Source organism: Strigops habroptila, chromosome 9 (genome assembly GCF_004027225.2).
Source record: "Strigops habroptila isolate Jane chromosome 9, bStrHab1.2.pri, whole genome shotgun sequence".
Taxonomy (NCBI): Eukaryota; Metazoa; Chordata; class Aves; order Psittaciformes; family Psittacidae; genus Strigops; species Strigops habroptila.
The window spans coordinates 30397349-30541527 of record NC_044285.2 but is presented as its reverse complement, the minus strand read 5'-3'; positions in this window follow the sequence as shown (position 1 = coordinate 30541527).

The window sequence follows — 144179 nt, the reverse complement described above, 5'->3', positions numbered from 1 at the left end:
TACACCAATCCTCTCTAAAATGACTCTGAGTTTCATTCCAAAGTACAATAAAGTTTGGTTACCATACTATGGGACCTTATTCTATAGAGTATTTTATATTATAAAATTGTTTATGTAAACGGTTTTGTATTTTGAATTTCAAAGTAATTAACTGAAATATCCCTCTGTTAAATTTAATCAGCTCTCTGTGGATGAAAGGAAACTTAAGATTTTGTCCCGTAGTCGTTCCAAGTGGTTGTCAACTCAGAGAAATTTGGTCCAGTTCTTTTCTGACAACATACTGGTTTAACTCAGGAGGAACGAAATATGATAAGAATAGATCCAGTATAAATTTAATGCAAGTTAAAGAAAATCAGTGTTGACCTGTTCAACAGAAAATATTAGAAAAACATACTTTTATCTGTCTTATTTATATATCTACCTTCTTTTTACATGTACTTGATAGAGGGGATTTCATTTCAGGTCCAACATTTTGAGTGAAAACTCAAGCTGGTATTCAGTTAGTTTAAATGGTCACTTCATAAGCTTTCATAGTGGAAATGATTTTTAAAGAGACTGAAATTCCTTTACTTGGTTTACTTTAGAGATGTGTCATTGAACTGAAGATAATCCAATTATCATTAAATCTCATGTGGGTAACAAAATAAATACTATCTTCTTTCTCTGCAGTAGTTAGCTTTATACAAATTAGGCAATAAACATTGTAATCAGATATTGTAACCCACAAAAGACACTGTTCGCAGAAAAAGTCTACTATTCTGTTGTTTCCCTAAATAAAATGAAATTAAAACACCGTGTTCTATTTTTCCATAAGTAGTATTGTCACAAATCCCGATGTAGGATCTTGCCAACTATACCAATTTGTTGCAGATGAGTGACTTATATCACTTAAAGAATCATAATCAAAGGTAGTAACAAAAGTTCTTTTAATATGAATTTACAAAAGTTAGACTTAAAAGTTCGATAGCAAGGTTAACTATTACTTACTACATGGATGAAATATACAAAAGAAAAATAAATGTAAAATTGAGCTAAAACAATTTATACAGGGACTGAAGATGTAAAAGGGTAAGGGAGACCTTCACATTGAGTCAAGATGTTCACAGTGGGACCCCCTTGCTCTGAACTCTTGATGGAGTGGCTGGATCCAATCTCAGTCTCAGACTTGGACAACAATATATATATAAAGGAATTAGCTACATGGATTTCATTAGCATTAATATAGCACACTATCAGGAACTTTACAAGAATCTGTTGCAAATAAGGGGTCTCTCTGCCTTGGGTAAGGGAGGAGCTCTTAGCCTCAGGTAAGGAATCTCAAATCTTGAGAGTTGTCCCAGTTCGAAGGGAGAGTCACTGGCATGCAGTCCAGTTGCAAGTTTGAGAGAACTCAAATTGGACTCATCCAAAGATCTGTCATTAGTAGTAAGGTCTCTCTTCCTTAAGGAGGAAAATTGAGAGTTGTCTCAGCTCAAGGGGAGATCACCACCATACAGCAACATACCCAGGAGGAGAGCTCAAAAAAGGCTTACTTATGCTGTCATATTTATGGGATAAAGTGGTTGGCTTGTAGTCAAATTGCATACAATCAGAAAGGTATGCATGACAGTCCCTGAACCCACAACTTACTTTCTTCCAATAAACGAGTCTTGGAAAAACCACTCACTATCATGTGTTAATCACATGATCAGTGTTCCAAGCTCATATGCACTGATGCTTACTAGGTCACTCTGCTCCTTTGCGGGTTTCCAAGTTCTTAGCCCAGCTATAGCTCAGGCCTTTACCTCCTTTGTAAATTAAAAAGGTCAAAGTTTCATCCTTGAAATTCGTAAGATGCAACAGATTTGAGATTTGGAGATTTGTGAATTTATAATGAAAGAAGACAAAAGTAGGAAGTTAACACTGGATGTCAAAATGTCTCTAGGAAGTAGATCTTCTTAAAACTGGTTCTGTCGCATTTCCTATATTGACTTGTGAATCTCATTTGCATTTCACTGGGGAGATTTCTGAGATGTTTCCTAATAAATGCAGTGACTATGGGCAAGTTCCTTTATGTTCTTCTCCCCGATGTAATTCTAATAGTTGAAATTATTTCAAGCACTTCTGATTTGCATGTGTATTGCATTTGAGAATCTACCAGATCATATTATCACTGTATGAAATACAGGTTTTCCTTCCCTATTCTAGCAAAACTGCTTGCAATACAAAGAAACAAAAATAAGAAACAAAGAAACAGGACTGACTTACTTCCATACTTCCTAGGCTACCTCATGAGTAGATTTGAAAGAAAAAGTAACAAACTATTTCAAATCTGATTTTGAGGGTAGTGCTTGTTTTTAGGAATTTAATGATTCACGTATAATCAGATGAAAAGAAACAATTGAATAGTCATGTTGTTAATGAGTTTATTGTGATTGTGTGCTTTACTTGCCTTTTTTATTACCTTTTAACAATACCCAAAATAACATTCAATGAATTAATATTACTAGACTAAATATGCTGTCTTTAAAATCTGATGTTTCACAGTAGACATTTGACCCAGGCACTAAAAGAAAAAATTAATTCTTATACCTCTATCAAACAGATAAATTTTATCTTACCATATGATACTATGTTATCCATCTCTTTACCTTTGCTCAGCTATGTGTTTCTTACCCTACCTTCTTAGTGTCTGTTTGGGACACATAAAGCAGAAAAGACTGCAGCAGAGGTGCTGCAATCAGTAAACAGGATAGTGGTGGGGTATGTGCATCTGGCACAAAAGAAGAAAACTTTCCAGAAGGTCCCTATCGTGATCTTACAGCATCAGCTCCAGAAAAAACAAAAAAACATTCTGTAACTCAACTTTTTACTATATTCAAACCTGACAGAACTCTTCTGGAGATTTTCTGCACATATCCATCAGGGAAGAACTGGGTTAGATTTGTGGTCTCACTGACATACTAATAAATCTAATATTAAGCAACATTAGCCCTGTTTAAACAAACACCTTAAATCACAGCCATCTTCTACCATACTGCAATAAATGTTTTGCCTATAATTAATTTCACACTAGTAGAAATGGAAGTGATGTAACAACGAATATGGCTCAGAAGCTTCCAAGTATCCTTATTTCAAAGGCAGTATTGTTTGATATACTGGCATTGCAGCATTTTGATGCAGCACAGTTTTAGTAAGCAGTCTAAACCAACCAATACCAGACAATTATTTTATTGCAATAGCATTAGTTTGAAATACTTCTTACTTTAGCCACTTCTAATGCTTTCATAGCTCACCCTGAGGCTTGCCTGCATATTAGATCTCTTTAAAGAGAAAAATGTATCAAAGGGTTGGGTTTTATCAGCTCCCACATGGCCACTGTTTAATAACTGTGTGAACCTGTCCAGTGCTATAACACAGTACAGGCAAATGATCCATGGAAAAATACAGGCGGTGCATATACACAAGAGATATCAAAAAGCACATTCAGTTGCCCCACATGCTTATTTAACTATCAAAACTTAATTTGCAGTAGAGATTACAAAAGGTTTGCAGAGAAAAGCACAACCGTTAGATACTGATGAGGTCTTTCCAGACCTGCTAGGTTCATATTCAGTGCCCAAGGCTGACAGACTGTGCTGAAAGTTTCCAGCTTTCTCTTTTCTTCCTTCACAGTCTCATCTCCACAGCACTTTGCCTAAGGCTATCATCGTTCTCTTTGCTGATTCTTCATCTTAGATCTGGGGAAAAGGGGCAGTGGGGGGGAAATAAGGAAGAAAGCTTCAACTTTTATTCATCTATTTATATGTAATTTTTTTATATATACACTGCTCATGAGTAATTTCATGTAAGACAGTGTGAAGCCTGTGTGGGTTCAGATTTGCCTGGGCCTTACAGAGGGAGAGAGACCCTAATGCTTCCCCTCTTATTTCACAACTTCTACATGGGCATGCTCATGTTCCTAATAAGACACACTTGGCCTGATGAGAAGAAGGAAATTCAAAGGTAAAGAGTGGGCACTGTGATAAGAGGGGGTTAGCTGTGGCAGGAGCAGCAAGGGATCAGGAGACCAGTGAGCATTAGGGCCTATAATGTCTGAAGTCAGCCAGGAGCAGCCCATTTTCCCTTTTCCTTCCACCTGCACAGCAGACACAGATGCTCAGCAGGGTACAATTCTGTTTTCCTTAGCTCCTGCAGGTTTGCTGATTCCTGCAATAAAACAATTCTCAATTTGGTCACTTTAAAATAAAATACATCTTTGTAGCAGAACTTCTTATATTCTTTGGCTAGCTGTTTTAAAAACAAGCAGCAAAATATGAATGCAGTTCCTCCCCCATCTTGCCAAATGATCATACAGGCAAAACTAACCAATTCCTATGACAAGAACAGAATTTCTAGTGAGACTTTATGACAAAGAGGAAGGCATATATGGCACAGGCCAGATTTTTGATTCTTCCTCTTTTAGCTATAATCCCAAAGCTACATGTTCATTTACCCTAACCAGCGTCAGAGAAATAAGAGCATTTGTCCCTCCTGCCAGTCCAAGGGACTGCCAGAGAAAACAGGCATCTTTGGGACACCAGCCAGTCTGTTTGTATCCATCACACCTGGCAGAGGAGCTGTTTTCCTACTTTTTTCACCCTGAGAATTATTTTGCTGGAGACTACATCCCCAATGAGGTTCCGTACTGAGAGAAGACCCAAAGGGTTAGAAGGCATATTTCTGATCTGCAACTTGTTTCACAACATTGGCAAAAAATTGCATTTTGATATTGTAGAGGTTCTCTTTCTCTGTAATAAACAATCCAGGATGTCAGTCAGCTCCAGGAGTACACTCTATCCCACACACAGAAGACTGTAGCAACTCAAGAAAACAGAGATTGTAAGCACACTTTGCAAATGTGTTGCATTTGTGTCTAAGAATATCCAAGGTCAGCTTGCTAAATGTACAGACCAATCAGGATATGCTCAAATATGGCTGAAAAAGAAAGCAAAACAGAAAAACTGCTTGTAATTTAGTATTAAATGATTCTGCTATTCAGTACTGGGTCTCCCTGCTGTATAAACAAGGAGATCCTCCTTTTTAAGCAAGTCAGTCAAGTAAAAGGGTTAGCAGAATAATTTTATTTTTTTTTAATCTACAATTTAGACTTCGAATTTATAGTTGGCCTAAATTCCCCTTTATCTCTGCACCTTCTTTGTGAGAGGTGAAACAAGTCACTCAGGGGAACAGCATTTCAGGAAAAACTCTTTTTTTTTTTTTCATTTGTTTTTCATTTTGCCAAGTCCTGTGAATCACAATCAAATCCTGAATTAAACTACTGTGGAGATTTAGCTAGCTCAGCTTCTTAGCTCTTTCACTCCAAAAGAAGAGTTTAATCCACAGAGAAAGCACAGAGAAAAAAGAAGGAAGCCAAGCCTAGAGAAGTAAAATTTGGTTAATTGAGTTATGCTGTGTTGAGTGCCAAGCTAATGTTACCAGTTAATATGAGTGTAATCCTGACCTAAGCAGCCTTCTGATCAAATAGATTAGATAAATATACAGCCGCATTTTCAAAGGGTGCTCCGGTCCTTAGCTATTTCCCTGTTCTACAAGGAACTCTGAGTGCTCAGTAGCTTTGAAGACCGGCTCACAGCACTATCTATGAAGTTAGCTGGGGAAAAAAATACTAATCAAAAATCCTTTAAGAATGCTCATAAAGTTAATTGGCACCATCCACTCAAGAGGGAAAAAGCCCTGGAACCCAGGCAGAATTGGGAAGGGATTGGGAGAGCAGATCACTAAGTGGAGTTCTTGCTGAATTTTTGTATTACAGAAGCACAATACTTTTCCTCACAATAAGGACATACCAGCTGTAGACTACATTGCTATTTAGGAACTTGGACTGCATTAGCCCTCGTTAAAATGCTGATACTCTCTTGAAACCCACGGATGCAGCTGGGAGCTCAAGAGGAATGAGGTCAGAACCTCTTGTTCTTGGTGTGCAACACACTGGTCTCTGCCCTCCTAAACCTTTTAAACTTCTCCTTCCAAGCTTTACACAGGTATTGTGGCTCAGTTTTGGGAATGTAGAAATGGGACTTAAACTTTCACAATTCAGACTGTTGTGGAAGAAATCAGAGATCTCAAAGGACTGTCACAATTCAGAACAATTTTTCAGACACCTTGAAACATTTAAAAAAATAAATCAGCAGAACTGAGCTAATAAAACATTTGTTCTACCAAGCAGAGAGAAGAAAAAAGCCAAGCATGTAACATGAAATGCATAAACACATCAGCAAGGCTGAAATGTGTATTCCAGTCTCTTCACAACTTTAATTTCAGTGAAAAAGAACAAGACGATATATGGAAATTAAGAAGTTTCAAGAAGAAAACAAATTGCCAAGTGGCTTACTGAAATGCTAATGTGTTATTCTGTCCTTTAACTACCTAAGAAAACTTATTTGAAAGTGCCTAGGCTTAGCATACCTGGGTTGTTTTTGTAAAAGAAAAGCCACTAGAGCATAAAGCTATCAAATTTTAGCTGCATCCTTGCTGTACACATTTGGGAGAACACATCAACAATACCAGCTGCTACCTGATGCAAGTGACAAGTTAGTAAAAACTTTTGAACCTTACAGGGGGAAGAAGTGAAATGCATGGACCACTACAAAACCAAGGAAAAAAACCCTACATTTACATTAAAAAGGAAAAGAAAAAGCATAAGAGATCATCACTCTCTCCTTTGTAAAATGGGTACAGTAGCACTGAAAGAAATTAGCATAATCTACACATGACACTGACTCGAACTAAACCAACTATTGCACAGAAGAAAATGCATTAGCAGTAGATGTGTGGGTGGTCAATTTCTCAATAAAATGAACTCTGGAGAAAAAAAAAAAAAAAAAAAACAAACACACACTCAAACCTTAAAAGCATGCTTTTAGAAAAATCAAAACAACATAAAGACAGGTTTTTCCCCACAATCACAAATATTACAGTCTCTTTCCTGTCACATCTCCCATTTACGTAACTGTGAGCTGTAACATGAATCATGCTTTGATTCCATACAATATTATACTATTAGGATGTTTCCCCTAGCATTACAGGCCAAACTTAAATAGGTATTTGTCCTAGGATACAGTTCACATTAAAAAATAAAAAAAAAAAAAAAAAAAAAAAAAAGGGGGGGTGTGTGTGTGTGAATACTAATGTATTAATTCTGTCTCTACTTCTGCAAATATGAAAAGTCACGACCAAAATCTGTTCATTCTTCTTTGTAGCTCTAACCTAATAATTTATTTCTGCCTGTCTACAGAGCTAGCAGTACTAAAAGTGACTGAGACTGAACATTAGCATCCCACTGACAGAGACTGCCCACACTGATGAGGAACTTAATGCCAAATTGTCAGCTCAACCTGTCTAGATAGATTTTAAGGTGCAATCCATGTAGATGCACTGTCAGAAAACTTAGTTTCTATAAGATCAAACCTAGGCTGGATTGGCTGTTACCTACCGTCTCACTAGGAAGTAGCAAATCACCAAAATAAAGGCTTGCAGCTAACATGGGGACTTCATGCTTAGTATGTGAACGACATATAATCCTCATGAAGATGTTCTCTCTGCTCCTGATTTCACTGAATCACTCCAGCTTCTGTAACAAGTTACCACTAAACCGGCACATTTAAGTGAGGCAAATCAGAAATAGTTTAACAGCAAAATAACGTGAACATCAGACTGGAAAATAAAGTTACTTTAAAAAGGTAATTCCATCATTATATTACTATCATTAGAAATATTTCTATCATTAGTAATATTCAGAGGCACTAACAAAAAGCATACACAGAAACAGTTCAGAGTAGCTAGATTCAGTTCAGCTACAAGAAAAAAGAATGGAGTACTTGCCCCCAGGCAGTTTTTCTAATCTCAGGTAAGTCTCTGAAAATGTATTTAAAACTACAACTGCCTGGATACTCCCAAGAAATAGGACTCCATTGTGCTAGGGATAAAGACAAGATATGGAGGTACAACTGAAAACCTATTTTTATCTTAATCCACAGATCAGAAAGTGCAAGCAGGGGGATAAAACTAGTAAGAAATGCTTTTCAAATTCTATTATTCTGTAGTTCTGAACTTTTGAGTGAACAATCTGCCACATTTTCCATTTTCAAATAAATGAACAGCAACTGGTTTAAAAAAATTCTACTGGTAGGAACTTTTTCCTTCCAAGAATTATTGGGCAACTAAAAATACATCCATATGGATCAAGATATGTACAGTAATAACTTAATGTATGAACATGTATACATAATGCTAGTATTTTTAATGTTTATATTAAGGTAAAATTAATTGCTCTGCAGCAACTGAAGTATATTAATCTGAGCTTTACAGGCCCAGATTGCGTTTTTTTCCTGAGATAGTATCCAGCATTTTGACTCCTCCCAAGACCACCATTTTCACATATATATCCAATATGATCAAAAATAATTCCCCATAAATTCTTCCTAAACAAAAGATGCAGAAATAGTTCACTAAAGATTCATGTAGAATCCTCCAAAAAAGCAAGCCCCAGAAGCAGATAATTAAAGCTACTACTAACTCTCCAGTTTTCTTAGTATCTCAGGCTTCTATTTTATGTTTCTACCTACTCTCTTGAGCACTGGCTTGCTTTTTTCTGTATATTTTTATGTGGAACAATTTAAACCAGCAATTATAAATTCAGGAATGAGTTTCTCAGACTTGAAGATAACTTTGTCAGAAACATAAAGTTTGATTCTGTTCTCCAAAGACACATTTATATGTAATTTGTTGGGCCAGGCGGGTATAGGAGTATATTTTTGTGTGTGTGGCATCATGAGTAACTACCTTATTTCAGAATATCAGTATTGAAACACTTTTCCTAGTGGAACCCTCTGTCTACAATAGAACATTACTACAGAAGTGAGGTCTCAGAAAATTGTAATAGGAGAAAAAGTTCCCATTTTCTTGCTTCTTACGAGCTCTAATTCACAAGCCAAGGAAACTTACAGTGAACAAGAAAAAATTCAAGAATAATAATTAGTTTTAAGGGACCAGATTAATAAAAATCACTGAAATGTTTTCAGTAAGCTTGTTTTTAAAGTGTTTTCAGTATCAATAAGGAAGTTTCTGCTATTGTTTTGTCTACCCCGCCTCTGCCTGGAGAATTGGGTCAAAAAAGTCAAAACTATTGTTAAATTGGTAAGTCAATTATTATACTTACCTGTTACCACTCCAAGTTGATTTAAATATTATCTTCCAAACTTACAGATAAACATCCATTGAAATAATGCAAAGGGAAAAGACAGAGTAAGCCTAACTTTTGAAAAGATTATGTGTGAACATTAACCTACCACAGGCATAATTCCCTTGTGTTTATAATCCAATTTCTCAGCATGAAAAGCCAATTACATTAAACATTAAGCAAACCACTATATTTTCAGTGAAGCAGATCACATATCTCTTTCTAGTATACTTATGAGTGCATTGCCAAGCAACTGTGACTTGTGAACTTCAGTTTTAGTCTACACAAAGCCACTGTACCCAGTTCAGTCAAAAGCTCTCTGATCACAAAAACAATCCCATTTGGTTAAAACTTCAATTAATATATGTATCTGCACTCTGAACAGTACAAGTGCTTAAATGGTTGTGCAGCATCATGATATGTTCTGAGATAAAGATTGATCTATTTATTTAAATTCAGTTGCCATCTTTTCACCCCTCCTAGCTTAAAAACAGTTAACACTCTATATAATATGTCAGGAGTGGCCCATGTAGAACACAGGCAGACTTTAAAGGCTCAAGGATTCATTTATGCGGTTAAGTATATAGTCCAGGTAACCATATGCAAAACAACTGTGACTACAGTTCACCCATCTCATGTTAAGTCTCAAAAAGCATCAACAGAACTTTGAAAGAAATATAAAAAGAAAAAAAAGCAGCAGCAAGTTGGAATGGAGAACAAGTGAAGCGTGGATGCTGTATTTATTCTTTCACTGTAAAATCCTTGCAAAGACAGATTAAATCTTCCCTTCGAGAGTGTTGCATTTCTTCCTTCCCAGCCACATTTATTTATTATCAGGTATTCTTTTAAAACTTCAGGTATTTTTTGAAAACTTCCAAGGCTCAAATTATCACCAAATGCAAAATGATGCATTTTTCTTTGGTTTGTCCCCAGCCTCTTCCTGTTTTATTTAGGTCAAAACATCCTTAGAACAATGTCCACTCATGTTTGCAGCCTACAGAAGGCTCCCTCCTGTGGGAGATCATAAATCCTGCTACAGTCCTAACAATGCTGATTAAAATACACATGAAGGGCATCTCTTTTACAGAAAGTTGAATTCAGCAGAACATTTGTACAGATATCTCTATAAATACTGCAAATGCAAAGATCCAGGCATTCTCTTGAGTACAGACTTTATAAAAACAGAAGATGTTGCCAATGACTGGTTTTAAATCTTAATAACTACAGTTATTGAGCACAAGATATAAAAGAACAATTGCTTGTTACAGTGATTTTCCTCTTATATAAGTCTATTTCTACCTTATTCTCTAGACAATGAGAAGAAACCTTCAAGTTCTAATTAGGAACAGAAATTTTGTTTGCACTTTGTCTAAGAAACTAGACTATCCCTTTTTTCCTCACTGTAACAAAATTTTATTTGATAGTGTGGATAAAATTTCCAGAAGCAGAGATTAGCAAAGGGAAGGAAAGAAAGTAAGGCAGATTAACCTAATACAGCATTACCAAAAATGTCAATAAAGACAGAATAATCACTGCTTTTGTAATGCACACAAAAAGAGATTTGTGCATCCTCAGAGACTTCTGTAACAGGAATAGTCTGTAGCAGAAAAGGAATTCAGAACCATACCTTGCACTTAATTATGCACAAGCCGAGGTTTTTGTCAAAAGACAAAGTTGAGCTTGTAACAAATAATAGACCTATCAATTATAGCTTTTGATAAAATAGGAAAAGTATGAAAAATAGTGAAAGGATTTATGGAACAGGAAATAGACAAGATAAGACAATAGCTGATTATTACAAATAACGAAGAAAGATAGGAATACTATTTAACAATAGAACATATTGCAACTACTGGCTTTCACCACTCCTACCACTGGCCTTCAAAACAATGCAAGTGTCCAGATTCTGTGCCGCACCCCCCCACTCCGCCCCGGCTCATAACTCATCTGGTAGATTTTCCAAAGCTAAAAAGTGCTTACCTCTCAGTTCAGACTAATCCAAGAAGTAAAAACTTCAGACTTAAATTTCCATTTTAAAAATTCATTTGATTTTTTCTTGGTTGTACAAAATTACAACAGTTAATCTAGAATTGCTGACGTTCTGCCCCATCTAGACGAGCAAGAAAACAGATACAATTCTGTCTTTTCTTACTTATTGAGCCATTACTGAATGTTCCCTCTAGATATTCAGTGTACCTAAAAAAAAAAAAAAAAAAAAAAAAATCAGGAAGAGTATACCTCATTCAAACGGGAAAAGGAGAAAACTTCTGAGAAACCCTCAGAATTCTCAATAGAAGCATCATCATGTGAAACATTAGTAGTTTACAAAGCAAAAGGCAATAAACATAAGCTGCGACATGGGAATTTTCAGTTCGATACAAGGAAAAATTCTTCACAAGCCAAGCTCAAGCTCAGTTAGAGCTTTGAATAATCTCATGTAAATCTGAAGTAAACCCAGATTTGAGTAAGAGGTTGGACTCCAGAATTCCATACATAATAAATTATTCCACAATTCTGTGACCAGAAAGCAATGACAGCAAACCATCAGATCGAATGCAAGCACCTAGCTATTCAAAGTAGGAAAAAGCTTGAGAATGACTTAAAAATTCAACATATTTCAGCTACTTCCTGTCCTTTTTGAGCATGCTTTAATTCTATAATATTTATTTTCTTCTTGATCTAATCCTTGAGCAGCCACAGATGGATCAAATTTACTGATCAAATTTGGGGTAACAAAAAAACAAAACAAAACAAAAAATCCCTAAAATTAAGTATGATTAAAACCCCACCTCATCATTGCCTGTTATAGTAGTGGCAAGGATGGAACTATTTGTGCTGTTTATCATTATTACATTGTCCTGACTAGCCTAAGGTGTTCTTCAAGGTGAATGATCTATTTTAGTGCTCCTTCTCACTAATGCCAGGGAAAGACTTGTATTTATGGGACGTTCCCTGAATGGGACTTATGGTGTACACTAATCCACAATCACTTAGGAATTTATAAAATGAAGTCTAAAACAATTACATTATCTAGAACCTGTTACTTTTTTGTTAAGTGTTAACTATCAAATGGAGAAGTAAGTCATGATGTGTATGACTCATTTCCACGCTGCCTATCTTCCCCTTCAGAATGGTTTTCTAATTCGACATATTTCCTCTTGATGTGATAAATTACACCAGATCAAAGAAATGAGCATCTTGCTGCTAATTTAACAAGAACCTCATTCATGGCAGCTTTCATTTGGTAATTTTTTGGAGACAGTTGAATTTAAGAAACAACCATTCATTTCTTAACCTGTTCATTTCACAGTAAGTCAGAATAATTTACGGCAACTGAACAAGCTGCTTGATTTGCAAGTCTCTAATGTTATTATGAACTCACAACATTGTCTATTTAAGGATAAGAAGCAAACCTGACTAATCTGCTAGGCATGCATACTTGAATTTAATATAATACCTTCCTAGCCTGCTTTTTGAAATTACAAAGGCAGCAAGTGAAATGGCACCCATTTAAATCGTACATGGCAAGTCATGCTACAGAGGCAAGTTTGAAAGTGTGAAGATTTTGAGAAGACAAATTAAAACAGCTAGCCTTCCTGCAGAAAACCCATAGAGACATGAATATTTCAAGCCCCCTGATGAATCCTGAAGTGCTTCAGAAAACTTGGAGCTGGAGAAATTAGAACACTATGTTGAGTATTTTCACTGTTCTATAAATATTGATACTATGTATCCTCTAGATTAACAGTTAAGTAGCTACCTGAATTAAGTAAAAAGGATTTATGTGAATTTTCAAATGAGGAAGATCTGTTCCAGTCTGTACTGATGGGATTGCATTCTTAACCTATACTTTAGAAAATGAGTTTCCTGACAAGAGCAATCCACTTTCATCAGGAAATATAAAGCCAGTTTCTCCAAACACATCTTTATTCCAAGGCCTCAGTGGATTCCTTTCAGATTGTATGTCCAAGCAGGATTCCTCATCATCTGCCAGGCCACAAACAAGTATAAATTCAAATTATTACATCTGAGACTGGTTAGATCTGAGCCTCTTCAGTTTTAGGTGCCATACAAAGTTACCATGAAAGGCAGGCAGCACTGCTCTCATCTTCGTAACAACTTTTAATTGATTGATTTGTCCTTGCATTTCAAAAGCTGCTCTTCTAAATTCTTTCTGCTTTAGAGCACTTCTATAGAACATCTGAAAGTTAAAAGATGAGAATCACAGAATGCCTGAAAAATGAGCCCTCTCTGGAGTTTTCTTTCAGGTTCACAAATAGCTGATTTGGTTGGGAAGGAAAACCACCATGTCACGTTGGCAATATCTCAGTCTGTTAACCCAGCATGGGTAACCTCAAGTTCACCCACACAGCACTTTTTTGTTCTGGCTGTACTGGATTTGGCACATGAAAAGGCAAGGGCTTCTCAGGGAGTTGACCAATTACAGTTCAGTGGAGTCTTCCTTGATTTCTTCTATTTTAATATAAAATGCTTTGTATTTTAAAATTTAGTAGATTGCTTCAGGGAATAAACAGTTTCCTGAGCACTGAAACTGATGTAGCCCCAATTCCAGTAAGATTTGAGTCTCTTGATTGATTGTCTTTTTAAACTGAATTACCCCAATTTTTTTTCTGACACTCTCATAAATCTATAGAATTTTCATGGAAATGTATGAGCTGCCAACCTAAGCTATAGAAATAAGGTGACAGCATCAAAAGTTATGAGGGGAAAAAACTTGAAAACATTTATACCATGCCTCTCTGTCAAGTACTTTTGAAATAGATCATGGAGTCAAGCAGTCCAGATATCTGCTTCTATTTGTACCACACTCCTGAATTTTTAAAACATGCCTTTCATGACAGGAGTATAAGGAATACCACTTCCCCCCTCTCCCCCACCCCCCAAAATACAGTGCTCAGTTCCATAACCAATCACCTCAGAACAGCTTCTAGTCCTTGAAAAGGCTAAGGAAAACAACACATACCCTCAGGGGACTGCTATCTTTTTTCACTTAGAAGGCTGTCCCTACAGGCCTGAGACCCTGGGGACATTACCAGGCAGCCTGCAATCCCAGAGGCACTCCTAAAAGTTTTGCAGACTTATTTAAGTTTTCCTGCTGTAATGATGAAGTCAGCTGAGTTCCACTGTGAGCCTTGATCAGTCACCCCACACTGCCTTAGACTTCAAGTTTTCTGACTTGTGCAGGTTTCACAAGTGCTTCTCATACTCTGCTCCATCCACAGACTCAGCAGTACGCAGGCTGGTTTTGAGGTTAGATGTCCCCAAGATATCAGAAAACATCCTCAAGAAGTAGACCACTCTGTCTATTTTATAAGTTTTCTATGTACTCTTTGCCCTTTCACACCTTGTACATAGCTTTATTTTTATTGTACTTCCTCAGATTCAGTTAGTCTTGTTACACTGTCTTAAGATACACCTAAATTAAGTCACAGAACTAAAGCCTTTTCTTCCATCATGCGTCACTAGGTATATTATACTCCATATTATCACCTTTCCACAATGTCATGTCTTCTCCTAGTGTTGACTGTTTCTCTTATCAATCATTTGTCAATTTTACTGCACATTCTTAATTCCTCTAAATTGCCTTAGACTTATTTAGCCTGCTTTCCAGTTTCAGGTCACCCATCCTCTCACTGCTGCTTGTAATTTCCATCAACAGTCTTTTACTACTATATTTCTCTCCACTTCAGAGCACTTACCACAAGGAATTTGTCAAAGTCAAATGATAGGTGTCATCTCAAAACATCTCATATTGCTGTTTGCAAACATATAGGGACAGGAGTACTAAAATCTTGGGAGACAGTTTCCTTTTCAAATAGATTTATAAATGTTCAGTGCAAAGCCTCTGACCTCATCTACATTCAAAAAATTCCTTAATCCTGGAATGACTTTAAAATACTCTTTAAATTGACACAGGTAATTCAGTATTTGCTTCTGGTTCCTCCTGGTGGGCACGGGAAACGTGTGAGGTCTTTTAGGCACAGATTCTTTTGTCTCACCTCAACTTCCTAGTATCCAAATAGCATCCAGTCCTACAGAAAACAACTTTAATAATATCCATATGGATATTATTCTGGCTTCTATTACATGGCTTCTGTCTCAGCCCGTGCACTGCTAGTTGTTTGAGAATGTAACGTATTGCTTTGTTTTGTCATGGTTTTCTTTCTATGTACACATTATTCCGGACTTACCTGTCTACCTGGACATTTCCAAGCTATCTTCCAGGTGGTGCAGAAGGTTTGAGAAGCATTTTTAAGAACTCTTAACATTCTTTAAGAATGTTCCTTCCCTGAGTCACAATGTTTTTTCAGGGATTTTAATTGAAAAGCCATATGGAATTTTATTTTCTCAGATTCTGCACTGAGAGAAATTTATGCCAACAGAGATTCATTTCAAGGCTGATATATGAGCAAAGGGCTGACTCGGTCTCCCACATAAGCTTACGTGCAAAAATTCTCAATTCATCTTTCTCTTACCTCCAGCAGCTGCATAATAACCTGCTCTGTATCTTGTGTCTTCAAGACACTCAGTTTCCCAAATAAGTAAAATATACCTGGTTTAAAATACTTTTTGGCACTCTGGTTTCTCTAATCAATTGTCAATGTCTCTGTTTCTCTAGACCTATTTTAGTAATGTTTTGATAAACTTTTATTTCTTCCATACTGCGTCAAGCTACTCAGCTGCTTGAATCAACCCAATAACAGTCAGTGTGCCAATCCCACCCCCAAGACTTCTATTTCCCAGTACATAATACTCTGTCCCTTCTCTTTCATTGCTTTCTGAAGACTCTGGTTTCTTTAACTTTTTTTTTTTTTTTTTTTTTTTTTGAGACCAAATACAGCGTCTGACATGCTCGTAACCCTCACTGATTTATATTTATGACCCACCATAGTGATTGTTTGCTTCATATTTGCTGTGCAGTTACTGTTTTTCACAGGGAAAAATACTATTCTATTAATTGCTGATGTCTGATTGTATTTAGACTCAAATTCTTAGTGATAAGTTTATCTTCTTAAGTACACATTCCCCTTAGGAAAGGGAAAGAAGTACACATTCCCCTCTAGAAAAAAAAAAAATTTGAGTCAAGCATGTCTTACTTGGTAAGCCAAAAGCTATCATGCTTCTCCAAGGAGGAAACAGGAAAGATCAACGCCAGTTTTCCAGTATCATAAGCAAATAAACTACTGAAAGCAACTCAATACATTTAATACTAATTGTTCATGGAGCAGATTAAATTGGGTTTATGCAGTGGCAGAAATTGGTGTAGGAAGAAGAACAGCTCTTCTGCAGATATTCTGATAAGAAACTCATTACCAGAAAGAAAACTACCTGAGCAGATAAGGTTAAATGTTATTTTGGAAATCACTGTAGGTGTTTAGGGAAGAACAACTTCAGAGCACAATAAATAACCACCTGCTAGGTGCTTAGGTTCTGAAGCTAACAGAGAAAATAGGTAAAAGTTAAGTCTGCTTTAAGGTTAAGTTTTAATTAATCAACTTTGCTGCACGCTTCAATAGAATAGCAGCACAACCATAACTACATATTTGATATGCACTGCAAAGAGGCAAAATATACATGTTATTTTGCTGAATGTGTGACCCATTATATAGAAGGCAGTTCAAAGATAAGAAGGATACTCTCCCCCTTGGCTTGCACATGAAAGAGCTCATTAAAAAAGCATGATGGTTTACCTTGTTTTAACCATTCCCACTAACGCATTGTAGAAAATATATAGAACATAAAAGATGTTCTGCTGCTTTGACAGACTCTGCTGATGATCAACAGAAGCAGGAGAGCAGATCCCTTTGAGCTAGTGCTCTGAACAAAACAGAATAACCTGTGATCCACATTCAGAAAAAAGAGAAATAAGGCATTAATCTCGTGCCCCAATCCCTGCACTAAACAGAGCCACGCTCCAACAATATATAGAAAGAATGTAAAAATATCTTAATATATGGCCCTGATTTTATAATTTACAATAGAAGTGCAAGATTTTGTTTGCAGAACAATATAATTATAGTTGCTTAGTTTTTCACTTCACTCATCTGGAGTGAAATTCTTTGGTTTAAAAATACATAGGGCAGGTGGAGGTATGGATTTTAATCCTATCTCCAACTTTGTGGTTAGGAAAAACTACATACCAGAGATCTTAACGGTTTTCTCTACTTATCAGTAGGTTCCTCATCAAATGTTTCCAGAAATTGAAATTAATACAACAGCAGTTTCCCAATAGGTGTGCTTTAGATCCCCAAGAAGACCACCTCTTCACACCTCATGACTGCAAGATGTTCAAGTTTGAAGCACACAGTTTTACTCAGCATTTTAGAACAATTTCTTCCAAAACTTCTCATCACCTTGCAAAGAATTAAGCTTCAGATTGTCTTTATAAGAAAGTGCTGTTATCCTACCTTATGGACAAAGCGAATCCCCAAATTTAAGTACCTTTTTCTCAAGGTCTAGCAATAAAGAAAAATTAAGGTATTCTTCTTTTCAGTTATACATCTCATCTACTGGAAACACGGTGCTTTGTTTTTGGCTGCACATGTTGGTACTGAAGAAACACACAAAAAAACCATCCATCTCAGTAGTTCAGAAACTACTTCTTGTGTCACACACACCACACTTCAACATAAATCACTGCCCTCCCTCCTCTGAGTCAGTTTTAAGTCAGTGTCCCAACGCAGTGCAAGAGATCAGCGCTCTAACTGACCTGCCATCATTCAGGTGTGACATCTGCCAGGATCCTTACTACTTCTGGTCATTCAAGATCCTGTAATATTCCTTTAATTAACTCCAATATCCTAGCCAAATCCCACTTTAGCTAATTACATTATGTAATTAAAACTGAAACTACAAATGCCCCCTGTAGTTTCAGTCTGGATAGGTTATTCTTCACTTTTCTGCCTGAAGATTTATGTAGCCGCCTTGTGCAAAAGAGTGTTTAAGGTTTTTAAAAGTGGAAGTCATTGTGGGTCAGACACAGAGCTACTGCATTAGTCTCTCCTCTCTCTAGATTTAGAAATTAAGACAGTGGCAACATCATTACTTTTTTAGTTTGTGTCTAAAGCTTTTAACGCTGCTCACCTTTAAAAAAGCCAACATGGGAAGTGATGCAATTTCCTGATAAAGTAATAAAGATTAAGTACCTGTACAAGAACTGAAAGTGACAGAATTATCTGCAGGAGCCTTCAGCTGCAACACCTCAGCAAAACCTCTAATCAAGAACAGCAGCAAAGAAAGTTTAACTGAATTTTGTTTGTGCGCTTTTAATAGATTAGCATTGACCAGGATATGTTTCTCTACTTAAAAAAAGCGTTCTGATGATGAACTGCTGGATATTTTGCTAGAGCAGACCTAAGCCAGAGCTATTTCTAATTGAAACTCAAACTCATTACATTATTAAGCTGTTCTCAAAGGTTCCAAGTCCACTAGTCAGTTGTTAAGATGGCTCCATCCCCTGCTGTCATACAGGCATAACAGCTAAGATACGGCATATGTGTGACCAGTTTCACATGTACAACTTGGTCACTTATTATCTTAGAATAAAATTGTTCAGTCATCATCACAAACTCTAAAATTTCAGGAAGCTCCACACCTTGCTTTGCTCTCCCACAAGCTCAATCTCTCTGTTTGTACTGATCTCAGGGAAAAAAAAAAAAAAAGGCATTAAACATCCTTCAGATTCCAGCTCTGCATTGAAGAGTCTTTTGCTGCTACATGATCCTCCCATCTCCTTTGGGTGGCCTTCCACACACTCCCTAAGGCTTGAACAACTTACTTTAGCACTGCTCTCTTCTACTGGTCTCTGCATCCTCTCATCCACCAATTTTACCTGCAATGCAGGCATAACCACAGCCTTCTTTGAATTAGCAGGTTGTTTACAGATGAGGGAGGTGATCACGTCTTTCACTAACATCATACTTGTTTAGTAAAGCATATGAGCTTAACTTCATCAGATAGAGGGGAAAAGGTCACATCTCATTTGAAACTGTTTTTGAACTGAAGGAAAATACATGGAAAAAAGCAGCATGTATCTAACTGTCTACCAGGAAATTCTTTACACCTTTGGTGTAAAGATGATGTCTGCCATCATACTATATTTATTTCCTTCGTGGTAGCCACTGTTTAACATGGCCGTTTGTCTCTCTTGGTTACCAAATAAGCAATCTCTCCTGCTGAAGTACTGTGCCTTTGTAGTGTAAATGTGCACTGTGTGATTTACTCCTACATTCTGTTTCAGAAGAATCCAGGAATTTGTGAACTGTTATGCTGACAGCAGGGAAACTGTTGTATCCTACTAGGATCAACAGATTTCACTGCTGCAAAGGCATGGCACCTCAGCCTTGCCTTCACTGCAGACTTCAATCTAAGTTTTCATGTTATTTTTCAGCCTAACATCCTCAGGGTTTACACACATTTTCCCCAACCCTTGGTACAAAGTAAGGCATAGCAAAGTACAGAGTGTTCCCTGAGTAAATTTATTACTTACTGGTAGCCTAAGATTTACACAATTAAATAAATTTACATAAGCAGAGAATGAATCATAGAATGGTTCGGGCAGAAAGGAATCTTAAAGATCACCTAGTTCCAACCCCCCTGCCACAGGCACAGACGTATCTTCTGGTGGTCCTGTAATCTACTTGTGAACTACACTGACATATGTACTTTGACCTTGACCAAAAATTATCTGTCTCCATGTACTTCTGTTCAGCATCCTCACCACCACATTGCTTGCAGTTTCTGAAGCTTTGCTCTTCTTCAGGTGAAACACACTTAACTACAAGAAACTCCTATTAAAGTTCAATGCTATGTTCAAAAGACTGTGTAGCTCAGCACAACAAAACCAAATAGTCACAAGCCCCACACTAGCCAATGCAGAAAACAAGTAAAGAGCATCAAGGTCCTATTTTGTAACACCAAGGAAGGATATTTAAATCCATGGTAAACTGACAGTCAGGTTTATGATGAATTAAGTTACATTCTAACCAGTGATGAGAATGCAGACTCCCACACTAATAAAGGCTGCCATGTGCAACTGCATTCGCATCTTGGATTTCCAGTACAATAATGTTTTCTGCCGTTATCCCCAGAGAGGGCAGACAGCTTCATTTGTAGATTACTGTGAACAAAAGCTGCAGGATGAAACACAAAGCTATGAATCATGGGGATATGCTTCCAATGAGCTGTTCTGTTTCTCACAGAGACAGTGCTGGCTGGCACAGAAATAAATAAGGCACGATAGTAATATACTCTTAAAAACAGTGTGGATGCAGTTTTCTTCCTTTAGGCTTAACTAACCCATGACTGTTCAACCTATGGCTTTGCTGCACTGAAGCCATACCTCTGTCACATTAAGTATTCTCTCATTTAAGAGCCAACAACTTCATTTCTGTAATAAGCACAACTCACAAGGTTAACATCTCAACACATTGCTAAAAACATACAGCTTGCTTCATTTTGTTTGACCACTTTTAAACTCCACTGCTGGCTAGTCAATAAAAGCATTATTTGTTCCCTGACAAGTTGTGAGGTTCCTCCAAAGCTGTATTTCATAAAAATCATTCCCAGCACAAATTGCTCTTCAGTCAATTACTCAACATTCATTCCTCTTCATGAGTATCCAAAGAAATGGATTGGTTTTGGACAAAAGATGCTGCATGTCAAGATCAATTTGCCTTCTATAACACTTTCATATCTATTTCTTCTGTTAACTTCTTTTAGGCACTGAATTTCTCTTGACTGCCTTAACCAATCCCCTACGGTACTCATTTGCACAGGGGACTGCAAAGTTTCCAGTCTTATCTTTTAAACTCTTTGAACTACTATATAAGACAGATGCAACCCACTTCAGTTGTAAGTCATTAAAAATACTCATCTAGGCATAATGTTTCTTTTTATTTTCCCCATGAAAACATACCGTAAGTAGTTCTGCAGCTGCCCAGTAATCTGTGTGGTACTTTCAAACGCACATTTTGCAGTTTGGCTTATATTTGGTTGACTGATGCTTTTAATAACAAAAGGTCATACACTGATATCAAGCAATACACAAAAACCTGGCTGCTCTGATCAGTTTTATCCTAATCCACTACAACTTTTAATATAAACTCAGAGAAATGACTTCTACCCATGTCAGCAACCTTCTCACATGTGGTTATGATCCTTTCCACAAGCACAGGTCTTATTTCTTTGCTATCCAGAGCATTTGTCTAAGCAAGTGTTTGTTTACATTCTTCATCCCAAGAGAGATTTGTCTATAAGCCAGGTTTGCAATCTAAGCATTTGAAGCAGCAAAGGGAGAGAGTTCCCCCTCCTTTAAAGGATTTCTGTGAAACTCCTATTAACAGCTATGTCCTCTTTCCCCTTGTTACCTGAGCAGAGGAAAACACCTGGGTAAGAAACAGGACAGTATAAATTAACCTCTTAACTATATCAGACAAAGTAGTTCCAGGAACCAGTGGTATGACAAAGGGCATATTGAAAGGCATCTCAAAGAGTGGAGAAAGGGGAGAGGAGACAGAGACAGCATCTGCACACTACCACCTGCAATTCTTATCTGAACTGTAGAACATGAGAACTTTCCTAGAGATTAGAACAGACATGCAGAAATGTACCTTCATGACAAAGGGGAGAGGGGGAAAAAATGGTTTTGGGGTGTTTCAAGATTTGTTTTTTGAACATGGAATAATCTGTAGCAATAAAAAGGTTATATACAGCAAGTAGTTGTTAATTCTGTATGTAATATCACATAGTTACAGCTTTCTGAAAAATTCCAACTGATCACACATGCACTAATTCTTATATATAAAATGCAGCATTTTCTTAGAGACTGCTTTTTTCCCCACTGTGTGAACTGACATCCTTTCACCTTAGTTCAAACTTCAAAATATGTGAGAACTATAGTGCTTGCCTATGAATACTGGTAAAGTAGTAGTTACATATTTCCTCCACCTAAGACAAAAAAGAAAACAAAAAAACCAAGAAACAGAAAACAACCAAAAACCTCAAACCAAACCAAACAAACCCACAAAACACACAAAAAACCAAAAAAAAAAAAAAAAACCCTAAACTCTCCCCCCCCTCCAAAAACCCCCACCAAACATGAACCACCAAAAAAAAACAACCAAACCAAACCCCCAGAAAAACCCCAAAAAACCAAAAAAACCAAACCACCAAACCAAACCAACCAAGACCACTGCTATCCTGGATGCTATGCAAAATTGTGCCTGAAATCATTATGAGACTTGTGACTAAAAGGAAACTTGAGTGGCATTTTGTAGGACTCTGCCTTTAGGGTTTTGGAGTATTGGAGTTTTTTAACCATACAGCTCTAAGCAAGAAAACATAACTGCCAGCATTAAGTGACTCTTTTGCAATACTATCAACATTTTACACCTCCTAGAGCAGGTTTTCTATAACAAATATCAACTGTTCAGAAGAAAAAAAAAAAAATAAAAAAAATCCATAAACAGGAGAAAATTGTTTCAAACAAGCACCCAAAGGACAAAAATCATCTCACATCTCAGTTCTTCCCGAAGTTATGAGCATTGTTCAATAATGAGATAAAACAGTATCTATTTTTTTTTTTTTTTTTTTTTTTTCAATTTTCAAAAGCAGATAATACAGTTTTCAGGGCAGTCTTCAAATGTGCAGCTTCATACAATGATACTAGGCTAAAGAATTGTTTTTCTTCTATGGAAGTACTAGCAATGTGCTAGATTCAGGAGGGACCCTAAGGGAAGCAAATGGGAGTGTTGTTAGGATGTAAACCTGTTATCAGTCACAGGGAATCCCTGATGACTGTGGTTTTGTCTTTTGCCATGGTAGACAAATATGAGGTATAACTGAAAATGACAATACTTCACCTTCAAGTACCTAGGGAACCTAAGATACCTACAAGACAGAAAAACTAGAACAGAAGACAAGCATAGGTTGAAGGGGCAGCTTCTTGGGTCTATCCTACAAAATACAGAAGTGAAAACATAAACATATCAGGAATGAAAAATAAGTTGTTACAGGACAACTTTTCTTTCCAGCTTTTTCCACAACAAACCATCAGTGAGCAGGGAGGTCCAGCTGCTCCCTAAGGCATGAGGAAGTAGGTATAATCCAGCCAGCAGAGCAGGACCTCACTGGAAAAAGGTCCATCCCACAATGTCTAAACAAGGCAAGCCAGAGGCAGCAGCCAGGTTCAACCACAAGTCCAGGTTATCAGGCAGTTTCACAGTGATGAAGCAGATGTGAGCTCAAACCCTAAAGTCAACCCAGAGGCTAGGATTATACATAGCCCGGTTAGCACCAAGCAGGTCCAGAGAGATGAGACAGGTCTGATATCAAGCTGGGATGCCAGCCCAACGCCAGGCAGGGACATAGTAGCTTCTGAGCTGGAAATCAGCAGTTGTAAGTCTGCTCAGGCAGGGAGTAAAGGCTGAGCTTAAATGAGGATCCTGGCCCCATAACTGAGGGTGGGGTGAGGAGAGTGGGAAGCTTATCAGGCCCATCAGAGCCACAACAGCCTATTAGCACCATCAGGTCTCTGAAAACTACATAAAACATCAGCAAAGTATCAAGGTTAGCTCATTAATGAAACTACAAGCTTATCTGAAATATAAAGGGAATCTGCTTTGCTCTTGCACGAGAGAAAAATTAGCCAATTTTAAAGAGATTATACATAGGTAATAATTTCATCTTGTGCTAACTCTAGCCATTCATATTTTACTGCTGTATATATAATAAGAATTGTATTCAGAGAAAACTGCACTGTTCGGTGTTTCAATTTACTGATACAGCATTTCAATGGTGCTTCAAAGCATTTACAGAATTCAAGCAGAGTTTCTCCAGCATTGCCTGAGGGAACTTTCAATGGTGCTTTCAATGGAACTTTCATTGACAGGCATCATGAGACAAACTCTTGGTTTTCTGACATTTTGGTAACTTTCAAGGAAACCTGGTATCTACTGTTCATACACAACACTTGTAAAGTAGTCTAGAGAGAAACAATAGCTAGAAAACATGCAGTGGTCACCACTGAATGTGTTAGCCAAAACCTGCTATTCCATCAGTCAGACTATCCTCTTCCATGGAACAACCTTTGGTCTCCTGCAGTGAGTTTTCAAGTTGGTTTTGGAAGACTTTTTCTCAACACTGAGTATACCCCAGGCTAGTTTTAAGGTACCGGAAGAAAGAGAAGTTTCATCTGTTCAGAAGCTTCACACTTGCACTGTTTCTCAAGAAAGAAAAGGCAAATATCTAAGTTCTTTAATGTGATTACTACTTAGATCCTTTCCTTTATTTTCCAGTGTCAACATGATTCCCAAATAGTACTAGGGACAGTGTTTATTAAAAACTCCATTATGCTTTATTTTAAATTCTTTCCAAAACATACCAAAAGTTTTAATATCAGCTTTTCTGTATATTACAGTAGCTCATCAGGAAGTGAGAAAAAGTGTTATAGAAAACTGAACTGTATTTTCAAGTTTTGAAATAATTGTGGGTATTTTTCAGCTAACTCTAGAGCTAACAACATCTGGCATTCAGTCTGTTCTGGCTGAGCAACAAGACAGTCAAACTAACTAAGTAAAACTGGAATCTTCAGTACAACTCAAGACGACCTGGCAAAATTTAATAAGCTGCTAAAGGACTGTTACCTGATACATTTCATACTGGAAAAAAATCTGATATTATCTATCACAGTACACGAAAACAGGTGTGCACATCATCCCTCTGAGCAGTGTATCCAAATCTTTGTAATTCACATTTTTCTGCTACCAATGGACTGTGCAGTAATTTGAAGAGTTATTTGAAGCACTCCATATACACACAGATTTTGTTAAAGATTTTCATGCTACAGAATTTAGACAGACTTTTTTCAGGGCCTTTTACTCTTCATAGTTAATAGCATTTTAGACAACTTCAGTACAAAATTCAATTATGTACCTATCTACCTTTGGTTTAACACATTGAATACTTAATAAGCTCATTGCCACCAAGCTTTTATTACTCATGATGTATTCTAGATGTTTGAACATACAAAATTCACATAAAATTAGTAGAGAAAATTTAGACCTTGATAAAATTATATCCTTTGTAGTTATAGTATTTTTAATAGCTAAAGACAACTGGTGATACAGCTGAATGCATCATAAACCAAATAGCTCCCTTTTATAGTTAACCAACAGCTTCTTCCTCCCCCTCCAGTAACTGAAGAACAAATTATCAATAATAGGCAGATGGCCATTAGCATAATCCATAAAGCCAGAAGACATTACAGTACTTTGTATGTATCAACACTGATTAGCACCATAACGTTTAATTAGCCTCTATGAAGAGAACAGTGAGTAACAGGGTAGGGATATGACAAAGGAAATGGTTTTAATAATACACTGGATGTTTTTCAAAGTGAAATAATTTCCAGCTCACAGACTCTTCAGCAAAGGGTGCTTTAGCAAGGATTGCTAAAGCGTCAAAATGCACACATTGATCAAAACAAGGAAAATTACAAGTTTTTATAGGCATAAATTTAGCTAAAGTATTAGAATCTGAGCAGAAATAATCTTGTATGAGCTGAACCAATTCTAGCTTGCTAATAAAAAAAGCAATGGATTAAGGTATGGAGGCATTCTGTTACTGCAGGAAGAAAGGGTTAGCATTGAAAAATTTTCCTTGGATTATGTCCAGCAGGCTTTTGACAAATCCTCTTTTGCTGGCCTTCATTAAAACCAATACATACCTATATCTAACTGTATAAAAATATGAACTCCAAGCCCAAAGACAACAAAGCACAACAGCTTAAGTCTCAAATATTTTTTAGTAGTACAGAAAAAAACCCCAGTGATTTAGCCTTAGCAATTTTCCCATTTCACGGTCTTTTTTAGGGGCCACAAATAATGTAACAGGTAACCTGCTTTTCAGGTGAAAAACCTGAATAATTACATAAACATTGAAGGACGCATGTTAGACTGCACAATATTTTCAAAATACCTTGTATGTTTGATGGAGAGATCTTTATCACAAACCTTAATATGGCTCCAAGTAAACAAAGTACATAAAGTGCACAGAGAAGGCAATGACTATCATTAGTATGTATTGAAAAACACGCACTATAAGGTAGAACCTAGATCTCCCAATTCAGCAGAAAGCGTCTCTGAATAAGAGAAGACAGAAGAGTATCCTTATGTATTGATATTTTAGTGTTTCACCATTCTTTCCACTACAATCTTTTCCACTCTCAGGTTATCTGAATGAGAAAACATGCATCAACATGGCTGCTGATGGCAGAGGTGAAATTGTGACACAGATACTGAGACAGTCTGGACATGTGTGGAGGGAGCAGACATGTCACACTGAAGTAAAGAAATTCAAGCTCTTGCAGTACAACTCTGTCATATTAGTCTGGTGCTATTAGCTATACTGAAGATACAGCTACAGAAAAACACGCAGTAATACCACTGGCTGTGGAGCTAAGGTATTTTCTTTCTTCCTCTGTCTGAACAAGATGGTTATTAGCTCAGTGGAGAATGAGAACAGCTGTGAGAGCTGGGGCAGAACTGTCACTCAGAAACATGGACAGAATAAGAGACAGCAGGAAGTTCCTGGAATTGCCAGTAACACTGACAAGTGCCTGAAAAGCAGGAAGTGGCACATTTTGCTCATTTGATTTGAAACACTCATCTCCTGGTATAGACAGTATATCATGGGAATACAAGAAAGTTTCCATGTGGGAACATCCACTTCAATAATTCATTTTCTCATTAGCCATATAATTGAATGAGATAACCATGTATGCAGAAAAGCAAAGGCACGGTCACAAATGACAGGTATGGCAGGAGGCTAACCTAAGTCGGATGCAAAGCAGAAGTGAGATACATTGTTTGCCAGGGACGGGCACTGTATCTACCAATGCTTCTCTGAATAGCATAACCTTCACGTGCTAAAACACATCACCACCTCTTTCTGGAGGGAACCACACACAAGTACAAGGTGCATCAGATGGTACAACCTACTCCCTTTCTTTGGACAACTAAGTTATTCCAATGTTCCAGGGAGGAAGTGCAGAAGAAATTCCTTTTCTTCCTACTTTAAAAGACTTTATGAAAACTGAAAGTCATAGTGCTGTTCAGGTTCAAACAGCTGTTTCATTCACTGTGCCCGTCTCAACTGAGGTTCATCTTTGCCTAAATTAGCAGCTTCACAAGATTACAAATGTGGTTCTCAAATCCATTTTCTACCTTTCTACAGGCCTCACAGTGGAAAAGGAAAGGAAACTGCTTAGACACAGAGAAGTCTCTTCTGACTCCCAGGTTGTTTCTATTAAAATGTCCTGATTGCAGAGTCTCCCGCTGCCTACATAAACTATACAGAATATCTATGAATGGACACAATACCAACCCACCTTTTGGTGCAAAGATAATGGCTTTGACTAGGCTATCTGGATACATATAGGGGTACTTCTTCCCAATTAATTTATTTAGTACTGGACTGCTTGAACTTATAATTAGATAAGTTTTATGAACTTATCTATGTTTGGCCATGTCTTTCCCTTTCTCGGTTCATCTTTTCACTTTCTATGCTGATAAGTGTGCATCTTTCATTCCCAATTCAACAGCTACCCTCTTTTCCACAGAACAAAGTATCCACAATATTACAAAGGTAGAACATACTATTTTAAACATCAATCTTTCACATGGCTCCATTGCTTGACATAACCACAGCTTGCACTTTCATTTTGCATATTAATATGCTGTATGTTTTCCAATTAGTCATGGTAAATTAACTGTCCTTGCCTTATCATAGGCAAGGACAGCTCAGCTGGCCTCACTGTAGTGTTTCATCTTGTGAATTCTCAGCTAAGAACAAAAGTATTAAAATTAACTTTTGAGTTAAGGTCTTATTAAGAGGATCTCTCCTTGCCAAAGTCCATTGGGATTGAAAGATGCTCACCTGTGTGGTGCTTAGAGAACTCTACCTACTTCAAAGGATGAAGAAATTCAGTCAATTTTATTTCAGAGAAATCACAAGTAAATATGAACATAAACTTTGTCTACAAAGCCTACTTTAATCCAGATAGCCCCAAACATTGTTGGCTTTTTTGCTGTTGCTGCACACTAAGCAGTGATTTCACAGAACAGTCAATCATGACTCCAAGATCAATACACTGCACAATAACTGCCCATTCTATTCTAAGCTCCGCACTGTATAGGCATGGTTTAAGTTCTTTTTCCCTAGATGAATCACCTTGCTTTTGTCCACAGTGAATTCAACTGATATCTTTTCTTGACCACTAAGTGTTCTAAGTTCCTTCTGGAATTCCATATCAGTAGGATGGTATCATGAAAAGGGCTTAATGTCATCTTCAAACCTCATTGTTTATTGTCTTCTCCAGTTCATCAGTGAATATTGTTACTGCTCCCAGACTGGTCCTGCACTGATCCCTGGTCCACACTTTTCTGTAATGAAAAGTGATCCCTTGTTTCTTATCTTTAAATCATTTTTCAGTGCACCAAAGTATTCTTCTACCAGTCCTGAGGCCTGGTCTTCTTATTTTGGCATTTGACCTGCCATGTTTCATGACTTTTCAGCTGTCCTCTTTTGGACAAGTTTTCCATTCTTGAATATTGCTTTTTCCAGTAGAACCTCCTTAATTTTTCTGTACAGAACACAGAAAGAGTTTTGGCATCCATTTTGTTTTCTGTTGAATTGTGGTACACAGTTTATCTGGACTTCTAATATTTTAAACAGCCTGTAGGCTGGTGGCAGGTCCTATTACAAGGCTACTTGGCTACTAGTAACTCTTTAAATTAGTCTCTATCCACTACTTAAGAACAAAGTCAGAACAGCATTCTTCTAGGCTCTAAGACTAGTTGCTCTAGGAATCATCCATTTACTGCATACAAAAATTGCATCTCTATATCTTGAGCCACTGATTCAGTCTACGTATTGAGTCTACAGTTGAAATATTCCATTATTACTCCTTGCCCTATATTTGCAGCCTCATGAGTGCACTTAACATTTCCGCATCACTATAATTCTCCTAACTGATGGATTTGTAACACAATACTCATGATACCTTTATTTTGCAAGAATTCTTCCGCAAAGACTCTATGGCAATCCTCTTTCTCTGTAATGTTTTTATCTTGTTACTCTTTCACATATTCTTCGCACACAGCATCACTGCTCCCCAGTACCATTCCCATCTAATAGGTAAGCTGCCTAATGATTATCCCACTTTTAACAGGTCTCCAAGATGCTTATGTTACCAGAGTTGTCATCCAAGGTCATGCTTTCTAATCCCCCCATTTTAATATTTAGGTTGTTAGCACTGGTATAGAAGCACGTGCCCTGACCTTGCTGCAAGTGCCAGTCGGTGGCTATTCCAACCAGTCTGCCTTTCCTGTTTGTTGTGATTGTGCTACCAATTTCCAACTTAGCCCTTTCAAAAGGGCATGGAGCACTAGCCATGTCCCCCTCATTGGTTCTGTTGGTCCAAACCAGAGGCACACTTCCACCACTGTTAGCTTTCTCCGTGCTACTTAAATATGCCTTCTGAACTTCTAATTTTCAGTGCCACCAGCACAGCTCCATTTTAATTCAGGAACTACTAAAATTTCTAAAACATGTACGTAAAGCCGCACTGGCTCATAGCTTTCTTGTGTAATTGCTATCCATACTTCTGCAAAAGATGGTAATTTAAAAAATGAAAAGTCTTTCAGCATGGTACAAAGCTGTTCTTTTATAATGGGCACAATCCTTTGATACCTGACATTTGCATGTGAAGAAAAAAAATTTTAGAGAAAATACAAATCTCTTCAGGCATTGTCTCAGTATGAACTGTTATGGCATATATATTGATACCTGCTGTCTAATATAGAAAGGACTTAAAATGAAGTAACATCAAAAGAGGGGACAATTACATGGATAAAGGCAAATTCAAAGTGGCCTACACTTGGTTCCTTTCTAATTTTTCTAAAGTTACATTTTGATTTTTTTCTTACTATGACATCAGAAACACGTCTGCCATGCTGGCTACAGAAAAACAACATCCTTCAAACATTTATTAAAGGCATTTATGAAAAGAGTGACCTGCTTCTCAAAGAATTAGGCAACTATCTTATTATATTGCCTATTCAGTCTACAGCTTTTTGTGATCTAACTACAGAGAAATCTGGCTTCACGACAACCTGCAGTTAAAGGCCTCCTTGCATTACCTTCTGGAGAAGTCTTCTCCAGAAAACCTCTCTAGTTCTAGGTTCAAACCCAACTCGGATCTAATTATACCCAGACCTGCAACTGCAAAGATGAAACTGAAGCTTCCATTTCATCATCAATTCAGGACCTGATTCAAATCTATTCAAAAGCAACAAAAAGCATTCCTTGACAGTAATGGGCTTTAAATCTGCCCTGGATTCTTTGCTTATCTGAAATTAGTCTACTGAGTAAAACATAGTGGTGTAACTAGAATGTCTCCATGTTTTCACTGAGTGACCAAAATGTAAAATTTTACAATTAGTTTTAATCAGGAAGACCACTTACTTGTTAGCAAAAAATCAATGGACCTCTTGAAATGTACCACAGCGGCAGCATTCAGGCCTGGCAGAGTATCATCAATCCCTTTTAGTTACCAAAGAACAAGGAATGGGAATGACTTTCAGCCCCTTATAAGGTCACCAAGGCCTACAGACAATCAAGAAGTGACAGGAACTGTGAACTACTTGTTTTTTTAATTACCTATTCTCTGGCCTCTGAATTTAACTGTAGAATCATGTCTTAATCAAATCAAACTATGTTGTCATATGAATCAAGTCACATTTTTTCCTTAAATATGAGTGAAAAAAATTCAAATATTTCTTTTGCTTTAAATGTGCAATTAGCAGAGACATTTTTCAGTTACTCAAGTGACAATTTCAATCTTCACATTTGACATAAAAGTTGACATATTTTTAGACAACAGATTGACTAGAACATTTTAAGGATTTTACAGCGTGTTAACTGCAGATCTGCTGGTGCTAGACCAAATACAGGTATAGCAAACATCGTACCTAAATAATTTGAGGCAAACAATATCTCGTGTCTTCTGCCTATGTCAACTTCAAATTAGCACTTGTCAGTTAAACACCTGCCTTGTTAAATCCTATACTTGCTATTATAGCTATGTTCAGCTTTACGTTTTCCACAGAAATTTATGCATGTGATAAGGAGAGAGTGTCGATGCCCTAGAATATTCTTTGCTGTTGACATCTCAAGAAGTTGTTTTTCTCTAGTAGATTACTTTAGATTTACCTTAGCAATGACAAAATACATAAAACAACACTAAAGAGATGAAAAGCAACCTAAATATATTAGCATTCTGTCACACAGAGTCTATTCAGGTTTTTAAACAATGTGTAACTTACAGTAGATGAGTCAGCCTGAAGATGGCAAGACTTTGAAATCACAGCAAGAGCTACTTGATCTAGCTTCTTCACTCTAATTATTTTTGATGTTGCAGCTGCACTTTCAAGGGAGGCAGAATACATTGACAGTGACCATAATACAAATGTCAAAATCTTGCTACCACACACTTAAAATTGTTACTGAACTGCAGAAGAGACAGGAAAGGGGAAGATCATTTGCAAGAAGCAGTGCTTAGCAGCATCCTTGCGAACTTATTAATGTGTTCTCAATTTACTGCTATTTGCTGTCTCTTGAACATCCCAAGAATCACAGCGCTGTAACAGGTAAAATCTTGTTTTGAAGGACGTGCTGATGTCTCTATGTTAACAATATCTAAACCAAGGTATATCTTTTATATGAGCTATATGTCAATATTCTTGGCCTGCAAGTGCTTAGATTATAGTTGTAGTCAATTCTAGGAACTGCTGAGAGTTCTTAGCTTTGCTAGAATACATGAACAAATGCACTTCCAGCTCTTTTAACCCAGCAACACATTTCTTTTTCAGGGTGTGAAAAAATGAAAGGAGGAAATTAAACCCTTCTCTTTGAGTAAAGATAAAAGATTATATTGTTAACAAGAAGAGATGAATAAGAGCTGGTTCGCTCTTGATCCAGAGATAACTCAGATACTGAAACAATTAATTGGCAAAGGGTTCAATTAAGCTGAAAGGCCTCTCAATGTAGCTTCATATACTTTGCTTGTCAAGTAACAACTTTCAAATGCACATGTTCAGTTCTTTGACAACGTTTTCTCATTTTTCACGTTTGAATCTTAACTGGGCAACAAAAAAAAAAAAAGGAATAGGAACTTTTGGAAGAAGAAGCTATAAAATTATTTACTGAAAAATTATGCTGGACTGCAATTAAGTAGGAAAAAAATCAGATTAAAATCTGGAGACAATGAAATGGGGAGTTTAATATGGATTAGAAACATTTAAAACTGAATGTAAGAAGTCAAAATGCAGTCTTGTAATAAAAAAGGGAGGTGAGGTGCTGGCACATGTTACCCAAAGAAGCTGTGGCTGACCCATCCCTGGCAGTGTTCAAGGCCAGGCTGGACAGGGCTTGAAGCAATCTGGTCTAGTACAAGGTGTCCCTGCCCATGGCAGGGGCTTGGAACTAAAAGATCTTTGAGCTATTTTCCAACTCAAACCCTTCTATGATTCTATGATTTCTCTGCACATATAAATAATCTGAACAGCAGTAGATACACATGCCAAATATATGCTTTCTGTTGCAAAAATCCAGACAACTGATGTCTTTCTCATAAAGCTCAGCAAGTGACAAGAAAAATTTCCAATTGCATTTCAGCAGCTTTGCCCTTTTTTAACTTGAGTGCTACTTTCACTGGCCCTTAGCCAAAGCTTATTGGAGTCAGTGGGAAACTTTCCATTAGCTTCACTAGCCTTTGGATTAGGTCCATAGTAGCTTTCAAGATTCTTCACATGTTTCAGATATATCTGGCATTTATTTTCAAGGGCACAGTGTGTAGAATAATAGCCTGTTTACTCAATACAACTTGACATAATGTACTTTACCATGATAATAGTTACAAAATTATTTTCCTTCTTGATATACTGCTTAAAGTTGTGCTAATCAAACAGTAAACTTATTGTATTACACAGGTAATAAATGAATTGCCTAAGGAAGTAATAGCTGAATTCTTCATGCATTCTTTTACTGGAACACTTAAATTAGAACATTTATTCTTTCTTTCTAAGACACAAAGATGTGAGCTGAAAAGACAGTGCTTTTCTAGAACTATAACATCAATTTACACCTTCAGAGTATATAGTTAATGGCTGTAAAGGCCGCTTATATTATTTCCTTTGTAATACTTGAGGAATGATTTGTCTTCACAATATAGACTGCAAACTGAATTATTTTCTAGAACTGCCCTAATGTTCTGAAAATATGCTGTTATCATTGTATCATTTTACCCATAAAATTCACCCATGATCTCATTTAGTATGTGAACCATTCTTCAAATATCTGACCACAACACTGACTTAGTAACAACTGTCAATATTGGATGGAAGAACATAAGCAGCTCATTATGTCACCTGTCATATATTCTAATGATCAAGAAATTAATATACTAAAATAGCTGATTAATTAGTAAAACAAAAGTCTCATTTAGTGAAAAGATATATCTGTGCAGGAGGAGACTAAAGACAAGTAGAACTAATTGTCAGCACTCAGCTCTAGGCCCTGTGTAGGCAGGACAGTTGGGCACCAAGGTGGGAGGCCGATCCCTCGTGCCTTACGTACACTGTGACAAGAAATACTTGAGTTGCAGCTTCTCACTAGGGAAGGTGCAGACGGCCACATTAGCTCACTTGAACTACACCACAGCCCTCCAGCTGAGCAGGCTCATTCTGGTTCATTTGAAAAAGGATGGACTTCTAGAAACAAGCTGTGAGGAGCTGGAAACCTTTAGATGGGGAAGGGTGATGAGGCACAGAGGGCAAGGAATACAGCTACTGTGAATCAAAAAAGCAAAGCAAGAAGCCCCCTACACCCCACACAAATAAACCAAACCCAGAATGGTCAAGTCTGTACTGAAAAGCATTTTCCACTTCAAACATGTATTCCAGCCCTCACACTTATCATGGGTGTAACAAGGTGGGGATATTTTTTGCCAAATCAGTTCATTAGCCCTTTTTTAGATAGAATACGCCCTATCATATTACGTAGCCAAAATGGATTTCAAAATTTAAGAGCATAATAAGGTACAACTGTTATGCCAAGAGAGACAAAGGCTGGAGGAAAAATGTAGAGGTAATTACTTGTCCATTGTAACTTCAGTGGCAGAGTTGACATAGGAAGCCCTGCCTTTCTAACTCCAACTCTAATGCCCCTTTCACTAGACTTCGAGTTAAAGACTGTTTTAATCACCAGCTTTTAAGGTTTTGAAGAGTATCATCTCTGACGATACTGAAGTATTTACCTGGGTATTTTCCTGAAGTTCACACTTTTGATGACTTTATACATGACATTACTACGGTAAAACAGAGACTGGCAAAACCCTACAACTTCCTCAGTTAATAATGATTTCCAACCTTTATTTAAAAAAAAAAAACGGTCTTGTATCATCAAGCCGTGTTATACACCCATCAAACTCCTGTTCTTGCTAAGTCGTATGACATTCTATAACAGCAAAGTAAAGTACTGTGACTGATCTTCATCAAGTAGTGCTTGAAACTGGCAGCAGTTCAACACTCAGACCAGAGTTCAATTTACAGTTTTGGCAACTATTTCCAGGACATTCTACAAATTCTTGCTACTGTCTTTGAGACAAAGTGCCTCTTAGCAAAGAGGCAGTGAACCTGGACACTGGATGCTTCACTCCCTCAGCAAAAACAGATCACAAACCACTTTCACTGCACCAGTAATGGTCACTGAAAAACAGCTTCTTCAAGGTAATGTTTTCCCCAACTCCATTGACTGCACTAAAGATGTCACTCCCTTGCATAATCCCTTTTGATGAACAGCATAGTGAACCATTGCTGTCAGTTAGGAGCCACTTTAATGCTCAATATGGAATATAGCAACCTTTTGGAAACTTGCAGTCAGTTACTTGCTGACACCTTCAGAAATATGTAGGATACTGTCCTTGACACTAAATCGTCTAAGGCTTTTTTTTGCTATGGTGTACAATTTTCTTGCTGTCAGGGATGTTTTCAAACAAGTTGTTAAAAGTATTCAGCAATAACCTTGTTGTTAAACTCACCATCCAAAAGAGTTACTGAGTTCTATAGCACAGTGTAGAAACTGGAACTGTCTTCAATTTCTTGGCTTCAGACTATGGACAAACCAGCACGAACTGCACAAGTGCCTTTAGGGGGTTTTCTTTTGATTACCACGCATAAACAGAAGAATTTAAATGACAATTTGTGGTCACATATGCTCCTCTGGAGTATAAAAATGAAAGCCCAGCCCATTCTTCAACCACCTATGAACATCTCCCATTTTCTTCCATGAAAGAGTTAATACTTCCCCAGTCTGCTGGTATAGCGAAGAATGACCCCTAAACCAGTTCTCCCAAGTATACCTGAGTTAAAAACAAAGCAACCAAACAACAATTTAAAGTGTTTAAAATAACCTAGAACATTTTCATAGAATCTGATTAAGTCTCCAATTATAAAGATACTTTTTCCTTCTGAGCTGATAGATGACATGATGATGAGTGTTCCACTCATCAGCACTATTGACCCTGATGTACTTAAGACAGCATGTCTGACATCGCTCTCAAGCAACAGGAAAGTAAGTTTAGATGCAAGTGCAAATGTTTGCTGGATTAGAGCCTCAGATAGGCACCCTATTTTAAGTAATATTCAGAGTGAACAGCATAAGGCAAACAACAGACCTTTATATACAGTGTTAAGTGAAATTTTCGTAGGGGGTATTTACAAGTAAAAGGATTGGATTTCTGGATGTCTTTCTCTGAAATTTAAATAGATGGAACAAACAACTGCAACATAATGAACCGCACTGCAAGCCCTACCCTTTTCACTGTTATTGAGAACACTTCCTTTTTTAACCTTTGTGTAATCATTTGTATCCTCACCAAACTCATACATTTCTCCTTTGCTGAATCAAGAGAATGGCATCCAATCCTGCTAAGATAATGCAGTTTCTGCTTAAAGCAGTCTAATAAGCCAGTCTCTGCTCAAAGGAATAAAGTCACCGGACTAGCAGCTCAGATCTGCTACTTCTGGTTCAAAGCCAGGTATCTAGTTCTCTTCTAGTCTGCCAATGGAATTGCACAATCATGGCATCTCGACAGTCCCTGATTTTTCCTTCTCTTTCACCATACTGCTAGCTGTAATTCACTGGAAATCATACCAGACACATCTGATATTTGGACCTCTTGTCCCTGTGTAAACCAGGGTGGAATCCAATCTGTAAGACTGGAAAGGGCCATAGAATTATTGGTACAATAATCACATAGGTTGAAGCCCTAATGAGCCCTGGACACTTGCTTTTTGTCCCTTTGAGAATTTGTGATGAGGAACATAATGGAAAACTGCCTGTATGCAGTGAAGTTGTGGATTTGGTGAGGTTTTGGCGATTAGCTGGCAAAAGTGATTTTAAAATAATGAATGGTCCATTTATACCTTAAGTTTTCGTGTATCTTACACTTCACTGTGAGCTACCATATACAGACTCCATTATCACACAAGCATAGCCCACCTCCATTACTTTACAAGACCATAGAGCTGTTGGCCTGGCATCAACTTAGAGGCTGACTCCTCACTCTGCATGCCTATCCCTGGAGGAAACTATGAAAAAACTATCTACAAAGTCTTGAGCTTCCTTTAGTAACTCTGGACTTTGTTATCTCACTGCACAGTGGTGTCAAACAGTTGAACAGATTGTCATCTTCTGCTTTCACATTATTTTTATCCAGGAAGTCAGCTCTAGCAGTCATTCCACTAGCTTGTAATTACTGGTCTTAATATCTACTTACACCTATGGCACTGGAGACTGTTCCTATTTGGATCCCTTAATAAGAACTTCAAATATCATCTTTATGAATAAAAACTTGCATAAGATTTACATCCAAGATGACGTGAACTAAAAAACATATTGTCAACATTTGAACTACCTTCTTTTAAATTTGATTTATTTTAAAACACTTGTTCTAGACATGTCTCTTGAGAAACCAGAAGAGAATGGATGAAAGTATGCAGGCCAGAGATATACGCAAGACAAGAAAATCTGTGAGTGAGAAAGTAAGGCATAGTAAAGGACATCAAGACATAAAATTCTGATTATTATGGGGCTCATTACACTAAGAAGAGAAAGAAATTGTAACTGATAAATTTGAAATGAAAGTACGATTATCATAGCAAACTGAAAATGCAAATAAAACAGTAATTTCCTAACTGCAAGATACGGAAGTATAACCTTTATAGGAGTAAGACATGGCATTTGCAATGATTTGCAGACATAAAAGAGAATAGATGTAGTTACCCTCTTTAACTTAAATGCTTGTCAGAAGAGTAAGGGACATGCATTTTAATGGTGATTATAGATCAAGTTGCATAGTGCTGCTGTGCATTTTCTTCATTTATACTATCAAACAAATAGGAAAATCTTACCAGTTTTCCAAGTCTCCTGTGTATTCTGATGGTTTATCACGTTCCTTAAAGTTGCATTTCGAATTATGGTGTCCATTTGGCTTAATGCATTTCTTGAAGATTCTAGGTTTGATATGTGAGTTTCTATGTTCAAATAAGTTACAAAGCCAATTTGATGGATAAGACTGTAGCGTAAGAACAGAAGATGAACTTAGGTTTCTGTACCTACCTACCAAAAGCGTGTCTCACTGAAAAAAAACTTGTGATATTGGAATATGAATGTGTTTTTTGCAGGATTCACTGCCAGCATTGAGAATCTCTCTTCTCATTTGCAGGTGTCAGAAGACTATGAGGAGAGATTTGAAAACTGGATGTTAGAGGGTTAGAATGTGTATCTATAAACTACAAAGTAAAAATTGAGGGGAAAAAATATCTGACACTTAAACACCATGGTACATGAAGTTTTTTCAAAGTAATAAAGACCCTGTGAAAAAATTAAGTCTTCTACATACCAGAAACAAGCTCTAGCAAATTATCTGTAAAATCACAATAAAACAAAACAAGAGTGTGGGAAATCTGCCAGGGGCTATATAGAGTGATCTGATGATCACAATATCAGATAAATGTCCATGAAAGACACAGCTATGTTCACCATGGAGATCTGAAAAGGTACTCATACTGAGAATGTTATATCAAGGTAACACACTGAAAGATTTACCACAAAATATTAATGTGAAGAGCTTACAGATGAACAGTAACAAATTGCCACTACTAGATGGTTACCAACCCAGCAATCCAATGTAACTTAACAGAAAATAAATAAACTGTAACTACAGTGTATAACCTCCCACCTCAGTCTGCCTCTGTACCAGAGGACTAGAGGATAGCTGATGTGACACAGTATTTAAGAAGTGCCATAGAGGGCCAGGGAACTGTTAACAGGAAAACAAATGAACAAACAAACACACACCAAAAAAATCCTTCCAATCAAAACACATTTAAGCCTTGAAATATTCTGCTGAAGAATGTTATAGCAGCTAAATGTTCACTGGACTTCAAGAACCAATTAAGAAAACTCATAATAAAAAAATCTGTAGTTTCTAATCACACCATTTTTAGGTCAGTATATCTGCAGAACACATAGGGGCTGAAAAAGCAGTGTGGGAAAGAGTCAGTATATGCTTACACTTCTGTTTTTGCCTAAGTATCACAGTTCTGATGGTATTCAAGATAATCCTAGGTTATATGAACATACTGTATGATCTAAATTCATATTTATTTATAAGGATTTTCTTTAAATAGAGACCAATTTGGTATTGGAAAATCTACAGCAGTTAAGGTTTTCTAAACAAAGCGTTTTTTTTCCAAAACTCCCTAATGAGGCCACTAAGGCACTTCAACACACACAGAAAAGATCTAGGTGTATCCAGAGGACTCTAAATTAATGTAAATTCATGCTGTGTCACAGCCAAAGAACTTAACACTCTGGTTCCTGTTACACAAGCTGCAGTGAATTGGTGACAGATTAAAATCATTCTGTCTTCACCTGACTTCCAGCCATCTTCCTGGAGCTGGACAAAGGGTGCTTATCCATCAGATACTCCAATGCAGTGTCTCAGCTCATGCTTGTCTTCACTGGTGATCTAACCTATAACCTGTGCCCAAGGGCTAACGTAGTAAGCATCCCATCTGTCAGCTCTGCAGGGGAGCCAGCAGCACAAGATTGGGGCAGAGAGATAGTAATGTAAGTATTTTAAACATCATTGTAGGGATTCACCAGAAGCTGTCTGGCAAAAGATGAGCAATCAATATTGTGTGATTTCTCTGTTATTGGTTGGCTACTTTGACGCTTTTCTCTATACTTCACTCTTCCTTTGATGAAAGATTCCAACAGTAGATATATTTTCCTGTTGAATCACTTTTGTTCTTTAAGGAAACGTACCAATAACATGCATTTACATTATAGAGCACCTTTTATTTTATTTTATTTGATTTCCACTTTAGCAGTGGGAATTATAAAAAAAAAAAAAAAAAAAAAAAATCAAGTGCTATACAGAAATTTCAATTTTGGTTTCTTTGGTAGGCTTGCAACTGTGAGAGGCAATTATTGCCTTCAGCTACTCTGTTCTGTTAGATTTTTCCAGATTTTCTATAAGTATACGTGACAGGAAAAAACTGTTCTGCCCTGTTTTCCTTTCTGTTGGGGAGAATGGGACTAGATTTTAAATAAACATTTTTGCAGTCTGAAATAAAACTGGACAGATGTACTGTACCATAGTAGCAAGAAAAAATTAGTGCTCTAGGTATGATAATCCAAATTGTTCTCCTTTGACTTGTTTGGAACACTAAGAAGAAATGAGATATGTCTGAGAAAAACTTAGAGACTTAAAACTTTAAATGCACAGTTTCTGTTAATTTCAATAAAACCATGTTAACTCTCTTGGCAGCATAGCAAATTTCAGTATCTCTGCAATGCTAATGTAATGGAGATGACAGGAACTATATTACACTGCATACGTAATGCATAGGTGTTTTCTGTATATACATACACCCATATGCTATTACTTATCATTGCAGTTGGTAATTTTGCTTAAGTACAAATTGCTAAAGACTTCTATAATGAGAACAAAAATGTGGAGTCTCAAAATTAGACAGTATGATTTCAAATGTTATGCAGAACAGTTAGCAAACAGTATCTGTAATTTTCTACAAGTTCTTGACGATTGCCACAGATCCTGCATTCCCATTTTAAAAACTCTCACATAACCTGAAGTACGACTGAGGAACAGCAAACAACTTCTGAACAATTCCAGTGCCTAACACAAACCCACTGGTTTTTACTACATCCCTGCTACTAGAAGAAAGCAAGGATAGAGAGTCTGTATTAGTGTAATATTATCTTTATATTTCATAGGTTTTATTCATTTGTGCTTTATTAATTTGCAGAAATAACTGACAAAAAGTAAACATTTCAGTAATACAAAGCTCACAAGTAAATGAGACACAAAGCTGCCATTACATGTTAAAATGACTTCTTTCTGTTTTCTTTAAATGGAATTACCTTCATATTCTTATGACTAATCTATATACATCTCCAAGGATATTCCCTATATAGCACAGGCATCGGTGAAACTGCTCTATTGTTAAAGGTAAGTTAAAGTTAAGTTAATTGGAAGTAGATTCTTGAAGAGTAGTTGAGCCTTTGTTTTAACTCCTAACCTCTGGGAAAAAACAGTCATAGCCCAGAGGATGATAAAAATCAGTAAAGTGAACAACTTAAGAGACATAAACAGCTGAAACCTCTAGTAAGAATTCCTTCAATTAAATCAATAAATCTCATGAGAGCATGGGAGAGAACAGAAGTGCTTTAGTTGTTGGGAATTAATCTAATCAATGTGAAGCTGCAGACTGAGAAGCAATGCTAGTTTAAGCGGCTTAAAAATAAAAACAAACAAAAAAAAAAAAAAAAAAAAAAAAAACCAAAACCAAAACCAAAACACACATACAAAATAAAAAATAAATCTATGTATACTTTGCTATTTCCCAAGCCTTCAAAAAGATCATATTTTCAGAGAAAGGCACTGGGGAGTTGGCAAGAATTAGAGCCCTTATTTTCATACCAAAGCTTCTAGGAAATCAGGGCATCATATAGACAAAACTGATACTACAGAAGGCAAAACAGACTCATGTTTTAATGGGGAAAGCTGAGTAACATTTTAGAACTTCAGAGAATTATACTTGATGTCACCTGTAAAGAGAGAAGTGGCATGCAGATAGAAGATTTCAGTACGAGACAGCATCCATTTTTCATGTGCAAGTAGCAAAATGAGTTTGCTTACATAGGTAGATGCAAATGGATGCCAAACTAGGCTGGCACTGACCAGTTGCATTGCTATGTTAACATTAGCAGTGTGGACAAGCTGAGAAGCCTTGCTGGAAGCTTCAAAGAACCAAAATAACTAACAAGTGGGGAACATTTCCAGAAAAACGAAGTAAGAGAAAATAAAGATTTGGACATATAAGCACTGCAATAAAGGCCAACAGCTATTCTTCTGTTACACCCTTGGGAGTTTTTTTAAGGTAATCTCTGTATTTGGCTTTATCTCCCCTATGTAAATACTATAGCTTATCTTCTGGATGTGATTCTGGCAAAAATGAGACAAATGGACAGGTACAGATCAAACAATGCTATCTGCCATGTGATATCTTCTTTCTCCTTTGACAGGAATTCTGGACTTGGAAATATGTCCAGCTGGATTAACAGATGTATCACATACTACAAGCTACCTGTTGTTGAGATAATTTTTCTTTCTACCACTAAATTTACATTCCCACAGGCTCCCTTCTACAATGTAAATTCCCTGGCTGATGCTTTTAGATGTAGTGAAACACGTCAAACCAAACTTACCTCTTGTGGATTTTCACTTACAGCTTCAGAACACACACTGAGAAGACAATGTTACCCCTTCAGAGACTACAAATGCACCTGTGTTGCTCAGACCTTCTGTGACAAACATGAGAAGCAGGCACTACATCTGAGGTTGCTTCTCCACTAGACATTACTTCCAACATGCACAGAAACATAGACCAAAAGTGTAAAGTCACAGATCACAATGTGGATGCTACTCAAGCTATGATTGTATTCTCACTTATTTCAGTGTGGAAGAGCAAAGTGTAATCTTTTCACCACATCAAAATTAGGTTAGTGAGGTTTCTTAAAAACATTCTGAAATAGATAGAAAACTACTGCCATTGAAATTGTTGACTGACTTTATTGAGCAAATACAACGGAGACTACTTTAATTTACTCTTACTTCAGATCCATGCAAGAAATAGAATATGTATTTCGAGGAAGGGGAAAGGCAAATTGGATTTCCTCTCCCCTTTTGTTACTAATATGTTGTGTGTCTATGTTAAAATTATAACAGTCAAAATAACTATGTTTTTGTCTTAGACACCATCTGGCACTGTTACGGTTTTTAGGGAAGGTTTCATTCATCTTAATGAAAGGATTAGATTTATCAATTATGGTATGGAAAACATAGAGGTTATCCTTGAGAAGTAAACTTTCAGTTGAAGGCAATCTTTATATCAAACATAACTTGAGAACATAAGAAATCTGTTTTATAACATATTCGCATTTCAGAAAGTATTATGAAATGTACATTTCTGTGCTATTTAATTTTTATCTGATACTCTTTGTTCTTTTTAATTTAGAGAAACCCTAGATCAAACAAAAGTCAATTATAGTCATGCACTGTTATCAAGCAAAACCAAGTCTTTATAAGGTTTGTATCCTATTTAATCTGTGTCATAATAACAAGGAATCTATATTATTAAAAATGTTACCTTATTTTAATTATAACAGTAAATGTGGCATTACTTCTTTAAGCCAATTATGCCACAAGACTAAAAATAAAGAATTCAGACAGTTTTACTTCAAAGACAGACATTAGGGGCTTGTTTGTGAATATTTTGCTCTTATCTATTTTGTACTTTGTAAAATTTATCTGTGGAGCAATTTTCTCTCCAGACTGAAGTAAATAAGTGTGAACAGCTGCATCCCTACCAGCCTGCAAGCAATCTTACTCTATCATTTAGCTTAAGCACTGACAGACTTGGTATCTGGGCAACAGGCATCCTACAGAAACACTGTGATTGCAAAAGACATGAACATGCAAGCAGAAAACATGAAGCCATGACCAACATGGGATATCTTTAGAGGAACTGAACGCTAAGCATTTATTTCTTTTTTTCATGATTAATATGTCTAATGAGAAAAAGATTGATCAAAAAGTTGACCAAATCTCAATAAATTATTGCTCAATACCAGTTCAAGCTTATGATTCCACCCTGTAAGTGGCAATAACCACATTCCATTAACTAACACTGTTTCATTCCTAAAGGAAGAAATATGTAAAATCTAGAAATCACTCAAAAAACTGAAAAAAGAAATTTGCAATAAAAAAGGTAAATTGAGGTAGGAAGCCCTCCTAAAATCATTAAATCATTGCAGCATTAAAAGACTACAACAGCATTCATTCTAGGATAATAATCCTGCAGTAACATAGGTCTCCATTATGATTTAATTTCATCATCGTTTGTTTATATGAGCTATGAAATAAACTGTCATTATGTTTTCTGGCATGATTATGACAGCTAATACTCTGTCTCAGAGCAAGAACATCTGGATACTTGTTTACCTGATCATTATTGAAAGGTCTTGCTCAGGAGTTTTTTAACTTTCTTTGTGGGACGAATTTTCTCCTTTCTTTAAAAAAAAAAGGGGGGGAGGACTCTTCATTAGAGACTGTAGCAATAGGACAAGGAGTGATGGGTTTAAACTTAAACAGGGGAAGTTCAGGAAGTTCTTAGATATAAGGAAGAAGTTCTTTACTGTGAGGGTGGTGAGGCACTCAAAATAGGTTGCCCAAGGAAGTGGTAAATGCTCCATCCCTGTCGGGGGATGTTCAAGGCCTGGCTGGACAGAGTCTTGGGTGACATGGTCCAGCAAGAAGCGTCCCTGCCCATAGCAGGAGGGTTGGAAGCCCTTTCCAACCCTAACTATTCTGTGAAAAATAGAATTTTTAGTATTTTAGTACACAATTTTAAACTACACTTGTTTTCAACAAATCCTATAAGAAAACTACTTATACATCAGAAAGAAGGAAATCCTATTATATTCTTCATTATTGACAATATGCGATTAATTAATGAAGTAGATGAATGCAAATAAAATCAATCTATTTCATTACATTTTTGGAAGTGCTCTGTAAAAATGAACTTGAAATGAACTTCTGCTATAATTATTCCACACCTTACTATTTTTTACAATAGGAAGCAATATTCTACCATATTTCCAGCTGCTAAGAATACATATGAGGAATAAAGAAATAAAAATTATGCTAGTCTCCATGAAAAATAAGGTCATTAGAGTATTTCTGAAATAGGTGAAGGAATATCACTGTAACAGGACTGCACTGCTAGAAAAATGTCTACATTCTCTGTATTCCTATTCAAGGGTATTTTAGCCTTGGGTCTCAAAATTTTATCAAACAAAAGCAGAAACGTTTACTAAATTATGTCTGTGTGCATGTGTGTATGCACATAAATGCATAATGTACATAAAATAACTCCAAGTATTCCATGAATCAGAACAGCTTTAAAAGAATTTTGCCAAACAGCCATTAGAGCAATCAGAATGCTCATGCCCAAATCCAGACAAACTCTCAAGAAAATAAGAATTAATCAAATGTGAAAACTACAACAAGAAGGGATGTTCAAAATCTCTGAGATAAATGAAAGGCTACTAACAGGTCTATAATCAAAAACATTCAGTGGGGGAAAAAAAGATTTTTATAACAATAGACAGATCACCGATGACTTGGAGGAAAGCGGTTTGTGACCCAAAGTCAGCGTACCTGAAATTTTTGATGAGATGAGGCGCAAGAACCAAGGGAGACATTTATATAAAAATGCAGTGCACTCAAGAATCGGGACAACGTTTTATTTACAGCTCAGTAATATATCAAGCAAACCACCATCTGAAATTGTATACGTGCAGCTGAAGTGACTGACATTGTCAATCACATGCTATGTGTTAATAGTAACAACTGTACAGTATTCACTGGGTGGCCTTTGACAAGAATCTTGGCCCTGATATATATAACCTGTTGGTACTCATGGGCATGTAACAAAGCACAGCTCTGCCTTAAGTGGTATAGCTGAGGGACTACTAGACAAGAACAGGGAGAGCTTTTTGGCACTGGCACATCTGTTCAGAAGGGATGCAGCCTACAGTCCCCAAGGGCAGCCGAGGAGGAGGGCACATCAGCAGTGTAACCACAGGCTTCCTAGCCTAATACGTCTTCTGTAGCGGGAGCTAGGAGATGCCATCACCTTGCAAAGGACTAGTAAGGAAATGGCAATTCTCTGCCTCTTTCTCATCCTTCCTCCCTACCCAGAGATAAACATGATTCAGGGATCCTCACAGGCATTTGTCCTTAGTGCCATGTGGGATTTTGCATCTCGATGCTATGTGTGATGACAGTCCTTGTAGGGGTCCTTAATATGGGACTTCTGCAGGTGCTGTATTTTATTGTAGTGCAACAGCTATTATAAAGAAGATATCATATCTTGTCCCCTCAGATCTTGCTTTGATCTTGCTTACATATTGTTAATACATTCTATTTTGTGCAGTCTGGATGCCCAAGTGAATAAAAGCCACTCAAAAAACCCAGAAGTTACGAACTCTGAATCTTTCCACATAAAAATAGATTTCTGCTGATCTAATGAGTTAGATCATTATGATGATGATTTGGTTGAAATTAGATTTCTGAATATTGCATATAGAAGCCTAATAACTATGATTCAGTTAGCTGGCAAAAGAAAAAAAGGAGAATGTGAAAGTTGACCTTAGGCAACTGAATATTAGTTTATAATAAAATCAAAGCATGAAATTGCTCTCTTGTTTTAGAGATATACCATAACCAAGCTTGTTTAACTATAATAAGCAATGACAGCTACAGTTGCTTGATAGACTTTCACTAGCATAACTGAATTAACCACTGGATCTTCCTCTCTGGGGCATATGATGGATTCTACTCACATGGATAGGTAATCTGGTACTCTGCTCTTATCTTAAGGTTACACTTCACAGGGAAGAGCACATAGGTGAATTAACTTTGTTCCTCACAAACTATTAATTAAGCAGTGTAAAGAAATTCAAGGGGAATAAATACAAACTGATTTGATTATCTGGTATAAAGAAACTAAAGTTCAAAGAGAAAGAGATTATAGGAATTATATTAGCTTTGGCTTTATGATTTTTATAGTTTGAAAAAATAGTGTATTTTTATTATTGTTTTAATAAGCTTTTCAGATCCCAAACTAAAAAGTCTTCACTTGCATTTGTTTTTTATTACAGGAGTATTAAAAATATTTTAAATGAAAAGCAATCATTTGTAGCAGACAGAGCCAGGGTAAATTACTATAATTACTATACTGTTTATAATGAGAACACACTTTCTATAAACCCAGTTTACATCTCTGCTGGTTTCTGCAAGCATAAAGGAAATACTAAATATAAGGAGACAGATTCATCGACACAAATACACAATGCACATTGAGCCGTCTTCCCTTCTATTGAGACTGTATTGGGGAAAATAAATCTGAATTTGAAATACAAATATAAGCAAAATTATAATGGTGAGGTACCCCAATTAATACAGAGAAAAAAATAGGAAAAATTAGAAAGTTAAATATGTAATATTACGATTGATTTTATTTTGTTCTTATTTCAGGTGAATATACCACTTACCAAAGATGGCAGAACACTGACAATGAAATTACTGTATTTATTGATAGAAAACACATCTCAGATGATATAACCCAAGAAAATTGTCCAAGAACGTGAAGTGTTAGCAACAAACTAATATTGAACAGAATGGACCAAAACCAGGGAGGAATTCACTTTACATAGCCATTCAGACTCTTCACTAAGCCCACTGATTTCATAACCCAGTTCTTTCACACTCTCGAACATTTCTTCTATCTCATTTAAAACTGGAATAATTTCATAGAATAGTTAAGGTTGGAAAGGACCTTAAGATCATCTAGTTCCAACCCACCTGCCATGGGCAGGGACACCTCGCACTAAACCATGTCACCCAAGGCTCTGTCCAACCTGGCCTTGAACACCGCCATGGATAGAGCATCCACAACTCCCTGGGCAACCCGTATCAGTGCTTCACCACCCTCACTGTAAAGAACTTCTTCCTTATATCTTCCTTATATCTATCTAATCTATACTTCCCCTGTTTAAGTTTGAAGCCATTACCCCTTGTCCTACCACTACAGTCCCCAATGAAGAGTCCCTCCCCAGCATCCTTATAGGCCCCCTTCAGATACTGGAAGCCTACTATGAGGTCTTGTCATGGTTTGAGCCCAGCCGGTAACTCGGAACCATGCAGCCGCCGCTCGCTCACTCCTCCCCTTCTTCCTCCCCCCCTGCTCCCGGAGGGATGGGGAGGAGAATCAAAAGAATGTAACTCCCACAGGTTGAGATAAGAGCAGTCCCGCAACTAAGGTATAATACAAAACCACTACTGCTACCACCAATGGTAATAATGATTAGTGAAATAACAAGGGGAGAGGATACAATACAATTGCTCACCACCCACCAATCAATACCCAGCCCGACCCAAGCAGTGATCTGGGCCTTCCGGGTAACCCCCCCTGGTTTATATACTGGGCATGACGTGCTGTGGTATGGAATACCCCTTTGGCCAGTTTGGGTCAGGTGTCCTGTCTCTGCTTCCTCCTGGCTTCCCCTCCTCCCTGGCAAAGCATGAGACTGAGAAAGTCCTTGGTCAGAGTAAACATTACTTAGCAACAACTAAAAACATCGGTGTTATCAGCGTTGTTCCCAGGCTGAAAGTTAAAAGACACAGCACTGCACCAGCTACTAAGAAAGAGAAAAATGACTGCTATAGCTGAACCCAGGACAGGTCTCCACGGAGCCTTCTCTCCTACAGGCTGAAGAGCCTCAACTTTCTCAGCCTGTCTTCCTATGGGAGGTGCTCCAGCCCCCTCATCCTTATGGCCCTCCTCTGGACTTGCTCCAACAGCTCCATGTCCTTTTTATGTTGAAGACACCAGAACTGTACACAATACTCCAAGTGAGGTCTCACAAGAGCAGAGTAGAGGGGCAGGATCACCTCCTCCAACCTGCTGGTCACGCTTCTTTTGATGCGGCCCAGGATATGGTTGGCTTTCTGGGCTGCGAGTGCACACTGCTGGCTCATGTTAAGCTTCTCATCAACCAACACCCCCAAGTCCTTCTCCCCAGGGCTGCTCTGAATCTCTTCTCCACCCAACCTGTAGCTGTGCCTGGGATTGCCCTGACCCAGGTGTAGGACCTTGCACTTGGCTTGGTTAAACTTCATAAGGTTGGCATCAGCCCACCTCACAAGTGTGTCAAGGCTCCTCTGGATGGCATCCCTTCCCTCCAGCGTATCAACCAAACCACATAACTTGGTGTCATTGGCAAACTTGCTGAGGGCACATTCAATCCCACTGTCCATGTCGTCGACAAAGATGTTGAACAGGACCAGTCCCAACACCAATCCCTGAGGGACACCACTCGTTACAGGTTTCCAACTGGACATTGAGCCGTTGACCATAACTCTGCGTGCGGCCATCCAGCCCATTCTTTATCCACCGAGTGGTCCATCCATCAAATTGGTGTCTCTCCAATTTAGAGACAAGGATGTCGTGCAGGATAGTGTCGAATGTTTTGCATAAGTCCAGGTAGACGACATCAACTGCTCTGCCCCTGTCCATCAGTTCCGTGGCTCCATCATAGAAGGCCACCAAACTGGTCAGGCAGGATTTCCCCTTAGTAAAGCCATGTTGGCTGTCACCAACCACCTCGTTGTTTTTCATGTGCCTTAGCATGTTTCCCAGAAGAATCTGCTCCAAGATTTTGCCAGGCACAGAGGTGAGGCTGACTGGTCTGTAGTTCCCTAGGTCTTCCACCTTCCCCTTCTTGAAGATGGGGGTTATATTACTCTTCTTCCAGTCATTGGGAACTTCACCTGACTGCCATGATTTTTCAAATATGATGGACAGTGGCTTAGCAACTTCATTCGCCAGCTCCTTCAGGACCCGCGGATAGATTTCATCAGGTCCCATGGACTTGTGCACGTTCAGGTTCTTAAGATGGTCTCGAACCTGATCCTCTCCTACAGTGGGCCTAAGGTCTTCATTCTCACAGTCCCTGCATCTGCCTTCCAAGACTTGGGTGGTGTGGTCAGAGCATTTGCTAATGAAAACTGAGGCAAAGATGTCATTAAGAACCTCAGCCTTCTCCAAATCCATGGTAGCCAGTTCTCCTGATAACTTCTGGAGAAGGCGCACATTGTCCCTAGTCTGTCTTTTATTTGCTACATACCTATAGAACCTTTTACCTTTGTACCTGTTATCTTTGACATCCCTTGCCAGATTTAATTCTAACTTGGCCTTAGCTTTCCTGACCTGGTCCCTAGCTTCCCGGACAATATCCCTGTATTCTTCCCAGGCCACCTGTCCTCGCTTCTACCTTCTATAAGCTTCTTTTTTCCCCCCACTAAGTTTCCTCAGCAGCTACTTATCCATCCATGGAGGCCTCCTGGCCCTCCTGCCGCACTTCCCTCTAGTCGGGACACAACACTTCTGAGCATGTAGCAGGTGATCCTTGAATATCAACCACCAGTCTTGGGCCCCCCTGCCCTCTAGGACTATATCTCATGGAACCTTACTAAGCAGGTTCCTGAAGAGGCCAAAGTCTGCTCTCTTGAAGTCCAGGGCAGTGAGCTTGCTGCATGCTTTTCTCACTGTCCTGAGGATCTCGAACTCGACCATCTCGTGATCGCTACAGCCAAGGCTGCCCTGGAGTGTCACCTTTCCCACCAGTCCCTCCCTTTTGGTGAGCATGAGGTCAAGCATGGCACCTCTCCTTGTCAGCTCCTCTATTACTTGCAAGAGGAAGTTGTCTTCCACACAATCAAGGAACCTCCTGGATTGCTTCTGCCGGGCCGTACTGTCCCTCCAACAGATATCAGGATGGTTGAAGTCCCCTATGAGGACAAAGGCCTGCGAGCGTGAGGCTGCTCCTATCTGTCTGCAGAGCACTTCATCCACAGAGTCCTCTTGATCAGGCGGCCTGTAACAGATTCCCACCGTAATGTCCCCCATTGTTGTTCTCCCTTTGACCCTGACCCACAAACACTGTTGACTCATCACCCATCCCCAGAGTTCCATATTCTACAGCCTATCATTGACATAAATAGCAATGCCCTCTCCCCCTTTGCTGGGCCTGTCTTTTCTAAAGAGCCTGTAACCTTCTATTCCAACACTCCAGTCATAGGAGTCATTCCACCATGTTTCTGTGATACCAGGGACATCATATCCCCGTAGCCTTGCACACATCTCTAATTCCTCTTGTTTCTTCCCCATACTACAGGCATTTGTATAGAGACATCCGAGCCGAGCTCCAAATGAAGCCGACTCAATGGCTGGAGCAGCTGAAACATCTCTACATCGCTCCAAGCACTTATTATAGGTGCTGGCAACTGACTGGGAGCATTGGGATGGATCGATGTCCCCCCTCCCCCAACACATCTAGTTTAAAGCTTTCCTGACCAGCCTGGCAAGCCTCCTACCAAAACAGCTCTTCCCCTTGTCAGACCAGCTCCACCAGCCTCCAGTAGACCTGGCCTCCCAAATCGAGTCCCATGTTCTAAATAGCCAAACTCCTGACTATGGCACCACCATTCTAACCACTTATTAACCTCCCAAGCGCACCTAGCTTTTTTAAGGTCCTTCCCTTTGTCCTGGAGAATCAATTAAAAAAAACCATCTGAGCTCCAGAGCCCCTAACCACCTCTCCCAAGGCTCTGTAGTCCTTCTTAATGTTCTCCAGGCTACTGCCATCTGTATCTCTAGAACCCACATCAACCACTAGAAGGGAGTAATAGTTGGCACAACTTACTAGACCAGGCAGCCTCTCAGCAACATCCTTGATCCGAGCCCCTGGCAGGCAACACACCTCCCTCGAGGCTGGGTCAGGCCAACAGATGGGTGCCTCTGTGCCTTTCAAAGCAGAGTCATCTCCTACTATGACCTGCCACTTTTTCCTGGAGACACCAGTAAGGATTCTCTTTACTGGTGCATCAGCAGGATGTTCATTAGGTGCAGTGGGTGTTTTCTCGTTAGCCCCCTGCAGAACTGCGAAGCAGTTCTGGGTGGGGACATTGGATTTAGGAGGAAGCCCCTTGCTATTAATTGTCCTCTTCCTCCTTTTTTTGTTGGTTTTTCTTGTTACTAGTTCCCAGCTTCCTGGGTTGTTGCCCTCCTTTCCTGTATGCGCTGTGATGGACACTTGCAACCCCCACATGGTTTGGGCCTGGAGCAAGCAGCCCAGCTTCCTCTCAGCTTCCCTGGCATCTTTTAGCTCTCCAACAGCCTCCCGCAGCTCAGCCCCTGCTGCAGGAGCACCTCCACCAGGGCGCACCGAGTGCAGCCCTGTCCCTCGTGCGCTCTCGCCTCAAGAGACCAGTCGAGGCACTTTCTACACTCCGAGGTCTGCACCGCAGCCTCCCCTCTCATCGGCTCTGTCTGGGTGCCTACGCTGGCCACCGCCGGGGCAGAGCTCCCAGAGCGGGCCCTGGTCCTGAGGCGAGTGCTCACCGTCCCGCTCGCCCTGCCTGCGCAAACTGCCGTGCCACGCCCTGGTCGCCGCGCTCCCTGGGGTGGGTTTTTACCCACTGAGGGCTAGTGCCTTCACTCCTGGTGCCGCCCCCTGTGAGTCAGCTGCTCGCGTGAGCTGAGCTGCCGGCTCCTGGGCAAGTCCTGTCGAGGACTTGAGGCTCCCTCGGCGGCTCTGGCCGCTCCGAACTGAGGCTCCTGGACACTGTGCTTCCCCCCGCTCCGGTGTTGAAGGAGTCCTCTCTGGAAATACTCACCTCGGTAATTTGACAACTATATTAACGGGTGCTTTAAAGTCAGTTTAGAATGAGGGATTAGAATATGCTTCACCATAAGACAAAGAATTCGCTAGACAGAAATCCAATGATAATGAAGAAACAGTAACAGCCCTCTTTCTTCTGACCTGAAATCCAGTGACTTAAAGGTTATTACCTTTATAATGTTATACCTTTACAGTTTATTATAAATATATAGTAAAAATTATAAGGGTACAATTCATAACACACCACCATAATGATCACAAAGTTATTACCAATATGGCAAAAGACAGTGAAAGATCTGCAGTGTTATTTGCAGCACACTGGCAAAGGACATAACTGCATAGTAAGAATAATACTTGCTCATGCCGAATTATGGGAGGCATGAGATTGAAACTAATACCCAATTAAAGCATGACTACTTTGTGACTACTCAGGCCTATCAAGTCAGAGCCCTATCAAGTTCTGGTCTTTTCATTCTAAAAAAGGCTATCCAAATATTACCTAGCTAATACCAAGTACATTACAGGAAGTGCAATTAGTTCAGCTGCAGAAAAGGGGAACCAGGACAGGAACCTGCCACTAAGCTCAGAGAACTACAGTGGAAAACATAGGAGCACAAAGGACTTCACCAGCTCCAGCTCCACACATAAGGATTACCAGACCTTTTTTAGAGTATCTATTCAGCAGTCCACCCCAGAATGGTTTCTCCTAACCACCTTGTAAATGGGGTTATTTCCTCATGTTATTACTCCTGATCCTACATATTTTTTTATTTCTTGATTGCACTAAACCTCTGTTTGGGATTTTAAAGCTGGTTTTCAGACAGCTTTTACAGTTGCCTCCTTAATTCTTCCTCTCCAACTCTGTACCACACACAATGACTTTCTCATTGGTTTTATACCTTTTAAATCCATGAAGAAAGTTTAAAGGAAAAAAATACAGCAAGCTGTATCTACATGCACCTCCACATCTGTATACTAAGTAAGCCCCCTCTAAAAATGCATCAAGACATCAAAGTATCCCTTGAAAAGAAAGAGCAAGCAAGAAACTTCTCATAAAACAGCTGCTTCCGGACTGCAGAGAGAAAGCTAAGGTCATGTTTCTTTCACAGATAATAAACAGAGTCCATGCAACTGGAGATGCAGTATGTGGATTAATAACACCTTTTGCTACAGTAATAATGTATCTGTGTTACTTGTTTTGCAGAAGAGCAATTTTCTTCACACTAATAAATCTAAGTGGAGAAATGTGGCTTATGTCACAAAAATGTATTGCAGCAATGTAGTCTTTATCACTGAGGTGAAGACGACCTTTTATGTTTATTACTACACCATTTTAAAAATGTATTTTAAAAACATAAGCAGTGCCATTACAGATATTCAGTCAAACCAAGTGCATTATTCATCATATATGAGATAAGCCACTTGTCCTATAATGTTTCATCCATGTTATGACTCTTCAGTATTGACTTTCAAACTGAGCAGAGGCATTAACACTTACTGCAAAAGCATGGCTCTGATTTCCTGCAAGTGGGATGCTAAGCAGGCCTACTGCAGCATCTCTCCTGAAAGCTGTCCTGTCTCCCCTTGTGACGGTAACCAGTCTTTCCTGTAAGGTTTAATGTCTCCTCTGCATATGGAAAGGGGCTTGAGTACCAGAAAAGATGTTATTATGCACAGACATCTCATGCTGCCTCCTCAAACTCTTGAGCAGTGGGTACCAAATCTACTACTGTGTAGTTCATATACCTGAGAATGATGCTCATTACTTGTAATAACATAAGTTAGTAGTTTCTATTAGTTCTTTTAGGACTTGTAGAGAAGGCAAAAGAGCAAAGATGCTTTGGCTTTTAGGATAATTTGTTGCCTGGGAAATGTCCATCCAAGTTTCCCACTCAGAGGCTGATCTCAGGTATGGTACACGCTTGTTTCCAGTCCAGCAATGGATATGTAAATGAGAAACCTGAGACCATTTGATCTCATAAGAATTAAGTGATTACATAGATGCTGTCATGCATATCAGACACTCCAATATGACTACCCATATTCACCATGGGAATGATTTCTGAGAGCACTGACAAGCAGCACTTAACTCTTACTGACTTTAAAAATGAGATACTCGTTTGAGATGGGTTTGATTCAATTCATGCCCATATATAGAAATTTTTAAAAATATTAATCCCATTCAAATACCCTTCAATAAAGGAGAGATACAAAGCTACTTTTTTGTTGCTTTGGGCAAGAGCCATTATAACAACTCTGGGCTTGATTCCGGTCAAATTTCTATTTAATCAGTTTCAGAAAAATTCCACTAGCTCAGTGGCAACATGCTGGCATAAACCCATAAATACATCAACCCCATCTTGTATGTGTGTTGCCTTTCCTGAGACTGGCAGTGCACTGAATACCTATATGGCAATTCATATGCTACTAGAACTGCAAGACTTGTCATAGGCAGTTCTATTTCACAGTTCAGAAATCACCACTGAGAGGTCTTCTAATGTCTCAGTTTACATCTTATTCTTCCCTAATGTTGTCCCAATCTTTTAGTATTTTCTTTTTCTTTGATAATATATTTTTGTGAATATTTTAGTGAAAGGTATTAATTATTCTAATAAAATTGTAATACTTCATAAAATATGAAAAAATGAACTTAATGGAACAAATTATTCTGAAGAAACAATTACTTAACATAGGAGTCTGTACATATGGATTCAACTAACAGACATACTGTAGCAATACATAGAACCAGTTGGGAGAAAAGCATGGAGCTCTTCAATAATTTGCAGTAAAACAAATCTGACTGCTGTTGCAGATGTTGACTGCTGTCCAGAATAACATCACACAGCCTAATAAATAAGCTTTTTAATAATAATTTGAAATCTCTACTGGCATTAAACAACAAAGCTAACAGCTATAAAGAGAAATAGACAAGTGTCACCACACTAAAGCTAATGGAAAACACTACAGTAGCAAAGTCAAATTCAGAACAGTTGAAAATCCCAACCTTTGAAACAATATTAATGCCAACATCATATGACACTGCTTAAACATCAGTACACATGCACACGAGTTATGGTGTCAGACATATAAACAGTACGTAGAAAGACTTCTGGCAAGGCAGAATGCTTTACTGGTCTATCACTCCATGTCATCCAAAGCACTGGCAAGACAGTCAGCTATTTGAAATACTCCTGTAAATTGCCTTTTTTTTTTATTGTTACCTTAAGATGATGGGAACACAAAAAACTGTTTTGAAGGGTTGTGAATTTTTGGTTTGGGTTTCTTTTGTTGGTGGTGGTGCCCAGTTGGGTTTTGTTTTCTGGTTTTGGGTTGTTTTGGTTTTGGTTTTTTTAAACACCTCATTCATAAAGGACTATCAGTGCAGTTTATTTTCTCAATAACACTTTTTAAACAAGGTTTTAGTAACAGAAAAGATGTTGCCAACACACATTTTAGATTTATCAACTTTTAGCTCAGATAATCTAAAGAGCATTTTGCCTTTAGTTACTTCACCACCCAGTATTCAGCCAAAGGGTAAACTTCACAGAGAAGTGCAGGTGCTATCAGAAAAATAGAAGGAACAAGATAAAAGGGAGGAAAAATTTAAAAGGAAAACAAAAATGTTGAAAAGTATAAAATTTAAATGAGATGGAAAATTATCCATATTCAAAGTTTCACCAACCCATCACAAACAATTTATCCAGATTCTGAATATACTACTATATCAGCATCATAGTTTCAAGACCCTTTGTTCCTCCACAGGAATCTGCTTTTATGTCCAAGAATCCTACCTCACTTGCAAGGACAATACCACTACTGGAACTGGAAAGAGGGATGTCAGCCTAGAGGCCAGTGAAAAAACATAGGAATGTACATGGGATTTGGGAGATCCAAATGCCATTTAGTTTCAGACAGAATAAGCTCTATATAGAAATGGGGTGATCAGAGAAGAGCTCTCAGAGGGTAACTTCACAGAAACCCCTTCCTACTATTGTTGAAACAAAACATTTCTTTTTTCCCTGCCCTTGCTATCACATATGCTGGCACAGGAAGTACAAATCTTGCAAGTTTAATTTTTGTACAGCAAGACAGGAAATGAGCAGTGCAACTTCATCATTCACAGCTTACATAATGCCTGGATGGATAAGCAGTAGAGTAGAAATCCTGCTGTTCGTTTTTCTACCTAGCAACACAGGAACTGTGCTGCCATCACTCAGCTGTCATATGTGAAAGTGCTGGTCCCCAAAGATGCACTCTAGCAGGACTACAAAATAATCATCCAGAGGAAAGAATTTCTTAGGCTGAAAGTGATGTTACAGATAAACTGTCCCTAAACTTATGGGTAAACAGGTATATTCTGAGAGTAATGTGTATTTACTAGTTGGCTTATATGCATGCACGACTTGGACCATATTGGGTTTGCTTCCTCTGTTTATCATCAAATGAAAAGTAATTATGTATAAGAATATTAGTCTGCGAACAACTGCATACAATAAATTACCAAGAAAGATTCTTCAAGTAATTGAGGTTGGAACACATAATTGAATTGAAAATGTTTCTACCAATCTGTGATTCTTTAAAGACAAGTGATATTATCTTTTCAACACGTTACTGGATTCAGCACTGTGCCTCTATAGTGCATTACTACATTTGGAAAAGCAGCTGGTGATGAACATGAAGCACTTCAGTCTACTAATAAGCGTATAGAACCTAACAATTTTGGCAAGCTTTTAACATTTTATTTCTGGCAATGTGTTTTGCAATACTCATGTAACATAGCAATAAGAAAGAAAACAAAACTGTTGTTTAAAATGTTTACAGAGTGAAGATGCAGAAGTTCCTTGCATACCTGATAGAAATAAGGCATAAATTGACCTCTTCCACTTAACATTCCACAAGGTTTATCTTAAAAGCAAGTAACAGAACTAAATGTATAGTGGGAAAGGTCTTTTTCACCAGAAAAAACAGAGGGTTTCACTCCCACACCAGACTCTTCCAAGGAGACCTACAAATTCTCCATTCTAAATGGCATATAAGAGATTCTGGAAAAACAATGCCAACTGTCTCTTCAGATTTTACTCACTCAGAGACCTTTAAAGCCACACTGTAGTTGGAAGACTGATGTGATTTCCACTGTTCTGTAAATGCACCATGAGACTTAGACGTCAATGCCTCAACATCCTTCTAAAGCAAGACCGTACTTCAATTCCTTCCCTTACATTTACCATGATTTCTGAGTTCAGGTGATGAAGAACGCACAATAATAGTAGGGACAGTTGCTTAAAATATCTGACTCGTAATTGTTTCTGAAGGTTAGGTCTTCCTCTGCTAACACTTTGTAACTCCTCTACTACCACTATTAAAGTGTAATAAAAATATCTCCCAGGTATACAAAGCCACTGCTAGACATGAACAGCTTCACCGTATAAAGATGTAAAATTAATATAAATTGCCACAGTAATTAGAAGTTTTCTCAGGTGGGCTTAAATTATTGGGGGTATGGTGTGCTCTTTTACTATCAAATACCAAATTTCATTGAAGAAAATTTTTACATGTCAAACTGTTATATAAAAGACTCCAATTCAAGAGGCTCATATTAAACAGAATGTCACTTTATCTGGTTTTCCATTTCCCTCCCACAAGACAATACCCAACAGACTACTGAATGTAGGCACTGGAGGAGCCAAATGCGATAAGATGCATAACAGCTATACGTATGTCGTGATGCTCACATGACATCTTTCTGATCAGCTAAGTATTCTTTTTTCTTACCTACCTTTTCTGCTCTTTTCTTCAATCTTTGATCAGGGAGAAGCACAGACACTGCAAAATCTGCCTTTCAATTCAGACAATATTTTTCTCTAAAATATCCTAATAATGACTCTATATTCAAGAAGAAAAGTCTACTAATGGTAGAGGGAATAGCAGTGGCTTAAAATAATCGTAAAACATGAAATTAAAGAACCATTCAAAGATTCAATACTGTATTCATAGCAAAAGAACAGGAAACAAACTAGTGATTCAGTCTGAACAGAATTTCTCACATTTAAATGCATGTCATTCTGCTCGAGGAGAAAAAAAAAAAAATCAAATATTTATTGATATCTTTTCTTTCAGCACAAAATCACTTGAATGGTTCACAACTCCTTCATTTTGTGTTTTCTACACTTTTATTGTATCTTTTCAAAATGGAAACATAATGAAGATAAAACTTGCTTAGTCCACGATAAGGCAGAAAGCATAATGAAGCTTTGTTATGATTACACATAACTTGCAGAGTCATGAAAAAGTTAAGACCAGTAGAGAGTTTCTTTGAATTAAATCACAAGTTATACCAAAATGAATTGTTTTCTGTTATAATACCACAACATTGTTGCTTGTAATAGTGGCTTTTTTCCCCTTGCTTAAGTGTATCTGCTGTTATTACTGGGAAGACACACTGAAAACAACAATGCGAAGAAAAGCATCTCGCTGTTTAAAATTACGTAGGTGGCATCAGAATGATAGATCATCCAGTTTTTGACACCCATACCTTATATGTGATCTTACAAAGTTATTTACCACAGGTAGTGGTGTGGGGTTTGGGGTTTGTTTTGTTTTTTTTTTTTCCAAAGTAGGCATCAACTTTCCTAAGCAGGCACCTTTTTAGATAAACAGGGGTCAAAGTAGATTCCTGCAGGAATTTCTAATGGGAAACCTTTTTAAGTTTTCCATAAGTACATGTGGGGTTGTATTTGGAAGACAGTGGACATGTGATGAGCCAGCCATATGAGGGCCTCTTCTAAGCATGCAGCTGCATACCAAGAAGAAGAAAAGAGGATGTGAACCAGCCATCAGAGAGCTTCTTCTAAACACGTAGCCGCATACCAAGAAGAAGATAAAAGGAAGAAAACATCTGCAGTCGGATACATGGGAAGAACACCGGGAATTAGGTGATCCAGTAAGGACACTTATCGAGCCGCGACTGCCTCATGCAAGAGGGCTTTTACCAATCAAAAGGTGCGTGATCGCACGTAGAGATAGAAAACTCTGTATATAAAGGGATCATGGGAACAATAAAGTGGCTTCTGCTTGATTCACACTGAATCGTGTAGGGTCCATTGTCATCTCTCCTCAAGTACATATGTAGGTTTTTTCCTGTGAGCATTACTCTGCCAAAAGCCCAGTCACTGCAAGAGAACTCCACGACATCTGAAAGAGTTTCATTTAACATTCACATAAGTATTTATGGGAAGCATTCTGCACTATTCACCCTATTCTTGTTATTAAGCTTAACCAATTGATGTTAATAAATAATAGTATACTTTCAGGCTGTGGAAGGCCAAAATATTGTTTTGTTATTATTATTGCCATTTTATTTTCTATGACTACTAAGAGTCAGCTGATTTGATTTTTATTTTAAATATAAGTTGTGACAACACATGGTGCAAATCTCCCCATTCTTAGGTCAAATTCAGAAAGCAAGATTAAAAAACAGACTTGTGGAAAAATATCCCATATATTTATTCCTCTGTTTAAGGTATGCTTATTCTCTCAATGAACATTTAGGAATAAGAACAAAGGAAAGGAAAAAAAGTACCATTTATGGACTAAAAGTTTTCCAATACATTTACGTAGGGAAGGCACAAAGATTTTTCTCAGAATTTTGCTTCTGTAACACCAGTGAATTTGACACAGATACTGTTTGAAAGAAAACGCAGACAACTCAAAGGGAATGCTAAGTGGTTTTGCCTTTAGTTAAACCATTCCTGCTCAACCTTGGGCTAGGACACTTTAAAAATGAAGTATTTTGATTCTTCATTTTAAATGCGCACTAAGAATATTATTATCTTAAACATATTTCTAGTAGTAGTTTGCATAGAGAACTATTTTAACCTCAGTTCCAGTTTCCTTGCCTATCCTAACACCACGACACATCTTCCAGTGCTCCTCTCCCTTAAAAAACCACTCATGGCTTCCTACTGGCTGCCTACTTACTACCTCTGCATGTTTTCAGGCTACCTTCAAAGAGGATTTACTCAAATACGCAAGAATCTTTCTGCAGTCCCCTGTGGTCAAATTTTCTCCAGGACACTTCAGAGAGTAAGTAAATATGTAGTGAAAGCTCATGGTTCAAACTGTTCCTTCACTTATAAAATGTTTAATAAAATACTATTGTAGACACTGAAAAAAAATGCAAAGGTTCATAACCAAGTCTAGCCAGCCCGTATGTCAATAATGGATAACAAAGGATTCGTCCCAGTGTTTGCCAATCAATCCCCAACAACTTGATTCATCAGCCATTCAAAAATAAAAGCTTTTGTTAAAGCCCATGGAAAAGCAGTTAGCTTTGTTCCATTTTCATCATGCCCCAAAATTACCTGGCCTTACTTACTATTTCTCTTTCAAGTAGAAGGAGAGAAAGTCTGAAAAAGCAAATAATGTTCGAAAGAGTAGTCAGAATGCAAGAGGTCTGTAAAACTTAACTCCAGAATCCTGCCACTGGCTCTTGTCACTGTAAACAAATCTATAATGAAGAATTTCTAAGAGATCTTTTAGGCAAATAATTGCCCTGATGTCAGGGAATCTTTTCTTAGTTGAAGAAGCAATGTGCTCCAGCATGTTACTGAAAGAAGATCTGAGTTACCATATGCAAAGTATGTATTACATTTCTTAAATATGAACTGTACAAAATTGCACATTTGTGAAAGGCAATTGACATTTTACACTAGTAGCTTCAAATTAATTTTTAGAATTCTTCCAAGCATTAAATTATGTTTTATCTAATTATTGTCTTTTATTATTTATATAAATGAATTTTCATTTCCTTGAATACAATCACAAAGATGTTCAAGGTCAGTGACTTGTTTCATGTTCCCTGATAGAATATTAAAAAATTACTTCACAGCCTAGAGCATCTTACTCCTCAGCAAAAAGCTAATGTTCAGAAACACACATTATTATTCCTATCACCTGGAAGGTCCCTGGCCTCCTCTCTTTTTTTTTTTTTTGATCCAAATTATACTCTGTGAAAGCAGAAACGTATTTAGGAGTCTGATTGCACAGGCTACTTGTTCATAGTCCCTGGGGATTCCTTTGTCCCCAAGAAGGATGAAAACAATCCCCTGTAATATTTAAGTGCAAGTATTGTTTCAACACATCTTTTGTAAACAAAGAGGTATAGAGAAGTTCAAGACCTGACTGAGAAACAGGAAGGTACAGCAGGCCCTAAAGAAAGACCACACTGAAATTCAACAGACTCTGTTCTTGGATCTTCTTTGGGTGCAGTGGGTGCTCAAAGGTCATTTGACTATCTCCATTTCAACATCATAAAATGTGAATAATATTGATATCTGAGATGATTGAAAACATAATACATGATAGAAGATAAAAAGCATTGTCCAGCTCTGTTGTGCCTTTAAAACCTATATATTTGAAATAGTTCCAGTTAACTAATAGCAAGCAAATTTTCCCAAGGAGTTGATGTGAGGTTTGTATGTGTGGACCTTGCAGGACTAGGCTTTAAATCTATAAGGAAAAACTGCAGAATAGGTTCCATTTCAGATGGCATGGCTCTGCAAACACTAAATTCCCTATTCAGCTCCCCTCCTCTGCAGCAACCAGCAGGCATCAAGCGCAACAGCCCTGTTCAGCAGATCTGTAAGTATTTGCAAGACACAGGGTCTTAGCTTGCAAAGTAATTGCTTTAAGAATAAAGTAACAATTTCATTTTCTACTCATTTATCACTTTCAGTACTGGGAGTTAACAGAACTTCTGTGCTTCATCTCTGATAGTCATGATCTTTACTTGCTGTAACCCTATTAAATTTTAATTGTTTAAATCCACTGAATTTCATACTAAATGATTACTGCATGATGCTGCTTTAACAGAGTTACATTTTACAGAATAAGTAAATATTAATTCACAGCCTAATCTTTTCATTTTAACTCAGTTACAAGTTCAAATTGAGTCTCCAAAATACAGTCATTTTATAAAACACCTACAATCTCTGCATATTGACCACTAATATAATGTAGGAGTTATTCGAAAACACACATTTTTCCCAGTGTAGTTTTCAAATGACATTAGCACTTGGACTAATACTTAAGAAGTACAGTAGTATTATATACATACATTCAGAAATGAGAAAAGGTAATTTAATGACTATTACTTTAGGCTTCATTCATTAGTCTTTTCTGGCTATCATCATCGAGATTCTTACCTTGGCATTTTTTTGGCCAAGGACAAGAGTGTTAAGTCACTTTGGCAGAAGGTGTCTGAAAAAAGAGAAAGGCCCCGAGTTCTAAGGGATCCATGGGTCCCAAGTCTGACCACCTCAGCTTTTAGAGTACAGTAGATTTGGGCCTGGATCTCTGGTAAAATACTTTATCACTGGAACACGTTGTCCAGAGAAGCTGTGGCTGCTCCATCCCTGGCAGTGTTCAAGGCCAGGCTGGACAGGTCTTGGGACAAACTGGTTAGTGGAAGGTGTCCCTGCCTGTGGCAGGGGGTTGGAACTTACTACAACAACACAACCCTAACAACAGCTATTGTTGATCTTGAATTGCAGTTACTGAAGGATTGTTGGGTTAGCTATTCATACCTGAAATATGCTGTTAACTCTCACTTTAGTCACCTAACCTCTGACTTCAGAAGTTTTGAGCCAGTACTTTGGACATCAATGACACTTAGAAGGCCTCAGCTTTCTCCTTAATGTACATTAAAAGAGTCAATAGCATAAACAAACTGCTCATTAAAAACTCAAGCACACCCATCATGTTAAGGTCATTACAAAGCAGCAGCCAAATAACACTGACCTAGTATCTGAGCACACCAATATCCCATTTATAAAGCAATCCATGAACTAATGAGCAGAAATATTAATAAGACCATAGAATAGTTTGATTTGTATGGGACAAGTGGAGGGCATTAGGATTTTGCAAACTCATGAGCCTTCCTTCTTCATAAATGTGGAATGTTTGACTTTGATGAGTTTGCCTACATAGATATGTCTGCAAGATCATAGCCTAAAATAACTTTTGGCAACTGAAAGGCTTTTCATGCACCAAGACCCACGGCTGGAACAGAAATTAAATAGCTCCATAGATGCTGAACATCAATGGCTGTATTACGCAAAGGTGCTGCTTACTCTATATAAACATGCCATTGTCAACCTCTTTGTAAACACAAATACCTTCTCACCCCTGTAAGCTTTAAGATTCCACAATTCATTTGTAATAAAACTTTCTCTGGATACATAATGTGTGCCCCACCAGTACTGAGAAAGAATAAGACAACTTTTATAAATAAGCAGATGTTGTTCGGTTTTTATTTCTCTCCTGCCAAAAACTGATTTACTGTAAATTCCTCTCCATCTGGCAGGAAGCTAATCTGAATATGAATCAATCTATTCAAAAATAACTACAAAAATTTTAGGCATTCATAACGGATTTTTTTCTGTACAATATCATTTTTCAGTCATTCTACTCAGACAAACAAGCTTTTCAAAGCAAATCAAGCAGAAATATTTTGAGAAGATTCTGCAACTTACATTTTTCATGAATTCTATCACAATAGTACCAACTTCTTTTGATTTTTCTGCAGTCCATAAACAAATACTTTCAGGGCAGTAAGGCAGAGTATTCAAAAAACTGGGGGGTAGAAGGGGAGCCAATTGTCTATATGCAGTGTACATTAAATAATGTGTAATAAAACTATGTTAAAATCATATTTTAAATATTAGTTTTATAAGTTTTGTCCCTCTTCTTTCAAATGCTCTTTTCCATCACTGAAAGACACACATCCATACCCACACATACACACACACTCACATTAACAACAGCAGTTCAGGAATAGCATCCAACAATAAAATAATACTGTAACTAAAGCTTAGCTGAGAGTTCTGTGAGCATAGGTTACACTTGTATATAATCAGAAGGAAAATATTGTCTACAGAATCTGAGAATGATGAATAGATGGGAAAATAGAGAAGCAAACTAGTACAACACCCTCTCCTGATTATCTGTAAAAGCACTGTACCTTTTCCTGGTCAATAACTGCAGTAACTTAGAAAAACAAAAATCTGTTTCTTATTGAAAAGAACATAATTCAGGGTAAACACTTCTACTCAGGAAAGCACTTCAACACGTGTTACGTATATGTGCTCAATATTCACTAAAGATTTAATGAAATCTATAAACTTTCATACTTAGCTGCCTAATCAGGAAAATGCTAAAGATACCATCCATTCTGAATTGTGAAAAGCACGTGTTTAAATTTAAACAGCTTAACAAGTTATGCTTAAAGTTGGGCATCTGCTTAAGCACACTAAAACACTCAGCACCAAATTGAGAGCTTGGGGGGCAATACTTGAAAGGCAGAAATCTATTCCCAAGGACAAAGTACCATACCATTCTAGACAGAAATGGCAAAATAAGCGAGAAGAAAAAATGGTCTTAAAAAGCAAGAAGAGTTGGAGAACCCAAACAGGCAGCAAAAAGGAAATGCAGGTGAAATGAACAGCTCTCCTAGAAGGCTGCAATATTGTGTGGGAGGAATACGATCACGGCAGGGATAAAGAGACACAGTAAATGACACACATAAATGAGAGTTACAGAAGGATGGCAGCATGGGAGGTGATTGTCATTCCACTATCTTGAGCCAGCAATATGAGATGATATCATACGGCTGAGGAAAAAGAAGCACTTCTGTACCTTCCAACATAATGACGGAAGTGTGGTAACAGAGATCACAGAACTGAAAAACATCATAAAATGTTTCTACTGTATAGATTAGAAATAAAATACTAAAGAGGATCCAGAAAGCACAGGGCGTTAAAGTATTATATATAAAATAGCCCCCCCCTAGTATGCATAGTGAATGCTGCAGCTGTGGAGAAAGGGATGCTTAGGTACCTGTTTCTGCCACCCAGCAGAAGATGCCGTACAAGAGGCTGAGAAATTCTCCAGGTAATCTGAATGTTCCTGCCTTGAAACGTACTTCCATTGTGCCTGGTATAAGCACAACAGCAGAGCTGATAATTTTGGTCCACTAGTTTTTGTCTCCAACTCAATTTTACAGAATTGGGTGAATACATAGCGCATAGAAAAGGCAGAAAAGACCAGAGTGATCACTCTTCTATTTAGAAGGCTTAAACAGCCAAGGTTATAAATTCCATCCTGTACATGACTCATGTTTTTCACACGCATTTTGTGATATGTCTCAAAGGCCCCTGCAGTTATTCCTCCCAGACCATATTCTCATTTGAGGAGACATTTTAGCATCCTAGAGCTGCAAAGAGGCATTTTCACCCTAGTGCCCCCTCTCACTGTAAGAACAGAGCTGCATCTCCTGCTATCCAGAAAGTCTAGCAGGGTAGAGAGCTGAAGTCACACAGCCAACTGTCAGGCAGCTGTGATCACAACCAGCCCTGAACAGGGCTTTAAAGGTTCATGCTGAACTTTTCAGGGTAGTGAAGGTATTAACTGGCTCCTATATTTACCTATGTTATTTGTTCAGGACAGTTCTTACTCTGACCTGCTCTTGATTTCCATGAGAAACAGAGTTTGCACTTTCTTGTGCCACAATCATTAAATATTCACCCGATCCCTGATCTACCTGTAGCTTTGAACTATTTTGTTAACTAAAACCTGATCCACTAAAAGTATGTTGCAGAATCTAAACCAAAAAACCAAACAAAATAAAAACCAACACCATAAAGTAGAACCCCTTCTCCTTTTAGTAACTATATCCTGTGAGAAGTATACTACAAAATCCCTGATGAACTACATAAAGGAGATATTTTCATTTTTTAATTGGTGTAATATATTGTTTATTGTAAGTACTTTACAAATCACTGTACTTCACCTAGAGATTTTACATGTGTAAAATGGATTATTAGCTTTTCATGTAACTTAAAACATTTCATAGCTTTGGATGAAAATTCAGGGATAAGCTAATTTAAATTGCAAACCATACCATAACCCAAATAAATTCCTTAAAATATAACAAATTCTGATTGTTTAAATGAAAGTATAGCATAAAGTCATGACCCCAGCAGCCATATTGGCTGTTCTTTTCATTATCTTATTGGCCTTAGATGATACCCTGGGGGAAAAAAAAAAAAAAAAAAAAAAAAAAAAATAAGAATCTACTTGGATTAAACATTCAGTAGTTTAAATTGGATAGTGTATTTCACTAAAAAAAGGCAGAAAAGTGTGAATACAAACCAGCTATTGTAACATTGTCTAGTTATTCTAGACTTATTCTAGTTAAGTCTCCAGAATAAAAATTCTGGATCAGATTTTAATATAAACTTTATAGCAAAAGGATATTGAGATTTTAAAGCTATATCAATATCTAAGTAATCACAGTACATATATGAATGAAACTTTATCACAAAAATTTTAAGCTGCAAAACAATATTTCTTGTAATGTAGAACTGTTACATTCAATCTGCTTACATACTTACCCGATTTAAAGATTGCCCTATCCATTTAAGAATATCATAATTTTAAACAGATAGATGCAGCTGTGGTCACACTGAACTACAAACACCATGAGGCAGCTGTGGGATATTTATTCTAGAATGTAATTCAGCACAGATTTATATTTACATAGTATAACACACTATCTCTATGGCTTTTTTCCTACACATTTTTTGTATTTTCAGGACAACTACTAGCTGAGCTATCCTTGCTCTTCTCTTAGTCCTTGAACACCTTCCATTTTCCCAGTTGCACTTTAAGACCTCTGAATTGCTGCCAGTTTAGGAAACAGCAGAATGATAAACGCTTGCTGGTTTTGGTTAAAATCCTCACTAGCAAGAGAAGCACAAACACGGCAATCACATTTAAGTATGCCATGTTTTGAAAACATCAATCACTGCAAAACAATACCTATCCCTAAACAACTAAAGGAAGAGTTTAGTTACAACAGTCAACACCTTGAATAAAGAAAAAGCAGCAACGCACCAGGACACAGAGATGGAGCTTTGTTCACAAACTCTTATTCCAGTAGCTGCTGTGTATGCTGAAAAAGTTACCCTTCCCAACCAATGCCAAGACCCATCATCACCTTTAGCTGGCAAAGCTGCTTATACAAGCACCACCTAACATACATTAGTCATCATCAGCTCTGTTAATATGAGCTATGCTACTCAACATCAGGATTCACACTGATAAGGCTAACTAAAGGAAGGGCATTCTAACTGCAGCTAAAATTCAGCATATCGACTCTGGCATATTGACTTTCTGCTAAAAGAGGAACATTGCACTGAAACACATTTGGAAATAATAAAATTTTGTAATTTACAAACCTACTGCCTCGTGTTCCCATTCTCTTTGGCAGACCAGACTCCCTGGTAAACTCTCCATCTTGCATATAGGCATGAAAGTATGATCCTCCTCTCCCAAAGATGACAGACTGTAATACATCCTGTGTGGACCAATGCACCTACAATAAAAGAACTGATCAGAGGGACTCTCAAATTGCAACTCTTCCACAAGATACAAGCAATGATGTCAAAATAAGAAGTTTTAGTTTTCAGTGAAAGTACACACACACACACACATATATATATATAAAAGCTATTGAAAAGGTTTTTAAAACAGGGAGTTTCAATTACTGCTTTGAAATTTTCCTTCCAGGAAGCAAATTACATCAGCTCTTGCAGCAGCTAATATATCAGTTGTCCTGTTGGTTTGATGTACAGGAAAAGGTGCACAACTCAGACTTTCAAACACTTTGTTAAACTATGTAACATTTCTTTGGATTCACTCACTGGTCATTCCTTTCCATTTAATTTTAAATATTACCTGGTCAAATTCTGCCTCATCATTTCACCGAATGCAAACACAGCCTCTTTCATGTATTGGGTTCATGTGGCAAGGTTTTGGTAGCAGGGACTATAGGCACGGCTTCTGCAAGAAGCTGAAAGGTTCTCCTGTGCCCGACAGAGCCAATGCCAGCCAGCTCCAAGTCAGACCCACCACTGGCCAAGGCCAAGCCCATCAGTGCTTCTAGGCTAACGTATTTAAGAAGGAGCAGGTTTGCTGGCAGGACTTGTAACCCTGTGGGGGGGCTACTCTGGAGCAGTTTGTGAAGAACTACAGCCCGTGGGGAAGGACTCACACTGAAGTTCATGAAGAACTGTCTCCCATAGGAGGGACCCCACACTGGAGCAGGTGAAGAGTGTGAGGAGTCCTCCACTGAGAATGAAGGAGCAGCAGAGAACCTGTGACAAACTGACTGCAACCACCATTCCCCATTCCCCTGTGCCGCTGGTAGGTAGGAGGTGGAGAATTCAGGAGTAAAGCCAGGAAAGAAGGGAGAAGAGGGGGAAGGTGTTTTTAAGATTTGGTTTTATTTCTCATTTTCCTACTCTCATTTGGTTGGTAATAAATTAAACTAATATTCCCAAAGTTGAGTCTGTTTTGCCCGTGACAGTAATCAGTGATTCCCTGTCCTTATCTTGTGCCTTTCATTACATTTTCTCTCCCTAGTCTAGTTGAGGAAGGGAGTGATAGAGCAGCTTTGGTGGGCATCGGTATCCAGCCAGGATCAACCCACTGCAACATCTAGCTTCTACTGATTTACACTGGAAACTCCAAATATAAACTTTGATACACTACAATCCCTTAGGAGTTTGGCAGCTAATCTAAGGTGACATCCTGTGGATACAGCAATGAACAAAGAGTGAGAGGCAAAGCATGTCAAGATAATGGTCAAAGGAACAGATTGTTAAAAAAACTAGCGATGCACACAACTGAATGTTAGTATCTGTAAAGACAAATTTAAACTAGGAACTCGTTGAAGTAATGGAGTAAAGGCCTTAAGATTTGGTCCTGTGTGATCAATTGCAAAATGTTTAATCACATACATTATTAATTATAATTGTACAGTTTTGTGTGCTTTGGAAGAATCACTATTATTCAGTGTGGGTCTTCAGACAATATAATTGATTGTCCTTATCCAGGAAATCACTTCTGTATTCCTGACAATGCACTGTAAGTGCAACACAATTTTTCTGCCTCTCAGTTTCTGTAACTAAAAGCTCTCGCTTTTCACCCAACCCACTAAAACACAGGGAACAAACTTGGGTCTCATCAATACTTAAATAATAGATGAAGTTGAGTAAGACTATCCCGAATAACTCAGAAAAGAACATAAGTCTGCAATCAGGATGAGATGCACAAGCCCAGGAACCTTAACTGAAATACTGCCTTATAAATACCTTCTGTAAGTGAGAAAACATCTAACATGCTGGAAAAAAAGTATTTCAGCTGCCTTTCCACACCAAGACAGGACTTAATTGGCACATGAAGGAAACCATATAGCAGGTTGTCTCTGACAAAATAAAATAACCAAGAGCCCTCAAGCTCTTCTTCACTAGTAAAACACAAATAAGACTAGCAGAAACACAAATATTTTTTACTGCAATAGCTCTAATAGTTGGAATTATAACTCATTTATGCATGTAACACTATGATTTGCAAAAACTACTGTGATAAATCCATCAAATTGCCCATAGCTTTGCAGACAGACCCTGTCTTCAAAGTGTGACAGATTTTCTTCAGCTTTGGTACAGACTGCTCTTTTACTGAGACTGGAATTCTAGTGAAGCAGGCATAAGATGTGTTTAAAGTAGGAAAGTTTGAGAGCAAGTTATTTAACTATATATTTATCTCATTTGTTAAGCAGATCTCTTTTTATGAATGTGTTAAAAATTGCTGTAACACCAAGAAATGTAACACATCTGGGGGTTTCTTCAGACAAATGGACAGTTTCATCTCTTCTTTAGAGAGATTTTAACACTTGTTTTATCCCCTTGCAAAACTGTAATTGAAAGGCCTAAAGGAGCATTTTAACATAATTAAAAAACCACAAAGTGAGAAGTGGACATGCATGGAAAAGTGAAAGAACCAAAATAAAAAACAATCAAAGCAAACAAAGTGAAACTTTGAATTTCAGTCTTCTTGCATGTTATTTTTAGTAATGTTAGGTAAATATATAATCAGGCACAAGTTCTAATTAACAGTATCCTAAGTAATAAAATTTAGGACAAAATGCACTTTCATAGCACCCAGAGACTACTACCGATGTGATTACTCTCTAGCTCTTTGGTAACTGTTATATCTACCATTTTTGAGAAAAAAAATAGTTGTATGTAATGATACATTTCCATCATCAGAGCACCTCATAGTTACACTTCACTGTGGCTGCACTGCCAGGATTCTGATTAAAAATAAGAAAAGTATCTTGCAACTATACTGTTTTTCTTTGCAATTATGCCAAACATGCTTTGCAATGCATTTAAATAGACTGCATTGCAGTTGCTCCTGAAAACACAAATGCATCCAAATACAAACTATCGCTTGCAAACACGAAAGAATATCATAAAAAACAAGGTTCAGAAACTAATAAAACAATTTTCACTTGCAAGTATATGAAGAGACAGGAACTACAATTATTTTAGATACAAGCTGGATAATTTTACCTTGTACTGACATTAAATGATGTAAATAGAACTGTAAAGTATAAGGGGAAAAAATATATTCATTAGATTTAGCCTTTATAAAGGGTGACTGAATTTGACTGAAGTCATTGAGAGCTCACCAAAAGCATCTGCTATCTAAAAATCATCTTTCCTCATATGCATCCATAACACATATTAGCTTCTGATAAGATTAAAATACCCCTCAGGCATAAAGAGCCTAATGGCAACTCCAAGTCATTTCCCTCACCTGGGTCAGTTTCAGAATATTCTCCTTACACAGAATTCTGAATGCATTTTTAAAATGTTGGGTTTTTCCTCAGAGAGGTCCATGGAGGTTCATTTAACACTTTCAGATGATGTGAACCATTCACATTTAGAAAACTCAAAACATGCTTTCCGTATATCTACCTATAATTTCTTTTTGCACTTGATGTGTGCATGCATTCCTGTTACGTTAAACCACCATCATATAGACCAAGTTAAATCTTGAGCAGTATTCAAAGAAACATCTTAGCAATATTTTCCAAATACTACTAAATATTATAGGTTTACAACTCCAGGCTTCCAAGAGCAAGTTTGCTTACAAAAGAAAAAATAAAGAAAAAAACCACAAATACTGAAGTCTAATTATTCACTATATGCATGCATTTAAATTGGAAATATGCTTATCATATGAATAACGAGTGGTTTTCTTCCTGATAATAGTTTTTCCAGCCCTATGTGGGTTGGGGCATGGGAAGATGGCTCACTCAGGATGTTTAAATCTTCCAAATGCAGTGTCCAACAGTTTGTTGTCTGTAACATTTAGAATTTAAACATGCACAATTTTCAGAACTGCACTATATCTAATATATATATATCTATACACCATATCTCATGCAGAGTTTAGAGAGAAATGGCAAGCAGAAATCTCAGAGGAGAATAAAGAAAATGACTGGACTGTGTAAGAACAAAACGAACAATAATAAACAACTTTACATATGCCTAGAGTTAGCTGAAGAATTATGTTAAATTGTATGATTGTGTTATTTCTCCTGTAAGAGAGAAGAATTATGAATGCTTTATTGTTTTGTTACATAAAACATCTCTGCGACTTTAATATTCAATGTTGAAATGTAGCATCAGTTAAACGGTCCATAAGGAAATATATCAGCTCCTTTCCCACTACAGAGAGGAAAATCAGAACATACAGTGGAAAGGGGGCATTGATTCAGTAATAGGACCAGAGAAGGCTGTGGTTCTTTACCTAAATCAAGGTTTTTAGGACAAAGGCTCACATAACATAACAGAGACCACAGCATGAGCCAGGTAGTTCATGAATCTCAGTACTCTGTAACCCAGTAGCCCTGGGACCGCTGTACACAGGCATAGATTCAAACAGCCTGAGAGATGCTTTAAGTTGCTAAACCCCATGAAATTACATCTGTGAAAAGTGTGGATAAGAAGCAGCCTCTTTACTTTTACCCATGCAGATCCCAGAATAAGGGAACATGGCCTAGGAATCTCTAAACCAGCAGGTAAACCTGTTCCATGCAGGAAAGAAAATCTGCACTCATCTTCCTGTGCCAGACACACTGTTTTTAACTGCCAGAGTCTGCTGGCAGGAGAGGAGCAGATGCTGCATTCTGGTAGCCTGGCAGCAACACAGGGCTCTGCCTCTAGCATTGGGAATTGAGTAGCCATATAGGAAAGATACTGTTACATAGCAAATACCAGAAATATGTTTCACATGGGCAGCTGGCATCATTAGTTTATTCTTTTTTATGAATTGTAGAAAAAACAGGGTACCAGGGTGACTTAAACAGTGAAATAGCTGCCATCCATTTAATTTTCATGCCCACATTTCCACATAACCTGCTGCGCTTTGGCCACTCATTTTTTTTTATATTGATGCCACCTCTCTACAGTCCTAAACTCTACGCCAACTTACAAGCCTGCTCCTTTGGCTGATCAGTGTACTCAGGATGCAGGGATCTAACTGCACAGATAGTCAGCCAAGATTGCATGTTAAGGCTATATCAACACTGTGCAAGAATGTACCATGCTGTGACATCTCAGCTAATTCTAACAAACCTCATTCCATAACTGGAGACATAACAGTATCAGAATAGCACTGCCTTGGGGTAGCACACTGGGTATACTGGATACAGTATACTGCTTCTAGGAGCAAAGCCATGTGTACTGCATCTAGGAGCAAAGTACCTGCATGAAACTGGACTTTGCTATGTAGACTTGGCAGCTGTCCCAGGGTTAGCTTAGGAATGAGTGTAACAGTGCACCCAATGTAGACATCCCCAAATTCATGGTGTGTCTATCATCATCACCAAGCTATGCTAAATCTTGGTGCTCTATTCTACCACCAGCACTACAGCAGGTTAGTCATTGCTGAATCAACTCCACCCAGTCAGATAAACTCTCTGAAAGTGGTAAATTCTGGCAAAATTAGGTATTGTGGGTAGAAGAGCTGAATGTGTAACTTCACCAACCCTGAAAGTTACATCACCCTGATTTCAGGCATATTTTACTGAAATAACTTCTCTTTGTTGCAACACTTCCAACATAAATCATAGAATAATGGAGCACAGTGTTTTACCCTAAAGCCAGTATATTAAAGGCATGCAGATAAGAATCAAGATTTTGCATAGATATTTCCCATCTTTACTTACTATTTTGAGTAAAATAGTACTTTACATCTTACAACTTCTACACTTCTCCACACACATTCTTCATGTTTTATTTAATATGTTATTTTAAATGGTTGCTCCAAGGCTAAGAAACACAAGATTTGTTATAGCCATATTGGCCTCAAACACAAACAAATCAAAAATTCCCTTTTTGGGGGTTTATCACTAGCATGAATCTTTAAGGTTTTTTTAAGGGGGTAGATAATCTCTGACTAGCAATATCAAGAGCAGACTGATTCAAGCTTTTGAATTGAAATACCTCCTATCTATCATGTTTAGTAAGGCCCCTAAATGATTCCCTCTCAGCACTTTGATTACATTACTGAATTTTAACTCCAAGGTACAGCTTTCTTAAGCCCATATAAAAGTACTTGTAGATAGAAGAACAGAACCTATCTTGCTGCAGACGATCCTTTCCTCTGGTCTCATCTAATGAGTTTGTAGGGTCACATGGGACTTCCTCTGGAATTCCCCAGTCAAAACCAAGTTACAAGTGTTCTCAAGACAAGAGCTTTGACAACCGAGCATCGATTAACAATATATTGTCACAAAAGAAACAAGTATTTTCTAAAAAACATGACTTTACTGAAAGAAATGAAACAGTTTACAGATGACTGAAGCAAAACAGGTTGCCATATATATTATTACAAAAAGGAAGGGAAATGTTCTCCTTAGTACTTGAGTTAATGGAATAAAATAATGCATTTAAATTGAAGATTTACACTGAACATTAAGATAAGCTTTCCAAAGGCAAGGTTAGTAAATCACTTGACTAGAGTGGCTGGTCATTGCAGAATTTCTTCTACTTTTAAGAACAACTTAAGTAAACATCTATCAGGAATTATTTACATATCCACTGACTCTTGCATGCAGATGAATGGACCAAAAGGCATTTCAAGACAAATCCTAGCAGAGGGGGCTGCAGGGCTGGCTTCTGTGAGAAGCTGCCAGAATCCTCCCCTACATCCACTAGAACCAATGCCAGCCAGCTCCGAGACCAATTGGCCACTGGACAAGGACAAGCCCATCAGTAACAGTGGTAGCACCTCTGGCATGACATATTTAAGAAGGGGGTTGGGTGGGGGTGTGGAATGCAGCTCTGGAGGAGTGAGGATATGTGATAGAAACTGCTGGGCAGGCACAGAGGTCAGTGAAAAGGGGGAGCTGGTGCTCCAGGTGCTGGAGCATATTCCCCTGCTGCCCACGGCGCAGTAAATAGATTACAAATATTCATATTTATTATTTAGAGAGATATAAGGACTAGTTAAGCCAAGAGAACAAATTGCTTTTATCCAGAAAGGAAAGAAATCCATCTAGTTTGTGATTTCTGGGCAACAAGCAGTAATCTTCCTCCCAAAATAAACAAACAGAAATCACACACAGCAGAGTCTGACTATCACTGAAATTATTTCATGAATCTTACCTCAAAAGGGACTGGAATGCTAACCAGACTTCTACTCAAACCTAGCTACTTACTGAAAACAAAATATTGAATACTGTTGTTTAGGGAGGGCTTGAGAGGTAATCCTGCAGAACTCACTGTTGTTCTTGAAACTCCTCTAAATATCTTGCATATATTATTCTACTTTCTAAGTCTGTCCTTCCATCAAATGGCTTCTAACAAGGTTTATGCAAGCTCCAGGGCTTTGAGAGTTTTTGCATCCACCTTTGCTACAAAAGTGGCAGCTGATATTCTTTGAGAGTGGAAATTAAGCCCATTGCCTGTTAGGTAGAAAGTCCCTGACCCACAGGGTTTATGCTACAAATAAAACAAGGCCTGACAGTTTTCTGAATATCACTGTGGTTCTTGTTCTTAGTTTCTTGCTGATTTTGATGAAGAATTTACAGGAATGCTTTTGGATTCCAGCAATATTATTTTATCCTGATACAAACGCATTTACAATAGTGCTGTCTGCTTTCTCATAGTCTAGTTAACAAGAAGTCAAAACATTCAGCCCTTGTACAGATAAAATACCAATAAATGAAGCTGGATTTTGATGATAGAATGGCCCATGAGAGCTAGCTCAATAACTACAGGGAATGTTCTTACAGCAAATTTAATCAAAAGGTCACCCAAGTAAAAATTACTAAAACCAGTGTTTTATAAAAGGCAGTACACATTCTCCGTTAATGAGAAACTATTCTTTGATTTTTCACACTGTCAGCAGTGACTGTCTAGCCTAATAGGCCATTTCTCCAGGCACTTCATGGTGGCCCACAGATGTCTAAGGAAATCAGCAAGTCCAGTGAGAAGTGGGACTAACACACTATCCACCACACCTTCAGCACTTGCCTCCTTGGCATCTCGCACAGATTGTGGCTACAGTGAAAGAACTGAGGAAGAAGCACAATCCTAGACCACCAATTGTTCACATGCCTGCAGCAGCCAGCCCAGCACCCTACAACAATGTAGGATGCGTACCCTTCTTTCTTGCTTTTTGTATTGAATCTTACAGAAGTAGATTTAGACTGGTGCTTTACTTCATTGTCCTTGTCTCACTGGGTTTGTCTCCGCTACCCCTTATTCTGCTCCCTCAGGAAGGCTCCTTTTTCACATAGCACAACAGCTCAAAGGTAGGTGGGGAGGGTCCATCTTTATAGCTCAAGTGACAAAAGGAGAGGACACTGCAGGATGCTGTAAACACAATGCTGCAGGTCAAACAGTTGGAAAAGCTCAGTGGAACAAGAAAAGATTATTGCTCCCTATAAGACACAAGATTACAGCCCATTTTAAAAGTGAATAGCTTGTATTAAAAAATGATAGCACAGTCTGAATGAATTAAGACTTTTCACATTTTCACCATTCCACTGCAAAATTTACAAAATGTAGCTTGCTGCAGCCCATGTTTTGGTGCTTTGAGTACTTGCTTTATGACTTTAGGCAGCACAGTTGTTATACATGAACACTACTTTAATATTTTTCTCAGCTAGTACTGTTCCTAGTAGTATTGCTGTAGGCTGCTTTCTTGCTGGGTTTAGGGACAATATCATGCAAAGGGAAAGAAAAGATAGTAATAGGTGAAGAGATTTTTCACATTGACCTTACTATGGAAAGGACTACCTTTATCAATTAATTTTTTTCTTCCATTAATGCTTGGATGTCCCAATGAGACAAAAAAAGTAGGTCAACTCATTATCCCAGCTGCACTGACTCAGCAGCACTCTAGCCATTTTCCCCACAACTAAAATAGGCACTGCACAAACACATACAAATTAGGGTAGAAATATCAACATTGCATAGGTCAGCAAAACCATATGGTGTTTAGATAAAACACATGCATATTCAGAAATGGCTCGCATCTTCAAGCTGCATATAAAAACTCAAAGTACAGATAACTTAGCTTTCCATCTTTTCTTCTTTTTTCTATATTCTAAAGTGAACTCTGAGCTCATAAAAGATTCTGGACTGACAACTCTGGATACCAGAGTGTTCCAGCTGCAGGCAGTGGCAACTGAGCTTCATGCTTCATTATCTTGTTCTGCTAGTTCTACCCAATTTGGAAAGACCACCTGTCTGGATCAGAAGGTATTTCAGTCTGTCCCATTAACCCTCTGGCCTCTCAGTTGAAGCTGACAACAGGATACTAAAGAGGTAGCCTTTGAGATGACAGACACTGGCAAACAGAATGAGAGCATCCAAATTGCCTTCAGCCAGATTTCACACTAGATGTGCCCAATGGAAAGTGTTGCGTGAAAGGGTAAAATAATTTGGCAGAAAATAAACCCCCTTGCTTTCCAGCTGGTCCTCAGATATTAGAGGGGCCGGGTGCAGGTAGGCTTACATTCTGCGTGATGCCCAATTTGCCACTATCAGTCCAGTCACATTCAATATATTGAATAATCACGATTCTGGATGCACTAATAGTGCATTGCACCTCCAGTCTAATCATGCTCACGAACTAGCACGGCCACACTGAGGGAGCTGGTCGCGTTCAATGAGAGATTTACGATTAGCTACTGAAACAATGCAGTTTATTAAAGCAACAGATACAGGTTCTTGTGGATTGCCGGTGATAAATACACTGTCTGCAAAAGCACGTGCAAATAATAAGGTATACAACTGCGTGACAAAGTTATGAATAATACAGCCTGGCTTTAAAGTATAAAAGTAAAAAGTAACTCTATATAGAGATTCCTAATTTTCCCGGGGAAGCACTGGATACAGTGCAAGTCTTAGCCAAAGGCGTCCCTATGGGGGGGAAGAAAGGTCCAGCCCGTCGACCGGTCCCAGGAGTCGAGAGTAGTGATGATGTCTTCCCTAATGCCCCCCACTTTTTGGGTCATTTTTGTACTATTTTTCACTTTCAAGGTGGAGCTTGAGTGACTCTAGTCATACATACCTTTATTGTTATTGGTGTAAATTTTCCTCACTTCGCTTTTAAAGGTATATGCCACAAAAAATTCAAAGAGTATGCTCAAAGAGGGGTGGTCTTACTTTGGAGGCGGGTAGCATTGGAGGTGGAGGTGCGTTTTCATATTAAAATGCATTATAATGAAGCAAAGTTCACACAAAGGACAGCATTTTGTCAAAAGATGACAGACTGTTGGCTCAGGGCAGCAAGTATGCAGCTTATCAGTTTCAAGTACCACCTAGTTCCCATATTGGCTGGCGCTGGGACAGAGTTTGGCCGCAGAATCTCCACTCTGCTCCATCCTCCGTCAAGCAATGTTGCCATGGGAACCGCTGTGGAGTGAATTCCTGGCATACCACGTGCAGCTGCATCTTACCCTGAAAGTCCGTTTTTCCTTTATGTGTGAGCAATGCTACATTTTTAAATATAAGTTTAATTTCTAAATCATATTCAGTAATTATCCCACAGAAAGGCACTAAAGAACACCACAAATTGAAATCCCTAGAAGTCCTTATTTTCTTAATGACTCTTTTTGAATTATTTTCTCAGGGCTGCAATATTAAGTCTTGAATTCCTCAATATAAAACACATTTTGTTGTGTGGCTATCACTACTCCCAGTCTCAAAGGAAAGATGGTATAAAGTCCATCAGAGATGGTTACTTCTTGTCACTCTGCAAGCCTGAAATCTTGTTTCTGGTTTTGTAGCACTCTAATTGGTAGAAACACAAAAAAATTCCCTGTATTCCCTTGAGCTCTTTCACTGCTCCTCTTCCATCAGACAGAAAACAGGACTCAACTTACACTAGAGCTTTTCAACCATAACATAGTAAAACTGAGCTCCCTCCAGAACCATGTTTAGCTGTGAGTTAGCTAAGTGTTCCAAAGCAGCTTACAGATGCAGTACCCCAATCCCTTAGATTCCTCAGAAAACACACACCTGAGCTCCCAAAGGGATCTAATAATATATTTAACAATGTTTTATAATATATCTTATAAACTACCAAACTACAGAAAAAGTAGCTATTGAGATGGAAGGGAAGTATAATATGGTGTCTCTGAAATGTGGAGGTGCTCCACTCTTTGCTCTGAAATTCCAGATGCAATTTCACTGTCTCAAAAAAAAAAAAAAAAACCCAACAAAAAACCAACACACCCAAAAAAAAACAAACAAACAAAAAAACCACCCACAAAAACCTGTAACTTTTCATTGCTACATAACCACATCATCCCTCAAAGCTATTAAAAAAAAGACAGTGTACTTCTGCTTTTAATTTCTACTTGTTATGGTTTTACTTCTTCATCTCAGTATCTTTTAAGTACAGCGACTCGCACTGAGTTTTTAGTGTTGGTGAGCGCAGTACTGTAAGTTTTGAAGACTGATGAGCAATCTTTCTTATGGAAATATCATTAACCACTGAAAACAGGAGATAAGAGAACACTTACTAAAAAAGCCAAAATGTTACAAGCTAGCCCAGTGAAGGTAGCTGTGTGGTTTCTCAGTGAGACCAGGACACAACATCTGGTAACTATATTGTTCATCTAAATGGTGTGTGACTAGTTTCCACTCTCATAGAAAAAGTTTTGATTTTTTTACCACTTTCTCTTTTTGAAGAGAAAAGATTACAGTGGATAAACTGACAAACTCGCTGATGTCAGAGACCCTACTATAATTTATATTTCTCTTTCATGTATACTGCTTAGCATACAGCTACCAATAGCATACACACAGTAGTGTGTATAACATCTGCTGACTGCACAGGATCATAGAGGATATGGATTGATCTCATGCAAAGCACCATGGCTTGGTTCCCCTACTTCCACTTGGGGGGGGTCTCAAAGCAAAACAACAGAAGCAAGGAAGCAGCTTACAGGGTTTTCAGTAAGTATTAGCTGACTTGCCTTGAGTATTGTAAAACCACATAATCATCTCTGCATCTTTGAACTGGGCGTTCAGGGGAAAGAAAGTCATCCTACAGCTGTTGGCACTAGCAGAATCAAGAAGAAACTGGACAAAACAACCCAGGATTTACAGTATTCAGAGTGTCTCTAGAGGAACTGCAACTCACAAAGGTTTGAACTACACACATTCATTGCAAATGAAAGAAAGTAGAGTCCCTGCAGCTGGGATCAACATCAATACACTGAGGAAGTATTCTCCTGTAGACTGAAGAAGTCTGACAGACCCTGGGATGGGGCTCATAGGAGCAAACCAGGATGAGTGCTTGATAAACTGGTGACCTTGAGAAGCTGCGCTTCTGGGCTGACAGGAATCTTATGCTGGAACAAAGACAAATGCAGAGTCCTGTGCTGAGGGTAGAAAAATCCATCAGTACAGGCAGGATCCAAAAAGATGCTGATCAATTCTGCAGAAAGGACCTAAGAATTCTGCTGGAAAACAAGGTGAACATGACTAACCACACATCAAGTTGTGCCACCAGAATATAACCAGCAAGTCCAGAAAAGTGATTATTTGGCACTTATAACACCGTATCTGGAACACCATACACAGTTTTGATTTTCCAAGTTCAAGACAGACATTTATAAAATTAATGAAGTCCGGCAAGTGGCTGAAAGATAGCTAAGGACTGAACATCATTTCATAAATTAAAGCATCCTAAATATAACTGAACTTCTGAAAGGTCAAATCCTGGTACGCTCATTGGCTTTAGCTACGGAAAATGTTTTTGCTTGAAATCTGCTGCTTAGATAGCTGCTTCTCTAGAATGCCTTTCCATGTACTTTGTGTTACAAGGTATAGAATAGTAGCTTTCCATAGAAAGAACTAGGAAAAAACACCAAGCACAGTTAGTGCATATAAGTTAATTAACCATTTGCCTTAGAGATGTTTAGAAAACTATGGGTGGGGGCAGAACTTTGAAAGCTGTTCTCTAGAACATGATCATTGTTAAAAATACTTGTTATATTCTGCCTTTTAAACAAGGTAGGGAAAATATTTCCAAAATCTAAACTCCATATTGCTTAAAATTGAAATTTCACGTTACAGAAAAGGTGCCTGTTAAGGAAATATTATGTATGGGAAATAGCAGTGCAGAAATACCTATTATTCCAAATTCATCAGGAAACTTCCCATCACAGGAAAACACATCACTCATTTCTCAGAATCACAAGGAGACATTGTCCATGTAAATATTAAGAGTCAGCTGGAATGGTTAAGAAATATCAAAGCATGGATAACTGTAATGGAGTTGCATTTACTCATTGCCAGACAAGTTCAGAATTACTTTGACTTTGGACATGGTTTTGCATGCCAGAAAACCAACTCTGAGGTATGGAACAAAATGAAACTAAGAGTGACCACTAACACTGACAGCATTGATGTATGTGGGATGACAATTCTAGAGTAGTTCATCTTTTCTCTTAAGCCACACTGCAATTTACTCATTCTACAAATACAGTTGCTCCATATTTAGATTTGTGTGTGTGTGGAGAGTAAGAGTGAAAAAGTCACATTCCAGTCACCCAAATACTGAACTGCTTCAGTGTTTCACTAGAAAGTCCACTGTTTCATCTGCAAGCAACTTCTCTTCCCCTAACTCTCAGTTCAGCTCACCAAGCTTTTACGCCTGCAAAGAACCCACTAAACTACGTTTGCATTAAGAAATATACACATTTCTTATTCTGACTCCTGTGTCATGAACAGGTCTTTTCAGGAAGAAAGCCTGTGACAGTGGTATGTCAGGTCCAAGACCCAGCTGAACCATAGTGATACAGGCTGCTTACACCTAAAGAATATGCTAATTTTCAGAACACAATCTGTAATTAGTAGTTCTCAGTTCGTCAGTTTGATGTGTTGTGCCATTCTCCCTTAAATGCTCCTGGTATTAGCAAATGCCTGTTCTACAGGCATGTGGGACACATGAAAACTTTATTTTCACACAGAATAACGGCAAAAAAACCCCTGTAACACTTAAGGAAAACCACCCTTAATTTTAAATAATTAATACAGGATTTATTCCATTAACAAAATTATGGGTAGAACATAATACAATTTTTTTCCCCAAAACATGTTGGATATTGTGGTTTTCAGCTTGGGTCCTCATTTGTTTTGCTTGAGCCCTGTTTAGAGCTAGAGAGGAGATACATAGCCACAGAGAACCAATCCCGATTCATTTTTGTGTTCAAGCACAAGCCTGATAAGATTTTGCTGTACAGACAGCAGGCTCCTTCAAGGGACGGAACAGGCACAGCAGGGCTAAACTTCACATACTCCTCAGTGTGACCACCCTTCTTTTATGCTAGGGAAAATTAAGGCGACCATCACAAAGTGCAGTGACTTTACCTGGTGCTATTAGTGGAAATTTCCCATACAAAAAGATAATTCCTTGTTAAATCTCAAGCACGTTTCAGGCACAATTTACCTAACATGCAACCCACACAAGCTCACCTTTTTACATATTTTTTTTGAAAAGCTCATGACAATGTCAGGCATAATCTTTAGTGCATTCTTCATCACCTTCCCTCTAAAATTGTCAGGATTAAGAAGTGCTCAAAGTGGGTTTTGTATACACCACTACACAAGACATCTGTAATTTTGCTATTTTAGAAAAATCATCCTTAAAAAGAGCCACACAAATACATATCTGAATTTGTTTTTCAATATCACATTTTAGTAGTTTATTATGCAGAGCTATTCAGTTGCTGCCAGTACTTGCTGTTTGGAAAAAAAGTGCTGTTGTATCTTATTCTACTTTTACAGGAAATCTAGTAAATAAAATTCCCAAATATTAGCTTGATTTTTTTATGATTATGTATTAAGACTGACAACATTTCTAATTAATTTATAATTAAACTCTACCCCAAATTTAATAAGGGGATGCAAGAATCACAATATTCAGTCAACACTTGTTTGGCAGAATCTATTCCTTCTAACAGAGTCTGCTGTTTCAAAGAAAAGTGCAAGAAATGCAAGATAGAGGTCAAACATCCTTACAAAGGGAACATTAAGCAGAGGCAGTAAGAATAACTGGTAGCAACACAGAAAGCAGCAGTTTTCTAGCATGGTGCACAAAGGTTCACACATTTTATATTCTTTCTAAAAAAACACAGGTATGCTCTTAATTTAATTAGTAAAGGTGGCCTTGTTACCTTGATATAAGCAGAATTTGACTCAATTCTGCTTCTTTAAGAAATCCTTCTCCTTAAGTTTGGGAATAGGAAGACTAAATTGACAATTTCATTTCAACTCGGAGTATGAACACCGTTAATGGTTGCTGGCTGCAACTGACTGCAGTCATGCAGCCCTCCAGCAGAAACAGTTTTTGAATGCTCCTTCAGCAGCTCACCACTGTCACAAGCACTTCTTTGAAGGGATTTCTGACTACAGTGCCTGCTACCATAATGGAAGTGTCTGTTTCCATTATATGCACCTAATCTCAAGACAAGATATTCCAGAGTTCAGAGGTTTCCTTCAGGCTAAAGCTTTGGCTATCCTCACTTGGAAAATGAGACATATGTGATACAAATAAAGGCATTTCCCTTGCACTACCAAATACAATGCTAAGCAGTTCCTAATGGAAGGGGATTCTACCTGCTCAGTCTGACAGCTGACCCTACCATGAAGATAACTACTTGCGCATCCGACTTGGTTGTTTCCCATTATTTGTACTAACACTCTCTCCCCTTAGCAAATAATTACACCAATAGTAGCAAGAGCAGCCTTCATGTTTCTAAACATGAACTGCATTTGCCTCACCATGTTCCTTATATTTTCATTCTGGCTTTACTGACATCGTATTTAAGCTTCTCAGTGACTGGATAACATTACTATTTCTACTGAACCTTCCTGGATTCACAAATTCTTGAGGTCCAGAGACCAGCCAGACATTACACGTAATACAGGGTATCACAGAAGTGTCATCATTGCATTTGCTTGATTTATAATATCTCTTTAAAAGGAAATGACCTCTCCACTGACACAATGAAAGTCCCAACTTTAGCAAGTTACATATTGGAAGCTGAAGGGAGAAAACAAGGAGATTTTTTGATAACTTCAAAAAGAATAATTATGCCTTATTTATTAGCAATGGAAGTGTAAAATTATCTTTAGCAACTTATAATGATACGGATTTCAGTGTGATGGGTATCTATATTCTGTTCTGTAGTACACTGGCCAAAATGTCTGGTGGCAGTGGTACCCTTTAAAGACCACGAACAAACCAGAGCAGAATTTATAAATTGACAAGAAACTGGGCTTAGGCTCATGCATGTATTTTCAGTACCCACTTATCAAGAGTCCTGTGTCAGCCATATGAAGGAGCTCAAATTTCAGCTAAAATCTTATGCATCTATCTCTTTGTACACCTGGAGGTATATAATCTAACACTGATAGGAAAATTGGTTTGATGCCAGCCGAAGTAGATTCTTTGTCCAAATAATTTAGCTATTGGTTCAAGCCACCGTTCTCTAATGGAAAGTTTAGCACTCAGGAAAAAGATGGGAGACTGATTTGATGACATTACACCACTGACAACTTACCAGGTTGTTTGGCTCCTAGATGGTATGCCAGTTACAGATGATTAAGAGAGCTTAACTCTAAGATGTTTTGAGATCCTCCTTTGAAATAATTAAATGCAAGCGTAAATGCAATGGACAGTTCAACAGAAAAGAATCATATTTTTATGTCCTTCACCTAACTAAAGTCTGCAGCTTTCTTCTCTTGACTTGGATGACTCATACATAAAGGTTACCAGGCAGAAAATCCTTTTAAGAGAAGTGATCAGTAGGAGATAAGACATTATTAAAAAAAAAAAAAAAGTCAGATGCTTATAATCTAGGACACAGATACAGAACAGAAACCTCACCTCACATAATACCTGAATTAATACTGCAATCCAAGGAAGAGGTTTATTTCAACAAAAAGCATAAGAAGAGTCTCCAATGCTATTTGCCAGGATGTAAACACTATAAAACTCTAGCCTACTTACAAGAAACAACTCAAAACCTGCTCTTTTACACCCATCCTCATAATGTACTCTTAATCCCAAATCCTGTTTATTCATGTTAATCAGACTAGCACAAACTGGCAAAACACCATGACTTAAAAACACAGAAGGAACAGAATTGTTGCAAGTCAAGACTGAGATTAACATACTAAAGGCGTAAAAGTTAATCAGCTTCTGTCCCATTCATCACTCTTCCAGCTTGTATACATTTGTGTTTATACTCAGATTGGATATATTGACCTGCATCACAGAAAAGCATTAAAGAAATCATTTTCCTGTAATCTTTATGTGCATTATCTGCAGTTATTACATCTAAATGTGTAGTTGTGATAAGAGGGTTAAAAATTTACATTGAAAACTTTTTTCAGTGTGAGATTAAGTACAGAGTGAAAATATCAATAAAGTATGAAAATAACATCCTTGTAGTTTGGAGGAGGATTGGTTTTTTGCTTTGTTTTTCTGTTTGTGTTCTATCTACATCCTTCTCTCCTGTTCACATCAGTTAGCTCTACTTATTTTTGGGGGCCTAATTATTTGTAGAGGCCTAAAAATGTGCACCAAAACAGCTTCTTCTTGGATAGACAGCATAAGGTGGATTTCAGTATTCTGGAAATAAAAGTTGACATTTTGATATTGAAAAATTCTTAACACTTTTTAAAATAAGGCTACTGCTCTAACAAATTCACAAAAGCCACAGAGGTGCCAAAGCTATGACTAAATTTTAAAAAACTGAAATATTATCCACAGAATTATTGTCCCAAGAGCAGAACCTATCAGCTGAAAGCAGCTATTTCAAATGCTAGTGTTGTAAAAAGATTTATAACAAACATAAGTCCCTGAAACAGAAGTTTATGGTGAAAGAGATGAAGGAACTCAAACAATTTTGTGACTGATGAGAAAAATAAGAGTAGCTGGTGGTGCAAATAAACAGCTGGAGCCCTTAAAACAGTTACAGTGCTTTGACTAAATAGAGAACACAGAACTGAAGAGCACAGAACAATTCAGGGCTTGTCACATATGCAGTCCCACCAGCAGAGGAAGCAGCAGGCACAGCAGAATTACTGCTTCTCTTTGGCCCCAAGATGCTGAACATCTGTAGTAAGCTGTCCATTCATGATGGAATAAGCGTCCAATCAAATAGACAAAAAGCCCAACTCTCTTCAGTGCGTATCTAGTAATACTGTTCCTTTCATTTGTCAGGAAAGAAAGCATTCACTTTTGTAATATTTTTTGTGAATGGCGTAAGAAATTATGCCTCTATGAAGTTAAAGAACATTTTAAAATTGCAAGAAGCATAACACAGCTAGTTCTTTCCACTGATATGGCAGTCCCACAGTGCATATAGAATCTTTTATGTATCTTATTAACCAAGCCTTAGATGTTATTTATAAGGAATACGTGAACATAAAATATTCCTTTTTAACCTGAAAACATTTAAAATATGCAAATAAAATATGGAAGCATATATTTCATTTAGAATTTCAATTTTATGCTTATTTGCCTAATTCAGTGAAGAAAAAATAATTTCTTACAAAGTTTCATGATTAATTTCCAGAATCAGGCTTGCTGAGGATATCCAGACCAGGTGTTTGACAATTCAGAGCATAAGTAAATATTTAAGATTGCTTAACCTAATCTGACAGTCTAAATGCTATATTCTGGAATCCTTCCGGTATTTAGACATGTATCTTGCTTGGCATTCAAATGCACCCACATAAATTTTTTTACATCTTTTCAGGTTTTCAAATTGTTAGTATGAATTTCAAAAAAGTGATTCTTTTTACCATTTCTCACAACAAAAATACCTTCAAACCATTTTCATAGCAGGCCAAATGTCAAGCATTCTATTTAACATGGCTAGTCCTGGGTTCTATTTTGGCAGGCTCACATTTATGGTGAAATCCATACAAATGCAGACTATCAGACACCTGCAGTCTTGCCATTTTGGCATCATTATTCAATTAATATACTTTAATGCATATGAACTATGACTCAAAGCACAGATGCTGACAGTGTCACACTTAATCACACATACCATTTGCCTATTTGCAGATGATATTGCCTGTTGTTATTTATAAGCATATCAGATCAGGGATAGCTACACTGTTGTAGCAGGCAGTAGATCATAAATACATTTGTAGAACTATTTCCAGAAGAACTAGTAACGTTTAGCCACCTGGTAAACCTATAATGTTATCTATCATCTATCTATCAGTTTGAACTGATGCTTCATCAATACATTTTATACAAAAATGTATTTGCAAATAAATTCTGTAAGGTTATGAATCCATATGCTGACTTTAGATACCTCACACTTTTCGTGTGTTAAAACACATGGTCCAGTACTGCTGGAAGAAGGTAAGAAACAAAGGAAAAGATACAATGCTTAAAACCCATCAAATTATTTTTTCAGGATGCATCTAGTTTTGTATTTCAATATTCAATATCCAAATAGAAACAATATTGAAGCTTTATTCCAGTAACTCAGAATAAAGTAGGATTTTTTCAAGGTTCTTAAACTGAGAACAAAATCTCACCCAGCCTGAGTATGTAAATGGAACCAAGCAACAAAACACTTTGTTACTTGGAAGTGCATGACTTTATCTCTTTGCAATTTGAAACTATTATGCTGACAAATACAACACAGCAGGGATCAGGCACCACTTAGAGATTAACATTTCTGAAGCCTATATATATCATAAAAAAACCACACTACCAAATGCAGTCAAACAGATGGATCTTGATCAGTGACTAGGAGAGGTTGAATGCAGCAAGTACCGAAGATTGATACCTACTTACAAAGAAGCAATCTGGGCACAGTGAACAGCAGGTTGCTACAGACATTTGGCATATTTATTTAAGCATTAGGGGAGTTCCATAATTCCATTAACATATATACAGGACTATGTAAAACTCATAGTATATTAGGCTTCCCACACACATAGAAATCCTGAATTATAATGACCAGCCTACACATAATAAAACTTCAGTGAAACCTCTTTAATGTGGGATAATCCATTGTCAGCATTGCAACTTAAAAGTACTTCCATTTTCAGAACACCAGTGATATTTACAGCTCAAAATTCCTGGCCCAGGTTTGTTTCCAATAGCAAAATCCATTATAAAACTCCCATCAACCTGGATAAAAGTAAAATCAGACACTATTGTAAAGGTACAAAACTTTGGCATAAGTTTAATTGCCTTTCTGCAGCATAAATAATAGCTGAGAGGCAAAACATCTCTGCTGCTTCTTTATAAACTGTGATGTTTTATATGAAAATACACCACTGAAGAAAGTCTTGGGACAAAGTTAAGAAATTAAGTAGTAGTTATTAGAAAACCAGAAAAAACTAACTTCTCAGCTTCACACTATTCATCTGTACTTATAGGTACCTTCCTGCATTCACGTGCACTGGAAAAAACAGATTATATCCCTTCAGCACATGTCTAAACAAATGTTTGTCATCCTACCTCCACTGGAGTTTGAAAGACTTTTTGTCACCAGATTAAGCAGCTGCTGTGTTAGGTGTTTCTTTCCCTAAGCAAGCTTCTTAATACCATGTCTGTTTCTCCGCTATTCCTGTATCATTCTACCTGATCAACCTGTAGCTCTGAACTAATATTTTTGATCACAACCTGATCTTGACTTGCCCTTTCTTTATTCCAAAGATAATCTAGTGTTCTAACATGTAAACAGAACAGAAGGTTGTTCAGTCTTATTTCCTTTACTTTGACTGGTTTAATCTTGTTTGCTGTTGTACATGCTGTACTAAAATACCTGTCATGAGTCATGTTATTCTCTTTATTTGAGAGGAGTACATTACACAAATCTAATGTTTGAGGGGAAAAAAAAAAATGGAATAGCAATGTAGCTTTTCAGAATCCTCAGGATTTACTGATTGTTTCCTATGCTGTAATACTGCACCAAGATCCTTTACCAATCATTTCATCAGCAATGAAACATAAAAATGAATATATTCATTCAAAGTTTCAGCAACATAAACATTTTTCATCACCTAAGCAGCATGCAAAATTTACAGTGAATAAACCAACTATCTCTTGAGCAAAGTAATCTGTGTTAGTGTCCTTCTGTGGGACCTCTGAGGTTGGCTTTCTTTTTAAAAATGCAGATCACATTCCCTTGAGATACTCATCTTCTCCCATGATGCACTTGGCTGACAGAATAACAAGCTTAGTGCACAGGAATGCCACTGGGGTTGACAAGCAAATTCCATCAGTATGCAGTGTTTACACAGTACAGTTTAGTAATAGCAGTTCACACAGTCGGTTGCCTTGGAATAGAATTATAATTAAGCCTTAAATCTTCAGCACTCAGATTAATTCTTATCACACAAGTCTTATAAATTTTCTTGTGTAAGTCTGAAAACATGCTTATCACTAGAGAAAACAGCATGCAAGAGTTAACCAGCACTGAAGATGATGTTGTCTGTAAAATGCCCAAGTACAATATTTCTAGGCTATGAATATCTACTATTTTCCTCTTTAATTATGAGGTTTAAAAATCTCAGCACGACTAATGTTTTTCTGAAGTCATATTTCCTTCCTCCAACACATGAAAAGAATACTATTACAAGTGTGGTAAGTACTAGGTTTAAGGACTTGGGAGATCAGTTCAGTTTAGAAACGCCCTCTATGTTTTATCAAAAAGCATTTCCTAACCATTCGTAAGTTTACAGAAAATACGATCTAAACCTAGGAGCTGTATTTACTTACAAGCTTCTGAAGAATGCTTCAGAAAAGAAAACACGGAGGTAAAATGCCAGGGAGATCCCTTTGAGGCTGCCACATTCAAGCAACACTGTGCCTTTCACACACAGATCTAAAAGAACATTGTAGTGTATCTTCTAGGATAGAACTACTCCATTATATTTGCCTTTCACCTCTGCCCTGTGTCGCCCAGCCAGAAGACCACTGGGAAGAATTTTTCCCAAGTAGTCACAGGCAAGGGCAGCTGTATGGCCTTAAGATGGAGAAGGATACAAAAGGCATCTCTTTCTCCTCAGACTTCACTCCTTACTAGATGGGAAACAATCTTCTCTCATGTCAACACAACAATTAATTTTTTTTTTTAAACTACAAAGCAGGTGGGGAACAAAATCACCATATAAATCTAAACCCTTTACTGGACTCATTCTTTCTCAAATTGAATTTTATTAGTTCAGCAAGAGTCTCACATTGCTTTACTGCTTGAAATGCATCATACCAGTATCTCCGATCTTCAGCACTTCATTTTAATTCTTTCCAGCAATATATGCAGACCTTCATAAATAAGCACACATATTTTCCACAAAATACACATTACACTTACTACATAGCAAGTAATTGTATAAGACCTGATATTTGAAGAAAAAAAAGGCAAAAATAAACATTTTTAGTATCTCTCAAATGGTTTAACACAGATCAAGTCTTCATAGAAAAATCCTTCAGCTGTTGTATTAAGCAAACAATATCATAAAATCATAGAAAGGTTTGGGTTGGAAGGGACCTTTAAAGACCATTTAGGCCACCCCCTTGCCAAAGGCAAGAACATCTTTCACTAGACTAGGTTGCTTAAAGCCCCATCTAACCCAACCCTGAACACCTCTAATGATGGGGCATCCACAACATCTCTGAGCAATGTGTTCCCATGTCTCACCATCCTCGCTGTAAAAAAAAATTCTTCCCTATATTGAAATCAATCTATCCCTTTTGAGTTTAAAACCACTCCCCGTTGTCCTCTCAGTACAGGCACTGGTAAAATGTCAATATTTCTTATAAGGCCCCTTCACATATTGAAAGACCACAAAATAAGGTCTCCCCAGAGCCCTGTCTTCTCCAGGTTGAAGAGAAAAAGCTGCATGTCAAAATGGTAGATGTTTACTCTGAGGTCCAGTTTACAGCAAATGATTTGCACCCATTGCAAATCACTAACTAGGCAATAAAACAGGGCAAGGTCAGATACAATCAATGGTGAGGGTATACAGCAGACCCTACAGCCAGAAAAACCTGGTAGGCAGGGTCTTTTCTACAAGACCTGATCATAAGGAATATTAACTACAAAGGCAGCTGTTGGCCAAGCAATACAGCAGGACACTAACTAGTCAGCAGATTCCTGAATACCACAGGTGCCTGATTTTTTGATACAGATGATAGTAAAAAAGAAAGTCCTCTAAATGTCACACCAAGTGCAAGGAACAGGTTAAAGATGTAAAAGTGGAACGTAAGTTTGATGAAAGTGATCATGAAATTATGATAGATTACATCAGTAAAAACTGACAGAAAAAATAACACCACAATAAAAATAGTTTGCATTGGAGGAAATGAGTAAATGAGAACTGGAAGCAAGCTGTCCCAGGATGCTTGGCAGCTCTCTACCAAAACATTTTTAACGGCCAAGTACAAATAATTCTATCAAAGAGCAAGATGTAGTCTTGGCTATGTTGTGAGCTCTTCTCTGATCCTTATACAAGGAAGCATGTTGGAGATGAAAAGAAGATCAAATTGCTAAAGAAGAACAAAGGTATTTTGTGTTTCCCCATATGAACACGTAGGGAGAAATCCAACCAATAAAATAAAATACAAGAGAGTAATTCAAACACATTGTGCCCTACGTATCTGAAAGAATGATGTTAACTGATGCAGTTCTGCACTCACACAGTGTCAAAGGGGATACAAGTCTGAAGACCCTGTCCATCAGCCTCTTAACCAGAACTTTTCTTCCCCCCCCCCCCTTTTTTAATCAGCAATGTTTAAAAGCAGCATTTAAAATAAAGACAAAATAAGAATAGTGACTTTTAAGACTTTCTTCAGAATCCTCAAAATCAGTAAAGAAAAGGTTACTACAGAATCATAGCATGGTTTGGGTTGGAAGGGACCTTAAAGATCATCTTGTTCCAACCCCCGCCACAGGCAGTGACATGTTCCACAAGACCAGGTTGCTCCAAGCCCCATCCAACCTGGCCCTGAACACTGCCAGGGATGGGGCAGCCGCAGCTCCCCTGGGCAACCTGTGCCAGTGCCCCACCACCCTCGCAGTAAAGAACTTCTTCCCAATATCTAACCTAAATCTCCCCCTATTAAAGCTATTACCTCTTGTCCTGTCCCTACCTGCCCTTGTCAACAGCCCCTCTCCGGCTTTCTTTTAGGTCCCCTTCAAGCACTGGAAGCTGCTGTAAGGTCTCCCCAGAGCCTTTTCTTCTCCAGGCTGAACAACCCAACTCCCTTAGCCTGTCCTCATAGGAGAGGTGCTCCAGAAGCATATCTGAAATCTACTGAGACTTAAGTCCAGACCTCCCCCTTTACAAATACTCCACTAACCTCCCCATATGCACTTTTCTGCAGTCATGCATCCAGAAAAGTTTATGCTGGGATCTCTCATACTGTAGTTTCATTCATTATGTGACAACGCATTCACACATCAGTCTATTTGCCAGTCTCGCAATACAGGTATTTCCCAGGGAGGTCAAAGGGGAGTTATTTAGTTCAGGCCTTTTGTATCCGTTCAGATTTCCAGAAGACATGCCTAAACCCTCAAATCAGACAATCGTCACTCACCATTAGTGCCACCTTGTGGTCCACAGCTTACTAGGCTATCACTACCCTACCGTCAAAATACTTGACTTGAAAACAGATTGTCAACAAGCAAAATTATGTGAAAACCAAATGTTTTATTTTTAAAATCAACTAAGTATACCTTTAGCATTTGTAACTTAGTGTTACTCCAGCAGAGTAAGAAAGAAATGACAGTGCATAGATGTTGAAAGCAGTGTAAGGGTTAAAAACAACAGAATATTTGTTCTTTGACTACCTGGACCCACAGCTGCCACCATGGGGTTTTAAAACATTTTGAGAAATTATACAAGAATTTCCATTCCACGGTCCTTTCTTTGGATAGCCACTCAGGGATAAATCTCTGACTTTCTTCTTCTTCTTTAAGTGAACAAGCAAGTCAAAACAAAAATACCATGTGATCATGACTGCAGCCTACCTCCAGGCACAACGAAGCATGTTTCTTGACTGACATTAGCTAATCTCCTCTGTTACAACTAACCTCTGACAATTCTAGCCCCAGGTAGTCTGATGAACAAGTTTTACCTTGTTCCAGAACCTTGCTTTCCCATGATAGTGAATGGGCTTGTTGACAATATCTGAGCTCTCAGCTAATCTCCCTGGGCAGCCCCTGCAAGCTGTTTTAACTCATTCTCACAGACTGATGATGCATGTTTTATATATACTAGACTTGTAAAAACGTATGGGACATTAAGCTGTTACAAAATGGATTGTTTGATCAAACCAAAACCATCTAAATATGGCATGTTTGAAATTGGCCCTCTTTATCCTCTGCAAAGCTACTTTATTTTTAGCTCCAAGTTTCTAGGTTTGATATATTTTGGTCATGTGCTATCATTGTATGAACTGGCCAGCAACAACCTGTTTTGGCCCAGACTGAAAGGCTAGCCAGCAAAGCTACATCTACATCCTCATTATGCAAATGAGGTATGCAGATAATTTCATGTTTCATCTTATTGTTTTGATGTCTTTGAGCAGATAGCAGAAAATAAACCACACTGGAAGTAGCCAACTGAAATTTTTTGCAAACCATTACTTTCAATGACTTGCTACCAATCTTCACATTACAGTCCTGACATCCAGTCTGTCCTTACTCTGCCAGATCACACGTGCTGCCAACCACCCCTTATCAGTGACCAGAAACTACACTTTGGTTTCAAACCGGCAGTTCTATTTGCAGCCAGATTTTAAGAAGCAACTCAAAGTTCCATAATTCATGGAAATAGATGAGTCCCTCCTCCTAAATCAAGATGCACAAAACTGTTTTTCCTAAAGAAAGCATGAAACTCATCTTTTTTGTCTGGAATTGCAGGAGAGTGTACTGTAATATGTGCTATCTATAAAACAAAAAATAATTTTAATCTTCAAATATTTGTGCAATAACATTTGTTGGGTTTTTTTCAGAGATTTTGTTTAACCCGGTTTACTATTATTTTTCAATCAAATACTGTGTATTTGAATACTACACAGAGGTGTTAATGAGAATATAAAGGTTTTCACTTAAAGACTCAGCCTAATTTCATTAGCTACATTGTATTCACAAGGAAAGTATAGGGGTTTGGGGGGAGGATGGTAAGGATAAAAGCACTGCTTTTAAATAATATACAAAAAAACTGATTAGTTCATATAGAGAGCTTTTTTCATTTTATTGGACAAAACCTTCTACTTAGAGAATAACTTTCATGAGCCATCCTACACTGAAACTTAGTAGTCCAATTCCCATTTAATAGTCCCAGCTATAAGACAGCCATGTATCAAATCGGTCTCCAAATTATGTTATTTTTCATACAGAATATCAAAACAGTAACATCACCTTACTACTGTATGTAGACTTTCTGAAGTTGAAACGCTGGTAACATTTAATTTGAATCTTCGTTTATCTGCTTGACACAGAATGTGAATGTATGACACAATGGAATATGAAATATTTACTTTGCTACCTCTAGTTCCGACGCTCAGTAATCTCACCACCAGCAAAAACAGGCAACATTTAAGTGTATATCTCTGAAATAGATTTCATTACTTTTTGTTCACCTGATACATTTGTCAACTTCTAAATACAATAAAATTTTACAATAACTATTTAGGTAAATCTGTCAGTAAAAGATTGCATTATTTTTATTCTTCATTGAATGAGTCATTCCCACTGAAATCAAGATAGATTCACCTAAATATCTTTATATAGTTTATACATACAGATAATACTAGACATCTTCAGATGAAAATTAAAATGGAACTTTATTCATCATAATCTGTTGAGTCTGTAAGAGCTGACACTACTTGTAAAGCTAAAATATTACATATCCATCATCTTACATAAAACAATGACTTGTTAGGACTCATCAGAAAATGACAGTCAGTCATCCTCAGATGCAATTCTCCGCCTGCATACTCCTAAAAATTTTCCTTATCTTTAATGGGGATTTCTTCAATTTAATTTAGGATTAAACCAATACAAGCAATTTTGGTTTCATACAGGTATAATTTTTAGTTAATGCCAATGATTCAGCATCCACAAAAAATAAATCTAAGTATGAGAAAGGGACAAAGGTTGGCTACAAAATAGCTAAAAGCTACAGGAGAGCATACAAGTTGGAATTCAGTTCTGAATTCATAAAATTTTGATTAAGTTCTGTCAAGTTTTGACTCAAGCCATGGCCTTGAACCTGCACCTCCTACATCCCACAGTTAAGTCTCAACTATCCTTCTACCTGGTTTTAATCACTCTTTCTCTTGTTTTCTTGGTTTCTCTGAACCCAACTTATCCCAATTTTAGTCTCACACAACACAAGAAAACCCTAAAGCCAGTTTCTTCTCAGTTCTTAAATTTGCACCTAGAGAATATGAAATACGTCAAATGCTGGAGTCCAGGTAAATAAACCTTGAAATAGGTAAAGTATATCCACCTACCAATGGCTTAAGCTTTCTTGATTTGTGAAATAATTTATATGACTAAAACTTATTGCATAAAAGAATTTATTACTATGCTCAGTTAGTTTAACAAAACAGTTGGCATTTGGCATGTAGAGAAACATGTCTCTGCTGCAGAGCAAGATAAGCAATCATTACTGAGGAGAAAAGCATACTAGTTATTTAGAAGTTGCATCTGAAATTGGAGTTTAAAACAATTCCACAATACTAGAAAACTGCTATGAATTAGATCTGAGCACAGAGCTAGCATCTTACTGAACATATAATTTCTGTAATTTACATATGATCTTACTAAAAGTACTTAGAAAAAGCCTCAGTAAGGACTTCAACGTATCAGAGTTCAAGGAACAGTTGCAGGGAAGGGGGTGAATAGCTTTCTAGCCAAATAAGTAATTAGTCTGCAAAGTGCTGGGACACTCACATTAAAAATCTTCAGAGGGTATATAATGCTTGCAGGAGGCATCCAATTCCCAGTGGGGAATACTTAATATATGAAAAGAAACCTAATAACAGTATATCTGCTTCTGCAACAGCAATCATTCTGGTGAAATAGTTTGATATCTAACAGCTCATTTTAAATACAGGATACAAAATGAAACATAATGGGGCACATTTATTTCAGTTTCCAGAAACAAGGATAAGATCTGAATTAAAAAAAAAAAAAAAAAAAAAGAAAAGGGATTTATTACTATTCTAGAAAGTACCTGGAATGGTATATAACATATAGCAATACCTTTTTCCCCAAAGTATGCAAGTTTAAAACAGGTTTGAAAAATATTGTACCTTTCACAAGGCATTAACCCACCCACATCTCGAATTTTACTGTTCTAATCTTGCAGCAGAACCAAACAAGAAATTGTTATTCCAGTGTAGAGACATTCAATAACTTAAAAAAATGATAAAACAAACATTATGATGCTAAATTAGACAAACCAGTACGTATTTTTGAACAATATGCCTATGAAGGAAAATGTAAGTCCAATAAACTTTGCCTTTTACATTTTCAGATTACCTGTTTTCAAAAATACAGTATTGTACTACCACCTCAATTACCTTTTTCAGTAGATTTAAGAACTCTACTTCAAAACACACGAGTGAAACACAAAAGTTCCTGTCTTCAAAGAGGTTTTTGTAATCTTAACTACTTACACCTTCAAAAGCCTGGGCATCCTAAATTCAGCATTACCTTTGAAGGGGCGAAAGGACTAAAGCCAAAATTTTGCTATCAGCTTACTTGGCTATACATAAAAGCTCACATCTCTAACTGATGCTGATAAAGCTTTTCTTCCTCCAGAATACCAACTGTTGTTTTGCTGTATGTAGACAAATGGTGTAATAGATAGAAAAAGCATCAATATGAAATAAGACTTGAAGACAAACTGAAACACACAACCCCATGAATATATATGACAAACAACTATGAACTCATATGACTGATAGTTTAATTAATATTATATTATTCTGCTCCATACCCCAGCAAAAACTCTTGTCTGATGCACTTCTAAGCCATTAAACGACCCTGAAAGATGAAGAGGATCTGGTCTGATTTAGCAAACCTGCTACAACAATTTAGATAAATAAAACCAATTTTATTAAAGGGCAATACACTGGCAATTTGTATTCCTATCCCTAAGGGCTTTTATTCTCATCCTTCACAAATGTACACGTACTTTTAAAGATCATGGCTTTAAAAAGCATACCCGTAAACTGTGTCTTGCCACAGTTAAAGTGTAGATCACAGTCCATATTTAACTCGCCAGGGTCTAAGTCCAGGACAATAAGGTGTAAGTGATTCTGCACACTCTTCCTCTGCCCTGAGTTAAACAGGGGGCACAGAGAAGACTGGTTTCACCAAGTTATACCTCTCATAGTCTCCAGCTGCAGACCTGAGCATAAAGCCAACTCTTCCTTCAAACAGAGGCAGTGAGCCTAGTCTAAAGTTAATTGAAAACAAGAAAAGTATAAAATGAGTTGCACAGGGATAGGATTCACATTGCATTGTAAATTAGAACCTTGGAAAAAAAAATTCCCCACAGAATCACGAGCTTCATGTATTTCAAAACCAGCCATGGCTGCATCAAGTAGAACAGTCACAGGGAGAGGCATGTTTGTCATCCTGACACTGTGAAGATTATGCTGATACTTAGACAATTCTCTGTGAAACGCTTCAGCAGATCACTGCAGAAAGGAGGAGACAAATGTATACAGAAATACTTCTAGGAAGATACAGCATTTCTTACTGAGCACATTATGTGCTTTTAATAAAATGCCAAGTTTAACGCTAATTAAATCAGAGCATTCTTCAACGTTATTTAAATATATTTCATTTCCTAATTTAAAGTTTGGTACTACACAATCTTTTAGATACATGCCATGTTCGTCTTCGTATGGAATATTCATTATGTGTTAACAGTATTAACAGAAAAATATTATTTCAGGGCTTCCTTGAAATACTACTAAGCTTGGGAAATATGTAGACTGATATAAAGAGGCAGTTTCCCCTTGTAGCCTGGAAAAGTATCAGGTGGGTAAGAAGTTACACACAGTAGTCTGAGCAAAAACAGAAGTCAAGAGATAGCACAACTAAGATTCCCCAAAGGCTGGTTTAGCATTTCGTAAACATGTATGGAACAACAAGGAAGTGACAAGGATGCTTCAGGGAACACAGGTTTTTCCAGACAGATGTGGAAACTCAGGCATTCCGGTCAACTGAGTAAGAGCTCACTTCTTGAATATTTTCCTGAATATTAGGAAATTTCATCAAAACACAAAATCCAACTGCGGTGACAGTGCCCCCACTCTAGAATTCTCTCAAAAGACTGCCTGCAAACTACATGAACCTCTCTATACTTTGCAGAGGTTGAAAACAAAAAGCGACAATGCTTCTGAAAAACTAAAAGAATTTTTTCTTTTTGTTTTGGTTTTTCCCACAACACAGAAGCAAGCCAAAGCTCCACTTCATAACCTGATATAGTAGGAGTAATTGGGGAAGATGATGGGATTCAAAAGGTTATGCTGAAGTCAGGAATCAGTCCAGTCTATTTCCTCTAGCAGTACAAGAAGGTTACTTGAAACAGTAGACACAAGGTATTAGTCAAAAAAAAAAAATCTCCAAAACCCTAAAATAAGCTGAACAATCATGGCTCAAAATGCAAACTGGTGCCTGAACTGCTACCTTCTGAATTATTCTATATTCTTATAGCTTGTGAAACAGCTTTGTTGAGGTTTTTAAATCATTTTTGCTGCCACTGCATACAGGTGTTTGTTTCCCAGTGAAATACCAACATATAGAATCTTTAGCTCAAAAAAATTAAAAAAAAAAAAAAAAACAAAACCCAAAAACAAAAAAACAAAACAAAACAAAAAAAAAAAAACCAAAACCAAAACACAACAAAAAAAAAAAAAAAAACAAAACCAACACACAAACCAAAAACCCAAGAGTAGTGTATGAAAAGCAGCACAACTGCTTTCTGCAGTCCATTTAGCAAATGTAGAGGAGTATTTGAGTACACATACAGGTAGTTACTTTTCTAGAGATCTACACATAAACCAGCAGTATGTTTATTCACGCTGTTGTTCAAACACACATACAATTAGTACACACATTTTTCTGATCTCGAATTTGGTGTATTTAATATTTAAATAATTTTTCAGCAAGTCCTAACAAACATGTTACTCTTCAAAGTGTGATCCTGTAGTCTAAATGCCATCAGCACTATCAAGAAGAGGATCTTACCATTACTTGCATATCTACACATAAAGAACACCAGAGCCACGCAAAAACAAACCCTTGTTGTGACACAGGTTTCTGCGGTCCACATACACCCACCAAAAGTCCCCTGTCTGCACCCATGCATCTTCCTGCAGGTGGCTATATAGGAATTATTTACCTGGGCAAGCCTTGCAGCAATTAGAGAGGAACAGGCATTTCTATAGCAATGTTTCTATGGGCCCATGTGACAGATTATCTTTGAGTCACCGTGCAGCAATTTACCATTTACACATCTTAACTGGGACCAGCTCTTGCACACAGTCATAATGCAAATAATCCAAACCCAGAATCAAACCCAAAATGCAGAATATTCTTTTATTATTTCAGTCTTGCATAAAGGCCAATACCCAAACTGAAAGAATTAGGATACACCAGTAAATTCCACTATAATTCTCACAACAACTTGCAGCTCACATTATGAATACAACTTCTCAAAGACTAAGTTATACAAGTTTTTCACTGATTAGTGTTAAATATTTTAATCAACAGGATACTGGGTGTCGTGGTTTGAGCCCAGCCGGTAACTCAGAACCACACAGCCGCTCGCTCACTCCCCCCCCCGCCTTCTTCCTCCCCCCGCTCCCGGAGGGATGGGGAGGAGAATGGGAAGAATGCAACTCCCACGGGTTGAGATAAGAGCAGTCCCACAACTAAGGTATAACACAAAACCACTACTGCTACCACCAATGATAATAACGATTAGTGAAATAACAAGGGGAGAGGATACAATTGCTCACCACCCGCCGACCGATACCCAGCCCGACCCGAGCAGTGATCTGGGCCTTCCGGGTAACTCCCCCCGGTTTATATACTGGGCATGACGTGCTGTGGTATGGAATACCCCTTTGGCTAGTTTGGGTCAGGTGTCCTGTCTCTGCTTCCTCCCGGCTTCCCCTCCTCCCTGGCAAAGCATGAGACTGAGAAAGTCCTTGGTTGGAATAAACATTACTTAGCAACAACTAAAAACATCGGTGTTATCAGCGTTGTTCCCAGGCTGAAAGTTAAAAAACACAGCACTGCACCAGCTACTAAGCAGGAGAAAAATGACTGCTATAGCTGAACCCAGGACAGTATCCACCCCTTATTCCATACCATTCATGTCATGCTCAGATCCCACATCTCTCAGCACACCATCACCCCTGTCCCATATATACACATATATATACACCCACACCCACACACAGAGAAAGATATCGTTCCCTAGTCCATGGACCAATCCCTGTAAAATTGCTGAACTCATCCAGTCCATGATGTCAGGTTCCATCTCTTGTAATAGTCTTTCAGGGCAGGAGGGACGGTACATAGTGTTGGGTTGTGGCCTGCTGATGATACCGCCAAACTCATCTGGTCACTGCTGAGCTCGTCTGGTTTCCTCAAAATTCATTCTTTGTTGAGGTGATGATCGGAGGGAAGTCAGGGTCAATGGCTGGTGACCTGAAGATATCTAGCTGGTGGGCTATAAAAGTGTTATAGAGCAGGCAACAGCGTACAATTGAGTTCATTGGCTGTTTTCCCCCAAAATCAAATCCCCTTGAGGTACACATCGGACTTCCCCATCTTCCCGCATTACCCACCAAGTATATCCAGGTCCCTGAGCAAAAGCAACCCCACGAGTGGGTTTGCCTTTACCTGAAGCAGGAATAACCCAGACTGTCTTCCCCAACAAATTCTTTATGTGCACCACAGGAACTTTATCCCCGTCTACAGTACGTAAAAGTTCTGATTGGGCTGGGCCAGCCCTGTTGGCAGATCCCCTACTGTTGACCAACCAGGTGGCTTTTGGTAAATGTGTATCCCAGTGTTTCAAAGTCCCACCACCCATTGCTCTCAGTGTAGTTTTTAACAGCCCATTGTACCGTTCGATTTTCCCAGAGGCTGGTGCATGGTAGGGGATGTGGTATACCCACTCAATGCCATGCTCTTTGGCCCAAGTGTCTATGAGGTTGTTCCGGAAATGAGTCCCATTGTCTGACTCAATTCTCTCTGGGGTGCCGTGTCGCCACAAGACTTGTTTCTCAAGGCCCAGGATAGTGTTCCGGGCAGTGGCATGGGACACAGCATATGTTTCCAGCCAGCCGGTGGTTGCTTCCACCATGGTAAGCACATAGCGCTTGCCCTGGCGGGTTGGTGGGAGTGTGATATAGTCAATCTGCCAGGCCTCCCCATATTTGTACTTCAGCCATCGTCCTCCATACCAGAGAGGCTTTAACCGCTTGGCTTGCTTAATTGCAGCACATGTTTCACATTCGTGAATAACCTGGGCAATAGTGTCCATCGTTAAGTCCACCCCTCGATCACGAGCCCATCTATATGTTGCATCTCTGCCTTGATGGCCTGAGGTGTCATGGGCCCACCGGGCTAAAAATAATTCACCCTTATGTTGCCAATCCAAGTCCATCTGAGCCACTTTAATCTTAGCAGCTTTATCCACTTGCTGGTTATTCTGGTGTTCCTCAGTGGCCCGACTCTTGGGTACATGAGCATCTACGTGGCGTACCTTCACCACCAGGTTCTGCACCCGAGCAGCGATATCTTGCCACAATGCAGCAGCCCAGATGGGTTTACTTCTGCGTTGCCAGTTGCTCTGCTTCCATTGCTGCAACCACCCCCACAGGGCATTTGCCACCATCCATGAGTCAGTATAGAGATAAAGTACTGGCCATTTTTCTCGTTCAGCAATGTCCAAGGCCAGCTGGATGGCTTTCACCTCTGCAAATTGACTCGATTCACCCTCTCCCTCAGCAGTTTCTGCAACTTGTCGCAGGGGACTCCACACAGCTGCCTTCCATCTCCGATGCTTTCCCACAATACGGCAGGACCCATCAGTAAACAAGGCATATTGCTTTTCACTCTCTGACAGTTCATTATATGGTGGGGCCTCTTCAGCACGCGTCACCTCCTCTTCTGGTGACATCCCAAAATCTTTGCCCTCTGGCCAGTCCATGATGACTTCTAGAATTCCTGGACGACTGGGATTTCCTATTCGAGCTCGTTGTGTAATTAGTGCGGCCCACTTACTCCATGTAGCATCAGTTGCATGATGTGTAGAGGAGACCCTGCCTTTGAACATCCAGCCCAGCACAGGCAACCGGGGTGCCAGGAGGAGCTGCGCTTCAGTTCCAATCACTTCTGAGGCAGCTCGAACCCCTTCATAGGCTGCCAGTATCTCTTTTTCAGTGGGAGTGTAGCTGGCCTCGGATCCTTTATATCCCCGACTCCAAAAGCCAAGGGGTCGACCTCGAGTCTCCCCTGGAGCTTTCTGCCAGAGGCTCCAGGTAGGACCATTCTCCCCAGCTGCGGTATAGAGCACATTTTTCACATCTGGCCCGGCCCGGACTGGTCCAAGGGCTACTGCATGAACTATTTCTCGTTTAATTTGTTCAAAGGCTTGTTGTTGCTCAGGGCCCCATTTGAAATCATTCTTCTTCCGGGTCACGTGGTAGAGAGGGCTTACAATCAGACTGTAATTTGGGATGTGCATTCTCCAGAACCCCACAACACCTAAGAAAGCTTGTGTTTCTTTCTTGTTAGTTGGTGGAGACATTGCTGTTATCTTGTTGATCACGTCTGTGGGGATCTGGCGGCGTCCATCTTGCCATTTTATTCCCAAAAATTGAATCTCCTGTGCAGGTCCCTTGACCTTATTCCGTTTTATGGCAAAACCGGCCTTCAGCAGGATTTGGATTATTTTCCTCCCTTTCTCAAAAACTTCTTCCGCTGTATCACCCCACACGATGATGTCATCAATGTATTGCAGGTGTTCTGGAGCTTGCCCCTGTTCCAGTGCAGTCTGGATCAATCCATGGCAGATGGTAGGGCTGTGTTTCCACCCCTGGGGCAGTCGGTTCCAAGTGTACTGGACGCCCCTCCAAGTGAAAGCAAACTGTGGCCTGCATTCTGCTGCCAAAGGGATTGAGAAAAATGCATTGGCAATGTCAATTGTGGCATACCACTTGCCTGCCTTTGACTCCAGTTCATACTGAAGTTCTAACATGTCCGGTACGGCAGCACTCAATGGTGGTGTGACTTCGTTCAGGCCACGATAGTCTACTGTTAATCTCCACTCTCCATTAGACTTTTGCACTGGCCATATGGGGCTATTAAAGGGTGAGCGGGTCCTGCTGATCACTCCTTGGCTCTCCAGTCTGCGGATCAGCTTATGGATGGGAATCAAGGAGTCTCGGTTGGTGCGATATTGCCGCCGGTGCACTGTTGTGGTCGCAATTGGCACTTGTTGTTCTTCGACCTTCAGCAACCCCACAACAGAAGGATCCTCTGAGAGACCGGGTAAGGTGGACAGCTGCTTAATTTCCTCTGTCTCCAAGGCAGCGATACCAAAAGCCCATCTATACCCTTTTGGGTCTTTGAAATACCCTCTCCTGAGATAGTCTATGCCAAGGATGCATGGAGCCCCTGGACCAGTTACAATGGGGTGCTTTTGCCACTTCCTCCCAGTCAGGCTGATTTCAGCTTCCAGCATAGTTAACGCTTGGGATCCTCCTGTCACTCCAGAAATAGAAATGGGTTTCACCCCTTGATACCTTGATGGCATCAGAGTACACTGTGCACCGGTATCTACTAGAGCCTTATACTTCTGTGGGACTGATGTGCCAGGCCATCTGATCCACACAGTCCAGTAAACCCGATTATCCCTCTCCTCCACCTGGCTGGAGGCAGGGCCCCTCTAATAGTGATCACAAAATTCTCCACTTCTGTCTTGTAGAAAGGGATTAGTATTCCTTATCACAGGAGCTGGAGTAAAATCAGCTCTTTCGCTCCATCTGGGAAACTGCTCGCCAGAGACTGGAGCAGCAGCTTTCCTGGGAGGATCATCCTTGACCATTGTTCTCCTCTTCAGTTCACGCACCCGTTGCTCCAGAGCTGAAGTAGGTTTTCCATCCCACTTTCTCATGTCTTCTCCATGATCCCGCAGGTAAAACCATAGGGTGGCCCGTGGCGTGTACCTCGTATATTTTCTTTCTCGAGCAGTAGGGCGCCTTCTGTTGATAGCTGAGACATGGGTTGGTACGCGTGGAGAGCTGGATAGATCGGATAAATCGTCTCTCAATTGTTTGAACTCCTGGGACAGTTTTTCCACAGCTGAAATGATGGAAGGGGTGAGATTGTCTTCGAACTCTCGGAGTTGACGAATCAGGAAATCCACTGTTGGTGATACTCCGTCATTCCAGGTCATTGATGCCAATGTGTGGGCATATGATGATGGCGCACTCCGTGTAAGTTTCCGCCACATGGGTCGTGTACATTCGACTTCATCTGGGTCTACGGATGTGTTCCTGGAATCCGGCCTACGATAGATCATCTCTATAATGGCTGATTCCCTCAGGGACTGGATGCCTTTCTCTATCGTGGTCCAGTTGGCCTAGCGACTCGTAATATCGTCTTTGTAGGGAAACCTTTCCTTCACAGCTGCCAGGAGCCGCCTCCAAAGACTGAGGGCTCGCTTCTCTCTTGCAATCGCTTTGTCAATTCCTCCTTCCTTAGCAAGTGATCCCAGCTGCTTGGCTTCCCTACCTTCTAGTTCATGACCGTCGGCCCCATTGTCCCAGCACCGGAGCAACCAGGTGACAATGTGCTCCCCTGGAAGACGGGTGAAATCTTTTCGCATATTCCGTAGTTCGGTTGAGGTCCGGGGTCGAGAAGTGACCTCTTCTTCTTCTTCCTCTTCCTCTGACCCACGTAGTAGTAACTCTTGTTCAGGTGCTGTTGCATATAGTAATGGCACTGGGTCTTCATCTTTCTTCGCTTCGCGGGTTGCTCTTTGTGCCTTTCGTTTGCTTTTGCTTACAGGGGCAACAGACATTGTCACAAACTGGACATTTGGTTTAGCTGCAGTGTTTGTCACTGTGGTTGGAGTGGCTGCAGTGTCTGCCACTAGGATTGGAGTGGTTGCAATGTCTATTGCTGGGGTTGGTGCAGCTGTTGTGCTTGGGAGTTGAGTAACACCAACAGCTGCATTATCTGTTGCTGTCGGGGTTTGAGTAGCTACTGTGCTTGTCACTGGGGTTGGTGTAGCTGCAGTGCTTGGAGTAGCCATATTGTCTGTTGCTGTCGGGGTTTGAATAGCTACTGTGCATGTCACTGGGGTTGGTGTAGCTGTGGTGCTTGGAGTAGCTATATTGTCTGTTGCTGTCGGGGTTTGAGTAGCTACTGTGCTTGTCACTGGGGTTGGTGTGGCTGTGGTGCTTGGAGTAGCCACATTGTCTGAGAGCCAAATAATCACCATTGTGACGAGTAGTAACAATGAATGCTTATCACAAATATGATTAAACACACTCTGGTCAGATCTGTCGTTATCTCAACCTTTCGAGCCCCACGTTGGGCGCCAAAAAGAACTGTCGTGGTTTGAGCCCAGCCGGTAACTCAGAACCACACAGCCGCTCGCTCACTCCCCCCCCCGCCTTCTTCCTCCCCCCGCTCCCGGAGGGATGGGGAGGAGAATGGGAAGAATGCAACTCCCACGGGTTGAGATAAGAGCAGTCCCACAACTAAGGTATAACACAAAACCACTACTGCTACCACCAATGATAATAACGATTAGTGAAATAACAAGGGGAGAGGATACAATTGCTCACCACCCGCCGACCGATACCCAGCCCGACCCGAGCAGTGATCTGGGCCTTCCGGGTAACTCCCCCCGGTTTATATACTGGGCATGACGTGCTGTGGTATGGAATACCCCTTTGGCTAGTTTGGGTCAGGTGTCCTGTCTCTGCTTCCTCCCGGCTTCCCCTCCTCCCTGGCAAAGCATGAGACTGAGAAAGTCCTTGGTTGGAATAAACATTACTTAGCAACAACTAAAAACATCGGTGTTATCAGCGTTGTTCCCAGGCTGAAAGTTAAAAAACACAGCACTGCACCAGCTACTAAGCAGGAGAAAAATGACTGCTATAGCTGAACCCAGGACACTGGGCTCTCCTTCTACAGCATTGCTACTCTCAGTAGTATTGTGCAAAGTTTGAGTTACAGGCCTGAAGATTATTAATTATATAAAAGAAACTGAATCTGCAAGTTGCAGAAGATTCTTTAAAGACATTAAATACTCCTTTCCCTTGACCAGAGCAGAAGTTAAATACTCTTGGAACCTTGAAGAATATAGACTCGTACACTAAAGCTGGACTTTTATTAACATTTTAAGCACATTTGTCTTCATGCTGTAAGACCGCAGTCACAACAGATAGGCTGAAAAAGTGTTCTTTGATAGATTATCCCAGATGATATATTCCCAAAATACCACACAAAGGTCAGAGACCAAGCAACTCCCATCTGCACCCTTTGTTAAGTCATCTTTAATTTCATCAGGAGTTTAGTTTCTTAAGCAAGAAAACAAAGAAGAGATTGGGGGGGAAGGAAAAAAAAATAATAATAATAAAAAAAAAAATCTAAGTGGCACATAGGGACTGTATCTTCTTGTAGCCTGTTTATCCAATTTTGCCTAGCACACGGGGGACTGAAATCAATAGCACTGTGTTGTATATTCATGCAAAACTTGCCATGAACACAAGAATATATTCTATTCATTTTGAAAGTAATGAAAATCTGAACTACCCTTTGATACTTGCTGTTTTGATATACAAGATTACTGAAAAATATCAGGACATACGGAAATTTAACTCTTAATGAGATTTTAATCTTATAGCCTACCATATAATAACGCATTTATTACATATTTAAAGGAATCTGCTAGAATAACAACTAAAAGATTACTTTGTGTTCATACTGACCAGAATACTAAAGCACAATATTTTGGTCCATAATAGTACAATTGTCTGTTATACCAACATAACAACAGGATGTAAACCTTTAAAATTTCAGCATACATGCCTACTGCTTGAGGTAAAAACTGTATAAACATCATTGACATTGTCCCATTAAAAGCAGACATGAGAAACTCTGCTGATATATTACAATTGTACAATATCAGAACACCCAAAGGCAAGACATACACTCGTAACAAAATGATATTTCTGCTTAATGAGGAAAAAAAGATATGACTTACCAAGAATAACAGGAATATTAAAAATTCCACAGCAAGCCTTTACACATCTCTTGTCTCTAGTTAATATTTTTTCCATTAAACTGAGTGTTTATTAATCATCTCATAATTATTGAATGAGAAATATCAGATATTTCTGAATATAATTCTACTGAGCTAAATTTACCACATTATTTGCCTTTGATAAGACACTAAAAAAGAACCTTACCATCACATATACCTGTAAGACTAAAAAAGGCCTTGAGAAGTTTAAATTCTTCCCAAATTACATTAATAATAGGTACTTCTCAACTACCCTGAACAGCAAATAGACCTATTAATCTCGGTGGCTGACAGCATATATTTCACCCAGGATTTAACACCTACAGAGACAGGGCGACCTGGACTTGCTGTTCTAAGTGACCTTGTTGCTATTCTACACTTAACTGTATGTAAAGATATTTTCCTTGAAATGGATGGTTTCAGTTTGGTTTTTTTTTCAACAGGTAATCTCATAATAACCAATTCAACAAATCAGAGCAGTTTTAGGTGCATTACATTACAGCTGTTCTCAGAACAACATAACATTAATCATAAGGTAGCTGAATTAGACGTGTGGTCAACTTGACACCATCAAATTCAAAAGGGAACCCGGCAGTTCCCATAAATGGAACATCCCAGCACAAGCAGAAGGGTTTAGCATAGTTAAACAAACAACATATACCTGAGCCATTCTAGTCATACTCATCCTAGTCATGCTGCCCTTTTCCCAAGAGGAAAAACGCACCATTTCTGCTGTAGTTGTTCTCACCACTGAGCAACTTACGACATTATGGTGAATGAATAGGACAGATTTCAGCTCATGTGGTGTTAATTATAATTACTTTGTGGCAGATTTTCAAACATTTTCCTATGCTTTAAGAACATGCACTATATTAACAGGAATACAAGTAGGTCAAGTAATGTTAAGTAATGTAAATGAATCAGCAATTCAGAGGAAAGTAACCAGAATGTATCCCAGGATGCTTCAAGTATTCTACTCATTAATATCATGTTAACAGTCACTACAAAACACTATTAAGAATTCAAATGGAGATGCTGTATTACAGTTAGATAACATTTTACTGTATCATGGCCAGACATGGACAGCAACACTTTTAGCAAGCCCTGTCATACAAAGAAGTTTCTTCCTCCCAAAACTGCTGCCCTGTGGTGAATCTCATTGTCCTGACGTGCACAACTAACTTCTAGCCAGTTCACATCCATCAGCTTCTCTGACAATATTTCTCTAAATTCCCTTCCACTGCCTGATACCCATAAAGAATGGCTCTATCTTTTACTAAAACAAAAGAATTATTTTTTTTCGTTCAATGGGACAAGGGTTTTTTTTCCTCCTGAAAACCTTATCAACACTGTGTGCCTGTTTCATCCTTTATTCATCATTTGTCAGCATGAGTGACTGAAACTTACAAAGTACCCCAGATTAGATCAGTAATTTTCTGGTACCATTCAACTGTAACTCACCTTGTGCTTAAACAGCAGCAATAAATTAATACAGGAAATTTCAGAGTTTGTTCCAGCTATAGGCTGAGTAGGAATAAATTAAGACTCATAAATCACATCCTGTATTGTAACTTACTTTTATGTAAATTACTAATATATTATCAGCTGAACACTACACTGTTTGTTTGATAAAAAGGCATTTCAAAATTATTCCTATGTATCAATGACATTACAGTTATGAGACTTCCAAATGATGGGAAAATTTTATTCTCTGACATCTGCGTGAATTACCGAAGAAAAGAACACGATCTATCCAGATGAGCTTTCCAGTATTTTAGCTCCATGCTGAAGAAGTATTTTAACTATGTGAATTTAAGGCAATTCATTAAATTAGCTGCACCATGAAATAGAACAATTATTTCATAAATATTTAGAACTAGAACTGCTTGGGACACATCAACAAAGGTAGTCGGCATACGCTGTTCAATTGGTGTTAAAATATTTCAGAGATGTTTTCTATTCTGTTATCGGAAATATTTTTGGAGACATTTTGCAATGCCTGTGCCAACAGCCTTTGAGATGGCAATATCAAACTAAAATTCCCACTCCAATTCAGTGAGCTACTACAATGGACTAGTACCCTCATTTCAGCTGAGCAAGGAACTCAACCTGGTTTTGCCACATTGCAGAGCTAATCAATAAGCCAGAAACATTGTAAAAATCCCTACATTTTCTTCCAATTTGGAGCAAAAAAACCTTGAATCTTTCATTTTGAACATTTTTTATGACAGAATTATAAATCGGCAATTGCTGAACTACTATCCTGGGCAGCTTGAAACCTTGGGCACAATTGAAAAGTCTTTCTTCCTTCCCTTTCCTAGTTGTCTTGCACACTTAAGTATTATTGAAATCTAATGATTCATACAAAGGAAGAGATTTTTGTAATAGATACTCATTCTAACTGAAGACCAGCCAACTGCATTGCATAAATCAGTCTGTGGTATCAGAAATAACAACTGCAAACAAAGACACCGATACTGTTCCTAATCTTAAAGTGATGTAAACCATTATCTGGAAAACAATGATAAAAAGTAGTTCAAGCTTGGCATAAACTTAACATGGATTGATTAGAAAATTAAGTTTTCCACATACAAGTCTTCTGATTATAATTGAGTTCAATATATATGAAGAACATTTAAGCAACTAGTGCTAAGCACATTTGACATTTTCTGGTAAACAACACAACCCAGAACTTCAACTTGATTGTCATTAAAGAAAAATAAGGTGTCCCTCCTTCAGGTAAATTGCATTAATCAGATAAAAAGGCAAAATTCTACAAAATAATAGAAGATGGCAAGTAGAAGGAAGTTTAAGGAAAAACATTAAAAACCAGCTCCTTTCTCATTTATCTGTAGATATATATATTAGTGTTGAGACATCAAAAAAGTATGAATCTTTCAAGTATAATAGGGAAATTGTACTATCGTCATGTATTTTGTACTTAGGTATTTGTTTGGTGATTGATGGCTCTTTCTAAACTAAGAAAATCATCTTACAAAGATAACTGAAGTGTTACTTAACACAGTGAAGGATCTCTGTAGCAAACAGTATTATCTGCCTATAAATGAATACTAAAATATATACATAATATACAGAAATCATTTATGAAGGTATGAGAGTCATCCTGGCACTCACTAAGCAACTAGTTTCTGAAAATCCATTTGATCTTCAAAGATACGTCACTCATTCAGATAACCAAAGTGACAAGAATCCCAAAACAAATTCTGGAATCACAAATTCCATCCTGAGTTTTAAGTGGGCTACAACATTAAAATCTTGGGGGGGGGGGAAGGGAGGGGGGGGAATGAGTAAAAAATTACACCAGGAGTTATCCATACAATTTGGATACAACTCCAGTATTACTCCACAATGCAGCTCAGACATAATACAAATCATGGACCTGAAAAATCGACATGCATAAAGTGCTTAACCAATACATGCAATTCTGAACAAAGTCCTTTTAAATATCATATTGTATAAAAACATAACAGCTGACTGTTGAAATCCCTTTTAAAAATACAGGTATCATGCTAACAACAGTGAAGTAAATAAGCGAAAGTTAGTATTAGCTGACTATAAAAGATCAATATAGCAATCTCCTGCACATTTGCTCTGGTTTATGAAATAGAACTGAGAGCTGCCTTAAACTATTTAAAATGGAAGACCTCTTGCTTATGTGATGCAGTATGCAACACATACAGTGCTTGTCTCTGAATTAAAACGTGGGTGGAGGGTTAAAGAGAAGATAGAATACAGACACTTTAATGAATCAGCGTAATAATAACAGCTTAACTATATTCAAGGAACAGCACATGAGACTACTTTCTAAATTTAAATTTTTTACTAGCTTCAAAAAGAGAAATTCACAACTAGTAAAAAGACTGTGGTTCTCATATTAATGTGGAAATCGTGCTGCTCTGGTTTTATACAAAATAAACGTAAATCTGCTCCTGAATACCTGCTACAGTTTCTCTCTACATGGAAACATCAGAGAAAAGTTCAGAGGTGAAGCAGGAGTAGTGATATTTCCAAGCCCTAATGTGTTTGTAGAAGGCATAGAAATAATTCCTCTAGACCACAATAAAAATACTTCAAGGTTAAGTGAATCACATGCTATAAATAATTTATCTGAAACATAGCTTTTCTAATCACAAATGCAGAAACACATTTATTTCTGTATGTAATATTTGCATTTACTGTACAAATATAATTTTGAAGCTCCATAGGTTGCCTACGACCTTTTAAAAATGCAGGTTTCTTGCCATATTGTTATCAGTCAAACCAGGTACATCGTTGTTTGTAAGCCAGTTACATAAACAGAAATGCTTCCTGGGTAAATGCTTACATTTGTAAATTTAAGCTTTGCTTTGGCAAGCTGTTGCCTACTGTAAACTGAACATTCACTGTCCAATACACTTATAAAACCCAATGCTTCAAGTAGCCACCAAAAGCAAACAAAGAAATTGAACACAACCAAATGATACTTGTTAAATATCCAATTACTTTGTACAATGCTTTCTAAACTCTAAGTAGGAATTAATAAAGAAATAGCCTAAGGTACACTATTTATTGCAATATTAAATATACCTGTTTCAAAAGCATTTACTGATCCCAGAAAGTTATGTAGAGGCCCACATATCCCAAGATCCTGAAGTATAACATTTAAAAGCCTACAAAGATTAGTTAATGTATCTGATTTTAGCCCCACTTTGAGGTTTCACACTGGATTAAAAGTGAGTGAAAGCAACGTGTTTTCCAAGGCTAATAGCGATATTACTGCATAGCCACTTCTGAAACAGATTTTCTTCTCATTTAGCGTTGTAGAAAACAACCTGACTAGAACAAAGCTAAACCTCCTAACACTCCTACTCTCCTCTGGCAGCCAAGCCACAGATACCGTAACACAGTTTTACTATTTGTTGTTACGATATGCAATATATTTTTTAATTTTTATTAGAATTTTTTCTATTTATTGTCCCAGCCAAAACTGCTGAGTCAGATATAGAAAAGCAATCGGTTGGGGTTTGATGGCGTTCCCCTCCACGTGCTCTAAGGAAACACAGAAATTAACAGCCCTCTCTGAAAAAACAAACGGGAATGGATCCAGACGAGCACACCTACCTTCTCTCAGCTCCCACCGCCTCGGCCTCAGGAATCCGAGCAGCTCCCGAGGTTTCACAAGCCTCTCCCAGGCAGCATCTAGACATGTTTTTCGTTAGGAGCAAAGAAGTTCCACCATTCCCCACCCGGTGTTAAATGCGCCCATCAGACACCTGGGATAAGGGTCCAACCCTCGGGGCGGGGAGGGATGGCAATTAGCGCTTAAATGAGGACGGCTGGTAGTCGGGTGTTTACTCCTTCCACTTGAGCACGAAAACAAAGTCACCTCTACCCTTTTCAAACGCAAGCTTGTAGTGTTCGCAGGTTGGCAGCATTGCCTCATTAGAGCTCGCCCGGAGAACTCAGCATTAGTTTATGGCTGGTATAGCTGCTCAAAGGATTTGGGGGGTTCTCTTAGGTTGGTCCTGCAGTAGAGTTTGCTTGATGGGCGGGGAAGTCACGTTCCTGAAAGTAGAGGGGTAGTGCTAGTCCCTACCACAAGTAGAGTGGGGAGCAGTGATTACCAAATGGTGGATGGGGCAGTCTTTCAGGAGTCTGAGGTGAGGAACGTGAGGAGCTGAGATAGACTGGGGAGGAGAGGGGTCATAGCTTCTATGCCTGAGATGGTGGGAAGGTGCACTGGGAGAGGGCAGACCCAAAAAATTAGGGGTGAGCTGTTTGGGAGCTCCTGTGGTGGTAAGTGACTGTGAGTCTTGTGAGCAGCATTCTGGCTGTACCTCTGCTCTTGGTAAAATCACTCATTTATGATCACTCATATTGATGAGGAGCTTGGGCTGTTTGAATGTTTCGGTATGGTTTGTGGCTGGTTTTGTAGATATATAGATACTGGGGTTAGTTGTTACTCTGAGCTGTTTCCAGAACTGCCTCATAGGAGTGCATAAGTGCTGTAAACTAATTTTATTTACCAGCAAAATGATGTGGATAAATCTAACAATAGCATTAGGCATGTCTGTATTTGTTTTCCCATCATCTAAATATTGTTAGTCTAAGAATTGCTGCTACTAATTATTTTGTAATCATATCTATGAAAGGAAGCACTCTTTAGGAACTGTTATCCATAATGTTTTGACAAAATAGGTTACATAGGCTATATATAGAGGTTACTCACAGCCAGACTGATTCTGCTGTTGCAGTGTGATACATTTAAATCTCAGGTTGGGGGTGGAAAGTGTTATGATGAGGCTTGGGAAATCCTTGTGCTTTTCTTTCATTCTGTTTCTTTTACCCTGGGGGTGCATTATATGCATGATTAGCAAAGCCAGAATTTGGCCTAGTATCTTTTGAGCTACCTTGCTTGTTCTGGTAAAGATCTGGTGGTTTTATTATACTTGCTCTGGCGGTTTCACCCACTTGCTCTTTTAGTTGTGCTTTTTGAAAGTTCAGTGCCTGAAATTCAGAAAGTACTGTGGTGCGATGTGAAAGTTCTTCATAGACTCCTGGGCCATGAAATGAAGCTGAAATCCATAGCCTGCCCTTGTAACTGGGCAGCTTGTAGAGTTGCATTTACTGTCTTATTAAAGTGGCTTTGCTTTGTCATTTTCTCACAATATGTTACTGCAAACTCATTTCCAGTAATTCATATTTTTCAGTGGATCAAAAAATATAATTTATTTGTGATATTAATGGAAAGGCTTTACTATCCTACTTTTCGTTGTTAATGATAAATACTGTTGTATAACTTGTTTGCTCTGTGGAAGGAAAAAGCTTTGGGGGAATATAGCCTGAAAAGTGCTTTGATCAGTAATTTAAATGCAAACAAAATGTTCTTTAGTGCTTTGAAAAGGAGAGAGATTTTTCCAATTTAAGGAAAAATGAGTAATGCTAAAAATCGCTAAAGGATATGAAGATTTAGCTTACCTTTGTATTAATGTGAATAGCAACTATAGCATAATAATGATTTCTGCTATATCAGAAACGTAATGTAGATGTTCGCAGATATGGGTATAACTCAGTCAGACCTCTGGCTCTTCATGCTAAACTGCCTGACACGCCTCTGTGTGCAAATGACTGATTGTCTGTTAAATGAGTAAGATTGCCTTATAGTTTACAGATAGCAATTAATGTTGGAACAACACCAGATGTGCTCTGAAATCTTGTGAGATAAATATATAAATCAATTAAAAATATTTGTCTTGATATATCCAATCCTAGAATATTAATATTAATAAATCCTTATTAAAATGTATCAATCTGTACACAAGTATCTGTATCAAATGCTATTGAAAAAATCCTGATTTAAAATATTGCACTGCAAAATTCTCTTTACTTTCTGCCTTTTAATTACAGAAAGGAATATTCTCTTCCTCCTGGTTGGTTTGGTTTAGGTCTTTCTAGATTTTCTAGATCTTAGCTTGTACCGGTAGTTGCTGTGCTGTCCTGTTTGGGTCTGCAGAAATTATGCATTTCTTTGTGATACTCATTTACCTGTAATTGAGGAAATAACCTGCAAAACAGTTAGGAAAATGCAACTCAGATCTTATGAAAACAGTATTTGTCTTCTCCCTGATGATACTAATGCTAGTATCTTTAAGCACAAGGGGGAGACAGAGAAGACAAATACTATGTTTTGTCTTCAAAACATGTTTTTGTGTTCAAAAGCACAGCACACGTTGCTGTGCTTAAATACAGTGATGAAACAGCGTTCATGTTGTTGCAGTACAGTGCATTGTTAAACACAGTCACAACTGTTGTAATGCATGTAGAGTGCCTGTAACTGCTTTGCCCCTTTTCCTGATTAAAGAGCCCATCTCTGGCCTCAGGCTGGCTGTTTAAACTGAAAGCACCATTTCATTCCAGCTACAGGTTTTTAGACTATCATTCAAATGAGGAAGATACTAACGAGTTTTTGTGACAACATGTCTTCCATTAGAAACAAAGCTTTTTTTAACAAAAAGATGCCTGGTTGCTTTAATCAGCTTTCATCATTAACCAAAAAATACATGAAATCAAAGTATGCTCTCTGAAAAAGAGAAAATTCTCTTTTGGTCAGGAACCGTTGCCATGATAGCCTTTGTGGATTGTAATTTGATGCCTTCTGTTTCTTTGCTGTCAAAGCATCATGTATCTGTCAGGACTGAGTCCAATCAGGCCAACACAATTGCAATTTTTTCACAGAAAGCTTAAGCAAGAACTGTTTTAATCAGCTTTAGGTTGAAACATTTCTTTTTGATAAAAGTTTAGAAAATGTTCTAATCTTGCTTTGAGTGTGAAGCAAGCTGTCTTGTGTTGTGATGCCAGATTGCTTCTGAATGTTCTGGCTCTGCATGCTGCATGGTTTTAGTTGACATTACTTGGTTTTGTTTTACAGTAGAGCACATCCTATGTGTTCTTTTTGCAACGGAGATGCTTATTTATACCTGTTGCTGTATTCATGTTGCTCGCTTCTTGCTGTGCAAGGTTGCAGAAATTACATTTCCTTTTGCCTTTAGCAACATAACAAGTTCTAATGTAAAAACTACTTGAAATTTTCTATATTTTGTTGACCTGTACTTGACTATAAAGTAAAAAAAGCCTGCCCTTGTTTTGCTATTGTGTAACACGAAGATAGTGGTCCTGCATATTTCTTTTCTTAATCACAATTTTCCCCAAAGGAAAAATCCACTGGAAAACCAATACTGTTAGAAAATGTCAGTGTTAGCATTCTTTCTGGCTTATGTGTAAATTTCTAATACCTGCATAAAGGGAAAAGCAGAGAGAAAAAACACACGTATTAGATCACGTCCATCTGTGGGATCATTGCTTTGAGCTCCAGAGAACCCTGGGGTAAACTCTGCAGGGTTTGGTCTGTTAATCTTTTTTAAATGCTAGTATCTCTAAGCACAGAGTGCAACAGCCACTGTTTTACCATGTGTTCCTCTTCCATGTCTTCTTAGTGTTGGAGCCAGTACCATCTACACCTGCCGAGATATGCTATATACACTTGTTCAAGTAGCTTTATGAATCCAATTGCATTTTATGTATAATCACCCTATCTTAAAGCTGAATATTTTATCTTCCTGCCTAACTTAAATACTGAGACTTAAAGGAAGTTAAGCATCTTAGTTCATGTTTAAGTGAGGCCTTGCTACATTTTTCTAACCAAATGTTAATCCTGACAGAAATGTAACATTTGCAATCGCAGTAATTTGACTAGATATTGTTGCAACTTTATACTTCACTGTAAAGCTAAATCACCATTAATCATGAAAATTTTAAGAAATCAGCTCGAAGTAAATGATTGCTATACCACTTACCAAACTCTGTGGGATAGCCCTTCATCAAAAAGCAGTATAGTGGTGTTGGAAATTAAAACAATGAAACTCTAGTTGCTATTTCTTATTCCTGCTAATCCTGTGAGCAGGATTTCTTAGAATCCGTGAGGGTATGTCAGGTCAAAATGAGCCACTGCTTATAAGGACCTGCCTGTGTGTCTTGTGTTTGGCACTAATGCAGGTGGTAATACTTGAGAAGCTCCCTGCATTTCTTTGTCATAAAGCAGATTCACATTGTTTGGCCACTTCCACAGCCCTTCATGTTCTGAGGCGTAATTCCTATTGCTGAAGCAGTTAAAGCACTATATAAGCAGCACTAGGATTTTTCCAGTAAAAACAAAAGCACCTTGTAATACCATAAAGAAGTCAGCCCAGAGAGCACTTAGATCTATTTATATTCTAGCCATAACTAGGGAGAATAAGAAGAGTTCAGGACAATGGCTTTGTCCTGAGTACAGCTTCTAGTGATTTAACCATCTGTGCATCTGGCTCAGAGTAGGTTTGCAGTTGCAGCAGAGCTGTGTTCAGGTTCCAGGATTGCCTACTCTTTCCTGCCAAAGACACAGGACTTCTGGCCATTTGACAGGGAATGCCTGACTTGGGGATGCACATGCTGATATGTGGAATGCTCTGTGGCAGCAAGTGGTGCCAGAAATTTTTCTTACAAATTTCACATCTTCAGCAACCTGGATGGAACAGTTTCTCCTGTATGCACCAAGTGAGAAAGTAGCTCCAGCTTAGCAGCTCTGTAATTTCTTCAAGTAATGGAGAGTTTCATTTCAGGACATGTGGCATCTTATGATAAGATCTTACTGCTGCCCTGCATGCAGTGAATGACAGACTTAAACAGGCAGTGTTTCAGTACTAGGATATTCATCTGTGACCAAGCCTTTTCAAAATGAAAAGGTACTCCAAGTGACAAAGTATGTTTTGATGTAGGTGATGGAACAAGCTGTAGTTTCTCTAAATTACTATAATGGGAAAAGGTAGTTCCAAAACATGCTATGCTGGTGCATATGTTGCTCCCTTTTTACGTTGACCCAACTCCCCCAGACAAAATTCCAAGTAGAAACTAGAACAAAATTAGCACATATTTTATACATGCTGATTTTGTAAACATATTATCTGCAGTTAGTTGTATATATATTGGGTTCGTATTATAGTTGCACTTTTTTGTGTACTTCTGACATGACTTATGGAAGACATGGGATTTATTTTTTAATTTTTTTTTTTTTTCAGAGGGTATGGGAGAAATGATACATGTGGTAGCATGTAGCAGATTGCATTTTACATAAGGAACAAACAAAACATGTTGGCAGTCTTTTCTGAAAGATGACTAAAGGGGTTGCCATGGAAATTATTCCAATTTATGATCCATTACATCAGCAAATATTTGTGATCTTTATTTCTATCTTTAGATAGAAAAGATTAGAATCTTGCAAAGATAGTCAAGAGTATTGTATTCTGTTGTCACAAACTGAACAGATCTATGTAGCACAGACTTCCTAAGGGAGTAACAGGTTAGCAGTGCAGTTGAGTTTTGCACTGAGGAAAAAAGTGCTTCTGCATTCATGTCATTATTCAGACTGCATTGAACCAACTTTGACATTGTGTAGCTGTCTTCAGACCTCATTAGAGTATCTTTCCTACAACTCCTCTGAAGGAGATTTATTTTTCCTCATAGTTTTTTAAAATAAAATAGTTAAATTTAAATTTTAACATCTCTGAAGCTTGAGGTAGTTCATGTCACACACTGAACTTTATTGCTAATATCCTTGTTTCATTAAAAAAGGGGGTTGTGCAGTGGTGGGATAAAGTGATATACTTCCAGCAATATGCAGCCAATTCCCAGCTTTCTTGCCCTACCATTTCATGTGATATTGGTTTAAGAAATATATTTGAATTAAATATTTAATCTTTGACCCTGTGTTTAAAAAAAAAAAAAAAAACAACAAAAAACCTTACATTTGAGAGTTCAGATTGCAGCCTAGAGCCACATTTCTCATGCAGTCAGTGTACAACCTTGCATTATTCCACTTAGGAAAAATTTACTCAAGAACAAAGTTTCATGGCAACAGCAATATTGCAGATTATTTCCAATGAGTTCGTTGCAAATTGCTTTTGTCTGTTCACTATGCTATGACAGCAATATTATTCTCACTTCTGCTGCTAACTTGGGGCTTTCAAAAATTTTACGTCCATTTACAGGTTTCTAAAAGCCTACCTTTCAAATTCTAAGTTATGTCTTCAGTCGAGAAGAGCACTTTTAGTTGACAGTTTGGTTTTGTTTTCTGGTTTTTGTTTTTTTTTTTTTAATTAAACCAATATTAAGCTTTCATTACTGGTTAAATAGAAATTTAATATTTCCAGTAGAGAGAAAAAGGAATACTAGCAAGAAGAGCATTTTGAGCATAGATTTAAAATAAGTCAATTTTCTCCTCTGTTTGTGGCTATGAGGAGAATTGATTTTAAATGAGGTCATTTCAAATGAAGAGAAGTTTTTAACTTCACCAGAAAATGCAGCGTGCTGTTAGAACAATAATTGCAATGTTTGCCTTAAAGTTCAATTATAAAACCAAGCATCAGCATTTTATTTTATTTTCATTAGAAACTTCCTTCATTTTTACTGAAATATTTCTTTTTTAAAAAAATAAGACTTGCTCATGTGCACTTTTTTTATTTGCATAATACTACCTATAAGAGAAATACAGATAACATTCCTGTATTATAAAGTTGGACATTAAAGAAAAATGTAGATATACAGCACTTTCATAAGATTTTAATTCAACTTTGCTGCAGGTAGGCTTCATTGAAGACTGTAATGGTGGCATGCTAATTTTTGCAGCATATATCAGCTCTAGGAATCTCTATATCCTTGTTAATATAAAAAGTACTATTTTCCCCAAAGAATTGGGACTATTTGTGTAAGTATTTCTGCATAAGGTAACCAAGGTACAATTGGTCTATCTGTTTATTCTTTGTTTCTATATATGCAGTCTGAAAGCGTTTAAATCTATGGATTATTTTTTCCAAAGTCATACTGATGGGTTACCTTTCTGAAGGTCATTAAAATTTAATGCTGTGTGAAGTTCAGTGATCAATGTATCTCATTTGATAAACATATCTTTTTCGTACAAGCTTTTAGCCCTTGCCTCTTATTAGTATTCAGGTGGAATCATTACTGAAGTACTACAAATACGTATTTTAAATAAAGCTTATTAAAGCTTCCTCTGGCTTTTAAGCTTATTCTCCTTAAATTACTCACAGGTGGTTCTATTATGTGATGTCATGTGTTGCAGTGTCTGTTTATATGATGTTTTTCTTCTACTCTGGGGTATGTTGTGGGGTTTTTGCCTTTTGATGCAATTTACATATTTTATTTTATTTTTTAGCTGTTTATAAAATGGAAAGCTTTCTGTCATTTGGCCACAATATAAATAGGACGCTTGGAAAGAACAAGCTGAATCCTTGTATTGTTTAAGTGTTCTTAATATTGAAGTCTAATAAAGATCATATTTTGTGCAGCAATAGTCTCATTTGTTCTGTCTCTTTTTCCAGCTAGACCAAGCTACCTTCATATCCTGCTGTAATAATCTGTGGCCTTATTAAGCCTTGCTACATAGACAGTCTTCAGCTTCTTGTTCAGCTTCAATTTCTTGTTTAAAACTGAAATAATGTTTTGCTTTAGGATCAGATCTTATTAAGGGATTTTATGGGCAGATCATTCCACTTTATTGGATTCTGCAGGATTGAGGTATCTCTCCATTGCAGACTTCCTATGAAGAGTATATTCAATTCAGGATTTAATTCCCATAGTTCTGACACTACTAAATCAAATGCTGTTCCAGAATCTTACTATGAACTTTAAACAAATATTCATTAACTAGACAAGCAATTAATTTAGTTGTCTTAGTTTTCTCACTTTTCCGTATATCTGAAAAACTCTTTTTCCATCTAATGCTTATAGATAGCTATCCATTTATCATTAACTGTGTTGAACCGGAGGAACCTTAACATGAAAGTTTGAACCTTAACATGAAAGCTTAAATAGAAAAAATGCAACTCAAAAGACAGTCTTGGTAGGTGCATAACTGAATGTGCATACAGAGAGAAAACTACCCTTATGAGTTCAAGTCATTTTTTAAGCATGTTATGGTTCAGCATAGGTACGCGGATATTCTTACTCTTGGGCTACAGCAGTCCATTCGGAGTGGCCATATTGGACTGATAAATGAGCACAGAGCTTTGTTATTTCAATTAATGTATCTGAGTGACGTTGTGTGTGTGGGTATGTGTATACATATATAGAAAGAGATATAGACATATGCAAATGTACATACATATTTACAAATATCTGTTTGCAAAATTCATAGAATCATAGAATGGCTAGGGTTGGGAAGAACCTTAAAGATCATCCTTTTGATCAAATTATATGTATATTGACACAGATGTACAGGCACCATAGCACAAGAATGTATTTGGTCATCATAAGCATTCAGAACTAAGGGTTTCAGCTCCTCGTTATGTCACCAGTTCTGCCCATAAGCAGTGGGTGAAATTTGGCAGTCTGGCTTCCACGTATAATCACTCAATCATTTTCACCACAATTGATAATGAATGTTACACTGTAGGTGAAAATTAGAAGCTATTTTTCAACATTTGGTCTTTAAATTCTATGATTTATCTCCTGTTTTAAATAGACTTTTTCCTTTCATCTATTGAAAAAATTAGTAGGAATGTGTTTTTTCATCACTGGGCTGACATTATTATTTTTCCTCCAATCAGCTGTACTTTTTCTGTTTGAAATGAGTAACAAGGCTTTTTTTAGACTGTCTTGCAAACATACACTTGCAGATGCACTTACAGTTCTAATCCGTTATAAAATATAAGCTCCCCAGTTCCATCTAAGGTCTAATAATAGATGTTTTCAGACAGCATGCTTGGGTAGTTAATTTGGCTAATCTTGACTGTCTATCAGAGAGATTCATCAGTATTTCTTTCTACAGCGGAATGCCACATGGTCAGAATTGTTTCTCATGCTAAAAGAACATAAACAGGGTTTTTTTGATTTTTCTACATAAAGTATGTATTGACTGCTAGCAGTGATGCCCACTGACATGGTAACTTCTTTCACTGGGCAAGAGCACATCCTGCTGCTTGATTTTGATCAGACTATATTTTGAAGGCTAAGGTCTGTCCATGGTTAAGGCATTTTAGCATTTCTGATTGAATTGGACTCGGGCTATTAAAAGCTCCATGATTCAATCTATTTTATGATACTACCATGCTTTGTAGAGAGAATGTGCCAAGAACTTGTGTGTTTTGCCGTTGGTACACAGAGTGCGCTATGAGTTTCAGGAGTCTTTGTTCTGTCATCTTGCCTCCTGTAAGATCATGCACCATGTAGCAATGAAAAATGAACATCCTTTGTGAAGTATGCGCTGCTAAGAACATTCACTGCAGAATGATCTACCGTGTTGGTAGAATTTTCTTTAGTCTGCCCAAGCTGCTGCATCTTCTTTTTTATTCTTTCTTCTTCTACAACTGATTTTTGTTTTGGAGTTTGCTTCTACTGAGATCTCATATTCTCTCACTTGGGTTTTGTTTAGTAGCTCAAAGTAGTGGGGCCAGCAGTGCCTGGAATCAACTGAGAGCAAGGTTTCTTTCTCCTTCTAAGCTTTAGAGATAAGCAGCACCTGTATTCTATCCATTCAATTTCTTTCATTGTTTTGTAGATCAAAATCTGTGCAACTGAAGGTCATTGAATTACTTGATGTGTCAATGTGCAATTGTTTCTTCTCGCTCTGTTGTTGCTGTTATTGCTAAATAAAGCACTCTTTCCTTGCTTAAATTTCAGAATCTGTATTACAGCAATTTGTAACACAGCTACAGCTGGGTTCCCTCAGATCTGGCTTTACAGATATATAGACTGGGCTAGAATCACCCATCCGAATCACCTAATGTGAATATAGTCAGTGGAGAATGCATGAGGAATCTCATTCCTATATCTGTTATTATTACCCATCTCCCAGTGTTTCGCATCACAGATGTAACTTTGCACTTGTACAAAGCAAAAATTTCTTTTTCTAGAGCAACTGATATACAGGCAAACACCTCGAAGAAATTGTAACATACTGAAATCTAAGGACTTCATTCTTAGGCATTTTGTGCCTAGGGCTAGTTTGTGCTTTTAAATAAGTGCCTGTATAGTTGTTAAGCTGCACTGCAGGTGGAAGCAGCAAGGAGAGGGAGACCTCGAGGGAGAAGATATGAGATCTTGTCAAAATTCTATTTTTACATATAATTCTCTAGACAGAATTCTGTTGCATTATTGGAGCGTACCCTTCTGTTCCAGTATAGAACAGTTCCTGTGTCTTCACTCCACTGATAGGTATGAACAGACAAGACATTTATGGTTAACACTTTCAAGTTAGCATTAGGATATTTTTCAAAGAGAAACAATATTTTTTCTCTTTTTAAAACTAAAAAAATTTCCTCTTTTTTTTCTTTTAGCATTGATGTAGACTATCTTCCTATATAACACAGTGACTCTGGATATATCCAGATTTCTTGGGTGCTCAGGTAATTAGAAACTATAAATTATTCCAGTTGGGATCTCAGAGTATACAGATGAGATGTTAAGAGGTGCTAGATGGGCTCTGCTAGCTGCAGTAAGAAAAAAGTCAGTGATGACAACAGTGTTATTACTGGTACCTTTGACGCTGACGAACTGTTATATGAGAGGGAACCACAGTGATACTGATGATAATAGGATCATTGCTGGCTTATTGACAGTCACATAGCTGTCAGATGGCTCCAAGTTAGAGATCTGTACATGCTGAGCTTTTCACATTGTTATGGGTAGATAGGAGAACCGATGGATTTTCAGACCAAGTCAACCTATCATCATTTTTTTCATCTCATTTTCTGTCTTTCAGGATAGTGGTGCTAAATGCTATTGAGAGTTCATCAGTGCTGAGCGAAGTCTTGTGGTGGTCAGCTGGTAGTGTCTATAAGGCAGCTTGGTTATTGAGCTAACCAGAAGCCAGCACTGTCAGGCTTTAACACACGTTCTGGCCTAATGTGTTCAAACTTTAATGACAGCTCTCTGTTCTCTCCGGAAAACTTCTGAGGTAGTAGAGTGGTTTATATTTTGCTCCTCTTAACAAATAGGCCATAAAGGCTTATTTTCTACTAAATCTGAATATTAGTATGGCACAAATAATTTAGCTAATGGTATAATTAAGTGAAAGGAGATGCCAGCAGTCAGGAAGATCAGGAAGAAAAAGGCCATGCAATCCAGAAACTGTTTTGTCTTGCCTAAACTAAAACTGGGAGTTCAACAATTCTTTTTCCTTTGGCTGATTCTAGTGCCTACATTCTTAAATAGCATATGGACCCCATAGCCATGCCTGCCTTTAATTCACCTACGTTTAGACAAATATATTATTTCTGCTTTGGTCGAGGTTGCTATTAATTGTATCTGAAAAATCTCTAAATCTGTGTATTATGTAAATGGATGCAATAAGGGAAACCTTTCAAAATCTGGATCTCAACTGCTTGAAAGCATATTTCTCAAGTGTTCCTCAATTCAATAAAATTCTCTATGCTGCTGACTACACATTCAAATGTTGAGAAGCCAAGTGCAAGACCCAAGACAACCAAGTTCATTTTCTTATTTCTTTAAAAATTTGTATTTAAAAAACTATCTGAACTGTAAGGGTTTGAGAGAGGGGTTTTATTACTCCTTTTTAAGATGCTTGGAGCTTAAGATACATACAAATACTGTGAATAGGTAGGCAAATTAGTAGACAAAGTACTACTACAAGATGCCTGAATAATAATACTGAAGTCCCTGACTGACCTAATAATAATCTGGTATCTTTCAGAATTTTCTCTTAAACTTTTTAATAGTATTTTATAGACTCAGGAACCTGCTAGTGGTTAGTTTGATATGGGCTTATCTCTGTTTTCATTGAATTAATAACTAAAAAAGTGAAGTTTCTGCACACACATCAAATAGCAATCCATAAAGGAAATGGAAGAAAAATCCAAACAGTTTTATGCAGCTTACTGTAACTGATAGTCCTTGGGAGAGGACTGAATAAATAATAGTAGGCTAAATCACTTTGTAAACTTGGTTCAAGAAACTTTAAGATAATAAATATCATTCTCTCACAGATGATGGCTTGGCTTTTTTGCCCTTGCTGGGGATTTAAGTCATTTAAGTACAGCAACAGAGTTAGTCTGCAGGCTAACCACAACAAACGGGCTTTGTTCCTACCTTTTAAGTCTGCAATCTTGTAGGGTAGGTGTGCATAACAGATTCTCGATAAATAAATGCATAATAAAATGCGGTTAGACTTTATTTTTCCTCAATATATTGTAATATCAAAAAGGGCATGGCAGGTACTTTAACTTTGCTGTTCCAGGTATGCACGTAATTATTCCTCATCCTTGACTTGTGCTGGCAACATGAAGAAAGGAGTTACCTTTGGTATGAATTTCATCACCTAGCTATCCAATATGTTTCATTCAAAGTCTTGAACTATTTTGAAAATAAAATGCAGGGAGGCAGGATTTCTTTGAAGCCTCTGTAGCTCTCATTAACTTCTACTGACCTTACACCCAGGAACTGCATTCCTCCCTCCTTCTTACTGCTGCTTTTGTAATACCATTTTATGGGGACTGTCACACACTGAGAAAAGAAATATCTGCATTCCTGTTTTCTTTAGGATTATGCATAAAGAAAATTTTAAACAATATTGGGAGGGCTGAACAAGTCACCAAAAATAGAGAGATGGGAGTCAAAACTGTTGATGTCCTAAGATGTTGGCAAGAAGAGAAGGGCAGAGTGAGACAGAAAGGAGAAGTGATTATCAGGGTGGTGCTCAGAGACAATGGAGGATAAAAATCAGAGCAAAGCCTTTAGTGACACAACAGCTGCATGAGTGACTAAATCTATAGTGAGCAAGGGTCTTGGTACAGGGTAGAGAATCAAGTGTTAACAGGAGAAGGAGGCTGAGAGTTTTAAAGGATGACAACTGATATTCTAAAGTAAAAGCATTGTTATGACGAACAGAAAAAAAGGAAATGTGAGACCAAACCAAAGGAAAATAAATGGGTGGTAAGCAGATCAGCAGAATAATTTGGGAATTTAGGAAAAGAAGAAACCTTTCACTTAAGTAGGAGATTAGTATGAGAATTAAAATAAGGTGGGAGGAAAAAAGTCATTGTCATGAGAATCAGGCAACAGAAGTAGTATCTGATTAGAAGGAGATAAACTTGTATTCAGAGTGGGAGATGCAAAAAGCCTTGGATCACAGAGACTCTGAGGATTCCAAAGCAAAAGGAAGTGATACAGGTCAAGACGAGTAGAGACAACTGGAGGAGACTGTCAGGATAGATACTTTGTGATCTGTGTGACTTAATGTGATGTAGAATGAAATTCACTAGCTCAATTCATGTTAGTTCACTTTCATTTGTCCTTCATTTTAATTCCCCTCTTTACTCCTTGCTGCTCTTCAACAGATGTTTTTTCTTCTCATCTTGCTTTAGTCCGACACTTTCCACTCCTCAGCTAGAATCCCTTGGCCTGAGGTGTTGTTTGGTTGGGTTTTCTTTAAACTCTCCAACAAAGCCTAATGCCATTTTATGATTTCACTTTGTAATTATGGGGTTTTTTTTTCTTTCTACTCCAGAAAGAATTACCTTTTTCTTTGAGTAATAGTGAGACACTTAACTTTGTATAAATCAAAGCAAGTATACAGCACAGTAGAAGGATCCAGAAGCTGCTGTTAGCAGATACGGAAATCCGGAGTTTAAACATTAAGTAACGTTTCGTTGGTAATAGTGAAACTCTTAACTTTTCATAAATCAAAACCATCCTCTCTAATATAAGTATCCTTTTCATAAACAAATTACTGTTGATATACAGTTAGTCTATTAAATGGTTTGCTTTAGTTCATTGACTTTATCTTTTATGACAAATTATTTTTGTAAGAGACAAAGCTACTTCATTAGCTTCCCAATATTAATTAGGTACTTTTTATTTTCCTTACCAATAAATAATCTATTGCATATTTTGTTGCAGTGAAGTCTTAGTTGTGCTGGCTTCTAGCTTTGATTTCAGAAATTACTTTTCTGTATATAAAAGCTATCTTGGGAAGTGCTGAGCAATTGTGACCTCTGCTGGAAGCCTTAAAATTGGTTCTGATCTATAATAACCACTGGACATCATTATTAGAGTTACTTTAGGCATTAATCTGCAGTGTGCCAGGCACTGTAAAAATGGATTAGAAGATTGCGTCTACTCTGACGAGTTTACAGGATAAATAGAAAAGTAGATAAATAATAAAAATAAATACGACATAAATGGAAAATACAAATGAAACCAAAGAGGGCATTAGTGGCAGGCCTAGACAATGTCTGCCTCTTAGACTGTTTGTGCTACCTCTGAAATAGTATAAGATATTGACGAATAATCACCGTGCTTATGGACATGGCTATAAATATCCTCATAAGACAAATACTTCTGATTCATAGTTTGAAAAAATATTCTTCAGGATTCTGTATCATTTTTTCTACACACAAAAGTAAAACAGGAAAAAAAATTCAGGAAGAGATGCAGTATTGAGTTTCTGCTGGAAACAATGGCAGTTATATGTGTATGACAGAAGGATCCTTTTATGGAAGTAGCAAGAACTATTTCATTATCGATCTGGAATTACCTTGAGCCACCCAATCATTATTTCAACCCAGAGTAAATCTTGAAACACTTGTAAGCCCAGTGCTTCAAGTGATTCTAGTTTGAAGCTGTGCTTCAGCATGCAATGTACAATAAAAAACAAATTTCATTTTTATTCTTGGAAAGAGACATTTACATTTGACAATTTACGGTGAAGAATGAACCAATTGTGGAGTCTTGAAAAATGTAAATGAATTTACCACTTTTCTTAGAGTGGAATATTTACCATCCTGAACATATGGTTCATTAAGGCTTCAGCAACTGTTTACTGTGGTTAAAAACAGGGTTGTGGGAATTCTAAAAAGCAGTGCTGTAAGATCTCAGCTCTTGATGTCAGAAGACCCCGAAGCTAAGGCTGTCTTGCTCTTCCCAGTGCACCCCTGCCTTCTGTGATGATCAGAAGATCAAGATTTTGGCTAATTTCCAGATTACCAGGATTTTTTCTTCCTCTTAGGCAGATTTGTATATTCCTAGCTTTCTACTCCAAAGCATTTATCTGTATAGAGGAGCTCAACATAATTATCATGTTCTAATCCTGACGTAGCTGGATGGGTGGGAGCAGGAATTCCACTATGTAACTAATACAGCTCTTTTTCATTTGGGGGGATGGATTTGTAGATAAAATTAATGTTAGGGTTGTTACTTTTGAATGAGATTCTCATATGAAGAATTAGACTACCATCATGCTAAAATGAATTACAAATCAAGAGATTACTACTTTAATTATTAATGTCACTCATTACAGAACATAAAATTTATAAGGATTTGGCCTACAAGGTGTTCCAGACCATTATTATTCTTCTTACAGATTTACTCTTCCTAATACCCTTTTACTAAATGTAAGGAGCAACTCTAAAATTTTTTTGTACCTGTGTCAGTGACAGCCTGTGAAGGGAAAGGTGATAGTTGACCTCTTCAGAAAAATGGGACTTAGAGAAATAGAGAAATTAGAAAGTAATTGCAGTGATCATAATGTCAGTTGCTTGATTAAAAAGCTTTATCAGGAAAAAAATTACTTCCCCAAACTCATTTTGTAGGTTATATCCTTTCCTAATAAGTAAATGTCTCAAGTGTAGGATGGGAATATTCTTTGCTTGTGGGGAGGAGTTGTTTGCTTGTTTGTTTCTTTGCTTTTAAACTAGGAAAGTATTTCATGCATTAGTGTCTTACAGGGGTGAAGACAAGGAATGTTATGCTTTTTGAGATTGCAGTGAGGATCCAGCAAGTAATTTGTCTTTCCAATTAATCATAGCATAGCAAAAAGTATTTTGTCTTTTCAAAGTGCATATTAAGATAAAACTGATCTTTTTGAAATTACAGTGGCATTCTAATAAGGACTTGAATAGAGAAGGATGTTAGTCCATGTTTCTGCAAGAATGTATGGTTTGGAAGTGTTTTAGAATTTCTGTAGTAATTTATTAGATCCAGCTTTGAAAAGAGAAGTTTTCCAAATCGGAGACTCTTGATTTTACCATAAGCTTGGGTGCTGAACAGACAAGTAGAATGAGATTGGACCAGCTTGATGAAATACCTAAAATGGAAGACTAATCATGTCAGGCTCTGTTTGGAATTACTGAGGAGAAAAAAAGTCTAACTCAGTCTTTGGACGAGCTCATCTGTCATTGAGTCTAATGGGACTACATGCCCAGCCAGAGTCCATTTAACTGACATGCCTGGCTTAGAGTGAATCTGACTCAAAGATTGTAGATGAAGAATGTTCTCGGAGACTTCAAGACAGGACATTTTATTGGGATTTAATAATTAAAATGTTTGGAAATACAGGGATTCAGCTTTCTGATAGCCATAGGAGGCATAGTCCAAAAAGGATCATAGGTTGCATTTTGCCAAAAGCTGTAAAGATAAGCTTGCAGATGAGCAACTGAAAATGTGATTTTTCTATAAAGATGTGCTCTCAAATTGTGAGCAGCTGTACTCGTTTAAATCCAAGAAACTACAAAGTCTATATAAAGTCTTAATGAAGACCTAAATATTCAATGTACCTATTGTGCGTTATGTTAACATTTTACAATGGTGGGGGTGAAATATTCAAAATTGAGAAAGCTTTGCCTAATGTGAAGTATGAGACAGATTTTAGCTAACACATAACACAACTGGCATTAAACTCTAAGCAGGTGAGAAGGACAAGGTGAAAGGAAATGCACTTCTCAGCTTGTGGGTAGATTGCCTGAAGCCGAGTGCTGAAGGCAGAAAGTACAGACTTACCTAAGTAATGTTTTATACATGATGCTACCATCTCCAGTTCCAATAGATTCTTTATTATATTAGTATTCTGAGTCCTCTGCACTTGCTTTGTGGAGGAAGTGCTCTCTAACTTTGGCAACTGCAGTTTTCCAGCTTTCAGCCAAATAAAAAGGGAATGCAAGAGAAAAACTTATTTGTTGTATTTCTACTGCTGGAGAGCCAGCAGAGGGAGCTTAAGTAACAAACCCTCTTCCCAGGGCTTATTAATAATACAAATGTACATAAACAGAAGTCTGACATGATAACCTGTTCCCTGTAGGAATCGGGATGAAAAAGAAAATCAGTAACTGTTTAATGGAAAAGGATAGGATTAGTAGGGAAAGGAAACTTTCTAGTGGGAGAGAAGTACTAAGACTAACAGCAAAAAATTAGTGTCTTAAAATCTAGGACACTCTATCAAATTTTTAGAGAGTAAGTGGTATTTTTATTTACCTTTCTCCAAATCTAAGAAACTTATTATTGATCTTATTTGCTTTTGTTTTTTCTTTATGAGTGCTCAAATTTTATAAAAGCAAAGTATTGACTTCTTAATTTACATACCATTGGCATACAGGTGCTGAGATTTTAGGAAAAATACTTTAGGATAGGTTTGCATTGTGCTTCTTAATGCAGTACAAAGCCCTCAGGAGGGCAATCAATTCTGTAGAAAGTAAGAGATGAACAAACAGGAAAATAATATCTATCTCTTCTTCAAGGAGCTACATAAGGTCACTCATTATCTTACTTTTTCAACTAAGGTGAGCAAATACTGTCCTCTAGGATTACTTGTGCCATGATTTCATCACAGCTGGTAACTAAGCCACACATTGCCCCTTGCTCACTCCCTGCCCCCAGTAGAGTAGGAGAAAGAATCAGAAAAGCAAAAGTGAAGAAACTTATAGGTTGAGATAGAGACAGTTTAAAAGGTAAAGCAAAAGCTGCACACACAAGCGAAGTGAAACAGGAATTCAGTCATGACCTGTCATGGTCAGGCAGGTGTTCAGCCATCTCCAGGACAGCAGGACTCTATCACAGGTAATGGTGGCTTGGGAAGACACAATGCCGCAACTCTGAATGTCCCATTCCACACATCCCCACCAGCTTTGTTTGCTGAGAATTATGTTATACGATATGGAATTTCATTTTGGTCAGTTGGGGCCATCTGTCCCAGCTGTGTTCCCTCCCAAGTCCTTGTGCACCCCCAGCCTAGCCTCCTCGCTGGTGGGGTGGGGTGAGGAATAGAAAAAGACTTGACACTCCGTAAGCTCTGCTCAGCAGTTATGGAACATCCCTGTGTTATCAGCAGTTTCCAGCACAAATCCAAAACATAGCCCCATACTTGCTACTATAAAGAAATTTAACTCTACACCAGCCAAAACCAGCACAACTTGTCAGAGCAGTGACAGAGCTAGGTGAAGTTTAGTTCAATTTGCATGCCTGCCCTACCAAATTTCCTGTTCACCTGGGGAGGCTAGTGCAATTGTTTTAAATGTCACGAGCATAGCATCTTATTTCAAGTGTATTCAGTTTTCCCTATTGTTGACATCCTTGAGGAACATAATTTTGGGAAAGGATAGAAAGGTCGGGAACAGACATGAAGAAGAATCACAAAAGTGTTCTCAGGTGAATTTTTTTTGTTGTTTTGAAACGTATTTTTGTGCTCAATATTTATGGCAATATCTTTGTTATAGGAAGGTTGGGGGTTTAATCAAATTATTATAACAAAGGTTTACTAGGAGTTGGTGGCTTTCTGGAAAGAGTAGTTAATATTGAATAAGAATTTTCTAATAACTCCACTGGTAGAACCCAGTATTGATTGGACAGCTTGTTGCAGAACTGTCCACTGAGCACATTGTAAAACGATGTCCTCTCACCTAGTTTCTGTCACTTGAAGCATATTAGAGAACAGTTATCAAAACAAGTGTCAGTGATCTAATGACTTTTGGATATATGGTGTATTTCCAGCTACACACACACACATTTATTTCATGTCGGCAATTCTAAGTGCCTAGTTTGGAGGTGTTCTGCTTGAAAATGCAAGCCTTTCAAGTTATGAACACTGTTCTGATTTGGTTTTCATCTCCATAAATAAATTTGGTTTATGGCTTTGATAACAGGAAGGTAGACTCCTTAACAAAAATTTTCTGATATCCTTTTGTCTTCTTATGGGTCAATATACCACTTGGCTGCCTGCCTTTTAGCAGCCAACCAATCAATCCCCTTCAGAAAAGACTTAGACTAATTTCCATTTGCTGTGTACTTAATAATTGGCCCTATTCATTCCAGAGTCAATATTATTTTATTTTGCCGAGGAGATGATCGCTTTCCAGTAATCCTAAAGTGTCATCTTGTGGCTAATACTTGTTATGATTTTAAATCTTACAGAGAAAGCATACCCTAGCATCAAAGTTCTTCTCTGGATATTGATAAAATTCATTTGGGAAGCCAAGGTTATTTTAACTGAGATGGCATCATTGGGGTTTACTTTGGAAATAACTGATGATAGATAATAACAAAAATCTGCTAGGAAGTTCATAATCCATTTGGAAGCTACTGATAGATTTTTATTGGGTTTTTTTTTAATGGTTAAATGCAGTTATATGCCTTAGGATGCATGAAAAAGCAAGTCATTACAAATTATTACATCTTTGAAATGTTCATCTGATTGCTACATAATAAATCTTATTTTCCTGATTTAATGAAAGAAATGAAATATTTTCAGATGTGAAATAGTTAAATTATAGCACTATCCCAGGATAACAACTCAAATATAAACTGTTTTAAATTAGCTCAGAGCATCTAAGCTTGGTCAGCTACACAATCAAACTGATGTCCTTTCTGAGGGCAGTAAGAAGCTGGTTTAAGTATTTGACTGAGTAGACTGCAACTTCTTGTATCAAGCAAAGGAATCCAGGTCTCTCTTAAAGAAATTTCATCTGAGAGCTTTGAAAAATGGGGTAGGGAGGACCTTTGACTATGTGGCAATATTTTTTTCTCAACACTTTTTCAATGGCACTTCTGTTGCCATTTTAAGTTCTTTTGTTTTGATATAAACATTTATTAGTAATAGAAATATATTTTTACATTAATTACAATTTTAATTGTTTTGAAGATTTTTCTAGGAGATAAAGATTTTCTGCCTCAATCCTAATTCGGAATTGTGTCAAACTCTGGAAATCTGAAATTTGAAATCCTTCTGTTCTCTACACTTACATGTAAATCACTCACTGATAGTGTATCACCTAGAATGTGGGTTTTTTCCTGTGAAATTCTTGAAAAAGATACATACATGATTTCTGCTTGATGCAGGATTCAGCAAGCAGGATCCAAAACTATTTTCAAACAAGCAAGATGAAATTTCATCTGTATAAAAGCAATCCTAGTTCAATTTCTTTTTCTTCTTCATGGATTTGAACAACTATCCCTTTGTTCCAGTACAATTATCACGCTAGGAGTGTTTTGGACTTTGGGAATTAAGATAGTTTTGTGCCCACTGTCTCCTACTGGTAGCGTTCTACTTTAGTCACATACACAGACAGTAGATCTGTTTCCCACCTCCCATATAACTGGTTTGATGCCATGATATTTGGTTATTCTCTGCTACTTCAGTGAGGTCTTGATGACTACCTGATGTGCTCACAAGAGATGGAACAATACAGCAAGAGCCTCCTGATGGCTGGAATGCACCTCTGTGAGACCTTGGTTTGCCTGAGCTGCATAACACATGGATTTCTTGCAATCGCAAAGACTATTCTGACATCCAATGTTCACCCAGTCCATGATTAAACAGCATTGCAGAATCTCTGTGTAGGTGTCTCAAACTAGCATAACTGCTGCGAGGGTCTAACAGAACAGCCAGTACACAGTGTGTTGTGCTGTCTGAAATTCTGTTTTCTTACAGTGTATTTACGCATGTTGTAAAGAAATCATTCCTTCTAAACTGTCCTTGCAGAGGTCTATGACAATGCTGTAAATGTATCTAAATTGTTTCTTTTTTCTGACTTTCTGAAATTAAATCAACATAGATGATAATTTCATGCCTGAAACTGAACAAGGGCTTGAGTCAGAGTTAGCAATGTGGCTTCAGTAAGGAAAATGTTTGTGGTAATGTGCAGTGTATTCAAAACTAGTACTTAGAATTAGTAGAAGGTAGTCACTTTATAGATTTAAATTAGAGCTGCTACTGGGTCTGCTCCTCATGTGTCTCTAGGACTTAAGTGTTGCATCCTCCAAATTTTGGGCTATCCCCAACATGCTCTTAGATGGTGGGAGGTAGGAACTGTGTAAAGTTTTATGCTACAGATGGATTCCCCAATAGGGAAACCAGCTGAACCGTTTCAATGATCTTTGTACTGGTTGTAAAGCAGAGCAAGGCATTTTGAAGTTTTCTGTGAAAGAATATGCAAAGAAAGGCACATAACTGATTCTTTGTAACAGGTTTCTATTTTCTTCATGATCCAAACCAAATCTGGTGCAAAGCTGTGTTAAATACCAAGTTGTTCAAGTACATGCCAATATCTGTTGAGCTTTCTTGCAAGAAACCACAGATGGACTTACAAGGAAAAAAGCAAACTTTTCTCCCACTCTTTGGTCTCTTGTTTTAAACTAATGGTGTAACCTTTTAAGAGGTAGGGGCTGTCAAACATAAGTATTCCCTACACTTTATAGCACCAAGATTTTGAGAAATCATGCATGTTCTTAGGTCTTTCTGTAATAAAAGACCTAAATAAAAGCTATCCCACATTTATTTATATTGCAGTGAAATGCTAACTTTAACATTTCTTTATGATGTCACCCAAGATGTCTTCTGCAAGTGTGCAAAAATGTATATTTATACCATCCTTCATAATCTGGCTGTTGAGATTCTATGAAGTCAAAGCATCATAATTCCACATTACTCTTCTTTGAAATCAGTTACAATTCTTCAGAAAATATTTAAGGGGGTTTTGTCTGTATGATTTTGTCGTGGGTTTTTAAATTGAGTCTGACTCAGGGACAAAAAGATCTGATCTCATCTCACAAGACAAGGAATTTGCAAATCCTTCAGGCACAGGATTAATTACCACAACTGTTTTCTCATTGCCCTCCATAACCCTGATGCTCTTTCACAGTTTCCACAGATAAAACAGAATTCTACTCCCAGAATATTTTACTCATGTAAACTCAAGTTATTACTGTGGTTTACACCTGTGTAGCAAATATTTTGTTAATACTGATACCATGGTGAACATGGTATTAATTGCAAGTTCTGTGTACTATACACAAGCTTCATGTGTTTTTTTCATGCTTGACTCTGTGCATCATTCCGGCAATCAGTTCTGCTTTCCCTATGATCCTTGAGTATCGCATTTTTGTGGGTTAGCTGATACAATTATTCCCTGTATTACACATCTGATCAGGTGCTATCAGGTCAGACCTAATACTCCCTGAAGTCAATCAGAAGTCTTAAACTACCTGCAGTTCTTTCCATTCTAAAAAACCTAGTTATGTGTGTATCTCATTTCTTTCCAGTTTTAGGTGTTTGAGTTGATAATATAATGCCTGGAAAAGTATCTATGGTCTATCGCAAGTAGTTGATAACACCATTTTAGCTTAAATAAGTGTGCCATTTTAACCTCAGGGATTTTGAAGGAATTCCAGTATGACAAAATTGTTCAAGTGTTGGTAAAGGAGATTGAGTCTAACTTGTATGTTGAGAATGTTTCCCATGCTTAACTCTGCCACAAGTCTTGTTTCAGTTATTTGTTGCAATAACGCTGTTGAGGTTAACCTTTTTATGACTTCTATGATGAAAACATGTTTTAACATCACTGAATAACTCTGTGGTCTAACTAATTATTTGTAGTTAGTAGAGGTCCTAAATAAGTCTTGCTGCTGACCATGGAGAACCCATTTGTTCTAGGATGTTACCTCTTCTCCTTTCTTCCAGCTTTCAGATAAAACTAGAAATGCATTAGACAGTTTCCTTTGTACTGCTCTTCAGTGTCAGGAATTGCTGTGGTTGTTACAAGATTGTTAGTTAACTATCTGTATCACGGAAACAAAGAACAGTCCATTTGAGACTTACCTTAAGGCTTAAGGTATGTATGAAATTTCTGTATGAAATTGAATCACTGTGTCTCTTACTCTTTGCAGAGAATGAGGATCATAGTGCAGAATAAAGTATGGACCTTAACAACTTTAAATGCATGTATGTACATATGTTCAGTCACCTTCTCAAAGAGCATGAGGATGTGTAACACAAATACCTGAAGCCAGTTTGCTATTCATATTTTTCTACATACTGAAGAAGGGAGTGTTGTGTGCTTGACCTGCATTAGTGAATCTAGCAGGGAACATAATTCATCTGTGAAATTATTTCATAAGGTTTCCATCAAAATTACAAGGTAAAGCTTGACACATTTTTATGCAAGTTTTTCAGCTTTTATCCAATAGTCCCAGCTGGATGCAAATATCTTCTGTTTATTGTCCTTGCACTTTGTGGTGATCTGGTACTGTCTCTGTATTATAGTACATTGTGAGTTGGGTGGCTCTGCAATCAAGTCCAGTTCTCCCTTACTGAATTTTACTTGCTATAGTGCCTTTGGAAACAAAGCAGAGCTTCTGACATATGAGTGAATTCCAGCCGCAATACTTCACTTTGAATGTCTTGTTCTGTGTTCGTTCACTGCTAAAAACTGTGATGCTTCATTTTGATCCTAACAGATAGCATGTGTGACAGTACAATTTTCTTTGCATCTTAACACATTGATTCCTTAAACAAAACAGGAATTACTCATTTATGAAGTAATTATTGTGGTGAGTGGGACCAAAAACTGGTTTATAAATAAAATTTCCTGTTTCCTTTAATTTGCTGAAAAATATGTAAAAGTGCATCTCTAAATATATTCATAAGGTCTAAGTTTCTTCTGGGAAAACAAATTACAATGTTGTCTGTTTTCAGATTGGTGATGTAAGGGTGTTTAGAGGAATCCTATTGAAAATAAATCTTTATATAAATGGGAATTCATATGTGTTACCATGTCTGGGTAAAGGCATAACTAAGTTTCTGTATTTAATCAGAATCGGAAGTTCAAAAGGAAAAAAGGCATTTTGGTGTTTTAACATATTAAAAGTTTTATTTTATTTATTCTTATTGTCTATTAGATCTGCTAGTAGTTATTCTGTCAAATCTGTTAAACTTTGTCTTTTTCAGGATGTGTATTTGCACAAATTATTGTCCAAAGAAAATTAAACCATTTACACATTCAAATACAGAGAGCATCTGTAAAGCTCTGTCACACAACACACTTGGATCCCTTTCTTCCCTCTAGCCATAGACTGTAGTTATGAAATCCATTCTTGGCATGGATAGATAAGCAATAAAAAGTTATGTGAAGAAAATAACAGCTTTTCAGAACAGTTTTGAAAGAAATTTCTAAGCAGACAACTTAACCTCCAGGAAGGATCCAGTTAATCTTCCCTGTACCCTCACGATGTATCAGCCATACATATCTTTCATATCTTAGGATATGAAAGCCATATCCTAAGAAATCTTCCCCCAGGCCTTGCAGAGGGCTTGATATGAATGGCAAAGCATACAAGTAAAGCATTGTGCAAGGATGTGTTCTGCATGTAGCCTGTGGCCATTAAAAACTTAATAATCTTAATATTTTATCATTTATTAAAATGAATGCTTATCATATGTTTTAAGAAAAAGCCAGATCAAGCCTTTCTTAAAAAGCAATGAGAATGCACCCAAACAAACAAAAAAAATCCCAAGTAAGTCAGAGTGACCACTTCTGATACAACTTCTCAGCCTGGAAAAATCAAGGAGACCTCTGATAGCTACTTCTTTTTTACTCATTAAATTTCACTCATTTCTCTGATCCAGGATCTGCCAATAGAGATTTCTTTAGTCTTTTTCCTGGATTGAAATGATGGAGAACAGACCAGATATAACATATGTCATGGTTTGAACCTAAGAGTCAGCTCAGTTCCCACCTTATTTTTCCCTATCTACTTTCCCTTGCTGCAGCACCACTGACATACTTCAGTGCTGTGGCTTTTTTGGGAGAACAGCCTCTTTTCCCCTTAAGGAATGCATAGTACAGTATAGCAGTGCTGAGCACTTTGTGCTACCCAGGCAAATTCCCTGGACGGACACCAAAGGTCACTGATACTTTTTCACTGAATGTTACCGTGTGGCCACTGTAATACACTGCTTATCTGTTCCTGTGGCACTGCACTAAAGGCTTGATCTGGGGTGCAGTAAGCTAGGTGTCATACATGTCTTTTCCCATTTCTTGTTTTTCAGGAATTGGGCACACGCTGCTGCCTGCTTTGTTTGAAAATGCAGGCAAGATTTTCTTCAGTAGGCTTCAACAAAAGGCCTTAATCCCCCAAATGAGAAAACGCTAGCTGAAGAGTCCTTTTGTATTGTATGAGAAATTATTTCTAGATGAATCAAAAATACATTTTGGGACTGAACAATGTAATACGTATGAAAATCACATGACATTTTTAAATGCTTGAAGAAAGCATTTAAAAAAAGCTTTCTTCAAGGGTTGCTCAACCATTTTAGCTTCTCCATCTTCTGTTTTAACTCCACCCCTTAAAACTTAGAGAGGCACTCACTTTAGTTAACTGCCTGGAGGACTTTCTAGTCTTCTGCGTAATTATTGGTTGATTTGCTTTTACAGTGAGGAGCAAGTATATTTAAATGAGCTCAAGTCCCAAGAGTTTGTAAAGACAAAATTTCAATTTAAACTTAAGAAAATATGATGCCAGGCATTATATTAATAAAGCATTAGTTGGATAATATAAGGTCTTGATTTAATTTTCTCCTGGAAGCTCTGTATAACTACACATGAGTATCTTATCACTTTTCTGACTATGGAACACCATCCCAGGCACTTGCGTAATCAAGCTGAGGGAGTGCACTGTAAGAACTTCCAGACTCTTTGAACCTGATAATTCCCCTGGAGTTTTAGTCTTTTGTGAAATGCTTCGTATATAATTTGCATGTCACACATGCACGTCATGATGGTGATGGCTACATTATATGTTCCTAAAAGGGATAAGCAGCTAGATGTCTTGTGGTACTTTACTGACACAATTTAGTAACTATCATAAGATGACTGTTAATTAGGTTTAATATGTTTCCATTATCACAAAAAGATCTGAGCTATTATAGATGGATAGAACTACTGCTGTTAGTAAGAAGAAGAGCTATTTTAATGAAATCTTTCTCAACTTCTAGATGATAGAAAGTGTGCATACCAATCATTTAAAAGTCTGAAATACTGAGATTTGTTTAGTTTGGGAACAGTTGACTAGTTGTGCTTTCTTACCATTTTTGTGGGTAAACGAGACCTGAGTAACAGGCAGTAAGATCTATTTTTGAGACTTTATTTTGTAGATATGTAAAGACAAAAAGCCTAACTTAAATCAGTGTTCAAAATATTGAGAAGCTTCTCCCCCTTTCTAAATTTCATCAGTGCTTTCTTTTTTTCTGGAAGCCTGTTTGGAAATGTACTACTACTCAAGTGTACTCTGCCACTGCATGGTGCTACCTTTCTGTTGGTTACCAGACCAGAGTTCTTACTGCATTTTAAGTGTTTTGTTTCTTGTTCTAGCTTTCTCTTGATGAAGGAATAATGGATGTAACCATAAGATAAATATCAGCCCAATATATGGAGTTCAGCTTCAATAAATTAAAAACATTCTGCATAATGTATTTTATCTCCACCTGGCAAAAGCACTTTAAAAATTGTACATGCCATCTCAAGCCTAGAACATGTAAGATTTACTTCCCAACTGGTTCTGAGCGCAGGGAATGTTTGGACATAAGTGAGAAAATGGCAGAGATTGGTTGCTCATTTTCTGATTCTTCCTGCAGAGTAGAAGCCCATCTCGCTTGCATAGCTGAGCACTCTTTAGATGCAGACTGCACCAGTCCAAAGGGTTAGGTGCGAATGTATGTTCACCCATTAACTTTGTACTCCTTTGTACTTCAGAGATGACTCTGAAGTGTTTCTTGGCTTCTTTCCTTTTTGCCAAATCATTTTCATTTTCAGGTTATTTCTGATATATGCAGTAAGTTAGTGACAGTTGTGATTGACAGTGTTCACATGCTCAGGTAGATTTCTAACTGGTTGACATGGTTTGCATGCTGCATGGCTTTGACTGAAAAGTGACATGTTAAATTCATTGTTACAAAATGTCTGTTATCTGCAAATCTCCTGTGTTAAACCAAGCTTTCTGAGAAACCGAGAGATATTTCTGAACCAAGAACTCTGAGAAAACAGTTACTGATAATTTAAGATGAATGATTTAGAAATGAATTATGCAACAAAAAATAAATCTTTCTTCAATGTTTTGCATTTAACTTCTTTAACACTAAAGTTATAAACCCTGTGTGAGAATGTGATAAGATTCTGCTGAAAGTCATTAGCAATGGCATAACAATACTAAAATTATTAATATCTAGCTCATAAAGTTAAGTGAGCTAGACCCTGAGTTCAAAGAGAAGATGTGGTTTTAATGTAAATTAAAACAGGTTCTTATTGGCCACTAATCAAGTGTTTACCTGTTTCCATTAAAACCACATTGAATTTAATCAGTATGCTTTCTAATGCATGCATTTCTCTCTAAATAAGAAGTGTATTTGTCATTAATATTTAAATTGGATTTTAAATCCATGAAAATTTAATTTAAGTAAAAAGTGAGGTGTTTTTTCAGGGTTGAAAGTTAGTGTCTCCAAGTTCTGTTCAACAGTTGCAAGCAAATTTTAAAGTTAATGTTTTTGAGAGATTCTTTTTTAACATTTGGGATTAAATGTTTTTAATTGCAAAAGACTTAAATGTAACTACAGTTTATGTAATGTTATATGTAAATAATAAGTTTTAGTTTCTTGTAACTAAGTAAAACTGCTATTGACAAATTGAGAAATTGGAAGAGTACAGAGTATTTTAAATATAAAACATGTATGTAGGCAGTAAATGGTAAGACATGTTTTGCACTACTCAGTAACTACTGAGTAGGATATGGGAATAATTTTCTTTATATGTAATTCTGTCATGATATATTCTTAACTTTTAAATACACATGTAATATAAATTCCACCTTCATTTCTGTGATTCTTATTATTATCTTACAGATTTTTTTAATTTCCAGCTTGTTTGTTTTTAATAATAATAAATAATTATTTCAGTTCTTTACAGTGGTATGGGTTAAGAAACCAGACTTTAATGAAATTTTTCAATTAATTTTACTCTGAGAATAATAGAGTTGTCTTAAACAAAAAAAACCCTTATGCTTGCTTATTTGTTCAATTAATTGGTTACTGTAAATCCTTCTTGCAAAACTGGGCATGTGTAGAGTCTCAGCCTTCATTGTAGGTTGCTTTTCAGTTTATTGATAAATAGTTCCATTCTTGCTACTTATCTCTTTATGAAGTAGCTCCAGTTATTTGCTGATATTTTGCAGACATTCTTGATTCAGACTTTTTTTTTTTGCTGTTGATTTTTTCATATGTAGACAGCTTTTGAAACAAAACTTTGCTTGATTTTATTGCTTTGTTTTAAAGCAAACTCAGGCAATTGAAGCTTGAACTGCATATTTGATTGAAGTGATATAAACCAAATAAATCAGTGTGGAAAAATTATCACTTTTAATTTTAATTACTGAAAAATTTTCACAGATCTTAAAACAAGTGTAATAGATGTACACATACAAGATGTATAGTTCTTCTTAGTCAACTTAAGTCTTACATTAACTTGAGTGCAGTACACATCCAGTGGTATATGGGCCAGCTTTTTTTGGTGTGTTATTAGTGGAGACAATAGAAAAGGCAGCAAAGATTTGAGTCAAGACTCTACTTACAGGATTAGAATTTCTGGTGTTTGACAGCAGTGGTGCCGTTGTCAAGTCTTCAAATATACACCAAATGTCTGAGGGAAGAATCCCCTTGATGAGCTGCGGTGTTGGACCCCATTTTGGAGGACACCACTGCAGGTAGCTTTTTTCCCCCTTGGACCAGGTTTCCCCTGCTACTCTGGCAGCTGCCATGATTGGACTTGGTTTCTAGTGTACTTCAGGCATCAGTGTTTGAGCAGAGAGAATTAGTTAACTGAACCTACTGCACCTTGTTCAGATGTACATGAAAAAAAGGCTTGCATGTTAATTTCTGCGAACGCATATTATGCATATATAAACACACAAAAATGCAGCATTTCATGCTGTAAATAGAAACCAGAATACAAGGAAGCAAGGAGTTAGCAAATCATGAATAAGTTAATAATTTTATCTTCCTTAGCAATTTAGAGCACGTACTCTCACAACTTATCCTGTCTCTTTGCAGTAAGCTGAACAGACCACTGCCAACTCAACTTCCTGTGAGTAGTTGATGTTTTAAGACATTTGAAGTGAAGCACTTAGTAAAGTCCTGGTTCTGTTGAAGTTGATTTGACAGGTATCATGGACTCAGATAAAGCCAGAAAGACACCCCTATTTTTCTAAAACCAGGGCTATGTTCTCTGCTGATTTATTTCTATTTGGCCTTCAAGGTTTGTCTCAAATAAGCTAGCAGCAATGGATTTGTATTGAAGATGTGGTAATGTTCATGATGTTCTCTAAACAAGCATAGAAGTGCACATGGGAAAGGTTCTCAGCAGGCTGGTTATTATCACTTGTCACTGTCACAGAGGGTCTTGTATTACTCTTTGGTTACTGAGTCAGTTAACTGCTGCTGGAAGATGAAGGGTTGGATATAAATGATGTAAATGTTCATGAACAGATGCATTGTACCGTGATACTGGCTGTCACTCAAATTCACAGAGTGTAGAAAATGTTATTCCTTGCTAAAAGAGCATGGTTTCAGCAGTTTGAGGGGCTTTTTCACTGTTAAATGCTAATGCCTCCTAACAGACATGATATACAGCAAAGATGTTATCTGAGGAAAAAGTAGCAGACACAGGCTGCGACAGACTTTGAGAAAGGTCATTCACACTACAGACAACGAGATCTTGAAAGCCATGGAGTTGAAGGCAAAATTCCTGGAGGCTTTAACATAACCAAGGTTTCACTCTTGGTTCCTAATCTGGATGCTTGCTACTTCCAAGTTTTCACATGTACTCTCTCCTTCTTTGTCTTTCCTTTCAACAGTGGTATTTGTGCATCTTTGGCAAAGAGCAATACAGCTGCTTCCGTTCTGTGGGTAAAAGATTTGGGAACAAGTGGTCTAGCAACAGCCCATTACAGTCTGGGAACAAAGTTTTATTTATTTGTCTATAAGGGCTGTTTTCCCTACTGACCTGAGTGCTTGAATGGAAACTTTTCTCCTTCACAGCTGTCATCTGTTCAAGTGCTTTTAATCACGAAGTTTTCTTGACTTTGTCCTTAAATTCATTTGTAGGCATCTTGCCTTAACTTTGCTGATTTTACTGTTGCTTTTTTTTTTAGCAAATATAAGTCTGCCTTGTTTCACTTGTAACCATGCGCTTTGTGATAGGTTTCACTATTAAATATTATTTAATTTCTATTTTTATATATGAATAAAAACATCTTGCTTGCGTAAGTCAGTATTCTGAACCTGACCATTGCCTTATTGTAGATACTGTGTGATTAGAGAATTCTGATTTGGTAGCATCGCTGGTCACTTTGTATAGCTAAGTATACCTGTTTGTAATTCAGTGCAACATAGGCATTTGTGTAGTATCTGTTTTAGCATACAGGTGGTAGCAAAGCACTTGGTTTGGATTAGTATAGGCTCTGGCCCATTTCTTGTTGAAATATTTGCTCTATAGGATTTATAAAAATCCTCTTTAATCAGTAATTATATCACCTGACATTCTTAAATTCTAAAGCATTTTACCTCCATGGGCATAATTTCAGAACTGGCCAAAACTGGAGATTTCTTCCACTGACAAAAATGATGGTATAAGAATCAGACAAGGAATGGCAATGGACAGGTAAGAATATTCTTGTGTTCTTATTCTTGAATACAATTGTTAGTCTCTAGCTTCTGACTGATGTATCCTTCCACAAAAAGAAATATAAACATTGGTCCATTACGTTCTTATTTAACAGTTAGTTTCCAAACTATTCCAAATATATTTAAGAAACGAGAAAATGCTTTCTATTTGCTTTATTTTTGCTATTCAAAACAAACTAACAAACAAAACCCAGAAACTACTCAGGAAAAGAACCCTTGTCAGAAAACCCTACCAAGTTGAAAGACAGAGAAAGGAAATAGTTTCAAAACTATTTTCAGTGTTGAGAAAAGGAACATTAGATTTCATAAATGATTCTTGTAAATGCATCTTCCCCGTCCCAGTGATTGTAATTTGATTGTTCTTATTGACTGCTTTACTACAGTTGTAAGAGGCATATGAGATGCCTAATGCAATCATAACTTGCCATCTAGTGGCATATTTGTGAATTACCACAGTTACATTTAAATTCAGTTAAGGATTACGTGCATTTCTTTAGGAGAGGATTCCTGTTTGCCCCTTCATCATCCCACACAGGGAAAACCAGCTCCTAGGCCAGTGCCAGATGCTATTCTATAGCATCTAGTAGAGTGCATGTAGGTGGTATAAATAGGTGATATATGACTACTGAACTTGTGGTAGAGAAAACATGAGACTTATCAATAGATTAAACAGGGATACCAGACACAGCATTATATTTTGCAGTCATAATTTTAATTTCATTATTTTTACTTAGTAATTTTTTTTTTCATATTGTATAGAATATTCCTTTGCTTTTAGAGT